We start from the raw sequence: 137,041 nt of genomic DNA, 5'->3' as shown, positions 1-137,041 counted from the left end.
ACAATTTAGTTTTAAGTAACCGATATTAAGCAAGCACGACCTGCTTCAAGAAGATTTCACACCGTCTCGATCACCTGCTAGGAAGGAAGGACGTGACTCAAAAACGTTGTGGCTGGCAGTACCTTTCTTTAGCAAACTCAATTGCTGGTGAAATGATGCAGACAATACTTTAAGGCAGCAGCTGTGATCATTAAGTCTCATCACCTTTGAGAAAGTCCCAAATTCAATTCCTTTCAGGCTTAACCAATACAGTCAGTAAATCCAAATGCCTGGTATGGGAACATATCCTAAATGGACTTACCATCAGATTGTGCCAAGTACAGAAATCTGATCTCTTTTAGTACAGAGCAACACACCCTGGTGTGCCGCATCAACAAATAAATGGTTTTAAATTTTCCATAGATGGAATGTTAAATTATACAATAAATTGCAGGTGCAAAGGCAACACTGTGAATGCATGAAAGTGAAAAAAGAAATCACACGCCACCAACATTCATCTGTGATTCTGATGCACTTTAAAAATAAATTATAAAAATAATTCTGCAAAAGTATATATACATCTCAAGTCACACCTGCCCAAATTCTTCTGAATATTTAAAAAGTCAGAGGTTATCTGCTGTGAGTTGGTATCTTACACCTGGACCAGGAAACCTGAACAGTGATGCAATAAGCTGTCTCGTGGTTGAATGTCGGTAAGGCAGTCAGTGCAAGAACTATTTAACCAAAAGCTGGTTTCACTACCCAGTGTATAAAAAACACATCTGCAAAACTGAAAGGAGTTACAGAAGTCCATCATACTAGCATTGGAGCTAACCAAGAGGAAGCAAATTATACACAACTTCAACGGTAAATAAGATGTTGAACGTTCTTTAAGTTCAATAAGAATGCCACAAATAATTACTGTCAGGTTTTCTTGTGCAGCCCGATGTTATCAACTTTTATCCTACTCTGGCATCGAAATGATCCTTCTATATTTTGAAGGGCGAAGGATGCGATTCTCCAAACTGGATACGCCTCACGAGGAAGATGTTGAATCTGAGCCCCGCGTTTTGCATTGAGCCAGGCTGAGCACAGACAGGATGCACTTTCTGACGAATGTCCGATCTGAATCAGATCTGAATCTCTCCACAGCACTCTGAGCTCCGAAAACCGTCTGGAAACCAGGAGTGTTTGAGTTCGGTGCTTACAAAACTCATCACTCTACTACTTTACTTGACAGACTGCTAAAAGACTAACATAAATATAAGAATCACTTTGTGATCTCTCTGCGTTCCATCTTTATAAGCACAGAAGCCCGCTGGCTTGTCTTGGCTCCGCTCTTCACTGAACAGAATTCCAGGGTGGTGCTGTCACAGTAAGCCCTCCTGCTCAAAACTGGAGGGCAGAAGAGAGAAGGCAAAGGGGCAGAACTTGATTCCAGTCCCACTGTAGAACTTATTCTGAAACTCCACCCTGAGGGAACAAAAACAAACAGTTATGAATGAAAAACACTTTAAAAAAAAAAAAAAATAAATTAAAAAAAAAATCCCAAGCACATTGGTTTTAAAAGTTCTAATTTGGGTTGGTGTTTAGTCTTACCAGTGCAGCCGGAGAGCATGGAGAAAGGCAGACAGACCCTCCATGACCAGCAGGATTGCCACAGTGAGGATGGCAAACAAGCCGAACACTGGCACCAGAAATAAAACCCCGAGACTGGTGTCCATTCGCAGTCCGACCCGCATGACCATGGCCCAAAGCACCTCCGACAACTCTGTTCCCCAAAAAAAAAAAAAAAAAAAAAGAAAAGAAAAGAAAATCTGCAATCTGAGTAAAATAACAAATCTTAAACACCAACAAACATTTATGGTTATTTTCTATAGGATGGAATAATTGTAGTTTCCTATTCATGCAGTTAGAGGAAACCAAGGTCATACAGCAACTCAGTTTGTGTATTTGTGATTGCACCAGTGAACAGAAGGACAAATGATGTGAATTGCTTCAGAAAAAGCAGCGTACTCACGGGCATGTGCAAGACTGAGGGCCCAGAGCCGCAGGTAGGAGGCTGTGTTGGAGATGCAACCCAAACAATACTCTATAGTGTGGATGGCCTGAGTGAGGAACTCATCTGCAGCGTTGAACTATTGCAACAGTAACAAAGAAGGAAATGAGAAAGATTCGACTTCAGGATTGTGGGAGAAAAAAACCCCACCAGAGTCTGAATGGGAGCCGAGCTGTGCTGACCTCCTCTGTGTGCTGCTCTCCACTGGAGGAGAGATCGCTGTGGCTGCTGCCCTCCTCCATATCGTGGGCTCTCATCAGGTACACCTCCTCCTCGCTGTTTCGCCGCACGCGCTCATATCCCTGATGGCGACGACGAGCGATTACATACGAACACTCACAATACAGGTTTGAGGATGATCGTTATGTGATCCGGAGGAGCGAGCGTCTCAAACACTCACCCGGTACATTCCTAAACGGTGACTTCCGTTTTGAAGCCAGTAAAGGTAGAGCGGTTTCCCCAGCAGTAAAACAGGCACTGAGAGAAGAGCAATGATCACCAGGAACACCTGCAGCCCAGTCTGGGGGTAAAAAAAAACAACAACAATATGCCGTGATGATTAATTCATTCTGACCAACATTAGACTCAATCTGTTCCGTGGAAAGACGTCTTTTCACCTGTCCTGGGTAGAGCGGCTGCACAGACTCGCCCTGCATGAGGAACATGTTGATGAAGTGGATGAGGATGCTGGGAGCTTGTGTGGAGGTCTTCGCTGAGAAGAACAGCCACTTGTAGAAGATCATGAACACCAGGTAGCCGAACAAACACAACAGGAACAGCAGCTCAGGGAGGAACACCAAGTACAGGTTGTGCTTCTTCCTGAAGTGACTGTTTTTGTTGGGAAATTTAAAGCAGGTGAATAAAACAAACTGTTTTAACAACACTGGGTTTACAAAAAAATGAGGCAAACGGATCAATACTTACATGTGATTGTAGGTGCTAAGAATGACTCCAAAGCTCATATGTATGACTCCCAAGATCACTGACATTTTCATTTTGTAGGAGTTCAGAAATGTCAGACGGTTGGAAGCCAAGTTCCAAATCTACAACAGAAAAACAAACCATGAGGGAACTACAGTGTATACAGTAATCATAAAGAAATCTCACAAAGGATCCTCACATATTAGAATAGTTTGACTGTCTGGAAAGTCAATCCAATTACTACTAAAGTGATTAACACCAATTATCAATAATACCAATTGCACAATCAATAACATCAATTCCAGGTATTAACCTACAGACAATGCATGTCTCTGTCTCGCCGGTACAAACAACAATGAAGAAAACCACTGAGTATAATTTGCTGTATCAATTGCAGACCTGAACGATCTGCACTGAAAATCAATGTAATAGAATTACACCAATTTACTGTTATCAGCTGTTTTTTTTAGTTTGTTTTTTTAAAAATAAAACTCTGTAAAGTTATGAGAGGGATAACTCCATGACACTATTAGTCTGCCATGTACTGACATCTTTTATGAGCAGTGTTGTTTTCGTTGTTTAAGTCTGACTGATCACTGCGTCTTAAAAAGATCTATTCAATAAAATCTCCTTGGAAGTCAGATGAATCTCAGTTGCCTTTCATTTCAATGCATTCAAATGCAAATAAAATGAAAAAAATTAGCCGACGGTGAAGAGAAGCAAAGAATCACATGCACTTGACACATCATGCAGCTCAGGATTACAGGCCTTTCGTTCCGTCTACTCACCGGGTCAATCCCCACAGGGTACGGGCCCGTGAAGACGCCTGTAACGTTTGGATCCAGCGTTAGAAAGCTGTTTCCGAGCACATCTTCCTTCCTGTCAGGCACAGACACAATCCTCACCACCTGAACAAATCCTCAAGCTTCACCTTGCAGTAGCAGCTTGAGGTGATGACGTTTTCTCCAACGTGGACACTTTAGCTGGACTCTTTGTTCTGAATGGTACTTACGTCCACTTGGCGTTCCACATAGCGCTGACGTTCCACCCAGAGCCAAATATGTTGAGGGACTTTGAGAAACAGTCGTTGTAAATCAGACCAGTGTAGATGGAGAACAGGCCCATCATTAAAATGATATAACGTCCCTCAAAGAATGTGTTCCAGATCTGCAAGTAAGAAAGAAAAAAAGACTCAAATCATTGTTGCACATTTTGCACACGGAAGCTTAAAAAAAAGGAAACACAAAAAAAAACCCTTCATAGGGATGTTAACAAGCTCTCACACACCTCATTCCTGGTTTTCTTCAGTTTCCGATCGTTCTCATACAAAACCATCCAAAAAGCAAACAGAGCCATGATGACGCCGTGACCCAGGTCCCCAAACATCACGGCGAATAAGAATGGGAACGTTATGATTGTGAATGGAGCTACAAAAAAAAAAAAAAAAAAAAAAAAAAAAGGAAGAAACAAATTAAAAACAGTTAATATACAAAAAACATGCTGTTACATTGCAGTAGGATCCAGCAATAGCACAACAGAGTGGATAAAGAAAGGTGACAATAATCTTTAATCCTGAAAAGCAATGACGGCAGCAGTTCATCTTGGTTGAGGGTTGAGGCTGCTGCAGACCCGGTTCAGGTCTTTTCCCTTAAAACCTCATTTCTGTCGTTACAGAACTGCAGTCTAATAAGCACCGCAAGATGAAGGGTCGCTCTTACCGGGGTTAACCTCTCCGTAAGTCCCCACTCCGTACGCATCCACGATGTTCTGAAAGCCGGAGGTGAATTTGTTGGTCCTGATCAGGGTGGGTGGAGTGTCAGCAGTGGGGATGCGATTGACGAAGGAAGGAACCGTCGCTCCACTTTTTCTCTGAAATATTAGAATTGAATATTTTAAAGGTACAATTAGGAGATTTTTTCCCCCCCCAATAATAGTCAAAGTCAGATAGAATCTTGTATTGTGGTTAATTGGTTTGGCCCAGTGTAATCACTGCAGTCAGCTCGCGGCACTTCAATGAACAGCTGGTCAAACAAACGGCTCTCCCAGGAGTTTTCTCACCGATCCGTCCTCCAGAGCTCTCCGCAGAGCTGGGATGTCACTGACCGGACACCACACCTCGGCGATCAGACACTTATTGGTCACATCAAAACTGCACAGGTTCAGGATGTAGTAGATGGCCTTCACTTTCTTCACCTGGATGGCCCAGGTGTAGACAGACTCTGAAGCCTTGATCAGGACCTGTTTCAGGTAGTCTTCTGTCCTGTGAAGCACCTGAATAGAACGACCGTCGCGGTTACTAAAGTAAACACACAACATATTCAAGACAGGTTTAAAATCCCAGAAGGCTTATACGGTTCTACAACATCAGAAACAAGTTTTATGCTGCGTTTAAATAAGAGCGACACAACAAGAAGAGGTGTGGGAGGGTGAGACAAGTATGCAGGAAAAAAAAAAAAAAAGAGAAAGAAAGGACCCAGTATCAGTTAGCTGAGACCTCATGTTGATCATGTGCTACAGGAGGGTGGGAGAAATTCTGATTTACAGTCACAGCAGGTTGGAGCTACTTGAATCATTCACCATGCATTGCTTCTGACACAAATCGCAGCACAAAGGCTGGCGAGAACGGCTGGGTTAACCTTTCAGAAAATAAATGAGCCATTAACTCTTGAGCTTTGTTCTTTGACCATGAAAAGACCAGCAGAAAGAGGGAGGAATTCGGATTCTATTGTCCAAGCATGAATTGTGACTGACTGAAAAAAGGAATTTCTAGATGTGTTTGTTAAGAAAAAGAAAAGAACAACCTAACTTGTAAGCTCTATAGTAATCAGGTTTGTTTGAAAAAAAAACAAAAAAAAAACAATTGCAGCTATTTGAACAGTTTTAGAAAAAGTAATTGTTTCCTATCAAAAACAAACATCAGTAGCAGCAGCAGTTATATGAAGTGACACATACGGTGTGGAGGTCTTGAATGCGAGTCCTTAGTCCCTCCACAACGTCACTCCTCTCCTCGTTGCTACTGGGATAAGGATACAGGTGGCAGTGGTAGCTGCAGAGCAAAAACAGCAGGTTACAGACGTGTCACTGTGCACAAAGCAAAACAGGAAAAACTACATAAAAACCTAAATTAATAACTGAGATCGGCCTGTAATTACCAGTCACAGATTTTCTTCACTTTCTGGCCAATCTGGTCTCCCCAGTAAGAGATCAGGAACACAACGCTTTTGGTGGCCTCACCCTGCAAACAGGCAAATCAGGGCAAAGGCAAATTACATTTGCATCGTCGGCACAATAAATGTTGAGAAATAAACCTGCATATTCTCAATAAACAAACAGATTCAAAGCAGCTTGGAAAATTTAGCTTGAATTATTTCGTATAGCCTACAGTGTCGGGATCGTCCAGATACTCCTCCACTTCAGCGTAGCTGAGGATGGTGTAGCCTTTACAAACTCGCCAAAGCATCCGCTCAAAAGCCTCAATCTTCACCCGCTGAATCAGTCCTGAGGTGAAGCTGTAAAATAATGAGAGGAACATTCACATACAAGACAAACCATAGCTGTGATTTGACCCTATTTGGTCACTTTGCCAACTTTACTTTAAACCCTCCTGATTGCAGCTGCACATTCACAACCGATCAGTCCTCTCGTTCAACCGCGTCGCTGCCGTTCACAAAGGAGGTAATGTCTGTGAGAAGAATCTAATCTGAGCAGACTTCTCATTTGAGTCACAGCTGCACATCAGTTGTTGCCACATGCGAATGGCTCGGCTGTTAGTTCTATGAATTAAATGTATCAGTGTGAAAAGAGTTGACAAAAAGTAAAAGCTTACAAGAGACAAATAGTTCATTCAGTTCAATTGAAACTTTCTTTCTGTGCAGCTAACACTCGTTTCACATTATCGCTCCTGAACATACCGTGTATGAAACAATAAACTCTCAACTAAAACACAAAAATAATGCCGACATTGGGAAAACAATCTCACCACTGACCCTAGTTTGGCTCCCAGCCTCTGCATGCTGCTGTAGTCCATCATTGTGTCTTTTTCTAGGAAGGGAAACTCCTCATACTGCACTTGTAAGGGCTCACGCTAAGAGTAAACACAAAATACAAGCTGTGATTGGGACAATCACTCTCAAAGCTATGAGGAAATGCAAGTGCACACATGTTAACATATAAGTACCAAGAGTACAGCAGAAACAGAAAGTCTCCCACTGACCTCAGCGGTTCTCTGCACAAAGCTGCGAGTGATGCGCAACATGTGTGTGTACTCTGTCAGCTCCAGCAGGTTCTTCTGCAGCTTCTCTTTATTCCTGGTCACTTCACCTAACTCCACCTCTAACCTCTGCAGCTGCTCCTGTGGAAAAATAAAGCAACATGCAATGCTTTGTTATACATGTGCAGTTATTCCTCTATGAAGTTGGACACAGCCAATTTAAGGAAAAACATATAACTTTACAACAGTAACATGGAAATATGAAACTATAACCAATTATGATGAAAAGAACAAACCATGATAGTCATAATGTGCTTTGGTAACGGAGCCACTGGGTTTGAGTCTCTTTCTGGTAGTGAGATATCTGCTTTCTTGATTTCCCTCAGCAGGTATCCTATTCAAAGCAAACAGAAACATGTTTTGAGAATCGCTGCAGTGCTGTCAGATAACCTGAGCAGTGCCTCCAATCCAGTGTTGTTCAAAGTCTCACAGCCCGCTCCTCTCTTCTTAATCTAATAACAGAGCGCCGAGTTCTGCCCTTCAATCAGATAAATCTACAACCAGCTGACATTTCTCATGACTGAAGGGTCACCGACTGGCTGTCTGCTCAGTCCAGAGAAGCTCTTTTGTGGTTTTAAGTCTTCAATATTAGCAAAGTTTTATTATGAGTTAATATTTACACTGGATGAGGACAAGGATCTTATCTCCAATTCAAAGGATGTCTTTCAATTGGCTGAATTAATAAACGGAAAAGATCCAAATGTAAAATGACAAGCATGAACTCACCAAGGATCCTCTCCATCTCTTCACATTTTTTTATCTCGTTGACGTGCTTTCGTTGAAAAGAATTAACAGTTGGATTGAGCTGAAACGGGTAGAGGAGTAAAATTCATTTAAGTCCAGAGTTACAAGTAAACATGATCTCAAACCACTGTACCGCACACCAGCATCTGATGAATGAGTACAAGTCATCTATGCATTCGCACTTCACTTCATCTGTAGGAGGATTTCCTGCCTACGTGACCTTGAATGTAAAATAAATTTCAGTCCCATGTGTTACATAACTCCAGACACTAAAACAAACACAATGCTGCAGGTTACCATAATCACTCACCCCATCTGCAAACTCTGCAACAAGTTTCAGAGTGACACATCACGGTCTAACAGATTCGTGAATCGCGTTTATTTGGGGACTTACGTCTCGGAACTCCACCAGCCCCAGCTCTCCCAGCTCGTTGATGCAGTCGTATGCGGACCCGGACTGGAGAAAGAGTTGGGCCAGGCACATCTCCTCACCTCGGAGCAAAGAGCACATCTTGACAGCTGGCTCCGCCGATGGGCTAACACTATCAGGCTAACTGCAGCGGTTTCGGTACGCTTTTTATCGACGTCTCAGAGTTAAATCCTCCACGGTCCTTTTCATGATTCGGCTCAGGTGATTGAAGAATATCTGACGAGCATTCCGCTGACTTTACACAGTCCCAGTTCCTGTTAGCTAGCTAATTGGCTAGCCGCCGGTGTTAGCGTCGTCTTGTTGATTCCTGGATTAAATAATATTTTTAAAATAGATTAATCTTAAAAAGTAAAACAGGAGATATTACAGCCGCCAGCGTGGTTTTACCCCCAACACATGGTAGATATTCTTTACAGTTTATGAAGTTTTAGACGTCTCCTGCGTCTGTGGCGATCCACGTCACTTCACTTCAGACTGTTGAACACAACCAAGTTCCACAGCAGCGGAGGTGGAACTGACCAATCAGCGGCGTTCCTCTGAGCATGCGCACTGCGGGATCAGCGCACTGCTTATCTCTGGTCTGTGGATACTCTCAGGTCTGATCCAATACGCTATCATCAATACCGATAATTGCTAGAGATCTAAATATGAGGTTTCATCCTAACCTTGTGTGGTGAAAGAAATTGATGAAATCAGTTTGGTAAAAGAAAAAAGAACTCCAAGGTCTTAATTATTATTTATCTCAGCTCCAAACATGACATTATCTGTACACATCACATTTATTTTTTGTGTCTTAATGCCTAGAGCTCAGTTCTGGCGAAAGAGCTCCAAAACCGAAGATACAATCCTCAATGGATTTTCTTCTGACTATCCTATTTTCTGAAGAGGCAGTATTTAGCTGCAATCTTGGATCTCTATAATGAGATTAAGCCTGTCCCACCCATCCTGTAGACAAACTTTAAATCTGTCCTCCTCGGTAGCAGTCAGTGAGAGGAAGTCCACTTTGATCAAAATGTTATATTATTTGAGCAGCTTCTGAACCTCTTGCTATAGGAATCATTACTGTAACAAGGTCAGGAACACCTACACATAAACCCTACATACAACCAGATACAGGCAATATTTCTGGAAATTCTTACTCAGTCAGAGTTTACCCTAAATGATATGTTTTTAAGTTAGAAAATTAAGTTGGTAGCATCAGCAAATTGTCCAGGGAACATGAACCGTGTGCAGGGCCGGCTATAGGCATAGGCGAACTAGGCGGCCGCCTAGGGCGCCACGTCCCGAGGGGGGCGCCGCGGTCGTACAAGGGGCGCCACGACGCTCTGTGTTCCGTGTGCCCCGCTGTGCAGCGGTCCGACGCACCGCGCTCCTCGTCCTCGGCGCTGCTCGGCACTGATCGGTATTGTTCGGCATCGCTCCTCAGCGCGCGCGCCCCCCCCCCCCCGCTCAACAAATGTCGGGACCGCTCGAAAAACACGCTCCCAAAGGGCGCTCATCTCGGCTCGCCTAGGGCGCCTCTGAAGCCCGGGCCGGCCCTGACCGTGTGTCTATAGCTGAGCAATTGGCACAGATATAAAATAGCAGTGGTCGCAAATTTTGTCAAGAGCTCATTACTGGTGAAAGATCTCGTTAAATTAATAACCACAACCTCAGTGGAATTATTTCTGTCTAGTAAAGGGTGTTCCTCATTCTTTTTATTTCATGGATTGTTCTTCCATTTCCATGTTTGAATAAACATTGAAATGACAGTGAAATGTCAGTTTGGTGAACATTATTCCAATACTGTACATATGAAAGATCCCCGGTCAGCAAACTGATAATTGTAAATGTTGATAAATCACATACAGCTTAAGAAACACTGAAATAATCATTACATTGATCAAAAAGAACAGAGGACAATCTGTGCAACAATTATTTTTTATTACAAAACTGTGCAAACTATTTACATTACCACAAATATAACTAGGATGAAAACAAATTAAAAAAAAAACCCTGTACAACACTTCCAGTCAATGTTTTGAATTTTAAGAGTGTCTTCTTCTAAATTTTCTTAACATTTACATGGCAGCACCGTGCCATGCCTGTCGGATTTGTCTCCATGGAGTTCCCAGGATCGAGGCCGTGATGAAAAAGAAAACCAAAATCATTCCTTTAGCTAGCGCCAGAGAATAAGGTTCACCTGAGGGGGATAAAAACACAATGAATCAATAACGGTGCTGTCGAAACCTGTCAGTCGACTCATGAATGTGTTTCTGGTATAGATGCAGGTAGATTACAGACGGGGGAAAAATAGATAAACATCCACCTGTGTAATACTTGGTGATGGGAAAAGCCAGCTCAGGCCAGCACACATCGTTCCTGTTACAGTCATATTCCGTGTAGTTGATCTGAAACCTGCAGGAAAAGAGTCAAAATAACAAGTTAGACAGCACGTTACAATGGGTGAGGTGGCACATCGGATGTATATCATCCAGCTGAACAAGTCTCCTTGCAAGATCAGCTTGACTAAGTACCTGGTTTTCGGTGGTCTGGTGTTGATGGGAATGTCAATAAAAGTGACTGAGGATGTGATGGAAAACAGCCAAGTTTCCCCTGGATCGCTACACACAGAGACATCCCCGCCCCCACAGTCCAGAGTCCAGGTGGACAGGCCGTAACTAAAAATAAACAAAAGGAACCCTCCTTCATACCGATTTGAAATGCATTCCAATACACACAATGAAAAACACTTCCTTCACCAGACTGAAGGTCATTTGCGCGTTAATGGTGATTTTGCAGCAAACACACACCTGACTTGTACACCATGAATTTCCCTCTGGGGTATGCCCTCTGCCATGCTGGTGATAACGCTCCAAACCTGGATGTGCTGGTGGGATGGAATACCGTCACAGGTACCTGACGTCTCCTCAAACACTGTGCTTGAGTTCAGGGTGTCAACTGGAATATTAGGTTTTGTTAAATATTCGATTAGAAAGAAAGGTGCAGCATAGTATAAACATATAATAATTTTATATTCAAACCATGTACTTACATGTTATATTGACCCAGTCTGCTATAGTTAGATAATCTGGGTTTCCAGTCTTTGCCACATACTCAGCTGTAATCAAAGCTGTTTGAAGAGTAGCCACATTCTCTCTAAAGGACATAAAAAGTTTGTATTGGCTCACATTTAGATACACAAATACATCCCCAATATATCAGCACGTTTGTAGAGTCAGCCCACTGACCTTAACAGAGCACACTGTGTCAGATTATGTTGACTGACAGGCAGCAGGCATCCTGATGTTGAATTTACCCCAAACAGAATCTGTTTCTTCTCCGCAGTGGAACAAAGCCCATCACTGACTGACGGCCAATTTAGAACACAGTGAGAATCATATTTCATCATAACGCCATATGCAGCAAGTCATTATCTAATAGCAATAGCAACATTATGGGCGATACCTGGCTTCCAAAAATTGACTGACGTTCTCTCCATTAATCCCGTGTTGTTGTCCGAGGTGTTAATTATTCCAGCGATAACAGGCCTTTCCACCTGATAGCCTGCCATGGCAAAAACTTTATTATCAAATTTCATGTAAACAAAAATTACTGCAATATATAGAAAATAGTTAAATACTACCTACACTACTAGAACTAAAGTATCACATCTTGCTCTCACCTGGATTCCCTGAGTTGGGCTCACCAATGAATTCTCCATTCAGGAACACAGCAGCATACCTTGTAGTTAACGTCACTGTTAAAAAGAAATAAAAGCAATCATGAGCCAAAGCTGCAAGAATAATATGTAAAAACTTTGTCTGCATTTAGATCATTGGAAAGAATTGAAAGAACTGACCATTCCCGCTGAAAGCGACGGTCCCCACAGTGCGTCTCACTGTCACGCCTGTGATAGTGTTTTCTTCCCAGTAAAATTTGTAATCCAGAACTAAGGTGACATTTTCACACACCATTTTTTGATCTGGGGATAAGAATAAGTCAACATTAAAGATAATTTTCAATTAAAGTTGTTTCATCAATAATATGTTGTCTTTAACATACCAGAAGAGGAGGAGGAATTGCTTTCATCTATGAAGGACGACAAGTCGGTGGCCACTTCAGTGATCACTTCCACCACAACATCACCTGAAAGGTTGAATTATAAAGACAGCAATAATGAAAAAAATAGAACACATCAAAGAAATGCTTCAGTATGTGTAGCAGGGAAAACTTACCCCCTTCCCCATTCCTCAATTTAACGCTCAAATCTGTTTGTGATGTCTGTAAGGGAACTCCGGTTGGACAAGAGCGAAGCAAAGTCACGCATTTGACATCAAAATTTTCTAGGAATGCAACAGGGGCACTGTTTACACACTCTCTGAGAGTCCTCTGTGGGACAAAACAAGAAAACACACAGACAGTCAGTTAAAGGGATACTTCAACATTTTGGCAAATTGGCCCGTTTAGCGCAATTCATTAGTCATTTCGAACAGCATACTTACTTTTTTTGTGAGGGCGAGCTGTTGTTTATTCAGAGTTGAGTCGGGGAAGGTTTTCAGGACGGACACAATGGAAGTGGATGGTATTTTGGTTCCCCCTCGTCAAACTCATCAAATACACAATCCAACAACCCCAAAACACTTTGGTGGGCAATTTATAATCTGCACATTCACTACGCTGTGAAGTATTAATGCAAAATTACGAGATTGAGTTGTTTATGCGAAGATTGCTAAGACGGAACTACTTGTCTGGGCGTAGTGATTTCAAAAGAAAAAGTAGTTCCCAGTATTTGCTTCAGTGTCGTAACGCTACAACATTATTTGTTGGTGTTCCACAGCGTAGTGAATGTGCGGATTATTTATTTATTTATTTATTTATTTATTTATTAAAGATTGGATTCCCATTAGCTGTCACCCAGGGTGACAACTAATCTTCCTGGGGTCCATAACTACATACAACAATTATAAATAAGAACATAAGCAAAGTACATAAAACAGTGAGCAGAATGGATAAAACAACTACTCATAAAACGCAGTGCATGAAGACCATTAAACAATTGAATAAGAAAAAGAAGTAAAATAAATATACACACACAATTAAATAGAAGACCAGAAAACCAGATAGAACAAGACAATGATACAAATGAGACATACAACAAGAACTAAGAATGCACCTACAAAGCAATCATGCTATGAGGATTTTCGTGACCATGGTTTTAAAAGCTTTTATGTTGTTCTCCTTTCTTACAGTACAAGGTAGCCTATTCCACAGATTCGCTGCCCTGTACATCACCGTTCTTCGCATTGCCCCAGATTGAGCCTTTGGAAGTGATATGCAATCTGCCACATGGGATCTAGTCAAATGAGAGTGGCGATCATGAACATAGATAATTTTTTCATATAGAGGCCTAGGTTTCATTTTTATCCTTATATTCTGAAAAAAAGTTCCAAGATTCCTCTGTAATCTCTTCTCCACATGTAGCCATGACAAACACTGATGCATATAGTCAATGTGAGTCCGAAATGGGCAACGAAGAACTAGTCGTGCAGCTTTATTTTGCAGCACCTGTAGTTTATGAATATCTTTTTTTGTGGTACCCGACCATATGACTGAGCAATAATCCAGATGAGATAGAACTAAAGACTGAGTGACATATTTAACTGATGATTCTGTCATAAAATAAACACATCATCTGATGGCAGAAAGAGCTCTACCCATTTTTGTCACAATCTTTCCAATGTGACTAGTCCAGCTCAAGTGATCATCTATAGTTACGCCAAGGAGAACAAACTTTTGCACCTGCTCCAGGGGTATATTATTTACGGTGAGGGACAAAAAGTTTCTGTTCTTAGATTGCTTCCTAGTGTCCAGAATCATGCATTTCGTTTTACTAACATTTAAAGCTAGTCTGTTAGACTCTACCCATTCAAATACATGGTCTAAATCACTTTGAAGCACATTATTCAAAATTTGCAGGTTCTCTGAACCGTAATATATAGTTGAGTCATCAGCGTACATGGCTACATGGGATCTATCTAAGATGAAAGGAAGATCATTTGTAAAAATTGAAAAACACAGAGGGCCAAGGCAGCTACCCTGAGGAACACCACATTCTAGCTTCAGGACAGAAGAAAAACTACCATTGAAGTATACTGACTGTGATCTATTTGTTAAATAGCTGTTAAACCACTTAAGAGAACAAGCAGAAAAGCCATAAGCAGACAGTTTATTCAGCAATAAGTTGTGATCTATCACGTCAAAGGCAGCGCTGAAATCTAAGAACACAGCACCAACATAATTTTTTGCATCAAGTTCACCTAGCCAATCGTCTGTCATATGGACAAGTGCAGTAGAGGTAGAATGGCTCTCTTTAAAGGCATGCTGAGAATCAGATGTGATATTAAAATTCATAAAATATTGTGATATTTGTCCAAATATGAGCTTTTCCATAATCTTGCTCAAAACGGGCAATATACTAATGGGTCTACTATTAGTGCCACTAAGAGCCAGCTTATTATCCTTAGGTAGGGGGATGACTTTAGCCAATTTCCAAATATTGGGGAACAAGCACTCTTTTAAACTCAAATTAAAAATGTGACAAACAGGCTTGGCAATATATTTCGCCATTAATGAGATCATTTTCCCATCTAAGTAGTCCAGCCCAAATTGTTTGCTATTCTTTACTGATTTCAATAGTTTTTCTACTTGTTGAGGGTCTATAGGATCAAAAGAAAATGTACAATTTTTACCTTTCATTATTACATTTTTAATTACTTCAATAGAATAGCTGCCACTTAGATCATTTGATGTATTTACACTCTTAAGCCGTATTTGTTTTACTTTATTGATAAAGACGTTATTAAAGTAGTTTGCTATCTCAATTGGTTTAGTTATATACTTTCCTTAAGTTTCAATAGTAGCAGAATCATGGCTTTTAGATCTTCCCAGTAAGTTATTAATAACGTGCCAAAGTTGCTTTCCATCATGTTTTGCATTCTTAATTTTAGTGACGTAATAAGCTTTTTTTAGTTGTTTGTTCTTTTTAGTTACCGAATTTCTGAGTTTACGATATTTATCCCATGTACCGGGATCATTACTTTCAACAGCTGCTCGTTTTAATTCATCCCTTTGGGCCATGCAAGTTTTTAAGTCTATATTTAGCCATGGTGCCATTGTCTTTTTAATATTCATTTTCCTAAGAGGTGCATGTTTATCAGCCACTTTTTGGATCATATCATTAAAAGCTTCAAGCGCAGCGCTAGTACCATTCTCAGAAAACACAGCCTGCCAAGTCAACGCCTTTATATCGGAAATAAAATTTTCTGGAATAGAATATTTATAGGACCTTTGTAATAAAACTCGGGGGTTACCCTTTGGTGCCTTAATTTTCCTACAAAAGGTGATAATGTTGTGATCACTAAAACCAATCGGGAGGGAAGCAACATCAGTGCAAAATTCACCAACGTTAGTGTATACATGATCAATGCATGAAGTGGACTTCCACCAGATGATCTAGCAGAAATTCTGGTTGGCACATTGACAATTTGAGTTATATTACAGCTTGTCAGGATAGTAATCAATCTGTCTTTTAGAGCAGAGGGAGTGAGCCAATCTATGTTAAAATCACCCAGTAGATATATTTCACCTGGTCTGTCAGAAACATTCATCAGCACTTGACACAAGTCTTCAGTGCACTGAACAGAATGTAACATCTTGAAGCCCTCTGAGGCAACTGTTGTTGTGATACTGGGCTATACAAAAATAAATTGAAATTGAATTGAAACAGCAGCGCTTGGAGGTCGGTAGCAGCTGCCAATCACCATTGGTTTACGATGAGGAAGTTGAACTTGTAACCACAGCAATTCAAGAGATGGGAGCATCAAGTCATGTCTAATTTTAACAGCAATATTATTTTGGACATAGATGGCTACTCCCCCTCCTCTCCTATTTCTGTCTTTCCTATAGACACTAAACCCCGATATGGCTATCTCAGAGTCCTCAATTGTGTCATCTAAGTGCGTCTCAGATAATGCAATAATGTTAAAATGATGTAAGTCAATTAATCTAGACAGCTCAAATACCTTGGGTGTTAAACTACATATGTTTAAATGAGCGATTAATAACCCTTTTTTAGAAAAAGCCGTAAGATCTTAAAAAGCAAATATAAGACCAAAGATAAAAACTTGGGTATCAGCCATTAAGAAGATATTTACATAGATCGACAGATCAGGTGTCACTGGGGGGCTTCGGAGTGCTGGTTCGAGGGTGAATGACCCAGCACTCCGAAGCCCCCCAGTGACACCTGATCTGTCGATCTATGTAAATATCTTCTTAATGGCTGGTACCCAAGTTTTTATCTTTGGTCTTATATTTGCTTTTTAAGAAATAAGGATTATAATTTGCCCACCAAAGTGTTTTGGGGTTGTTGGATTGTGTATTTGATGAGTTTGATGAGGGGGAACCAAAATACCATCCACTTCCATTGTGTCCGTCCCGAAAACCTTCCCCGACTCACTTCTGAATAAACAACAGCTCGCCCTCACAAAAAAAGTAAGTATGCTGTTCAAAATGACTAAATAATTGCGCTAAATGGGCCAATTTGCCAAAATGTTGAAGTATCGCTTTAAATCGCTGGCAACAGACATTGTGCAAAACATTAAAAGACACACACACACACACACACACACATTACCTGGGGAATTGTGAAGAATTCATCATTGAACTTGAAAATTGGACTTCCTTGTATGAGAACACTGACAGGCACTGGAGTCGGCAAATCAGGTCTTTGAAATGACGGGCCAGGTTTGGATGCACTAGACAGGTGAAAGGCCAAAATGAACAATGTCAACGTGACAGAAAAAAATGCATGGTTAAAAAAAAAAGTGAAACTAATACTTTTTTTTTCTCACATTGTGGCTCCTTGGTAAAAGAGACCAAGATAAGGGTTGTTTTCAGGTGGAGATTCAACACACAAAAAAGGAAACCAGTCTGGAGAGTTCTGAGATGACTGCGCAGAACACTGGTAATCTGGGACGGGTGAAACCTGGCCACCAAAAGGCCCAGGCAGGCACTGGGAAGCAAACAGCTTCAAATCTTCATCAGAGCAGTCCTGTCGACAGCAAAACACAAAGGAATCCATGCTGAGTGTCGAGGGCATAAGTACCTTTACCTGAACTCTGATAGAAAAAATACAATGAAAAGTCAGAGATACCTTGTCACAGCAGCAGCGAACATCACAGACTCTCAACGTCAGGTCACAGGGACAAGTGCCCAAAGGTTCATAAACCTGGTTTGGAATGACTGTTTTGTTATCTGAAGATGAAGAATCATATATGTGAATGCTGTGAGAGCTTTGACCTCTACCATGAGGGATTACAATGGTTTGACACAAGCGTCACTTAAATTACCAGATCCGTTGTTAGCAGGGACGAGCTGTGCATGTATCTTGACCTGGATCAGCAGCGATGCCCAGGGTGTCCCATCCACACAGGCAGACAACTGAAGAGCTTCCAGGACACACAGCGGCTTTGCACAGCAGTCAGTATTGGTGTCATTCTCGCCACACAGACGCAGACTTTGATTCAGTTTCAGCTGTACTCCAACTGCAGTCTGAAACAACAAATGGAACAAACCTGAGCATACAGTATATGAAATAGAAGTTCACATACTAATCTTGAATGTGTTTGACATTCCTTTTAGTGAATGCATACACTTCATGAGTCAAGGTTGAAAAAAAAAGAAATCACCCTCAATGTCTCACCTTTCCCAGAACCTCCCATGTGAGCCCCCACTGCGTTGTTTCGGGAACACATGATGGAGATCCAATGTTTCCTGTATAGGAACACAAACAATGATCATCCGCCAAATTAATCTAAAAAACAATTTCGATGATCCTAGCACACAAAATCGCATCTGCATAGAGTATTTTTGTGTTTCTAATGTTGACCTGTAGTGTTGGAGGGAGAAACTTTCCTCAGATTCAGAGAGACATCCGAAGAGTTTCCGAGCAGAAAGGCATCGATCACCGGTCCCGTTGAAATCAGAAAAGATGGCTGGAAAACTTTTGGAAGGACAATAGCATTCTGATTACAGCGCGCAAACCGCAGTAAACTAAATACACATCGCCGCACGTATCACGAACAGTTCAGCACCAGTGATTGAAACTTATCCCCAACCCGTCTGGCTTATGTAGAAATGTCATACATACCGAGAATATTTTGAGTGTGAGAAAACGGCAAACATAGCAGAACTCCTACGACGTGAAGCGTAACAACTGTGAGAAATGCTTCATCCTTATTAGCCATTTCATTCGCTTAGCATTGTGAAGTCGACATATTTGTGTAGTGTTCCTGATGTCATAGCAACACAGACCTGAGCCAATCAGTGCAGGGAATTCTTCCTCTGCTGATGGTGTAGAACTGAGTTAATGTAGCAGCGCCCCTACCTGGTCTGGAGCGGTAACGCATAGGTCCGCCGACTGAAAGAACCACACTTTTTTAATCTGAATGTAATCTGCCCTTTATTTTTGTAGAAAAATCTTTACAATGTCAATCAGAATTCCAACCAGCTAAACTCAAACTTAAAAAATATAAAGTATTTTAATAATAACTTATGGCTTTTTTATTTATTTTTTTATTTCTAGCATTCACCACTGTCATAATGATGAGCATTCGTGGCTCACAGAAGGACTATCCACCATGTTCTGCTGTTGCTTGGAGATCCCTTTTGTATTAAGTTTGCATGTTCTCTTTGCATGTGGATTTACTCAGAGTTCTTCAGTTTTCTTCTTTCCAAAGGCATGCTGGCTTTACTGGAGAAAGCAGGTGAGGGAGAGGGATGGCTAGATTGCTGACTTTTTCAATTATCCATCCATCCATCCATCCATCAACCCATTTTCTGATCTTCTTGTATTGTATATTCACATTATTCAAGTTATTCATTCAAGTCATAATCCAAAAAGAATCAACCTAATTCCCCCAGCTTGTATTCATCTCAGCCTCTAGGGGGCAGCACGCAGCACGACACCACGATGACCGCTGCTTCAGTGACGGCAGAAGTAGTGAATGTGTCACGTGACAAGCCAACCAGCATGCTGCCTTATGTCTGACAAGTGCCAGTGGACTGGTTAAGATGTCTATTGAGAGTCTGCTGGCTGCTCTGGAGGACTGTGGCGTCTCCGAGGATGAAGCTGCCGACAGCGTCCGGCGGACTCTCCGGCTGTTCCTCCACAAACTGTCCGAGTCCTCCAGGTCAGTGGCTGCTCTCACACTGCTTCCACTGCCTCATGTCACTGAACTGGGTGTAGTGGAGTCCAGACCTTATAGACGTTTTCCCACCTTTTATTAAAGTGTAATGAATAATGATTCCTCACTTTGGACAGGAATAACGTGAAAAGATGTAAGGAGCGCTGTTTGGATGAAGCTCTCCAGCTGCTGAGGCAGATTTCAGAGGCACAGCTTCGAGGTTTGGGGGAGAGCCACCTCCTCCTGCTTGTCAAACTCCTCCTGTCCATGCAGCTGCAGATGGCCAGCATCTCCACAGCGTGTCGTAAAGTGGACAAGGTCAGCTCCACACATCCTCTGTTCATGCAGCAAAACTTCAGATTGAGCTACAATTTAATGTCATGTCATTTGTTACAGATGTTGCAACATATGGCAAAGGTGGATCACCAGTTGGTTTATAGAGAAACCTTTCATTGTTTGGACTCCATGATCCAAAGTGAACAGGTACAACGAGCTGACTTCACTTGTGTGTGTGTGTCATGGAGAAAGACATTGCACGTGACTTTGAAATTCTCTGTGTTTTAGGTTTTGACCCATCAAGATTTGCAGAGAGGTCAGTGGCATCTAAAAATGATTGGTTGTTTACATGCCATGATTTTTCTATGGTAGCTTTAATCTTATTTTTTCTTTTTTTTTTCAGCCTGTATGTTTCTAGAAGACAACACTGTTGGCCGTGAAGTGTGGAAAGAGTCATTCGTGTCCATGCTGAATAAAGTGTCGGAGTTGTTTCCTGTTGTTTTGCAACAAGAGTCCCTGAGAGACGGGCCGCTGTGTTACTCCACTGTCAAAGTGCGCTCAAAATCCCATGTTTCATTGCTTTCATCATAAGCCTAATGTGTGATCTAGATTATTAGCCTGACTTACATCCTCTCTGCAGGTCTGTTTGCAGATATTTCAGCTGTTGCCCACAGAAGTGGCTCCTCTAGTCTGGGAACAGGATCACAGAAGCTTGACAGTACAGAACATCCTGCAGGCTCTTATGGACATATTACTTGGACAGGTCTCTTATTTATTTATTAATTCGTAGTTGATTTTGTAAAACTGTATGTCTGTTCTGATTACTCAGTGTGTGCGTCCTCTTATACAGTGCTGCAGCAGAGACACTCGTCTTTTAGCAGGCGTTGCCGTTGCCATGCTGATCAACACAGCATCAGACAGCAGCGCTGGAGGAGCTGCAGCCTGGAGTTTACTGCAAGTCTCTCTTTCAGGTTTGTAACCACCAGCAGAACTGGCATGACCAAATGGTGTAGTGGTTAGCACTCTTGGCTCATGACCTTGAGTCTGAGTTGGGTTTTGGGGCTGTTCTTTGTAAGGTTTGCTTGTTTCCCCTGTGGGTTATTCAGGTTTTCAAAAACATACATTACATTTGAAGTTACCTGGTGACCCCTCAAACTTAGGCGAACTGAATCCCTCAAAGTGAACGAGGTTCAAAATTTCCAGTTGATATTGAATTGCTGGAGACTTTTGACTGAGGGGCTGTGTCTCGTCACCACTCAGAGCCCTGGCTGCTGACTGTTGGCGCTCTCCAAGTTCAGTGCAACACACCAGGGAAGGACGGGGTGGACAGGCTGGCTGTGAGCAGGGGTCTCCTGACCTGCTCTCTACCTCCCATCTTGCTCAGCTCACAAGACGATGCCAGTGAAGTAAATCCCGCGAAACACTGCTTAAGGAACACAGTGTAGTTCTGATGTGCTTGCCTTCGTTTCTAAATCCATCCGTTCTTCTGTCTTTGCAGACATGTTTACTGTTGAAGGGCTTGTTTCCGGTGGTGTTTGCATTGTGTGAGGAGAAGATCGATTGTCACTACTTTTCCTTCGAAGGTGAGTCATTTCTCTATTTTTCATTGTGTTCTAAAAGCAGCGACACCTTCTTACATACAGTCTTTTGTTGCAGCTTTAACACTCTGGATGAAGAAAGTGAAAGAGTCTTTGCCCGATATCTGGAAGATGATGGGCGTTCGCCTCCTGTCAGACAACAGCAACCTGAAACGGCAGCTTATTCACATAATCTGGACCAATGCAGAAAGCCCAGTGAGTCACAGAATCAGAGTCCAGTTACCTTTGGAGCCCAAAATGAGGAGAGTCTAATATATGGGCTGTAGGCTAAAAGCAGCCCTCTTGATGAATTCACATGGGCTCAAACGTGTGCTCTGTTTCTGTTTCCGCTCTTCTTTGACCTCTTTCTTGTGTTTCCAGGTTGAAGGGGTGCCAGAGTTTGCACGGAATGCCTTTTCTCTGCTGCTGGACCTCTATGAGATGGACTGTGAACAGTTTTCTGACACAAACAAGGCTCTTTATTACGATTTACTGATGCGAATTATGAAACTACCTTGGGAAGCTAAAGCCAAATACCATCACCTCTGTGCCCTGCTGCCACATCTGGGTACTGGCGCGGTGAGTATTTCAGGGTGTTAATGATGGTGGAACATCGTAAATCTTGGTCATGCTGATTTTAATCTCTACTTCTTTCTTCTTTTTAATTATATCAGGTATGGAATCAGTATGCTGAATTGCCAGATCATCTCTTTAAATGCTTGCACACCAATCATCTCTCCCCATGTGGAGCAGAGCTTTACAAATGTCTGATCCAGCAGCAGAGGAAGGAGCTGTGCGGTGCATCCCAACAGTCTGTGACGGAGCTGGAGCTGGCCGGTCACTGGGCGAGGCGCTGGCAGCCGGTCGTCCACAAGGCTCTCACATCTCAAGTGACTCTTTTACAGAGCAACTGCTCCACACAGCTATTACCAATCACTTTTCAGGTTTTCCCATCAGCTGTGGACCATCTGCTGGTGTCTCTGGACCCCTGTACTCCCGGGCACCTCCACGCCTGGGCGAGCATCATGAGCTCTTATCGAGCTGTAACCGGCTGCAATCTCTGGGCTCCTCAGGGTGGTTCGGCTTTTGAAACCCTGCAGCTCGCTCTGGGGTCCGCAGATGACAAAATCCGGATCGCTGCTTTCAATCTGCTCTGCTGCTGCCCAAAGACCAAAGAAACTCCCAGCACGGAGGAGATGGCCCTCATGAAAGCCTTTATTCCTCAGAACCTGAACTGCGAGTCGTCGCCATTTCGCCAGCACTTTCAGGCTGGACTGAAGAGATTCCTGGTTCGGATCAGAGATGGCTGCTTGTCGCATGTCAGGGGGCAGAAGGGCAAAAAGAAAGGTGATGCTGTTAACTCGGAAAAGATGCAAGATGTGCTGGAGCAGGGGATAGGTGAGATTTACATCAGACATTAAATAGTTGCTTTGCACCAACTTGTCCATCTTGTGGCACTGAAGGGTTACTATGTTTAAAGTAAATGCACCCTTTTCACGCAGACTTTGTTGACTGGTTGAGTCAGCTTCCATACAGCTTTCTGTCAAAAGGACACAACTATCAGAGGAAGAAGACGGTGCTGCTGCTGCTGTCGGCGGTGCTGGAGACCTGTACAGACACCTGGAGCCCCGGCAAGAAGAAGGGACAGCCTCCAGGTCGGTTTCACTGAATGGTGCCAGGTTCTAATAGTAATATTATTTAGACTTCTACAACATCTGATCTTATTCTTGTTGCAGCAAATATGGGATCTCTTATTAAATGTGCAAGGGATAAAGGAAAGTGGGATTTCTTCAGCAGGACAAATCTTCTGGCTCTTATCGGCTGTTTGGAAGACTCGACAAATGAGGTTAGGCTATTTTATCTTTCCTTCAATTTCTTTCGCGTAGTTCCACTAAATTGAAGTTAGAGCTTAAATTTGTTTTTTCTCTGCAGATACGCGACCTCTCAGCAGGGTTGCTGTTGAGATTTTTCCCGCCCAGATTTCCAGAAGACATTGCAGAAGTGCTGCACGTTAAAAGCAGTCAGTTTGTGTGCAGTCCGCGGGTTCAGGAGGCTCAGATCGGCGCTCTGATGACGACCGTGCTCTTTCTGAAGTAAGCCTTCCATACAGAGTGACTTTAGATTAAAAGAACAAGAAAGCGTTATTTGTTTGTTCTCTCTGTAGATCACAGGAGCAGCATGAGGTCGACGACTCGAAGACCAACGTCACTGTCAAAAGTGGAAGTAAACCAAACGCGTCCGGCATGATCGGAGCGCTGGTGAAGGAGCTGGAGAAGCATTACCTGGCAGCCAGGGCAGACATGATGCTTGCCGCCAGGACGACACCGATACACGGTGAAGATCAGGACGCATTCACCCTGTGTGATGGTGAACCTTCTGGAGTTGATTGGAAAATGTCCTGCTGTGCATTGCAGGTGTTCTCAGTGCTCTCCAGAAGTGTTTGTTCGAGTCTCCCGGTGATCACTGCGCCGCGCTCGACCACAGTGTGTTCGCCGAGCTGCTCGGCCTGCTGGAGAAAATCTCTCTACTGCTGCTCGGTGTCCTCTGTGGAGACCAGAACGCCTCTGCCGCTGAGACGGGTAATTTAGAAACCTCCAGACACACCGCAGCGTTTCTTATTCAGGCCAACACCCAACAAATCGCTGTCGTGTTTCAGATGTCCCGCCGTCGTTCTGTGATATGGGGAACGCCATCAGCTCTCTGATCGCACAGTCCGGAGGCGGGCAGGTGGATGGAGACGAGTGCGTCTTGTTGTCTGAAGAGCACAGCCTTGTTCTCACCTGCTGCTGGGTCTCCCTCAAAGTAAACACAGCTTGTGCATTTTGAAGATTAACATTAACATTTTTATTCCTATTGATCTACATGTGTGCATTTTTCTCGGCCTTTACAATTGTTTTCTCTCATCAGGAAATAGGAATCCTTTTAGGTTTCCTGGTGGAAAAGATTCTCTCAGAATCCGACCAATGCCATCTCACAAAAGACGACATATTAAGAGCATCGAAAATATTCAAGAATATTCTTCTGAAATGTCGTCACTGGGTAAGTTTTATCAATGAGCATGAGCAGCAGCTTTATCTCCTCTGCTCTCTTGATGACAAGTATCCCGTTTCCTCACCAGGGGGCAGTGGAAGGATGCGGTATCGGCTTCACTAAGTTCTGTTCATCCCTGCTGAGCAGCAGTGATCATGAGCTCAGGGACATTCCTGCTCAAATGTTGAGACAAGTGAGAGATCATGCATGATTTGGATGTGAATTTTTATTTAGAGACTCAGTTGATGGCTCATAAGTGTTTTCCCTTTTCTGTCTGCAGGGATTGCAGATTGTGCAGTGTCTCCGTTCAACATCTGTGACCCGGCGAGCTGCAGGACTGCCCATGCTGATCCTGTGTGTTTTGTCAGCAGAAGACGCCAACAAAGCGAGACCGCTGCTGGCCCACAGCATGCAAACCTTACTGGAAACAGCCAAAACTCCTCTAAATCAGAAGTGGGACCAAACCCTGGACCTCCCCCAGGTGAGGAGGAGGAGGAGGAGGGTGTGTGTGTGTGTGTGAACTGAGACAAGCCTGGTCACTGCATGCTGCTGTCTCCGTCAGGTGTGTGCAGTTCACACTCTGCAGGCCCTGGTGCGGGGCTCCAGTTTGGGAGTAGCTGTCCTCCAGTTCGCCCCTCCTGTAGCCATCTTGTCTCTCACTCTGCTCAGTTCTCCCTGCTGGGCCATGAGGAATGCGGCACTGCAGCTTTACAGTAAGACAAAGGCACCTTCATAACTTAGAGTCACTTATTTATTATGTGAGGACCTTGTTATTTGTCTTGTCTAACATTTGATGTCCATGAAGATCGGCATAGAGAGCTCACTGTTTAGATTCTGAATATAGTGAGTTTTGTAAAGATTTTACTGCTCAACATGAATTGAAACGTTTTAAGGTCTAATCACAATGTCTCTGAACTCCTCCTCTCAGGTGCTCTGTGCTCTCGAATGCTCGGTCAGAGGTCCAGCAGCGACGAGGCCGGTCCCGCGCAGCACGCCATGTCCCCCTCCGCATTCTTCTTCCACTATCCGGCGCTGCAGCCCTTCCTCCTGGGCGAGCTGAGAGCGGCGGCAGCAGACCTCCAGAGTCCGTCCAGCGAGGCCAAGCTGCACCTGCAGCCCTCCCTCTACCCCATCCTCACTCTGCTAGCGCAGCTCCAGCCCGGCGTCCAGGACTCGGCAGAGTGATTACACTTCATCCATTGCTTTGTCTCAATATGATATCTGAAGTATCTCCTTCAATATATATACATTTTTTGACCTTCTGCTTATTTTCCACTGCCAGAACTTTGTCAGACTTCCTGCCTCTGCTCCTGGAGCTGTCCGCCAGCCCTGTTTACAGCGTGAGAGCGATGGCCTCCAAGGCTCTGGTTGCCGTGAGTCCCCCTTCAGAGTACATGAACCTCCTCCTCAGACTCTCGGCCGAGCTGCCAAGTCCGCAGCAGCGCTGCCGTCACAATCGGCTCCACGGACAGCTGCTGCAGATCAAAGCCCTGCTGCAAAGAGCTCTCAGCCTAGGCAGGTGAGACATAAAAGAGCCGTTTGTTCATTCATCGGATGCTTTCAGCCTTTTAAAACCGTCTGGTTTTATTCATTCAGCTTTGAGATCCTGCTGTTTTGTTTTTTTTTGTTTTTTTCCCATTTGCAGTTTCCATTCAGACGACCTGAGCGAAGTGCAGCGGAGGGTCCAGGCCTCGCTGTGGCTGGCGACTGAAGCTCAGCGATGCCTCCTCGTGAGGGCAGTCTACCTCGGAGTGGCCGACTCCTTGAGAGCGCCGTCCTGTGAGAGCTTCCTGTCAGAGCTCAGAGACGCCGTCATGCAGGACCTTCAAAAACCTGGAGACCCTCTTCAGGTGTGTGACATGCAGACACAATTCTGTATCAGACGTTTTTTTTTTTTCTTCTACAGTGAAAAGGTCTGGTTTACTTGGTGTGCGTTGGCTATGAAAAAGTATTTTTCTATCTAATTATTACTGAAACACATTAACTGACTTTAGCACAGCTGCGACTTCTTATTTGAGACGCTCGCATTGTGACGTCTGTTTGTTGCTCCAGCAGATCAGACACGGGCTGCTCGTAGTCCGCAAGAGGATTTCCAATAATGGTGATGCTGGGAAGGTTATTTCACCATACTCAAAAGCAATATCAGCTATAATTATCCCATAAATATCGCATTTCATTCAGTAATTTAGATTTACAGTTACTCAGTTACCGCTTTATATTATTATTACCTCGTTTTCTTAAACACGGTTAGATAATCCGTGGCACCTGTGCTGTCTGGCAGACGGTTTGAACCCTGTGGCCTTCACCAAGGCACAGGTTGAACTGTATTAGATAATGACCGGTGGTTTACATGTGTATTACAGTGCGTATCTTACACACACACACACACACAGTGAGTTTTTATTATTATATGCCCCGGCAAAGTTGATATTATCCTGTGCTTACAGCCTGTCACAATCAGATGCTGACTGCATTGCAGTGTTTATTACTCGTGAATATGATTAGTTTAATTGCCTCCTGCAGTCATGTTGACTGGCACCTGAGCCAGCCACACATGAAGACGTGCTTCTTCTCTTCTGCAATCACAGTAAATCATTTGTTATGAATGTTACTGGATTATTAATCCTTTACAGACCAAAAGACAATGGAAAACACCCGATAAGCTATTGACAATGGCCAAAAATCAAGTTTCATTTAGGATAAATCACTGATATCCACAAATACGCAATAATGTCTGTAAACGTGTTCTTTTCTGATGCTCCTTGTTGTCTCCACAGATCGGGTTGTCTTCATTCCACCAACAGGCCATCCATTTTCTAAGTGCAGATTCCAAGTGTGCCACTGAAGTCTGGAACAACTTCTCTGCGGTGAGCCCTGACCTGAGGCTCTCGCTGGTTACATGGGTGCTCGACGGGTGGAGCTCACAGCAGGCCGGTCTGAGAAGTGTGATCCAGAAAGTATTGCAGGTGAGTCGCGATAACACACCGAAACTGCAATAAACAGAACGTAACAACCTTAAGATAGCATTACTTTTACTGCCATCAAACACTGAAGTCTGTCTGGAGATCTGTGTGTGTGTGTGTGTGTGTGTGTGTGTGTGTGAAAGTTATTATTCTCTGTAACCAAGGAGACGTGAACACTGTGAGGTCAAAGGATGTCTGACCTTATCTCGCTAGAGTCCTGGTAGGTCACTGAGATTGTCTGATATGCTGGTTTGTTATGTGAGTGTGTGGTACAGCTGTCCGTTCTAACGTGTGACTGACTCGCTTAAAAACAAACAATACAAGAAAAACACCTGATTAGATATTACATATCTCAAGACAGTTGAGTTGTTAAGTACAGTCTGTGTGTCCTTGTAATTTAATATACAACTTCTTCTAGATTGATTAAAGTGTGACTTTTTTTATTTATACAAGGAGGAAAAAGTGTGTTCTGTGCTGTATCTCCAGTCAAACCTGAGGGAGGCACTGTCGAGCCACAGTGTGGAGTATCGCAGGATCTACCTCCAAGCCGTGGTGTCGGTCATGGCTGGAACTGATCCGACGTCACGCCGCACCGCCTCGCTGCAAGACGCAGTTCTGCCCGAGTGCCTGGATCTGTTGTTCAGGGACCTGGAGGACCAGAGAGGCGGCCCAGAGTTTCTGTCCCAGGCTCTCCATGCTGCCAGTCTGCTGCTTTCCCAGGCGCCAGACTCCAGGTCTTCCCTCTGGTTTTTACCTCGTCGTGAAGTGACCCACAGTAACATTTCCTCTCACAGCTCTGACTTCTTCTCATCTTTTGCCAATCAGTCTTAAAACATCCTTGTACCAGCGCTGGTGCGGCGTCTTAGAGAGCCAGCGGCTCCCAGAATCCCCTGAAGTTCTCCGGATGGCGTCGGCCGAAGCTCTCTGTGTGGCCGGCGTCCCACTGTTAAATCACAGCTGGCAAGAAGGAAACGCTCTGCCTGCCATCGTCATCAGGTATTCAAAGACTCGTGTTCACTCTGTGCTTGAACCTGTCTGAGCAGCGCAAACTGAAACGTGAGCCCCTCTCTGCTTCAGGGTGATCAACGCCGGCCTTCACTTGCTGCAGGACCAGAACCAGCAGGTGAGGGAGAGAGCAGCCCGTTACGCCTCTCTGCTCCACCGCGCCAGGAGGGCTGGGAGCCAGGAGAGCATCCACCTCATGCAGGTCAACCTGGCTCTGCCAGTCCTCCTGGACCTGTTGACTGAGGAATTCTGGGAAACTCCTGGGACACTGGGTGTCCTGCTGGGTCACGTTCCTCAGCCGAACCTCAGCGCTGTGCTGAAAGAAGCCTCCGCTTCGAGGTGGGTGGCTTCACTCTGTTAATAAACAGATCCACCTCTGTGCGCATCTGTCATTCCACTTCTTCCCTCCCCAGATCTTCCAGTCTGTATGAGCAGGATGAGGCCAATGTGTTTGCCGAGCCGTCTGTCATGGCCGCCCATGTGCTGCCGTACCTGCTGCAGATGGCAGGAAAATATGCTCAGTCCTCCTCTCTGGCTCAGAGCCTGGACTCCTGGGCAGAGAGGAATGCTGCACAGGTGCTGGATGATCTGAGACTCTGCAGAACCCTCCAGCAAGGCGCCTCATCAGCAAGTCAGTCTTTCAGGTTTCTGTCTGCTAAGTGATGGACTGTGTGGACTGTGGTATTGTTCCAGAATTCTGTGCACTAAGAGACAATTCTCTGTTTTCTGTCTAGCTGAGGCGTTCTCTCCCTCGTGGCTGGCGCTCCTCACCGACCCCCGTTTCCACAGCTCGCTGTGCGGCCTGCTCGCCAGAGCCGCCTTTCTGCTGCAAATCCTGAAAACATCCGATAAAGCGCGACGCCTCTGTGATCCTCCATCCGTTCACATTACTTTACGGGAGGTTTGTAGCCTGCTGCGACGCAGAGGAATCCACTTTCCTCCCCGTCTGCGAGCTGCCGTGTGTGGAGGACTGGAACTGTGACTGGAATGCGCACGCATTGAGCAATGTCTTTTCACCAATACGCTGTCCCAGGATGAAGTTACTTGAGGGTATTTTAAGAACGCTTGTGACTTGGATGTGAGCGGCCGTAGTCTTGAATGAGTGTCGCCTCTGCTGATGCTGCAGTCCGCCAGCACTCGGAAGGGATCACACAAGTTACGTAAGCTCTCAGCTGCTGCAGTTACTCGTGTGCAGCATCCTGTTTACCGAGCAGTCGGCCTTCTGGGCCTTGTGTTCTTCATTCATTTTAGCATGAAGTTTTCTGATGCTGAGCCGCGTTCAGGTTTGTTTTACTGATCACCAGCACGTCTCAGCAGCAGCATTAGCAATGCTCCCGCTGATGCAATGACGTAATGCAACAGTATCTGGAGAAATCGGCTGCTCTGGGCCCAGCCGGGGAATATCGTGCACGTTTTAATGTTCCATTAGAGGCCCTCTGCCTCGCGCCGAGATATGGATAAGTGTCCATTTTCCAACCACATGAGGGCAGGCGATTATTGAATTGATCTGGTGCAAAGCTGGTGGTTGCCCTGCAACAGACCTCACTTCAGAGCAGCCTTACGTCACCTCAGGGCCCGTTGCTTTCGCTCTCCAAGTCTGACAAACAACACCATGAAAGTGTTTGTGCATGTCGGTGTTGGTCACGTTTGGCTTTCAATGAAATGCATATTGAGGGTTATTATTTGATGTACTGTATATGAACTCCACATCTGAATCTTATTTTTCATAATGCATGCTAATGTATGAATCTTCATTATGCAAAAGCTATAAAAATGTGCTTATATCAATGATTCATACACAGATCTCATGCAGTTTTTTATTTTGATGCACATAAAATTCTTACTTGATAAACTGAGTTAGAGTAACAGTCAAGAAGCTACAGGAGGTTTTCATTGAGGCCTTGATAGAAAACAAGTTGATGAGATTTTTTAGAAGTCAAATTCTTAAAGAGTTTGTAAAATGTTTAAATAACTCAAACTGTATTAATTCATTTGATAAATTCCACCCTGCTGGCTGAGTTTCCATTTAGACAAACACATTTTCTTAATTCAGAATTCATCTACATCAAAACGTTGACATGAAGACAGTTGTAAGAAATCCTTTTTTTTATTGTTTGTTTTGCTTTTATTCTTTAAAGCCTGCCGGCAGCATAACATGCAATTTTAATGAAAAGACAGACAAATTAAATTTTCATGTGGAATAGTATGTCCCTTACTCCAACCTTGGAAACAAAATTGAAGAAGAGACAATAACATTAGCTTAGATGTACCCTCCCTTGGGACAAAGGTGTATAAACCTTGAAAACGAACATCTGGCCTCGTAAACGTCTGCCATTGTTACCGCAGTCTCGCAGCGAGCTTCACTCTGCTGATTAAATCATGAGCTTTGGCAACGGGGAGCAAAGCCAAGTAGACTCAGTCACTTTCATGTGAGTGTGTGTCGACACAAACGCTGGTGTGTGATTTGGGTCGTTTCTTTTCACTTATGGGATTTGTGGGAATGGGAATTTTATAAAAAAATATACATGTACAAAAAAACTTTGTTTTTACTGTGTTTAACTACACATAGTAACATTTTAAAACAATGTTTTTTTTAATCGAAAAGACTTGTATCAGATGCATGTACAAAGTTTTGTATTTAATAAACTATTGAAAATTTTAATTTGGAGAAAAAACCTGTCTTGTGCTTCTTAGTTTTATTTTCAAGTGCTTGAAACTCCTTTTTATGTGTACTGCAAAGTAAAGAAATGCACCGCCACTCCTGTCCAGTTTGAAGCCTCTTATGACATTTTCATAAGTAGGTTCTGGTTACTATGATCAGTCTGAGCAATTAGGGTGATCAGATGTTGAAAGAGCACTAAAATGTTGTGCTCAAACACAACTGCTGTTGCATCGCCTGGATTGTATTCAGTTACGGGTGAAAGTGTTTATCTAAAAAATGTAGTTGCTTTCTCATCATGTTTAATTGCAGTGTAAATAGAGCCTCTGACTCGGTTTACCTTCGCAGAATATCTGGGTTTTCATTTGTCAGACAGCGTTCTGTCCTCTCCTGCATCTCTCCAGTGAGTGATGGAGAGAACTGAACAGATGTGGTGTGTTTGCTCTAGTAATTGCCTGAACACTGAGTAAGCATCTATTTGAAAAGTGGCTCGCTGAACACTGGCTGAATCACGCAGTCGACTGTCCTCTTTTCCAGGGAGCCAACAATAACAGAGGCCCCCCACCCCCACCCCCACCACACACACACACACACACACACACACACACACACACACACACACACACAGACTTGCTTTGTGTGTGTACAGCTCTGTGTGCACGTGCAGATGGAGGTAAATTCTCCTGATTACCCCCCACAGAGCTGGTCCTGGACTGAACATTCTGGGAAACAGGAAGACAGACGGGCTTTAGACCGATAAACCAAAAGCTTCCAGTCTGATAAGACTGCAGCAATATCTAAACCGGAAAGCAAAGAGTGATTATAAACATGAAATGGAAAGCAGAGCAACTATTTATAGTTTCTGGAAAATGAATTCCTGAAATCACCAGAGTGTAAAGTGTTGCACAATCAGAGCATTGTTTTACAGCATGCCCTATTCTTCACTTTGTAGAAATAATCATAATAAAGAAAGCGTTTAAAGCTGATATCTACTTTAGGAGACCAGTATTCTTTCTAGAGCTGAATGTGATGTCAATGGAATTAAAATGATTATGAAGTAAATTCTGCTAGAAAATTGGTGTAACTGAGGGAAAAGTATCCAAAATCAAGCTTCCTGCACTGCTTTCTACTGCGTTCACCCTAAAATATGCACAGTTTGGGCATTTAGTTGGTAAGTCTGGCTTGCTAGATGATTTTAAATTGCCCCCTTATGCATCCCTCTCTGCTTTGCTGTGATGGACTCGTTTAGTTTATTATAAAACAAAAATTTTTTTTTGATGTTGTCAGTCTACTGAAGAAGCTGCTTTGTTTTCCATGAAGGTGAGACAAACTGTCCTCCCTCTGATGGAAATAGTCTAAAAGGGGGAAAACTCAGTGCTGCTATCTGGATGTTTCTTTCACAATCTTGTGTTTTGTTCTCAAATTTGAACAGACAGTGTGAATGAGCATCCTTGGTGTTTTCCCATCAGACTGTTGATGTCTTTCTCCTCTCAAGGCTTCCTGCTCTGATAAGTGAGCAGACTGTTTGCCAGCTGTGAGTGTGTGTGAGTGTGTGTGTGTGTGTGTGTGTGAAGTGGTGAGGCTTTAGGACCTTGAGGTATCTGTGCTGCAGAATCAGCTCCTCCTCCACTGAAGCTGTTTACCAAGAAAGCAGAGCAGCTCCGACAAAAACAAGGGCTGGGACTCCGGCGACAGGAGCAGTGTGTCTGATGCACATTCAGCACAGGCTCTCCGCGGCGTTCACCCTTTTTTTTTTTATAGAAGTTTGTGTTTTAATTTTTATTTCTAGTTTTCCAAGATGCTGTCGGTGGATTCGTCCCGGCAGCTCTGCAGGATGTTTTTCTCCCTGCATGTAGTTTTCCTCAGCGTGGCCATTGTGGACAGCAGCGCGTCCGAAGCGAACCAGAGAGGTAAAAAAAAAAAACAGCTGTGTTTTGGATTTAACCTTCATTTTTTTGATTTTCTTTAAAAAAAAACAAAACAAAACAGAACGTCGTCTTCTTTGAATTGCGTGCTTCAGCCCACGCTGTTTATCACATTTATTATTGTTATTATTAATATTGTCCTCCGCCTGATCGTGATTTCTCAACGCGCGTGTTGTTGTTGTTGTTGTTGTTGTCAGACTGCTTGCGGTCCAGAGGGGAGGACTACCGAGGAGAGCTGCAGGTCTCCTCTTCAGGACTCAGCTGCCTCAACTGGACCAACACCACCAGAGACTACGATGTCACCCTCCACCCCGATTCACAGACAGGTAGCCACATTTTACAACAACTAAAGTTTGTTTTTTCATAGATAAAATCAATTTATTTGTATCTATTTACAAGTTTCCTGCAATGGTGAAATTGCAGCCTGTAACATCAGTGTAATGTCTGTAGATTAGATTGAACAAACATGCAGAGGAAAGAATCCAGAGGTGTGTGTTTACAACACACACTTCAGATCCTCTGACAACAGTTTGTCTCTTTGCTGTGTTCGGTGTCTTCTCCTCACACAGCAGCTGCTGTCTCCTTTGTTTGTGCTCTTGGCCGCCCGCTCATTGTGCTGTGATGAAGTGGTGTTAATGATTAATGAATCCAGTGATACAGCCGTATAGTGGGCTCCACACACACAAAGACGGGCCTGTATTTTCCACAAGGCTGTAGTGACAGGCATGCCTTGTTTTTGTCGTGTTTCTCCCCGTAAGGTGCTGGAGATCACAGTTACTGCCGAAACCCGGACGCCTCTGAGAGGCCTTGGTGCTACATCGTGGGTCCAGACGAAGCCATCCAGAGACAGTTTTGTACAATTGAGACATGCAGAGGTGAGTAGAAAGTGTACAGCGCAGCAATTATCAACACTGGTGAGAAACAGGAAGACTGGGGTATGCAAAAATCTGGCGAGGCAACAATAGATGTGCGTCGTCCAAAACCAAAGAGAAAAACAACTCTGACAGAGCTGCCTGACTATTCTGGGAGCAGCTACAAGCTTTCCTCTGTAAAACTCTCATTATTTCTTAAAAAAGGGGGGCTGTTTGGCAAAAATAATTAGGAGAATTTCGTGCAGCTATGCAAATGTTCTCGTTAGTCAGCACAGAAGGAAGAAACCAGCCAAGCTGTAAACTCTTATGGGTCAATAAAAAAACCAAACTGTTTTCTACAAATAGAACAAATACTGGTCAGCATCGGAAATGGCTCACAAGATAAGAGCTTTACCCTGCAGTGGGTCAATAGGCCAGAGATTAACTGTGCTGGATTGCGTGATTTGTTTCTCTTTCTTCTCGAGAGAGCAGTAGCACAATAACAAAGCTTCTCCGCTCACATGTCAGAAAGTTGAGTTTGAGGAAGTGCTCTGGCCCCGCCTCAGACCCCAGCTCATTGGTACCGAGGCGCGGCGGTGCCCTGGAGACAGGCGCTTTATTGGCTGCCTCGCTCTGCGAACGCAGGCCCTTTAACTCCGGCGGAGTTCATAAACAAGTTGTGAGCAGGAAAAGGAAAGAAGCGGCACAAGAATATAGTGGTTGACATCTGCAGCCGAAACCTTCCTGTCGCTGGAAGCAGAGGCGAACACGCCGAGTGATTTATATTCTAACACCTCCGTGAGAGTGGAGTCGACCTTCCTCCTGCAGTCTGGGGAGGGATTTACGTCACTCTTAGTGTTTTTCAACCAGCAGTAATTGGAAACCACAGAAGATGCACCTCCAGTCAAGACAGCATTTAAAAACCAGAAAGAAATCTGGTTGAATTACATGATGCAGTTGTTTCATCTTGTCCCACTGTTTGCGTCTGCAGAGCAAACGTCTGCGGTGCCAGAGTCGGAGTCAGAGGTCAAACCACTCGGCCCATCAGGAACCACTCCCCCCACAGAGAGCTTCCAGTCCGCCAAGTCCAGAGCGTCTCAGGGAGACGTTGCCGCCGTGCAGCCGGTGATGGGGATCAGCCAGCGAGTTCGCACAGGGCCGAAAAAGAAGAAGGACCTCGGCACTCTGGGTAAATCCAGCTGACCCTGTTAACAAATGTGGTTCTTATATCAGAAGCAGAAACTGAACACAAAACACTTTTAGTTGATCGTAACTTGACATGTTTCACATTCGTGTCCTCTGTGTTTTTCAGGATATGTTCTCGGCATCCTAATGATGGCAATTATAATAATCCTCGGTGTAGGCATCACGTTTGGCTACTTCTATAAGAGGTCAGTATCGTGTGTGTGTGTGTGTGTGTGTGTGTGGGCTGTCACCTGTTGTGTATATGACTCAGTCGTGTCCCATGCTGTTCCACTCGGATATAAAGGAAGCATTTCAGTGGCTTTTCACACACAGCAGAGAGGGAACGCTGCGGGAAAACAAGCTGCCCACGGCCTATTTAAAGTAGTCTGATTTCATATTCTCAAAAGAGGCGAGCGCTCGGAGGAGCAGCTGAATGGAAACAGACGCCCGCACGCTCCTCACGGTTATGCAACCCGTAAAGCGATGGCATCGACGTTTTGAAAGGGGCCCCCGCGTTCCCGTCGGCAGCGCACAAAACGCCCCGTCAAGCCCGCGCTTCTCTGTCGTGTGTGATTAGCAGTGCCCCGTCTTTGTTTTCTATTTTTAGGGGGCGATTATTAATAAGGAGGAGAAGCGTGTTATGTCAGAGGGCTTATATGTGCCCTGGGTTTACGGCGATAGTGAGTCACCTGATCCGAGTGTGGCATGGATACGCACCTGCTGGCGTTTCCCTTGGTGTGTATGTTGGACTCAGATGCAACACACTGTAATGTAATGTAAAGGTGAGCAGTGGAAGAGGGTGCAGTAAAAGATTCTCCAGGTTGAGGATGGTGCAGTGCAGAGATTCATACCATACCCCCTCTGGGAGGAGACTCTCGCTGACAGGGACACCGATACCCTACAAATAAAACAAAACTCGACACAAGAGGCCCTCATCTGCTGCATCTTCAGGCCCAGTGATCAACGCCTGCTTCTCTCGTCACCATAGATTCTCGACACCATACACACTAATTGATTTGTGTTTGTTTTGCTTTAAGGGGTCAGGATTTGAAGAAGCAGCACGAGCAGCGGGTGTACGAGCGCGAGATGCAGAGGATCACCCTGCCCCTGTCGGCCTTCTCCAACCCCACCTGCGAGCTGGTGGACGAGAACACCATCGTGATCACGGCGGAGCAGGAGACGACCCCCGTGCAGGAGGGCGGGGACCCCCTCATGGGGCAGCAGGCTGGCACCCCCGGAGCGTGAAGCCTGTCGTCCTCCAACGGGACTTTTTTTTTTCTACTTTCTGTGGACCAAGAAAAAAAAAAAAAAATCCCAAGTCGCTGTTTCTCCTTGGCACCTCCCCTGACTAACCTCTGTCCTGATGGAGTCGGGCGGCAGCAGCAGCAGCAGCAGCGTCGGCTCCAAAGACTTGAACTGAATCCCGTGTCTCTTTTTCAACCTTTTATTTCTGAGTGAGACACAAACGAGATAAGCTGACGCACACTGGACGCGGTGTTGAGAGCTGGAAGCTATTCTGGTGAATCCGTTGAGTGACAGCTGAGGTCAGAGGTCAGAGACGCCCCTCATTAAACAGCAGCATGCGCGTCTGGTCAAAGGACCACGACTATTCAGTGTTTATGATGTTGCTGGATGAAACTTCTTTTTTTTGTGAAGAGATGGTGTTTGGATTGAGGGAAATGTTTCTTACCTTGTTTTTATTGTTACAGGAGGTTACCTGCGTTAGATTTTGATTCGTCTCGGCTCTGCCGAGGGGGACAACGGGGATTCGGCGTGTGTGCGCACAAAGACCGCTTTGTCTCTGACACACAGATGACACAGATGTGTCTCCAAAAATAGGCATTCCCTTCTGAGACAGGATGAGGAAGCTTGAGTTGAAACAGATCCAGCGAAAGACGAGGAAAGGCCTCCGACTCTTGAGACTGCCTTAGCACGAAACGTCTGAATGTATTAGTTTATCCTTTCCTCCTTTATTTAGCCTCTTTGAGCCGAGCGACGAGCCGGAGGAGCTGAAGTCGTCATCGGCAGACATGAAAGAAGACATGCCCTTTTCTTCCACAGGTTAAGGAGTGACAGGAAATACACAGAGCGCTCTCAGGACTCCGAGAGACAGTCGTCAGTCCTCAGGAAAAAGAAAAAAACTAAACAAAAATAGCACTGCCACAGCACAGAACTGACGGGTTAAGAGAGAGAAGGCTGTCTCTTCAGTGCAGGACAGTTTGTGCTGACATGATTCGATTCAGTCACGCGAGTTTTCCACTTCATGCTTCAGAGTAGATTACAAACCGTTCCTGGTGTCATTATTTAATTTCCTCTAAAACATGAATGCATGAATATGGCTACCTACTGTACGTTTGTCTCTCAGGAGCTTCTCTCTTGCATCTTTAGAAGTACATTTAGAAAATGCCTGCCTGAAGAAAAACTCTAGAACTGAAGAGATTTGAGTTTGTTACACGTGATGTGTTGTTACTCCTTCGCTGTATTGAAGGTTTATTAGTGTCATTCCATCACTCCAGGTGATCTTGTTTTGCCAATATAGCTGGATTCACATCACTGCTGATCTTTGGTTACCGCTGCTCCATTATTTTAAAAGCCTGAGTGCTGGCTGTGCTTTTTATTTCTTATTCATATCACGTTCAGCTTATTGTTTAGCACTTGTCTTGATGTGAATGCGGATTTTCATTGATGTGACTGAAATAAAACATCGAAGTGACAGAAAGATGTAATGTCTTGTAATTTCTAATGAAAGAGACAAAAGGATTTGTTCAAAAACTGGAACACAGCAGGGATCCTGGTACCGCTGAAAGCACAGTAGTTCACAGTTCTGTAATTCATTCAGTGAATCAGCCGTAGAAGACTGGGAATTAAAGAGTATAAATTTTATTTATGAATAAGTTTGGCAAAGAGATTTGACATTATCAATCAAACTCTTTATTTGAGCAACAACAATAGCAGCAGTTGTCCACGTATCAAGTAATATTTGAACTGTGCTCAAAAAGGAGCAGGTATCAAGTCCACCCCTTCATCATCAAATCCACATTGCTGGATTAAAAATGCATCTTTTCAGGTGATGTTAATAACCTGATTCATCAATATTCTCTTTAATAATGGAGGGATAATGGATAATGGAGGACCAGACTGATTCCACTTGACAGGTTGTTAGTCCATCACAAACACACACTTATCTTCACTACAAGCGATTTTTAATCACCAACTAGCCTTGAACGCATGTTTTTGGACTGTAGTGGTTGTACACAAGCTATACACCGCCACACAGTCCTCAATGTGTTTCATTTGTGCCATTTCTGCATCTTTGACAGCAATTGGAAATGAGCTTTTGGCTGGAAATGCCAATGAGGGAATACATGTCAATTATTGATCCCTGAAAATCAAAAGAGAATAAAAACCAACAGAGTTTGATCCTTGGAGCAGATGTGTCCAAACTCAACAGGTCTCTGAACACAGACTCATTGGGCTCATGGTTCACTTACGATAGGCATGTTCTAGAAATTTCTCAACTTTTTGCCCTCAGTGAAAAAAGTCCGTATAGATTTGTTTTCTTGGGGCTGAAAAATCTCTTGAGAATAATCTGCTGATAAATACATTCATGTACATCAGCTGATGTTTGATCAATTTATGGTTCACAATGAATTATATCAGAAATTCTCAGTTTTATTAAATGAACTGGACAACTTAAGACAACCACCTGTAAAATGTTAAGATGTCAGCATTTCACACTGAACAGTGAGGTTTATGCAGCAATTTAAATCACTCATCCAAGGCCAAAACCACCCATGCCATCTGTCCTCGGAATTTCTGGCACAAACAAAGTAGAAAAAAAATGCAGTTTCTATTTTTCACTCCTGCTGACAGCCTGCATGTGTAGCATATACACTCCATAATGTGTGGAATAATTAAATCCTTCAAGTCTATATTTTGTAAATAGCATAACGCATTTGAACCATTTGCTCACCTGGGACCGGCATGTAACACTTGGGCGTGAAAAATTCAAGAACCAGTTGGATTTTTTTGGTTGAAATAATGTAATAAAAGCCGTTTTCCAAATCCAGCCGTCACCAAAGAACAGGTTCGTACCCCTGATTTGACAAAAAATAAGGACAGTGACATTTTTCAGTTTTCAAATGGTTTATTTATGAAACACTACTACGATATAAATAGTGGTTTACAACTGGTGGTCAGTACCTCGGATGATGATAGCAAAGAAAAAAGGCAAAAATGTCCATTGTTGACAAATGTAAAAATCTACAAATCGAGAGTCCCCATTAGAAAATGAAATCAAATTATATATACACAATTATATACAAAGTTTGAGAAAACAAGTCCAGTTTTCTGTACAGAGATTTTTTTTTTCCAAATCTGATCCTGAAACTACTACTCCCCAAAAGAGACTTTCTCCTTTTCTGTGCTTGACAGGAAAGAAAAAAATATGAATAGTGTTCATAATTATGAAAACAAAAAAATTAAAGATCACCGCACGACAAACTACAGAACCACACTACCCACAAACAATACCAGTGGGGTTTAGAAGAACCTCACACTCCTTCGCCATCTTGTGCCAAATCACAGTGTGATGAAACTATGTGGGGTCAGTTAGTTTTGCTTCAGAGGATCAGTGTGCAGGATCCAGGCTGATCTCTCAGCCATCCATCATAACGACTTGGGAGGGAAAAGAACACATGGCATGCATTTGGCTGCAGTTCGCCAATGCGCCACTTGGTGTCACTAAACCCTACACACCCCACCTTTAGCGGCACACCTGTTTTCTCTCTGCTCTGCTCTCTGCTTGCTGGAGCATGTCAGTCAGCTGACTGTCAGGGATCTTTTGTTTTCTTCGCTACAGAAAGGAGGCGACTCCTCTTTTAGAGTGAGGACCGTGTGTTTCACGCACGGCAAAACAAACAACTTTAGCGTTAGGAACACAAAACTACAGACCATGTGGGGAGCGAAAGTCTCTGGAAATGTCCACAGAAGCTGTGTTTTGTCTCTGTACACGGTAAACAATGAAAACAACCCTATGTGCTGAGTGGCGGCTGAGCACAGGAAGAAAATTAGTAACTAACACTTGTCATTTTGAAATGTGTCTTTCCACTCGTGTTGCAGTTCTCTGGCGCTCGCAGAGTTCAAGTCCCACTGGGGGTAATTGGTCCAGCTATCTCAGGTTATCCAGTTTAAAAATGGCTCGGTTTCAATACATTTTAATTTTTTTTTCCCTCTTTTTCATCCACAGTATTGTTGCAGCTGCTGCACTTGGTCCGTGACTTACAGATGACAACCATGGCCCCAACGGGCGCCGGTCCTAGGTGCCACTGTCCGTCAAACTGGAACAGTCTGAGGAGGACGCCGCCGGGGCTGACGGCGGCGGCGTGCAGCTCTGGACCGGAGAGCCGTCTTTAGGCCAGTGGAGTCGACTCAGACGCTGCTGCAGTTCGTCCAGCTCGGACGGCAGGGGGATGCCCAGCTCCTGGTTGAGGGAGAGCGCTTCGAACCAGTCCTCCAGCTTCTGGAAAGATGGACTAAAGGAGAGACGAGGGAGGGGAAGGGATCAGCGGTTAAAACCTGACTGACGAGCCTGGAGGAAGTATGAGGAAGTCATCGGGTTGCAGAGGCGTGTCACGACCAGACGGCATCTGAAATAGGTTTGTTACTTCTCACATAGCTGCTCCTGCAGAGTTACTGTTTGGATGGACTGCAACACAAATCTGCTGTAAAAGGGTTTATCTTCAGAGTGTGTGTGTGTGTGTGTGTGTGTGTGTGTGTGTGTCCAGCAGCCTGACATTTCTACTGACCACCACCTCTGCAAATACTCTCCTTTCACGGTGAATGACACGCAGGCGGATCTAACAGCAGCTGGGACTCACCGGGTGTCTGGCGTGAGATCGCAGCACGCCACGGCCAGAGGGAAGAACGCCGGAGGGCAGTCCTCGGGGACAAACTTCTCCACAAACTTGCCGACATTCAGGCCAAAGTCGAGTGTCCTTGGGAGACACTCGGGGTCCGCATAGACTTTTCCAATGATCTGAATCACAAGATAAAGATGATTAGGAAAAAAAATAGGCGAGTGTTTAAATAAATAAAGACAAACACTTTCCAGTCCGAATAAAAACGGTCTTACCTCACAAAGCACAATTCCAAAGGAGAAAATATCCACCTTCTCATCGTAGCGTTTCCCTGAAATAACACCGAGTAAGTAAATCTGCACTCTCATAGCAAGTCAACCCGAGCGTTTCGTTGGCAAATCTGATTTTCTCCATCGTAAACTCACCGTTAAGCATCTCGGGAGCCATCCAGTAAGGGTTTCCAACAACAGTGTATCGCTTCTTCCGGTCCATCCGCCTGAATACCCTCTTTTTATTGGAGGGCTTCTCGGGGGGCGGTTTCACTTTCTCTTCCACGATCAGTCGGGACAGCCCAAAGTCAGCCACCACCACAGTGTTGTCCTGTCAGAATAAAAACAGCCGGTCATGAGAGAATGTGCTTCAATTGCCTCCTTTTGAGGTTACATGTCACAGTTCTCTCCCCTACTCTGTATACTGGAGTGTGTATCATAATGTGGTGAGCAGACGTCGGATCACCTACCAATTTAACCAGGCAGTTGAGAGAATTGAGGTCCCTGTGGATGATGCTCATTGAGTGCAGGTAAGCCTGAAAGAAAAAGAACCAAAATGATGCTTATTTGAGAAAAGAAGCTTAAGTCCTAATTAAAACTAAACTTACTCAACAAAATTAGCTTTAAATGCATTCTTCAGTGTAATTGACCTACTTTTAAATCAGGTTTATTACTGAGAATGTCCACAATTGGCATTGATAGTCAAGCATTTCATTTGAATTTTAGTTCTTGCTGTATATCCCTTTGCAAATAACTACAAGTTTAGAAAACACGCTCCCTGCATCAGAAGTCATTTGACCTGATAAACTTTCTAACATCTGAGCAGTGAACAAGTAAACGGGACTGATTCAGTGTCTGTTTCTCCATCTACCAGCATTGTTTCATTTTGATCAGCCAGCCTCTGCTGTTTGTCAGATTCTGAACGTCACACTGACAGGAAAAGCTCCTCTAATTATAATGAAGCAAGGACTTACCATGCCAGACGCGATGCTCTTTGCGAAGCTCACCCTTTGCTCCCATGGAAACGGGTCCTGTTACAAATAAAAGGAAACAAAGGAGAAATCAAGAGAAGCTCTTTGGGAGGCCGCTGAAAGAAGCTACTACAAACACGATTCTGCAACAAGGTAGAAACGGCATTAACCCACAAGGCTGAGCAGTTCTCCCACACATGCGCAAATACTTTCACTGTCAAAACACTCTCCCTCTGCTCAACGAGCCATGTGACGAACTCCACAATTAAACCTGGGAAGCAAAACTTTTCTGCTTTCCTGTCGGAGCTGCTGGAAATACAAAGTAGGCCATCAGAGAGCTCAGCAGAGTTTACTCTGGGTCGCCTCGTCCGAGCTGCAGCTCCTTCACCGCTCACTGAAGAGGTTTTTTTTTTCCCCCTCTTCAGTGAAAACGGAGATGAGGTTCATGTGAGTAAACAAGTTGAACTCACCACGTCTCTGATGAAATCCTTTAAAGTGCCGCCCTCAATAAACTCGGTGATCAAATTGAGCCTTTTGTCCTTGTAGAGCACGCCGATGAACTTCAGGACGTGGGGGTGATCCAGGCTCCGCATAACTTTGACCTGAAAATCAAATGTAGATGGTTCTGATTACGATAAGCAAGTTATCCCTAATCTGTTGTGGTGGAGTGAAACTCAATCCTTGACGACGACAACAAAAAAAAAGGCTTCAAATAAAATTAAAGTCAGCCAAGTGTTCCCACAAGAAAAAAAAGAAGGAAAAGTCTAAGAGAAGTGATTGTTGGGACATGTGGCGGGCGTTAATAAACAACTCTACAGAGACAGAGAAGTCTGTTCAGTCTGTCCTCCTGCAGACTACTGACCTCTTTGAGAAAGGTTTTCTGGGTTTCTTCGTCGCAGCGGATCAGCTCCTTCATCACCATCACCTCCCCCGTGGCTTTATGAGTCACCTGCGTGTGCAAAGGGAGCGAGACGCCCTTCAGCTGAAGCCCACCACAGCCACCAGCGGCCGCTATAAAACCAACGATGAGCTGACGGAAGGCGAGGCTGACCTTGATGGCCTGTCCGAAAAAGCCCTTTCCTAGGATCTCTCCGTGTATGAGGTCACACGGTCGGAAAATGCGATGAGAGCAGCTGTTGGGGGACCTCAGGGACTCGGAGCGCCCGATGTCTCGCGTGATGAAGAGCGTCTCTCTGGGAGAGTTCGGTCCGGGGGATTTACACGTGCTGTTGCTGCGTCTGAAATCGACAACATCGTTACAGAAACTTCCCCGCTTTACCTCCGCAGACTCGCCACGGCGGCTCCGACGCACCTCAGAGATCTCCTCTTGAGTGTGGTGTCGTCAACCACGTCCGGTCTCTCCAGGACGGCGTCCGGCGGCGAGGACAGGCGCATGCGGGAGGTGGCCGGCGCGCCCAGCTGTCTCGGTGAGCCCAGTCTCAGCCGGTCTAACCGCTGCCGGACCGGGTCGTACTCTATCAGCAGCTGCAGCGTGTGACTAGTACGGTGGATAAGTTCGTCCACCTAGATGAAAAAAGACAGAGCTTGATGCAACTTCGGTGAAATCAAAGCAGCTGCAGACCAACGGCGACAGTTTTACATCATAGCCTCCCGTTAGTCTGAGTGATTAATCAACTCAGGCTTCATTACATCAAATAAACAAGCAGTTTATGATATAAACGACATGATTTGCGATAAATAAAAACACTTGAGAGGATGACGTTAATGTCTCTGAGATTTGCTGATCCAAACAGCACTGCACTTTCTCTCGCTCTCAGTGTACACAAACTCTGATTAAGCTCATTTTTCCTTCTTTTATTTTTTTCCATCACATGTGCATCTGGAGTTTCCACCAGCAGAAGAGGAGCAGTCGACTGACTTTGATTTTTTTCGGTCACTATTTCTTGATTTTTTTTTTTTTTTCTGCTTCTGACCACTGAGTGAGGTATGAAATTATTAGAGCTGTTATTCGATTAATGATTTAAAAAAAAAAGTTTCTTGTGCAACTTTTGTAAATTCATAGGGATTAATCGCATATTTCTTTCACATTTAAACATATTTCTAATTTTCAGAGCTTGGATACACTCCGCCTGCAAGCAATTTACTGTTATTTTCATAACAATGAAATATCTGAAATAGCGTGCGTGTGAGATCGTGGGAAAATGAGACTATATGTGCGGCTATTGAGCATACCTACCTCCGAGTTCAAGTGTGTTCAAGTATGTATGAACGACTAAAGAATGAGAAGAACGCCAAAACTCACATGTGCAGTTGCATGCTCAAAACAAGAAGAGAGATGCAGAATGCACTGCAGGAATGCATCAGAGAGGAATCTCATTAACGTGTCAGAGGAGTTCAATCAGTTCAGCGACACTCGGTCATATTTCCAGATATAGGAACGGTTGAAATGATTCAACTACTATGACATTCCTCCTACTTGGACAAATGAGAACTGACTTTAAGGAATGTTTCATGTCGAGCATCGCTCTCTGAGTGGGACACTGGTCGTCTTGTCTCAACTGACCTCCTCCTCCATTAGTGTCCCAACAGGTAGGCCATTGATCTCCAGGATCCTGTCTCCCACGTGGATGGCATTTCGCACTTCTGGGCTGATCAGCATCCCTCTGACCCTGGAGGAATCAGAGTGTCGGTAAAGAAGAAGTTAATCGATCAAGTATGTTACAGAGATCAGTCAAACCCTCGTACGCAACAACAAACCACCAATGACAACTTTTTCTTTCAGAGGGGCACTTAACGCACCCGTCATTCAGCAAACCCATAATCAGACTTGCGTAAAAGCATCACTCACACCGTTTCCGGAGGTCAGACACAATGAACTCGCCACTTACTCTTTGACCTGGACGCTCGCCGTCCCGCTGACGTCCCTCATCACCGACACGGAGAAGCCCCTCTTGCCATTGGCCGCAGAGGGGATCGAGATGAGGGTCACCGTGTGGGGCAGCGAGTCCAGGACCGACTCGTGCGAGCGTTTTTCCAACATCGGCGTGAGGATCACCTGCTTGTAGCACTTTCCACTGCGCACATGAGAAGATGGAAAAGACTTCTACATTAAGATGCTCCTGTCTGTGACACATCACTCTTCAAAGAATGGAAAATGTGCTCATGCAATGAACGGGTGATTCAGTTTAACAGCTATTAAATCCTGGTTTTCTTTACTAAGCTGGGAAAATTAGATAGAGAAAGACTGGAAGACAAAAACCTTGCTGCCGTTCTGTGATTTTTGATGTTCCTGTAACATGTGGTCCCTATAAACTCTATGCGAATATTCAGACAGACCTGTGCAGGTGACTTACCAGTAGAGCTTTGACCTTTCCACCAGGGCGTAGGTATCCCTGTCTTCAATCACCACCCTACAGCTCAGGCAAACAAAACATTCGGGGTGGTACTTGTATTCTCCGGCCACCTGTAACCAGAAACAAAACCAAATTCCCATTCAGCGAGGAGCAGGACTGACTAAAGCTCACACTTCTGCCCGCTTCTCGTGGGCTCTGCTCATCAGGTGTGAGTGTGTTGGGTTTGCGTGCTTCCTCTCAAGCTCCTCCCACTGTGACACAGCGGTTAACACCTGCTTCGCTCCCGGCCTGTCTGGGAACGGCGCTGACGTCAGGCCTGCAGGTCTGAGCCGCTCGTGTTGTTGTGGATCTCGCCTTTGATCCGCTGAACCCCTCTAACAGAATGTCATGTGCTTTCTCTCTCTCTCTCTCCCTCTCATTCGCTCACACCTCCCTAATGACTGATCATTTCTCTTTCTCGAACTTATCTCACTCTCCCACTCATTCAGCTTTCTCTCATCTCTCTCATGCAAGATGAGGTCATGTAGCCCTTCGGCGAGAACCAAATCTAAAGACGCACATATAATATAAGGCTAGTTCTGTTTCTATGATGTTCCTTTAGCAGTTTCACCACCATTCAAGTTTTAATTTCTTCCATCTGTGAGCAGCTCCTTTCTTTTCTTGTGTGTATTGAGAAAAAAAAGCACAAAAAATAAATTAATAAAACACATGTTTTTTTTTCCCTCCTTTGTAGCGAGTCCTTCAAGTTTGCTCCATTTGCACACAGCCCACTCCAAATCTGCAGGGATTTACAGCAGAGTATTGATCTGGAACACAGTCTTCAGATCGCAGCGTGGCGTGTTTTTCTCAACTCCGATCTGACTCACTACATCAGTGCTGGGAAGGGATCCCATGCTGCTACAGAGGAATTACAGTGAGCTCACAGCCAAATCACTGTGACACCTCAGAGCTCTGTTGTAACCCCCTAACCCCCCCCCACCTCCCCCCACCCCGGCCTGAGAACGGAGTCACCGCCGGCTGCAGTCATAACCTGTCTGAGGCAGAAGGACAATCAAACTGGGCTTATGTAAAATGATTACCATAAGAACGCCCTGAAAGCGCTAAAACAACACTCAGCGAATGTACAGATGGAGTAATAATTACACAGGACAGTGACAACAGTGTTCTGGACTTGAATGCATACGAGGCAGCAACAGCTCTGCATGACCCTCCTCCACTGATGAGGCCACAATGATTTTCTTTCTGGCAGGGAGGCCGTGGTGCCAGCTCAGCTCTGCCAAAAACACTCCGTCTCACAGGCCGATGGAGCAAGATGCCAGTCCCACATAGAAGTGTCCGTTATGCGTGTTGCTTGGTGGCAAAAAGGAAAAAAACTTCGGCCCGGTTCCGTGTCTCACAAGCGACCCGGTTCGAATGTGAACAGCAGGAGGTGTCGCCACCTGAGTTTCACATTCACAGGTATTACAGTCAAAGCTGACGGGATTTCAGGGGTAACTCTAACCTGTTTCACCACTGTGAGTCCAGAAGCCTATGATTACCAACTTACTAAACTTCAAGAGGCTAAGAATGCATTATTTTACTTCCCCAAAATTGCAGAGTATTGCTTTAATAACAAATATTTGATCTCTGCAAAGCCATGAGCTCAGATCATAATACGACTGTGGGCAATGTCCACGGAGTGCCGTCACCGCAGAGGACTCGACATGATGGGCTCCAAAACCACCTCGTGTTCCAGCGTCCTCCCACCACATTCCCTGTGAACTCGGAGAGGTGAACTGTGGAGAACTTGTGTACGGAGCGGGAGCAGAGTGGGGCCCTCAAGGGGGGGGGGGGGGGGAAACTAATTGAAAAGCGGAGTCTGCAGCTCATTCTGCAGAGTTCAGTGGCGGCCCATGTAAAGTATCACTCATCTGTAAATGTAATAAGTGCCACAAAAACAGGCCCCTGCCTTTTCATGTGTGTTGCTCTCAGTGAGGAGCGGCGGAGAGAAGAAGGAGCGGAGGGAGCAGCGACACGCTCCGCAGGCTTTCTGGTATTATTTAAGTGGAGGGGCGAAATGTTGGCAATTGTTCTTATACGATCGCAGCAACGCTGATGTTGAGAGGCAGGAAATCACACGTAACAGGGCGATTAAAGAGTCCTGACCTATTGGTGAGACTGCAAGCTCCGACAGATTTACAGCAAGCTCAGACATTTCCAAAAAGCTACACTGTGCAACGTGGATATGATATAGCTGGGCATCACCTCAGCATGATGCCACTGAATCACAACAATCAACATCAATACACAACAATAAGCCTTTTCACAGCATGTAATTAGTAGAGGTGAATTTGTTTTTTTAATGGAATGGGCATTGCTTCACTAATTTATCTCAATACATCTAGTACTACAGACACAGATCTGACTGTGGCCGAAAATCTGGAAGAAAGAAGGTAAAGCAGACGTACCATTGCAGGTCCGGTCATGAGCAGAGAGCAGCCGTGACAAAACTCTCCAAACTTCTCCCAGTAGTGTTTGCCACAGTACAGCTTGCCATCCTTCTCGTAGTACCAGTTATTCAGGTGGTCACAGCATTCAGAACACCTGAGAAGAAAAGAAACCTTCGTGGTTAAAGCTGCAATGCATTAATGCAACATTAAGAACAAAGGGAAGACAGGTTTTTGTCATCGTATTCAAAGTTTGGTGATACTTCCACCCACAAATTCATACGTCTGCGTTGACAGGATGAGCTGGTCCATCAACTGTTTAGGGTGCAAATTAAAATACTGAAGGTTTTCCTGCAATCCCTTAAGTTTGAATTCCTCTTCGGAACATAAATCCCACTAGCGAGTAAATTCAAGTCAGCTGCACAAACAAGAAATGGCCTGAACTGAACTGATGCCATCCATCTTCCTGATGCCACTTTATCCAGCTTATGGTTGCTGGGTACTGGGGTATTTCAGGCAACTATGGGCGAAGGCGGGATGCGCCCTGAACAAGTCGCCAGTCTATCCAGATGGCAAACAAAAGAGAGGGACATAAACACACAGAAACATTCACACTTTAGACAATTTAGAGTCGCCAATCAATTTCAAATGCATGCATTTTGGACAACAAGTCCTCCAAGGATATTGTAATTCTGAGACCAGAGCTGTAAACACTACGTCACCGTGTGGTCCAGTCGATTCAAACATGTTATTTTGGATCATCAATTGAACAAATATTCAACATAAAGCACAAGTAGGTGAAAGCAGAGAGCCATGTACACGATGAGAACAACCTGAGCATCAGAACTATGTTACATTTTTTGAATTCCCTGCCTTCATCTCACATAAATATCATACCCCCCAAGTATGCCAAACAGCTCGAGCTCATATAGAAACCATCAATCAAATAGCACTTTCCTCCTCTATGGCTGGATGAGGCGGGAACACTGGCCGGCGGCATTTTTCCACTCAGCGACACCATGTACTTTCTTTGTTTAACAAGGTGTAAGGCACAGTAAATACCTTATCCCTGAGATGTGCAGGATCCTGCATGTGCGCTGTTATTAGTGCATTGTAACAAGAGTAAAAAAAAAAAAAAAAAAAAAAAAAAAATGTTCCACCATGGAAAAAGAAAAAAAACGGGCACGCCTTCCCAGACGGTGGATTCAGAAAGCATTGCGTTATTACGCTCTGCAGAGTCCCACGACGGCTGCCAAATCTCAAGGCAATTTCCAGCACCTTAATGGGATCCAGGTTGTTTAAGGAAACGTGAAAAACACAGCGACAGCAACCTATAGCCGGGCAGAGAACCAGCTCTCCGCAGGCATCGTCCGGTTGTTTACTGTGCAGATGCTGCTTGCAATCAGTTAAAACTTTAAACTACTCGTCTGTTCTTGTAGCTCGGTGTAAATGCCATCAAGCCGCCCCGTTAACACTGAGGTCAAAAGGTGCTAACTTTAAAACTTCAACCTTGGGATCACCCAGGAGCAAGCGTGATTTTCTCTGGACAACTTCCTTGGAAAAATCTACGTCCATGCAACTAACATGTCAATTTTCCTTTGACTGTTCCTCCACCTGCTGATTGACGAGAGATGTGATCTAAAAAAACATTTCGCAAAGTGAGGGGCCTCTTACACCTCCAACACAGGGACAAAATGTTCAAAACGAGGAATGCTAAAGCTGCCAGCGACCTGGGAAGCACCTGCAGGCTACAAGCGTTCCTTGAACAAGCTGCACTGGTTTTGCAAAAAACGGCGGTGGCGAGTTTGACTACAATCACAGATGAGCCACTCCGTCAGAGATTTGCTTACTGAAGCTGTCAGCTGCTGCACGAATCAGACTTTGCAAATGCACAGCCACTCCCTAACCTTTTGTTTTAGCAGGAATACTTGCAGAGATTAAGGTATTTGGGTGATTTCATGCAGACAAATGGATGTCGGGGAAGAATGTCGAGTATCTTTATTTGCAACAGAGCAATGGATCACACTGTTTGCTGCACTGTAGATACTTTTATCAGTCACCAGGCACACAAAACAAACAGTAATTCTACATAAGACTTGTGAAAAAAGTGGCATATGTTAAAAAAAACAAACATGTTTGTATGTCTTAAACCAACAGTGTCAAACTCCTTTTAGTTGAGGGAGAATCTAGAGGAGTCAGACCAGTGAAATGACAGCAAGGACAATACACACACATCCAAATGTTTTAGTGCAATTAAATAGAATACATGCATGAAAATGTCATAACTTCAATATAAGCATGTCAACATCATGCCAGCTTTAATGTTTGCAGCCTGATGCAAAATCCAGTGGAATGTCTCCGTCAATCCAGCTGCAACTAAAAATGCAACAATGACTCAACTGCATGCGCAGCCATCTCACAGGCTGGACTGAATCCTCCGGCGTCCCGGGTTTGATCCTCGCACCATGAAGGAAACACTTTTGCTCAAAATATGTTTTTGCTCTGCAGATTTTAATCATGAATTTCAGGAAAATTTCAAAGTAAACATTCTGAAACTAAAACTATACATTTCAAAAGAAGACCGCCAGACGTTGGAGAGAAAAGTGCGGAACAGACAGAATCAGATCCAGAGACAGTCCACCTGTTTTTAACATCAGTGCTCATCTTAACCTGCTTTACAAGTAGAGAGTGTGACAAAACAATCTGTTGCTCTGAGGTGAAAACACCCAAGTTCACCAACAGAAGGCTGAAGGAATTATCTTCAAACATCTTGACTTTATCTTGATGCATCACTGCAAGAGGAAACAGAGCGGAGAGTCTAAAGTAAGGCAGTGAGTGAGTCATGAGCAGCCAGGCTGCTCTACCAATACTGAAGAAAAATTAAGCTCAATAGCAAATAGTATAAATAATCCAGCTCACTGCACCCATTGAGCTGGAATATTGGATGGATAGATGAATATCATCCTGCTACAATGGCAAAGATTGAAAAAAAATTATCATTATTATCTGTTGATTCATTAATTTAGCAGATGAATCCTTCTCAAAGAGCAAAGTGCCCGTGCTCTATGAGCACGAACAGCCTCAGAAAGAGGCCATAATCAGAATAAATGTCATCAGGCCAACATGAACGCTAACAGGATGTAAATACAAACACACAGGACTGAGAGGTTGACATGTAATTATCAGTATCAATAATGTCCTGCTGTGATATCACTGTACTCAATCTGTTCCATTAGACAAATGTGTTAAAAGAGACGGCGAATGTCCAACACTTTTCTTTTCATGTGCAGCAGAGAAAACTAAATTATCCAGCTTTTCCTGCACACCAACACCATTCTTTGACAAAAAAAAAAAAAAAAAACCCAGATAAACTACAATTATAGTCCATTATATGCCGAAAACACATAGATGAAGCGATGAAAGCATGCTTACGAAAACACCTTACTTCCCTCTACATTTGCTCTGAATGAGGGGCGGGCGGACTGCACTCAGGTGGCTGTTCAGAGAACAATGCGCTCGTCCCGCCTGCACAAACACCACAAAGTCAACATTACTCATTTCCTTAAATCCACATTCCTGCCGGAGTATATTCTTTTGATGGCGAGCGGAGATAGCAAGAGAGAAACCATTACAAGTGGCCTTCAGGGACCTGCACGTATCCCACTTTTAATGGGACACGTTATCTCAGTGTATGTGTGTGTGTGTGTGTGTGTGTAGTGATTTCAATAACAGATAACCTATCATCTTAAAAGTAAATATTACAATAGTCTGTAGACTGAATAATTGTTGCCATTATTAGGCTAAATTCATTTTATATCTTGGATGGACGTTATGGATTTAGATTTGTTTTTCTTGATCTTTTGCTGTTGACAACAAAAATCACTGAGCTGCATGAAAACTGCAAAATTTAAGATTAAATTAATTAAGCTTATATAAAGTGCCACCTAGCAGGTATGTGCAAAAGAGGAATAAGGCCAAGAAACAGACTAAAACAGCCAGCAGTTCCTTTTTTTTCCACTTTTAAAATTCTCAAAATCACCACATGTTTTTCAGCTGTTTCTTCGTCTCTGTGTTGACTTTAATGATGTAAGTGTACTTCGCCTCACATCCAGTGCAGACTGAGGTTTTAGCTCCTGGTGATGAATTCTCATCAAGCTTCTGAAGTGCGCACAACTTAAGCTGCAAATTCAAGTATAGAATTTGCATTTCTGTAACTTGTCAACGGCCTTTCTCCTGTATCAGTAATTGAACAGTGACGCTGCAGAAAACGTAGCTTAAGATAAATCATCAGCAATGTATTTAACCCACCCATGCATTGTGGTCAAGTCTGAAGATAAGATCTGCAACACTCCACAGTCTGGGAGAAGAATAGGATCGGAAATACCCAACTTTCCTTGGGATAAAACAACAACAAAGCAGTAGCTGGTGTCTGAGACAGCGGACTCGCATCTCTGAATCGCCGTCTAGGAATGCAGAGCGCGGCAAAGTCCGACATGCCGTTACCTATAGGGCTCAATAACGCTGCAAGGTTTACTGGAACAAGAGTGACGTTGGCTCGGAAGAATGTTAAAGTAGGTGGAGGTACAAGAAGGGCAGAGTGGCAGCATGTGCACAATGGAGAATAGGCACGCCACAGGGAACTGCAACGGCAAGGACATTCTCTCCAGCTTCTTTTAGCAGTTGTGTATTGCATTGAGGCAAGCAGTGATCAGGATCTCATGTAACCCTAATAACTAATAGAACATTTAATGTAAAAATATCACAGTTCAAATAAATCTTTAAGAGCAGCAGTGAGCAGCACGGCTGTCCCTCTCTGCCTCTGATAATACAAGTAGCAGTGAGAGTTAGTGAAGAGTCAGCATTTGGAAAGAGAGAAATCCAGGTTATGTAAGGACACAGCTGCACTTTGGATCGAAACTCAGAGACAGACATTTCAGCTGTCAGAGACAGACAACACAATCAACGGTAAATTTAGTCTATTCTTAGATTTTCTTGACATGCCGTAAGACATCCAGAGCCAAACCTTGCTAATTTTTGGATATACTTCTCAGCATGTGGCCTCTGAGAGAAGAAAAAGCTGCACTCTATGAGCTCAGTTTACATTATGAGACATCCAGTTTTACTGTTTTATAAGGTTAAAAGTACTTAGTTACATGAAGTCATTCCTTTGTGATTTTTGGTGTATGTCACCTTCTACACTTCTGTTGCTTTTTTTTTTTTTTTTGAAACTTCCTTCATGCTTTAAAATTCTATTTTGGGTTTAATTACTTTGGTAAATCAACAGTTGGCTATGCTGCTGTAGCACTTTCCCCCAACAATGACACTATTGCTGTTCTCAGCCCGGGCCTTAGGGGGGTCTGTCTGTGCAGAGTTTACATGTTCCCCCTGTAAGTGCATGGGTTTTCTCTGGACACTCTCATCTCTTCTCTTAGTCCAAAAACAAGTATTTAAGGTTAATTTACTGTAGGTGATAAAGTGTTTGTGTTTTCCCTGTGGTGTGCTGGCAGCCTGCCGAGGAATACCCTGCCTTTCCTCACGGTCACCCATTGACAACCAGCTTGTTTGTGGGTACAGTGTGTATTTGCTGTTGGTACATATGGCTTCAAACCTGAGGTTGCAATGTAGCAGTTTCAACAATCAAGTTAAATTCAAGCAAACTCCATCGATTCTGCGTAACTTGCAGTTTTGCCCGATCACCCCAACTTGACAAAACTGCAAGGTCGTGCAGAATTCAGGATATCGCCAAGTAAACTGCACACTTGGTGTATTGTAATTAATATTACACTGAAAACATTGAAATAAAAATCTATTGATCATGTTAACGTGCACACTCAGAGTAGAGTGTGAATGTTGAAGGTGTGATTGCCTATTTTTCTCCATTTGCCGGACATAAACTGCTGACCAGTCAACTGCGGAGAACTTAAAGTGGTTTAGAATATGGGAGGGTGGATATGCAGTTTTTCCACTTTATTGTTTATATTTCTGGATGTTGGTGTGTGTATTATTAGATGCTTTGTGTGCAAAAGTAATCAGTAAACTGTTTATGAATAGAAAGTGATCATTATCAATCTCTTGAAGCTACTACTTCAGCTGCTGCGGGACTTTTTGCTCTTTACATTTGTAATGGAACTATAATCCTGCAGTCAGCTGAATCCTCACATGACACTTGTGTCCAGCAGCAGTGTGACAACAGCTTTAAGACCATGTTATGGCACCTGGAAATCAGTGAATGTAAACAGTCAACTAAGATATAAGACTGAGCAGAGAGCAGGTTCTCTGATGCACAACGCCTCAGCATGGGGCAGTGACCTGTGACAGCCACAGGACTCACATCATGTCCAAGGTGGCAATCATTAGCTTCAGAGCAAAAAAAGGGACAAAGTCCTGACAGATCTATATCCAAAACACACACACACACACACACACACACACACACACACGTAAAGGTATCCAGCTGTGACAGTGGCAGGAAAAGCACACTGTGTGTGGAGCATTTTTAGAGAAACACAAACACAATGGCGATCTGTTTCCAACACATCTATGTCTGTGTGTGGACGTAAGGTAGAAGCTTCTGGGAATATCTACAAGGCCATTTATAGCTGCAGCCACACAGAGAGAGGGGTCGACACAGTGACCGAGAGAGAGAGAGAGACCCTCTCAGCTCTGTCTGCGCCGATTAAAGCCCAGAAGCTGCTGGGAAGCGTGTCTAAACTCACAAAGTGGCTCCACTTACTGAAAGCAGGAGTTGTGCCAAGTGTCTTGGTGGACTTTGATGTGAAAGGAGTCTTGGATTTTTCCTCCACATCCCACACAGTAACAGTGACCTGCGAAGAAAGATATGAGGCTTTAACCAACAGGTACGGCCGCAGAGGCAACGGAGCTGCAGATAAAGACGAGCTTTAGGTGCTACACTGAATCCAATGAAAAGGGATAAATGAAGGGAAACAATGTGAAACGCCGCCTCGAGAGTAGAGTCACAACCTGAAAACAGCCTCACCTTCTGCTTCCTCCATCTCCCCCGTTAAAGCGTCGTCGATACTCAGGTCTTCTCACAAAGCTCTCATGCTGGACAGCTGTCATGAACCGCTCCAACCCCCGACTCCCGGCCGAGCCTCCCGGCAGCAGCAGCAGCAGCCTCGGACCTCCAGTCCTCGACACCTCCGGGAACGACCGAACGGACGGACGGACGCCTCGAGAGCTCCTCAGAAAACACCGGAGTGAAACGCTCCCGCACGGAGCCGCTTTCTGCCGCTGGCTGGAGGACTGACGTAATGCGAGCTCCGAATTCCTGTACGGCGAGCGGAAAGGCTCAAAGCAGCACCTGGAACACGGAGGAAGCGGAAGGTCGCATGCTGCCTGCCACCTTCTGCACAGCGGTGGCGCCATCTAGAGGCCGCGTGCACACTCTGCACCAGACCAGAGGCCTGCGTCAAAACATCCAACATTCCAGCTTCAAAATTAAGAATTGTTCTGTATAGTTCTGCGATTCATGCATTTATCCGAACAGTAAAGTATAAGTAGTATCAGACAAAAATAAATAACAATGAAAGAATAGAAAACATAGACAGAACAGAGCTCCCAAAAATAGAAATGAAAATAAGAAAATAGAGAAGAGAATACAGATGAAAAAGAAGGAAAGAAAAAAATAGAAGTTTAAAAAAAAATCTGAATTGTGCAATATACTATAATGGGTAACCTTCGAATAATTTACGATCCTCAATGAGCATCAAATGGGTACAAGACGTCCCTGAGGACAGATGTGCAGTGGTGGCATAGAGAGCCGTGAAGCAGTGTCTACTACAGCAAGCAATGACAATTCTTTTGAGACACCGTTTAGCAAAATGCTGTATGAATAGATAAGATGACAAGATAACGAATGATATACAAATTATAGACAGGTACTTGGTACTCTTGGTTTATTGTCGATGTCCCTGGTATGAGTCCAGTTTCTTCTTCTACTTCGATTTCCTCCTGGTACTCCAGTTTACTTCCATGCTCCAATAACCTGTAATTCAGGTTAATTTGAGATGTTCAAATTGGCTGTGGGCTTGTGTGATGGCTTGTATCACAGTTTTTACCCTGTGACCTTCAGTGATTCATCTTTAGAACACCGCACAGGTTGTGTTTTGCATTAGTCACACGGGATCGGGTCCAGCTGTACTCTCTAAACTGGATAAAGCAGATATAGATGGATAACAAAAGTGCAAACTTATGTTGCAGTTGCAAAGTTAAAGATTTACAATTAGGGACTGCTGATATTTGCTTAGCTGATTCAACTGTCCATGTCTGTTGCCAATTTTCACGTTTTGCTAATTTATCTCATTTGTAGCAGAAAAAATATCGGCAAACCGCAATAAATAAAACGTTTATGTTGAATCAACTGATCGTTGTTTTCCTGCTATTTGTGTATATAGGTCTTCAAGGGTGTGTTGCAAGAGTTTTTGCAGTGCAAAAAAATTAATTAAAAGAATAATGTATTTACATTTCATACTGACAAAGCAACAGTGACCCACCAAGCACAGTTTGGCCACCCATCATCCAGTCTGGTTTCATTTACACTGGAGCCCATTTAGCCTGACCCCTGATGAAAGTGAGAGTAAACTCCAGATACAGACAGACAATTACTCACATACATTAAAAACATTCAGCACTTAGAGCTCAGAGTTACCTAAACAAACTTGTCTCTGGACTGTGGGAAGGAGTTCATATACTCCTGGTCGAGTTTCAGAACCTAACGAATTTTTTTCTTTTGAATTTAGAACCTTTTGCTGAAAGACAGGAAGTCATCCACAAAGTAATCCAATCCAATTCAATTCAGTTCAATTCAATTTTGTTTTTATAGCGCCAAACACAACACAGTTGACATTTACAGAGAAAAACCCAACAATTCCACATGAAGCATAAGTAGTGGAGAAAATCCAAAGGTCCCTTTAAAGAAGAAGAAACATTTTGCAGAACTGGACTCAGAGGTGGTGAATTTCTGCTATTCTGGTTGGGGTTTGGAGAAAAAGATGTAGAACAGACAGATAAATTGCGGGGATGAACTCAGGTGGGGTGGAAGGATTCAAACCCATAGTGACCAATTCTGTTAACAAGTCTTTAGATGGCGCTCAACGCAGGCATAGGAAGAACATGCAAACCTGGATGAACTGGCCTGGATTCAGATGCTATGAGTTGTCAGTGGTGATGACCACTCATTCATTTTTTTTTTCTTGAAACAATTCCTCTCTACTCCAGTTTGGCTTTAATTATAATGCATCTTGGGAAAAAAAGGGTAATTATTCACTGATCTCTCACCCATAAACATTACTGTTGAGCATCTGCTGTTCTCTGTGTGTCAGCTGTGATCACAGGCTAGTTTAGAAATTGGTCAGTTCGACTTGCAAATGTGTGTTGAATGCATGTTATTATCTGCAAAGACGTTTTACAAACAAATAAATAATTGTGTGTCAATAAGTTTATGACTGAAAAAAAAAATCCTATTTGTTTGGTATCTTAGGTTTCAAGTTATTTAGTCAGCAGAGGCTTTAATGAGTACAAGGTGTTGATGAGGAACCAGTTGAAATGTGTTTGTATTCAGAGAGACAGAGGTGCGTGAGTGCGCGCGCGCGTGTGGTGGTCACCTTTCAAAATAAAAGCTTAGCAGGCAATCTCTAAAACACGTTGAGTTTGGAGGTCACATACGGCCCACGTAAAGATCTTGAGTGAATCAAACCGGTAAAATATAAGTGTCCTGATAACCTTTGAATCAAAACTTTAAACTTTGTTCTTCCTCAGAGTATATGGGATGACAGTGGTCCCGTTCTTGCAAAACCAAACTATTACTACAGAAAAGTAAACCAACACAATCTCAACATGAAGTCAATTTTATTGATACCGTCAAGTACAAAATACAGTTTGTAATTTGACAGATCACTTTTGAAAAAAAATATTTATTTGTAGTAGGCTATAGGTCAAATGCCTTGGATCTTGCGTATTATTATTACTATTATTATCATTATTATTATTATTATTATTATTATTATTATTATTATTATTATTATTATTATTATTTGACCAATAATTTCAACTATTGCAACTATTTTATATTATATTACATTTCATTTATTTTTTGAGCTGTCTTTTCCTATAAAGCATTTTTCAATGTTGTCATATCCTAAGATATTTTTCCAACGTGAGGATGGCAGATTCAAACGTTTTTTCATTAAAAATCAGAAAAGGCGGGAAGACTGTGGTTTTATCTTGGAAAACACGCACTTCACGCACCTCCGCGTGCTTGACACCGCTCCGCGTGGTGTTTCACACAGAAAGTAGAGGGACGCTCTGCAGTTAAGTCACATTACACAAGACTGAGCTGGGAACACACGAGGTGGGCTTTGCACGCGCATACAAATCTTTCTTCATACTTTACACCACATTAATGACTTTCTAAAAAAAAAAAAAAAATCATTGTGATGAACTAACTAGACCTCCAGGGGTTTAATTTTATTTCTGTATTTGGTACATCACATGGTGCATTCAGATCAATACAGTCCTGTTACAGTGATGCATGCACGGATTTTTTGTTTCTGAATAGCGTGCAGCTATTGGGCCACAATGGATGAAAAGTTCAAGAGCGCGTTGGATGAGAGAGATGCGGATCTGAGTCCTTTAGAGCTGAAAGACGCGACCGAGAGCACCGAGGATGAGGAGGCTCAGAGACCCACGTGGAACCGGCGGCTGGAGTTCATCCTGGCATCTGTGGGATACGCAGTGGGTCTGGGCAATGTGTGGAGGTTCCCCTACCTGTGCTACCGCAGCGGCGGAGGTGAGAACACCTGATGTGGTGATCAGACTGTTGCGGAACACCTGGAGTGCAGGTGCATCCCCTGTAGATCTGAAACATTCAGTCTTTGTACTTCAAGAAGCTCAACTTCGTTACTGTCACATTTTTAAAGTTGATTTCCATTCAAATGAGATACTATCAGTCGACTATTAAAGGTACAAAGACTATATGATATATAATAATACAGCAATACCTGCATCATCTGCTAACTTTTATTTTTTTATTTTTTGTCTTCAGAAATAATTATCATTAGTGTTTATCACAGTGAATCAGTGCCTCTATTTGTAGTTGTTTTCCTTCTGCAAAATCCTAAAGTACACCCTTCATTCCTTCACACAGTACTTTGTTGGTGCTCTGGCAGCTGAAAGTCAAACAGTTCTAATACATACAAACGTGAATTTGTTTGTGCACCTCTCTAATCCCCCCAACTCTTATCAGCTATTGAGATAAATAAGCAAGTTTTTTTTTGTTTTTTTTAAGTCAGGGGAGGTTGTCTAGAATATAAGAAGCTGGTTATACAAAATAATTAATACTGACTTTACATATTTCAGTGTTGTTGCACAATATAGATTCATTTTCAGTCACTTTAAGCTACGGTTGATTTGTGATAACAACTTTTTGCATAACAGTAACACAGCAGTTACCACATCATCCCAACATGGACAGCAGGATTTTTTGTTCTCTCTAGCTGCTTCCATTTCTTGTGCTTCAGGTGCTTTTCTGATCCCGTACTTCACCATGCTGATCCTGTGTGGTATTCCTCTGCTCTTCATGGAATTCGCCATCGGCCAGTATACTCAGTTAGGGCCCGTGCATGCCTTTGCCAAAATATGTCCCCTGTTAAAAGGTGAGTGACCCACTGGATCAAAGACACCTGTCGTGCAATATTTACTGATTTCTTGGATTTTTTTACCTCATCTTCAAAGCCTACGTCACACTCATATCCTGTCCGTCTTCCTAAAAATTTCAGCTCAAACTGCAAACAAACTATATATGTATTCATGCATTACTTTTGTCTGCAGGTATAAATTCAGTGGCAATAGTGCAGTTACTGCACCTCCTATATGCATAATAAATTTCAGTGCAACACCAAAATGATTTGGTGCCTCCATCGTTACTCTCATAAGACCGCATGCAAATTCAAATAAGATCAAAGTCTTCTGGGAACTCTGATTTCAGCTAACTGCTGATAAGTGTGACCTTATGTGGGCTAACTTTCATCAGAGTAACCTTTCTAGAGCAGCATAGGTCACGGATATGGAATTAGCTTGGAAGTTTCTTCTTTGTGTGTTTTTCTTTTTTTTTTTAATCTTAATATTGTTGACTAGGTTTCCAAACTAAATATTTAATAATTAACCACCAGACCCAGAAACCTCTGGGTGATCAATATGGTGTGTAAACAATGAGTACACCCCCCCCCCCCCCCCCCCCCCCGCCCCCCGCCCGACAACAAGTATTTGATGTACAAAGCAAATGATATGAACGCTGTGATCCTGCCATCAAATTCTGTTTGTTTACTGGTGTAACCACGTAGTATTGCAAAAAGAAAACAGAGACGGGCAAGGAACAGAGAGTACGGAGGAGGCATGAAATTAAAATGTTCCTGTTTGCAAAGGGTGTAAGAGGCTGTTCCAAATTTTAATTACCATAATTTTCTAACCAAACACCATGAATGTCTGCTTTTATTTGAGGTTTTGGTGACAGAATTGTCACAGCATTTGCCGGTGTGAGCCAATAGCATTTGTACAGTATTGCCATAGGTTGGGCCTTGTTAATTATCTGCTGCATTCAACTGTGTGTCATGTAATCTTTAACCAAACATTGTTGAACGAGCGTGTTTTCCATCATTGCCTGGACAAAAAGTTTCCACATTTCAAATGAGAAATTCCAACTTTTTGTTGAGTTCTGTTTTCATTACAAATTAAAATTGCTGTATGTCGTCAATGTCTGAGAGGGAAATGAAGAAGATTCTTCAATATTTGTGAATGCTTTTTCTTTTATTTGACAAATTAAACACATTGTCTCATGTTGGTGGATGACAACTTGCTCAGTAAATTCCAGAACCATCGTATTAATCAATATGTTCAGATCTGTGGATGTAATCATTTATAGCCACTGGTATTGATTTCCTTGTCAGTGTGTTGAAAGAAATGATCAAATCACTGAAGCAATGGACTGAATCCTCTCAAGTTTGCATGTTGGATTGATAATCAGGTCAGATGAAGTCTGCTTGTTCAGAGCAACGCACAAAGTGAGCGAGTTATATAATGGACTGAAATGTGCAAACTCAGAGGACACTGATAGCCATGTAACAAGTCTATCCAAATCAAACAAAAGTCCAGCCATCAACAGTCAGTACATGTGGGAATGAAATCAAAACTGCTGTTTTTTTCTTGTTCTAACTCAAAATCTTTCTCTGTAGTTTTCTTATCTCCTTAAAGACAGAGACTATCTACCCGGTCAAAACACTTGATTTATCGCTCATTTCTTCCTGGTTATTGCTTTGTGCTGAGCAGGGGCCCAGATGCAGGTAGCTTTTCTCTTCTGTATGTTCTTCTGAATGATTTCCTCTGTGCGACTCAGATGCAATGTGACGGTGATTTACCTGTGAACATTCCTTAAGATGCCCACAAATATCACAAATCATCAAACACACTCATGTCTCATTTTCAGCTTTACGCTTAACGTTTCAATGTAGAATTCTTATTGATCTTTTTTGATGTTCTGCTTTGCGAGTTAGACCTATAGACAGAAAAGAGGTAAACAAAGGGGTTCATTGTATTTGCACTGTATTCAATGCAAATTAAGAGCAAAATCATTTTATTTGCTCTGAGGACTGTCAACGTTGGAGCCCTTCATAGACTGGCAGCTATTATAAGGGTCGGGCTTGGCTCCAACCAGCCCGGTGACTGTCAAAATCAATGTCAAAATGGTGAAAATGAAAAAAAGAAAAACAAATAGATGGTACTCACAGGTGCTCCAAACCTGAAACTTGTCTTGACATGAAGCAAAAGTGTTATAAGACTAAACAATCGACATGTTGGAGGATGTCTTCATGAATTCAGCTGTAACTTTAATACAGGGACTAAATAAGTGACACTCAGTTTTGCGTTGTGTTTTAAGATAAATGTATGAAGTAAAATGTGAGGCTTCCTTCTCACTGGACCCATGCAGGTTTTCTCCTCACTTTCCCCTCGTGTCACTTCGCAGGTGTCGGCCTGGCCACAGTGGTGATGTCATTCCTGTTCTCCGTGTACTACAACGTGCTACTCGGCTGGACTTTATTCTATTTTTTCAACTCATTCGGGGCGAGTCTCCCCTGGACGTCCTGCAGCAGCGCCTGGAATGTCTTCCAAAACTGTTCTGCCGGTTTTTCCAGCAACGCCACTCACCTGCAGTCGGCCAGCCAGCAGTTCTTTGAGTGAGAGACGCTGAGACCTCGGCACTAAGTTTTGCATTCAAACTCCACTGCACTTCTCTTCACTGTACAAATTCCAAGACTGAGTTAAAGATTTACATATAAAAGAATGAACAGACATTTGTAGATAAATAAGCAGCTAAGATGCACTTAAGTGTGATTATTTACTTTTGCCTCCCGTTTGTTGTTCGACAGAGAACTTCTTAATCCTAGTCATGCTGCTTAGGTTTTATAAACACGCAATTTTCTGCCAAATTAAGAGCAGTTTGGGCCAAAACACCTTTTTTCCTTTATTTGGGAGAAAGATATAAAAGTGTCTTTATTCTGTGTTTCCAGTAACAAGCTGCTGGAGAAGACCAACGGCATTGAAGAAGTTGGCAGCGTTCGCTGGGAGCTCTTTGGCTGCCTTGCTGCTGCCTGGGTCATTGTGTATTTCTCCATATTTAAAGGGGTCAAATCAACCGGCAAGGTGTGAACAACAGCAGTTTTTCAGCGGACGTACAGCATAATTTAAGACTGTTAATAACAGTTATTCAGTGAGGATGTTTGTAGGCACACTTGCAAGGAATTAAATGTTGCATTAGTGATAAAAGTCAAGATACAAATCATCTGTGCACCGTTCAAGTTTTGCACCAACACAGCAGCCTCTCATGTTTGTGCTTCACAGGTTGTGTATTTCACCGCCTTATTTCCGTACTTCATCCTGTTCAGCCTGCTCATTAACAACGTCCAGCTCCCCGGGGCCAAGAAAGGTGTCCTCTACTTTGTGACGCCCGTCTGGAGCAAGCTGTTCGATGTAAAGGTAGGAGTGGGGCCGCTGTGAAGTTACACATTGGCAGACTTAGTTTATCTGTGCATGAGCAGAAACATCAGCAGGCTCTTTGTTGTGGAGCGCCGTGCCGGACTCAGAGGTCAGACTCATATCTTCTGTCTGCTAAAGGTCCTGTCTGGAGCACAAACTGTACAAGAACACAGCAATACAAATACATTAATCAGCTAAGTCAGTTATTTGTACAATCACACTTCCCATTTAAAATTTTCATATTTTTTCTTTTCTTTTTTTTTTTGTTTGATTTTGATCATGCAAAGGTCGATACAATTTTTACTGTTTGAATTAAAATGTGGAAAAAATAAACCTTTCCATTGTTTTCCTTTTTTTTTTTTTGAGACGTGTCAGTATGTGTTTGGTAAATTGAATGTGTTTTCTGGTCTTTTCATTCGGTGAGCCATTTAAGTTGGTTATTCATTTTTTAACAGTGTAAGTAAACCATGCAGTGTTTTGCTTTTTATTCTTTCCGTGCCGTTGTGCTGTCCAGAGGGAATTTCATGATGAGGCCAGATGATGCAAAAGGGATGAAAATTTAAGAAATCTGCATTCCAAAATGTATCACTCTTCAAATCTTTCTAAACTCACATTTGTGAGGACGTGTGCCCACTTCTCAAAAGAATCAACAACCATTGCAGAGAAATTTGTTGGGACTCTTTACTATGGTTAAACAACTGGATGGAAAAATAGTTTTATTTGTTTCTTTAACATTTAACTTTTCGTTGTTTGTCCCTCGCAGGTTTGGGTTAATGCCGCATCCCAGGTGTTTAACTCACTCGGAATAGCTTTTGGTTCCATGATTTCGATGGCGAGTTACAACAAGCTCAACGACAACATTCTCAGGTAAAGATGAAATAAGTATATTGCTTTTGATATTCTGCATTAAAAATGTAAGTAGGTAATTATATATTGATACAATGTGGAGACAGAGGAGACCGTTTATAGCAATATTAAAAGTTGTTTTGAGAATTTGAATAGAGTCTGGAAAAGTTTTGATACTTTCTCAGCAACGAAAATAAAATTCAAAAGCGCCTGTATTGCCTGATATTTAAAATCGACTCAGATGGAATTTGTCCTTTCTTTTGCAGGGATGCATTAATAGTTTCATTGACAAACTCCTTCACCAGTATTCTGGCTGGCTTTGTGATTTTCTCGGCCGTTGGTTACATGGCTCACATTCACAACCTTCCGGTGGACAACATAGCCACAGATGGTAAGCAGCGAGCCTAGAAACACAGCTGTTACTAATTTACAGAGTAAATTATAGGTTTTGCATCAATTATCAATTATTATTTATAACCCCAGCCCCTAAATAATAATAGTTATATAAACCCATATTTAATTCATTTTGTAACACTTTAGAGTTGTTCAGAACATCTGATGTTAACATCTAATGTTTTTTTATTTCTATTTTTTATCTGGGTATCTCATTTTTCACCCTCTCTGGGAAACGCCGTGTTTGTCTATGGATGCTGGAAAAGAGACGAAGGTCCTCGGCTTGAGGAGGAACAATGCGTACTTCGTCTCGGCCAATAAACATTGTGCCAGATTTTTCACTCTCTTGCAGATTGTTGAGTGGACATGAGATTGTTTCCAATTTGGTGAAGTTGGGGAATCTTGGCGTCTTCTTCAGGAGTGACGGGTGGAGGGATCGTGGGATTGGATGTTGATTCTGACAGCTGCCTGGAGCGATACGTTTGTGCTGGATTGTTGCGGTGAAGAGGGAGCCGAGCACTCCCACACCAGAACACCCTCACAGCCAGCATGGAAAACAAAAGAAGCCCCGGCCTTCCTTATCTCATTATCTAATCCAGTTTTTGTTGAGGGGAACCCCAAGTCTCTCCCAGACCAGACGAGAGATAAAAATCAAGATTAAAATTCATTAAAACTTTGACATTATTTTTACTGACAGAAATTGAGATCCTATAAAATATCATTAGACTTAATTAAGATGAGGAAACTAGCAGTTTAGAGGGAAAAAAATGAATGTGAATCACTGCAATGTCCCTGAAGGCATGAAAACAATTTGTGTGTGTAGTTTAGCTCCACCGGAGTGTTGATAAAGCAGCACTTCTGTGTAAAGAATTAAAAAAAAACAAAACCTTTCCTGTTTTAATATGTGAAGATCTTAACTAGTTTTACCAGTTCAACTATTTGTTGATTAAAAACGGGAACATCTTGTGTTCAGCCTGTGGGTACATAACGAGCCCTCTGATCTTATTTCTCCACATCAGGTTGTTGGTTCGTCCAAATTTCGCCCGATCTAAAAAGAGTACGCCGATGTGGCTTCTCTAAGAGATTCATTTCAACAGAACGTACACGTTTAATTCCCTAAACATGTGCAAATGTTACGTATCCTGTTCCACACAAGCTGCCAGTCGTTTACCATCCATAGTTAATCTAATGAAGCACTGCGGTCACATGACAGTTCACCAAATTGCATCTCAGGTTACTGGTTCACATTGACAGGGAGCCAAAACATATCTAGGCCACGCTAACACATACAAAGAATCGAAACTCGTCTCCATTTTAGTGTCTCAAACAATGCAGAGTTAAACCACAGAATACGGTTTGTGTGTTTTGGCACGCTGTGACAGTCGTAACTGTTTCGCTCTGTTGTACTTTAGGTCCGGGTTTGGTGTTTGTCATCTACCCTGAAGTCCTCGCCACCATGCCAGCCTTTCAGCTCTGGGCGCCTCTGTTCTTCTTCATGCTGCTGTGCCTGGGCCTGGACAGTCAGGTAAACTCAAGCTTCAGTGAATATTGTAAGCTCAGCCTAGATTCATACGTTCGTAATTTTACTCTCCAATTGTTTATTGAAACACGAAGAAAAGAAGCATTTCTTGATGCTGTGATAAAAACCATGTGACATTGCAAGAGGGTGTTTTGTTCTGCAGTTTGCCACCGTTGAGGTTTTGGTGACGTTCGTAAAGGACGAGTTCGGAGCCAAAATTCTGCGTTTCCTCAAGAGAGAGGAGCTGCTCACCTTGGTCGTGTGCACTGTTGGCTTTCTACTGGGGATTCCTCACATAACTAAGGTCTGTCACATGTCTTGACTTCTCTGAAACACATATTCCAGGAACTTTCACGATCTATATTTAATAAAAAAAACCAGTTGAACGACTGATAAAATGGAAATGTTTTGCAATTCCGTCTGTCTTCTATTCTCCATTCTCTTCCGCTCCAGGGAGGCATCTATGTGTTCCAGCTGATGGATCACTACACCGCCGTGGTTTCCCTCATATTCCTGGCTGTCTTTGAAGTCATTGCTGTCTGTTGGGTCTTTGGTAATGCTTCACATGAAATCTGCTCTTGAGTGATGTGTCAAGAAATCTGAGATTACAGAAAACGATGCAGACACACCACCCAGGCAGGACTGATTCAGATGTTTAAAAATGTCTGGCGTGCTCGCAGACAGATTGGTGACCACGAGGGGAAGAGGATTCCAGACACACGGCGGAGGGTCCAACATGACACGGCCTCGTCTTAGAAAACTCAACATTTGCCGAAATGACTTTCATAAATACTTTTCCTTTCCACTTGATTGTGAAAGCTAAAAACATTACAATTGTCACGTAAACTACTGGTTGTTGCCTAAAATTACTAGGTTTTCCCTGAAGCCTAGCATTTTTGCATCACCTCATTTGCATAAAACTGTGTTTTGTAACATTATGTGTTCTGTTACGTGGCAAACAGGTGAGTGGTAGGCGTCTGGTATGTGGAGTCACATAATAACAGACTAATGATGAGGTGCAGTTAAATTAGACTTGTGTTGTTTGCTATTTGACACAATTAATAAATCAAATGCCAATTTAAGGTTGATATTCCAAAGGTAAACCACACACGTGAAGCGTTGGTTAAAAATATGTTTGTATTGACTCAGCGTCACACGCTCACGCTCTTTTCAATCTCGCCAACAAGTAGAGCGCGACAATTTTCCAGGAGAGTGACTTCATTTCCAATTAGGAACCAGGAAGAACTGGAACACAGTGTAACCGGCGGGACAGAACAAAGCGTTAAAGCAGAATAAGAGCGTACAGAGCGAAGAGGTTTGGAAGAGAGAGGAAACACTGGGGGGGCAGAAAGGTCAAGAGAAGAAAAATGTGTTTATAGTTCATGCTCGAAATATGAATGCAAGAAGAACTTGCTGTTATGCCCCGTTATATCGCTGCTACTACTTATTGTGCAACCCGATTCCCAATTGCAAACCACCTTTTGTGTAACTTTTGCAGACACTGCTTCTCATTTACTACAAACACTTGAAATCTGCTCTTGTTTTCCCCGTCAGGCATCTCACGGATCTCCTCAATGGTGACGAGGATGCTGGGAAAAGCTCCAAACATCTACTTCCGTGCCTGCTGGCTGGTGCTCTGTCCTGTCTTATTGTTGGTGAGTCCAGTCAAAACTGCATGGAGAAAAAATAAATAAATAAAAAAACACCAACAAATGGAGGCAGTGCTGAAGACAGTGTGTTTTTCTTGTAGTGCATATTGATCTCCAGCATCGCTCAGTTCTCTCCTGCTCATTATGGGAAATACACATATCCAGTATGGGCTGAGTGTGTGGGCTGGGTCATCTCAGTGCTCTCCGTAATGTGGATCCCACTTGGCGCCGTTCATGAAATCTGGACCAACAAAGGATCATTTATTGAGGTGAGTGCCAGTTTCAGCACGCTAACTTTATGGTTAGAATGTTAAAACTCTTTTAGCAATGATTACATGGTTGTTGTATGTTATTTATTATCTTTGTTGCGGTTGTGTCTGTGCTGATTCATACCAGCGGAGCAGGGAAAAACTAGATCTGGACAGACCCGATCTCACATCTGGACATGATGTCGATATAAACGTCATGTGAAAAGACGCATGAATGTCATATTTTGTTTCAGTCTTTGAGGAATTTAAAGTGCTTTTTTCCTCCTGAACAGTGGTGTGTGGGAGGATGCGTTATCCCAGCATTTTTGTTGGAATTTTTTGAAAGAAAATAAACCTCAATAAAAATCAGCTGAAATTAAGAGTAAAACCAATAATCACATTACTGGAAAACAGAACTGAATTTATTTTAAGTGTCAAACCATAAGCATGACAGCTGCATGGTATTCGTGCGTTGATTTAAGATCGCTGATGTTGTACCAGTTCCTGTGTGTGTGTGTGTGTGTTTCTAAAGTCTGCCCTCTGTGATCCTCAGAGAATTAAGACTGCCGTGACTCCGACAATAGACCTGGAAGCTGAAGGCGCCCCGTCAGAAAAACAAGCCCTCAACGACTACAGCGCGAGTGAAAAGTCCTTCACATCAGTGGCTTGACCAGAATTACTCACCCAGATGTTAATCTACTGACCAGTCGTAACATTATGACCGTGACACGTGAAGCGAATTTCATTGATTATCTAATATTATCTAATACATTTTTAATGGCGCCTGTTAGGGCCACTTTAAAGGGACCAATAAAATGCCAGGCGAGTAGCTTTAACGTAATGAGTGAACTGGTGCGTCGACCAAACTGACAGTGTCTCTTTTATATTTAAACCTTGTCAAGTTTGAATGATTTCTTTTTAGATAAATCAGTTTTTTTTATGCTCAAATAAGATCTTTGCAATTTGCATTTTATAAATTATTGTAATATATTGCAGCAACAATGAACCTGGAATGCAGCAATTCACTTCAAGAACATTTATTTTTCTCTGTCTTTGCACCGGTACTTTGGGACTTTACGAAAAATGTTTATTGTAAAAAAAAAATAAATAAAAAAAAAATGCAGAATCTCAGAATTCAGAGGGCAGAATAGAAATCAAGACATTCTTCAGCACTGTCATTCCTGGTCCTGGTCTCTTGTTTGTCACAAGAGGTCGATAGAAAACTGACAAAGTCACAGTTTTTGAACAATTTTTAAGAAATCCAGTATTGCGCAATCAGTTGTCACTTGTTCTAAAATGTCAGTCGTCACTGGATCCTGGATGAAAAGAAATATTTTTATGTGATGTGGAATTTTTACTGATAATGATATGACAGATATCTACCGCTGATGGCGACAGTTTGAGAATCGATGATTCAGTCAGCAGATTATTGTTTGGAGATCGTCTTTTCTGTGCAGGCTGAAGGAAGTTGTTTTGATCATTTATCTGCCTGCTGTCACTCTCAGCAGGAATCGGCCTCAGCGCTTCCCCTCAAGTGTAAGTGGTTATATTCACTGGAAGGATTATTTTTAACTATCTTGAAGCTTGAAACTCTGGAGTTTGGAGATTATAAGTGGTGCCTTTGATCTGCCGCCATGAAGCTGCACTGGGCTAATGAGGACACATAATCTTCATGAGGGATACACTTATCTAATGATCATGAAACGCTACATTTGTTTGCGCTGCGGTTTTAGAAACGTGTTGCTGATTGACTTTTTTAAAGTAGGATGAAACACTGGCCTCTTTTCTCGACAATAGGCTACCTCAGCTGGATATAACCACATGATTCTTCAGCCTGCAGTGCAGCCTTGGCCTGTTATGTTTTTTTAGGGTTGGTCATTATACAGACTCTCAGCGCAGAGCGGTGCCTTTATCTGAAATTATTATCCAGGTAATCTGTTCATGATTTTAAACTGATGTCCCTTAGCAGCGCTTCATACATTTTAATCGTGGTAGTTTTGTTTCCATTGTTTAAAATAATGGAAAGTAGATTATGAAACTTGGAAAAAAAAAAATTTTTTTGTTACATACCATGTTTTGCTACTTAATCAATATTTCACAAGACAGCCATTATTTGATCTGTAGCATACAAGCTACATTATTTTTCTTTAATACATTTTTGAAGTCTGCAAAATGATTTAAAATCAACGAATTTAATGGAATTTGTTAAAGTTTACAGTTTCTTTTTAATTGTTTCTCCCTTTTTTTTAGTGTAAAGGTAAAAGGTGAATGGCATTAAAAATGACACTGACGATCTTGTTTAAAAGCTGAATGCTGGGTTCATTTATGCAGAAGATGTGTTAATTTAAAAATGCAGTGTGCAAGTTTAGTCTCAGTGTAACACCATGATTTCACTGGTTGTTTTGTTTTGACTTGTTTTCCTGGGTTATCTTTAATCATTGATGTCTTCCTGCAGTTTTTGGCTCAGTAGCTATGAGGCTGAAAATCGGTGCAGAGCTTATCTGTGGTTTCCAATATTTTAACATATTTTCTCACAACTCAAACTTATCTCTGTTTAGTTATTGCTACCACAATAACACACTGCTTTTGAAGCTTAAATCAAACAAAAAACTGATTTGCTAAATTTCATTTAGAGCGACTGTCCATTTAGGTTTTTTTTTTTTTTTTGTGTATTTCTGTTGTGGTTCTTTATGGTGCATTAAAAAAAGATATTTGAATATAAAGATGTAATTTGTACTCTGTTGTCAGAATATTTTTTTAACTATTAGTAGCACCTGAAACAGACTAATGGGGTAGTGGCAGAGGCGTTGCTACGGGGTAGGCAACACAGGCATTTGCCTAGGGCCCTGAGCTGAAGGGGGTCCCGAGGGACGGCTGACATCAGTCAATTTCAATGACAAATTAAAAGCGCTACACTTAACGCTGCAACGACAGCGTGTCGAAAATCCCCCGCATGGGGCCCTTTTCCGAGTACTCACCAGTAGTTGCTAGCAGGGGGCCCCGACAGACGGCGGATATCAGAGACACAACTTGACCCCCCCCCCCCCCCCCCCCCCGATACATTAAAATGATACGTCGGGAACCTACTTAATGGGGCCCCACTACTACCCGGCTGGCATCGGGATACAGTCAAGTCGGCCCTAACCAACTCGGCCCCAAGCTAAGTCGGCCTTTAGCCAAGTCGGCCCCATGCCTTAAGTCTCACGCACTGAGCGCGACAGTCACGCATTTCGGTCTTTTGCTGCACACTCACGTCACACATTGTATTTCTCATGCTGAACAAAAAAACGGCAAATCTGTCTGGTGCGCCGCTGCTGTGGAACTGTCATTCACTGCTTTCAGCCTGGTTTTTCCTCCTGCGAAGTCCACCTGAGCTGACATGAAGTTTGTGCAAAGAAAGAAGGAACCTCATTGGTGCTGAATGGTGAGTTATGTTATACATATTACAGTGTCAAAATGATTGAAATGAAAGTGCATAATGTGAAATACTGAAATATTTGCATTAAGTGCTTGATGATTAAATTAAATATGATGCACTCCATTGCGTTTTGCAAAAAAAGAGACTTAAAACTGACACATTGTTGTCAACTCCTCACTTAGGAACAAATGACGTCATCTTCAAATTTGTATGGAGTCTCATTTGCATATCTAGGTCAAATTAGATGATGACGTCATTTTAAACGATACATTGTTGCAAACTCCTCAGTCAGTAAAGTTCTAAATGACATTTGCATACAGAAAGAAGGAACCATATTGGTGCAAAGTGAGTCACATGAAGTGACAGAGCCACAGCCATAGAGTCCTGATCATTCAAAGGCAGCTTTTAAATGGAAGAACAGATATCTATTGTCATATATCTATTGTGTTTTATTATTCTTTTGCAAATGTAGAAATGCTATCTACAGTTACAAATCAAATTTGATTGGTGCTTTGTCTCATGTTATCACACAGCCACATTTGAATAGTTTAGACTGATTTGAATTGATTGAAAGTCCTTTATTTGTCCCACAGGGGGAAAATGCAGTGTTCCAGCAGCACAGAGAAAAGAAATAGAAATGGAATAGAAATGTGAAATGTGAAATTTACAAAGCCCAACCATACATAGAAAAATTTAATATAATTCAAATATAAATTTAGGATAGATATAATTGAATAACAGATGTAAGCTAATCGACATACTTAAATATAATTTAAAGGTGCATTAAGGAGTTTTACAACCTTATAAATACTTATTTTCCACCATAAATATGTTACACATTTTTAATGATGTGTACAATGTGCCCTGACATATTCATTACAAGTACCTCTAACAGCGCTAAATTGTCACTTGAAAGTTGCAGTGCCGGTCCGGCACCAGCATTTTTTTGGGGAGAATTTGAAAGGAATGACGTAATGCGTGCTCCGGCTCCTTGAGTTTCGATTTGTCCGCCATTACTCCGCCAGATGCTTCGTGAGCAACAACTGAGCAGGATCTTCCAGAAAGTAAGAAAAGACTGGCTTCTGGCACTGCCACAGCTCCAGCACAGACTCCACCAGGTAAAAGAAACTTAAATCTTACTTGAGCGCTTCTAAACGAGCGAAGACGGAGTCCCCCTCTTCCGTGCGTACAAGCCACAGGGACGAGTTTTTCACTAAGCTGCATTACGCCCAAGGCCTGCAGGGGGCGCTGTTTCGCATAAAATGTGCAAACTCCTTAAGGCACCTTTAAATATAAATTGAAGACAGATATAATTAAATAACAGATATAAATTAAATATAATTTACATATACATCTAAGACAGATACAATTAAATAAATAACAGATATACAGTGACAGATATAAATTAAAGGTGGTGTAGTCAATGCTAATTTTTCTGTGTTTTCTTTGGATTAAATGTTAGAGTATCCATTGATAATCCTTTAGGAGTGTAGCATAATTGCACTACCACAAGGGCGCAGCGTTTCCATCTGTCTCTGTTCTGAGCTGAAAAGGAATCTCGACAGCTCCAGGTATCTTTGACCAATCAGAAGAGCCCATGAGGCTCTAACCGTGATTGGTCGAGGGGCGTTTGTTGCACGTTCTTGTGGGAGGGGCTTAACTTGCGTAAGGGCGTGATGTCAGAGAAAACAGGACAGGATTGGGTTTCAAATCGCCATCTTAGATGGGTCAAATAAACCTAAGCAAGATGGCGGAGATGCAGAATCCTGCCTACAGCACCTTTAAATATAATTTAAATATACTTTTAAGACAGACACATATGTACAATATAATAGAAAAGAAACACAAAAAAATATACACAGGAGTTTCACAGAGCTGAATGGACGATGGATGATTGCACAGTGAGAATTTCCCTGGTTTGAATTGGACTGGGGGCCTTTTTGTCTCGGGTTTACATGTTCTCTCTGTGTGTGGGGGGGTTTTCTCCACTTTTTCCTGTTCAACCTGACTGTCTAAAACCGTGTTGAAAGTAATTGGAGACTCTAAGTTCTGACTGGAAAGGTGCATCCCAGGATGGATGGATGGATGGATGGATGGATGGATGCATGGGCCTTCATGAACCTTCCTGTCTGTGTGGAGGACGTTCATGTTTCACACTCATCAGTTTCATGTCATGATGATTGTTTGTCTTTCTGTTCGAGCTGCGAACCTCTGGAATCACCGTCTGCAAATGTCCCCAATATTGACTTCAAGTTTCATCCCTGTACGCAACATCTGGATAAGGCTGATAACAGAAGATCAAAAGATAAGATAAACAAAAAAAATCTGAGTTTCTACCTCAAATGATCACCAGGTGGCAGCATAGCTCTGAAGAAGAGGGGAATGAAATTCAGGGAGGAGGGAGACCAGAGAGGTCTGAGCTGCAACACTCTTTACACTGAGAGCAAAAAACCAGAACTGCTGGAACTCTTGATGTGCTTTTGCGCCCTTAATAAAGATCCAGTTCTGATGTATTGCTGTTTTGTAATCCAGTTACTACAACTGTAGTTTGTTGTAAATGCTCAGGGAGGACATTTATGAAAAAAAATAACATTTTCTTTTTGTTTCCACATCATTGCTGTTGATGTCAGAGAAAAAAAATACAGTGTTTCTACAGTTTGCTTGGCGATAAAGACAATAATGATAACTGCTTCTAGCAATCAAACAGTGAGTCATTAATATGCAAAAAAGTGGGTAATATGCATGTGTTAGTATGCATTTAGGTTAATGCTTCCCTTTAATGATGCTTAACAGCATCGTGGGTACAATTCAGTACATTTTCATGATTAATAAACCGCAGCTCTGATCAGTGTTGTGAGGGTCAACATAACTGAGGTGCAGACTCACTTCAAACAGGAGCTCAACGCAGTGCTGCAAGAGGTTTCTGGAGCTAATTAGGCCCTTGTCATAGAGTGCTGCAGTAGTGCCCCTTAGCAGGACTGTACGTTAATCAATACTCCCTTCCTGCATCCCTCATGACAGAATGTATCATGCGCACTAAATTAGCGCCAGCAGCGCTGTTTGATCAATAGCCACAGACAGTGCAACCCGGGGGAAGTAAATTAATGGCTATGCATAGCAGAGAGGAAGTGTTGTGCGTGAGTCTGAGTGGGCCGTGCAGAGGGGAGATGGGCCGCTGCCTAAATCATGTGAGGTGTGAAGACGTTCGTCGGTGCCAGCCAGTGACTTAAACCAGCAACTGTGCTGGAGCCGTCTCACATTTCATTCAGTCTCTCCGGAGGAGAAATGTCTCCTGCGGTAGTTCTTGAAAACCCGCCGGTGCTTCTCAGCATCGCCGCTGCGCCGGGAATCGAGGGCAAACTGGGTCAAGTTCAGAAGACAACATTTTTACTCCCATATATTAACCTTAAGATGAGGTTTCCTTTACTCCGTGTCCTTTGATGTTGGAGTGTTGGCCTCTCGTGTTTGCTTTTGACTTTGGCTTGCAGAGTGCCAGGTGAAGAGGAAAGAGGATCCCATCTGTTTTAACATAGCCAAGAGTGTGTGTGTGAGAGAGAGAGAGAGAGAAACAGAGCGAGAGAGAGAGGGAGGGGATGATAAAGTAAAAGACACAGGGATCAAGGACGATCTACTAAATGTAGGTTTGTATTGTTGTGCTGAGCATGATGTGAATAACTTAAGAAGATTGACCTTTCACCTCTCACACGCTGCAGTAAAAAAACTGGTTAGCATGAAACAACTGAAGATTTTTGTCTATCTCTGAGGGGATCTTTGATGACTTCAGGTCAACATGCGTCTGGAGGCCAGTGTTGTTGAAGTTGATAAAAATTAGTAATTATTCACTTCTAGTCTTTTCTACAGCAACTTACTTGCTTTTTTTCAGTCAGATCTCTATTTAGAAAGCGCCGTTAGCTGTGCTGCAGTCACACATTAGCTGAGCTGCTTGTACATTATGAGTCAGTCTGGTGACTGATTCATTAAGTTCAGTTTAAGTTAGATGTGTGCCACCTAGTTTTCTTTTTTTTTTTTTTGTGGTTTGCATGAATCAGATTTTTCCTCATTTTGCAGAGCCAAATCTTGAAACAGATCTCTTCCCTGCTGCTTTTGTTGCCCTCATTACCATCTCGCTCTGTGCGCATATAGCTGCACAGGCAGAACTGACAGATCTGGAAAGTGTGTTGTCGATGTAACCTATAAAGAGATTCAGTCAGAGTATAAAAACATCTCGGTTTGTACTTGCAGTGCGGAAGACAAGGACAGTGCTAGTTGAGATAATGTGGCTTTGATCTGGGTAAGAACCCAAATTTGTCATGAAATATTCATATCTGTTAGATTTTGTACTCGTCCACTTCATCCAGCAAGTCTGAATAAGTATATTTATTTGTTTAAGTTTTGTATTTCAGCCTTTTAATATGCTAATGAGTATATCTTGCCAACAATTCATATGCAGATAAGAGCTTTTGAGTGTTGCATGCTACAGTGTGCCCCTGCTGCACAGCTGCCTTTGTTTAATAAGGATATTCTGGAGCTTTCTTTCAGGCTGTTTGGGATGTGCATACATTTACAAGTCTGTCCCTAAAGAGAGCTCACCTCCTGCTGGTAATGAGGCCACAGCCCACAGCGCTGGTTGGCCTTTCTCCAAAATGTAAAATGCTGTTGGGTGCGCATGAGGAGTCAGTCCTCTTTTCAAAGAGCTCCGTGCACAGTGATTTCAGATCAGCGTTTGTTTTCTGTATGTACAGATCTCTGCTGAAAGTGACCACATTTTTCTTGGAAAAATAAAAGAAAGCACAAAAACAGTCACTTGGGGGCCAAATGACATTAAATGAGATTAAACAGTGACTAATGGCAGTGAACTGTGTTTTTATTTAAATATTTTTGAGAGCAGCATATGTACTTAAGAAGCAGATGTACCTGAGAACTAATTTAACTCTTTCCACCTCCAAGTGAACTTCACAGTGCAATGGGTGATGTTTTTGAGACATACACAATTAAAGATCATGTTAAATAAAGTTCTTGCAATGCTAAATGTTGAATAATCTTACTGGAGTTGGTAAAATTCTGTTGGAGAACAGGGTTTGTAGTCATGTTGCGTCTGTCCAGATCAATATGCACTGAGGCCACCTCACCGAAGTGATAGCTTTCCAAATAACTTCTTTATAGACCAGGATGCATTGCGTTGTGCATCCTGGAGGGTGGCGTTAAGAGCAGCAGTGCCTCTTCGCTTTCAAAGGGATGCTCCCTGCAAGCAATTTCATTCCATTTGCGCTGAGACTGGAGGGATGTCGTAGGTGTTGGTGTGTATACGAGGAAGGTCTGCGCTTTATTTTACATAACCGCTTCCAATGTATCAGCACAATAAAGACAGACATATTTCTTTGTTTCTTTGGATGCAGGAATAAATTGCTTCTATGCTAACGAGGTCGCGCAGACATTGTAATGTGCCAAGTCTGCTTTCATATATAGCTAGCGGGGAATTGCATTTGGCCTTGAGGTTGATGGAGGTTCTGCTTCCCGGCTCACATTCGCACCCTGCGTTGCCCTGCAGTCTCTGTGTTTGTGTGTGTGCATGGGCTTTCTTTTTTACTATTTAAGTTGACTTATTTAAAACATCTTCCTAATTCATGCTGTTTTGAGTCTCCAGGTTATTTGATTTTTAATTACACACTCCTTATTTGTATGGAAGTTTTTTCAAAAAAAGTAATGTGATTTCTGCCTGTATTTTACATTATAGAATTTATTCTATCTCAGGTATGAATAAATTATTTTAGATGAGAAGGATTTCTACTGGTTGATATCAGAATTCTATTTTTTTGAGGAAATGGATTTCACAAAAATCTTCCCCTCTTTCCCGCCTCACTCACTCAGGTCAGAGGTTTTCACAAATGGAATAATTTGCTGTTCCTCATTGACTATCCAGTCTGTTTAAGTGATGTGCAAATGCTCCTCCTGCGTGGGTCTGCAACAAGTCAATTCTGGTTTATCCTGCAGCAGCAGGAAAAAGAAGAGCAGCAAAGGCCCAGCATTGATCCACAGAGAATGTCTCAAGAAAAAAATCAATCTGCTGAAACCCTGGGATGAAGAAATTGTTAGAAATTGATTTTGATGTATTTCAAGATGCCTAGGTGAGACAGAAGGATGGTTTGAAGTATCTGTGGTGTATTGATATGGCAGGTTCTCCTTTCTTACTTTGTTAAGCTAAAAGTTTATAGCGGGCAAGACATACTCAATCTTCTCATGTCCTCTTCTCTCTTTGCATGCAGGTCCATTACTGTGAGTCTGAGTCTCTGAGTCTGCCAGCGAATGTCTGTAAGTAAAATCAAAATGGATACATGCTGACACTCTGCTGCCAACTTAAAACTGTGCAATCCCACTGAAATTTCCAGTTTCCCTCTGACACAGAAGCTAATATGCAAACCAGGGCTGTCAAACACTACTAACCCGAGGCAGGTTTGGGAGGGCATCAGGGCCATTACGGACTACAAGAGGAAACCACACCACCCTCAGTTGACAGTCCTGTTCTGACTGAGGACCTAAACCTCTTTTATGCCCGTTTTGACAGGGACGACTCCGATCCTGTCCTGCCCCTCCTCCCCTCGACCGACCTCGCTCCAGTCCTGAGCACACATGAGGTGAGATGTGTCTTCCGCCGTATCAACACCAGAAAGGCGGCCGGTCCAGACGGAGTACTGGGCAGGGTGCTGAAAGACTGCGCTGCTGAACTGGCCGACGTCTTCACCTCCATCTACAACATCTCGCTGTCCTGCTCATTGGTCCCCGCCTGTTTCAAGTCCTCTACAATCATTCCTCTCCCAAAACAGTCCAACGTCACCTGTCTGAACGACTACAGACCCGTGGCTCTCACCTCTATCCCTGCCAAATGCCTGGAGAGACTGGTCATCAAACACATCAAAGCCTCTTTGCCGCCATCACTGGACCCACACCAATTTGCATACAAAGAGAACCGGTCAACAGAGGACGCCATTGCCACAGTGCTGCACGCACTTCGAGCATAAAAACATCTATGCACGGCTCCTCTTTGTAGACTACAGTTCGGCATCTGGGACTCAATACCACTCTGTGCAATTGGATTGTGGGCTTTCTAACGGACCCCGCTAACAGACTTTCTAACTTTCCCCAACAGTTATGTCTTTGTTTGCACTGGGTTATTTATGGTATTCATTTTTTTATTTTTTTATTTTTATTGTGGGGTTTTGCACTGGGCTATTTATGATATTTATTGCTGTGAGGTTTGCACGTTACCAATTCTGTTGTATGATGCTCCAAACGCAATTTTGCTGTTCGATGACAATGACAATAAATATTCTGAATCTGAATCTGAAACACATTTAGTGCAGAGGCCCTGCAAACATTTTTACAGGACCTGTAAAAATGATGCCATAATAACCTTTAAATTTTAAAGTTTTTCCTTATTGTGTCTCAGAGTTATTATTTACAAAGAAGTCTATGTATTTGTAAGAACCAAACAATTAGTACCAAAAAGTGCTACAATTTCAACATAAAGACAATTCTAATGATGCTCTCTGATGAAAAAACACAGAGAAACATTCATAAAACTCCCCTTATAAACATTGCATTGGGCATCTTTAAAGGTGCTGTAGGCAGGATTCCGCATCTCCACCATCTTGCTTAGGGCTACCTAAGTAAGATGGCGATTTGACCCATCTAAGATGGCAATTTGAAACCCAGCACAGCCAATCCTGTCCTGTTTTCTCTGACATCACGCCCTTCCGCAAGTTAAGCCCCTCCCACAAGAACGTGCGACGAACGCCCCTCGACCAATCACGGTTAGAGACTCAGGGGCTCTTCTGATTGGTCAAAGATACCTGGAGCTGTCGAGATTCCTTTTCAGTTCAGAACAGAGACAGATGGAAACGCTGCGCCCTCGCGGTAGTGCAATTATGCTACACTCCTAAAGGATTATCAATAGGTACTCTAACATTTAATCCAAAGAAAACACAGAAAAATTAGCATTGACTAGCAAAATCCTGCCTACAGCACCTTTAAGGCATCATCATCGATATCTGAGTTGGGGTCGTTGTGTTGTGTTTTTTTTTTTTGTTCTCTACTTTTAAACAAACTTAAAAAGTCGATAGCATTTCTGTAATTTTTACAATTTGCTCAGTTGTTCCCTGGGCTGGACTTTAGCCTCTTGTGCGACAGGCCTCATGCTTGATGAAAACTGTTGACGTATTACACTTGGTAAATTGCCGACTTCCAATGCAAAAGATTTAGGTTCCGTGCCATCAGCGTTAAAAAATTGACAGCATGCATGTGGGATACAGCCTTGAAAATGTGTGCCCAAAAGCTGCTGAGAGACCTATGACCAAAACATATGGCTCAATGTAGCTGGATAAGGACAGGATGTTTTTTTTTTTTTTTAAAGAACCCTGGGAACACTGTGCTCAGGTGTTCATTACTGACTCTGCTTAGCTCAACTTTAACACCTGCGATGAAAACATTTAAGTTGACCAGCAGAACAAGGTCAATACAAATGTGATTTTAAGGTGAACAGCTCCTCATCAGCTGCATTAAGATGCAGAGAGAACCCGGTTCAGAGCAGGATAATCCATATCCCTAATAGGCCTTTGCAGTATTGAAGTTGAGTGTGCCCTGAGACCGGTCAGGATCTGTGCAGGACTCTGAGAGAATATTAAGGAGCGCCAAGCGAAAGACGATCCGGACCACTTCAGCACTGGTGTGTTTGTTCCTCCTGATCCCAATTGATTTTAGAGAATTAGCGCAAAACCACCACTGAGAGACAGATCAACTTTCTTTCCTTTTCGAGGTCATCTCAACTTATTTTTGGTGACAGTGGCAGAAAAAGACGGAAGCGACGCAGGATGTCACCGAGACAAATTGCTTGGTGAAGTGGGTCAGCTCTCGTGGGTAGGATCAGAACGGATGGCGGTGACAAAAGTGAGCTGCCATTTGACAGCAGCCGGTAAAACCTGACATTCAGTCTCAATATGTCGCAAACACACACCAAAACAGAGCAAAAACAAATGCACAAAAAGCAAAAATGCCCACATTCACCTGCCATCTATCCATTCATCTTCTATACCACTTCATCCACGTTGGCATGGCTGGGTGCCGGAGCCGATCCCAGCTGGCGGCGGGTGAAGGCAGGAGACAAACTGCAAATCCACTACAGGTCGAACACAAAGAGACAGTCACACACACTCGCACAAACACACACAGGGGGAATTAATTTCTCTAATTAAACTTCAGTGTGTGTTTTTGGACTGTTGGAGGAAACCCAAAAACCAAAAAAATCCCTTGCACATATTTGGAAAACATAGAAACTCCCCATTGAACAAAACTCAACAAACATGTAAACTGGGACGTTTTCGCTAAGAGGGAAAGATCCTGACCACTGCAACATCTAACATTGCCAGAAAGTGCAGGAAAAAAAGATAATTACACACCTCATATCATTGTGTGTATTTACGTGTGTGTGTGTGTGTTTGTGTGTGTGTGTGTGTGTGTGTGTGTGTGTGTGTGTGTGTGTGTGTGTGTGTGTGCAGCCATGTGTTTGGGCAGGTCTGTTGTGGGTGACTGTGATTCTTTAGTGGTGTATAATTATCAGGAGAGTGCTGCTGTTCTCAGCCTCAATAACCAATTTGACACCTGGTAATTTCCTGAAGACACACAAACCTCAATTACCACACTGGGTTTATGTTACACAGCATTCAAAAGCAAAAAAAAAAAAAAGGAAAAAAAAGAAAACGCTTCAATGAGCTCTGTAAGAAAATCCTCATGGGTAAAGTAGGTTAATGCAGTGTAGGGCAGCGTTGTGTAAAAATCTATATATCAGTTTTCTTCCTAAAAGCATGACTGTAATTAGTTTTTCCATTAGAATTTTGCTGGTTTTAGTTTATTTCCTAGACAAGGATGTTCATGCAGCAGTGACTGTCTGCAGCACACGTGATGCTTTTTTCAGATATTGTGAATTATGTATTAAAAGTATGATTTTATTTTACAGTTATTGCATTCAGTATAAGGATTTATTTGCAATCCTACAATTTTGAAGAATCATTTAACATTGGACTATCATCATTTTTTTTAAATGACTTGAAGAGAATGGAGTCAATGCCACAACAACTTTTTCCAAGCTTGCAATTTCCTCGTGAAAAGAGCCCAACTAAAAAGACCGTGGCCTGCCTTTCCTCTTCCACTCACTGCGAGCACACATACAAGTCCCCTTTGTCTTCATTGTCAGCCATGCACACTGTAGTCATTAATAATACAAGACAAGAGTCAGTGCAGACATAAGAAAAGAGGTGGAGCTCTCCGACAGTTTGGCAGATTTGAAGGACCGTAACGAAGCCACTTGAAAGGGTATAGTCATTTTCTAGATGTCTGCAGCTCTGCCTCATTTTTCTAATGCCGTGGTGTTCAAACCGAGAGAGCTGTGATTGTAGCGCGCTGCTTACAGGAAGCAGCTTATGTGGCACAATTGTGGTTTTTAGCATCTGCATAACATCAGCTTGAATGTGAAATTAGACCCTGCAGAGAAGCGTTGATTACTGCAGTTACTTAATGCCACCAAATAGTTGGTGACCACTTAGAAATTATTGCAAATAGTCCTGTAATCAAAAACTCAGCATGAGGGGAGTTTTTTTCTCCCCTTTTTTTTTCTATAGTGTGATTGCTCTGTCTGTGTGTGAAATAAGAAATGAGCCGGCGACCACAGTGTTTCACATGTGCCTAATGAGCTACGACAGGCTGCAGAGGTAAAAGGATCAAATGAAACTCGGCAAAAGAATCATTATTTTTTTATGGTGACTGAAAGATGTGGGTCTTCAGTAATACTACCCCATGCTGCAGCAGCGACATTGAGATGCCTCCTGAATAGCAATTACAGTGTGGGGTTGATTTTTCCACCTCAGCCCTCCGAGCAGAACCGTTTTTGAGGTGTAGAAAATCTACAGTAAAGCCAAACTCGTCCGCTGATGGCTGGAGTTCTCCTGCCAGGATTTAAGTTGAACGCTTAAGATAATTTCATTCTTAATTCATATTTCTAATGACTTCAGTATGTCCTTTAAATAATGCAAGATCTATTTTTTGATAGTTTTTTTTTTTTTTTTTCCGAGACTGTTGAATTATTAATGCCAGCAGCCATCGCTGGGTTTAATAGATGACTACTGCTACCTCACTAAATCCTGCTCCACCTGCTCCCTCCTCTCACACTTTATGAGAAACAGACTGGCCAGAGCCGACTTTCTCTCGCGGCCGGCGTCCAGCAGCATATTAACTCTACCTCAGGACATTTCATCGCCATTCGTTATAGTACAACCCAGTATGTCATGCCGCTGCCGTATGCAGGCGGAGCGACGCCTAATCAGGTTTCACAGCGCTGCATATGAGGCCAGTGTTGAAAACACACATCTTTCACAGGAGGGACAGAGCGCAGCTCTCAGAACAGACTGTACACACAGTCAGAATATGTGCAACCGATGGTGGGTATTACCTTCCAATCTGTCACAGTATGTTTTATGGACACTATAAATAACCCGACAGAAGCAATAGGACAATAGTAACAAGCAGAGGCAGCAAAGGGATACATATTCTTCACTGAAATAGACAAAACTGCTTCTTTAGTAAAGAAAAAGTGAACATATATTCAGGCCCTGAAACCTGCTCAAAGTCTAAAAGTGAAACATTATCCTCTGAAGGACATTTTTCCAAGATCGGGCCGCGGGTGGCGGATAACTTACCGCTGATTTGCTCCGCCGTCAGTGTTATCTGATTCACAGCTGCGTGTCCCCGCCACACACATCACCTTAAAAACAGAAATCATTCTGCAAAGGAGCTCGAGTTTGCAGTCTGTTGATTCATTATTTGACTTATTGTATTTTTTATATTTGACTTTCCTGTGTTTCATGTTTTCTTCTCTGTCGTTTGTTGTTTGTTGTCAAGATTTGTGCTCATTTGTGATGTGCAGATCAATATCACAATATTGATTATTTCCCATAATATGCTTGTCCATTTTTGGATCAATAGTCATGTTCAAATATTGATATTTATATTGTATTTTACATAAACATGTATTGGTGGGTAGGTTTGTGACCCTTATTTCCATGCGTGTTACTGTTCAATCACGTCTGCCACAATTTATTTAGAGATTTTGAGTCAGATTTCTGAAATATTATCATATAATTACTAAAGAAAGACTGTTGAAATGTTAACATGCTGATCATGTCTCGTTATATTTTAAAGGTGCACAGATCTCATGGACTTATCTTTAATGATTTACTTGATAGACAGCAAATCCTCATGGAGGCATGGGAGCCAGCAGTGATGTTCACAGAACTGTTTGTTTTGATTTTCACTGGAGTTATTTCACTGCTTCAAAATAAAACTATTCATGCATTTTTCATTGTATTCCACTGAGTTGAATTTGAATTTCTCAGCCATACTTATTGTCTCAGCATGAACACCACAGTTCAGAGGGGGAAAAAAATGTTGCTAAGTTGTCTCAGTATCTTTTTTGGGAGACATAATTGGAAAGAAAACATCTTCGCTTGCTTTATCTCACCGCATAGTGTCGGGCTCGCATATGATTACCCCGATAGTATCAGTATCATATCAGTATTCAGGAAAAAACAACAGCGGTATCACGCGTAACAAGCGTGGAATAATAGTGGTGTTAAAGATGGGTGGATGTAATGTGATCATGGGATAAACACACTGTTTCTTTCTCTCTCTCTCTCTATTATTCAAAGCCCTAGTTTGGGAGTTTTTGCTGCCTGTTCTTGATACATCATCTGGTCTAATCGTTGAGCGTATCATGAAGTGTGCTGTGAATAGCTGAAGTTCTGTTCTGGAGTCTCTCAGGACGTACAGAATATTGTACACATGTAGTTCTTGTCCTCACTACACTGAGAAAACAAAGATATTTCTCTATTTTGTGGAGTATATATCTACCTGTACTTTTCAATATTTCACAGCACAGGCATGCTGGGTGGCCGGTCAGATTACAAGGAAGAAGGGAACTATGGAAGTTTTTCCACTGAATTCTTTTTGACGCTATTTGCTTCACCACATAACAAATTCTGAGGGGTTTCACTGAGTCTACTTATGTTTTTATGTTGAAATCCTCCTTATTACTTGGTAATGTGATGAGACGGACACGTAAACGTTAGCTTATATTAAAATAAATCCTTCAAACCGCGGCGCTAGCAGTCATTAGCCAGTGGCTGCTAGCCGCAACAGAAATTTTCCCTCATTCAGCACATAAAAAGATGCTTACCAGTGCAAATGCTTTCCAATTCAACTTTATGAATATCACACTCTCAACCTTGGAGCTGTAGCGACATTTTAAGACTTTTTCTTTTTCTTTTTCTGCTCTGTTTCTTCAACCCTGCAAGGTAAGAACAATAATGATATTCAGTAATACCCTTCTTTCTGTCAAATGGAAGAGAAGAGAAAAATAAATTTATGGATTTTGGTAGTGCTTCAGAATGAGTGCTTGAGAGGCTTATGAGCTTTATGTGTGTTCACAAAATTTTAAATAGAACTTTAACAATTTACTTTAAATATAAGGTGATTTAAATTCTGCTGCTGCCGCAAAACATTCAGTGATGTCTTTGAATTGCTGAAATACTTTTTGAATATATTTAGCACAAAGGAAAACACATCGAAAAATCAATTACATGCAACATGAAGCAAGAACATTTGTTTATGTAATAACAACAAACTAAAAAAAATGACTGCTGAACTGGGAGGCAAGTGTTTATTGGTTTAAAGGTCAAATAGAGTGCAAAGCAACTAGTCCTATCGATTGTGTTATTTCTGTGTCCAGACAGTGGGAAATATTCCAGGGAGGAAGTGTGATTGTCATCAGTGGGAATCAGGTTACTATTGTGCAGAAAATACTGAACTTCCTGGATCAATATCTTTAGAAAAAGAAAAAGGAAAAAAAAAAAAAAGTGTCGCAGGAGATTTCAAGTTGCTCCCAGTACGGATCACAGACAGTTTCTATGGTTGAGTGGCCACGAGGCGGATAATAAATCTCTGTGAAGATCGATAAACATGCCAACTGATTAGCAGCAGATTGGCATACAAGCACAATACACAATAATTCATCTGAATGGGAGCAAAAGAAAAGAAAATCTATAGTGATGATGGTACCGAACTCCATCTGCTCTTACACGAGCTTACAGCAGATACAAGCTTAAAGTGGGAAAAAAGGTCGCTGATATAGAAGTAAAGTTCATGCTTCAGTAGATAAACACTTACCAGAAATCCTCCACACACACACACATATACACACACACTACAAAAGCTGTGCCTCTGGGTTTCAGTGCAGTTGGGTTTTTTCTTTGCAGAATTTGCATGTTTCCCCCGCAGAGATGTAAATTTGAGACCGACTAGAAAATCATTCGTATGGATCGATGTCAGTGTGTGTACTGATCCGTCCAGCTTGACAAACCTTTTGACTGTTTGAGGTGTGGTGATGGGTGCCACAATATTAAAGCCAGTGAAGCTTTGAGTCCGCACTGCAGCGTCAACAGGCCCAGCAATGGGGCTGTGACGTGTCTGGGGTGTACAATGCCTTCGCCCAGAGTCAGCTGGAATCAGTTCCAAGTTGAATAAAGCGGTACAGATGATGAACGGACGGACATTTCCTCCTCTCTGGTGTCTGACGAGGACACAAGCTCTTCAACAAAAATGCAAAATCAACAGCCTCTTGCTTTGGCTTGTCCATGTCGGTGTTCTGTGTGTTCACCGTTGGATTCCCTGGTTTCACCATCAGATCCACGCAGGGTGAATTCAGACTCAAAATAACCCGCAGGCTGCCATTTTCTGTTGCATGTTTTTTTTTTTTTTTTTTTTTTTTTTGGTAGCAGGTAATCCTAGCAGCCTTATTTTCTGAGCCTCCGAATGGTTTTACTCTCCCTCTGTTCTGGTACTTGCTGATCCTGCATCAGATGGTCTGTGAACTGAGTTGTATCTGCTAATTCTCTGGATCTTTGGAGCCAAACCTCACCGCTGTTTCTCATCTTTTTCCTAGACGTTGCTCGCTGCCTCGTGAAGCCATCCGTCGGTGTGTGTCTGCTCTCACTCACAGCTCACCCCTTTTAAAGGTTTCAAGCAGCAGAACCACACTGGAGAGGTGAGAAACACTAGATTACTGTGGATGTGTTAAACCAAACAGCTCACACAGATTTCCCTATCAGTCACCATGAATGCAGTTCATCATAATAAAGAGAATATTAAATATTCTTTCAAGTCTGTAGTTGCCTATAAATAAATGAATGCATGATTAAATAAATGAACAAAACAGAAAACCAACTTACCTCCTCATCACCTACTCCCGTTGCCTCTCAGCTGCAACTGTGTGAAAATATGAAATATAACACAAATGTTTTTTTGTTTTTTTTCTGAGCTAAAGTTAGTGTTGACATTTCTTTGTTGCCACAAAGCAGGAGGCAACACTGGCATTCATTCAAGTGCTTATTCAACACGTGTTTCCAATGTGTTCAGAAAGTTAATAGAGACTTAGAAGTTCAAAACATGACTTCAGTCCATCACAATGCCTGTGTGACAATAGCTTTTTGTAGCTGTGGGGATTTGACTTGCTTTATGAGGGTTTGGTTTCTATTAAGAAATCTGAAACTGGAGCATCAACAGTGAAGAGGAGGCAGATGCTGGATTCTGACAGGATCTGCTTTTCTTGTCTGCTAACAAATAAGACGAACATCTTTCTTTTCCCGCTTGTCACATTGCAAAGACGTGACTTATTGGTACTGACCTGATATCGAACAGAAGTTCACAATGTCCAAGCTCGTTCCTCACTGTATCTAGCAGATTAATAACAAGGCTCTGTTCACAGCACGGCGAGCGAGACTGATCTGTTATGGGTGAAATACAAAGAGTTGATATGTGGGCTTCTGATTATATAAAATTTTCTCTTAAAGTCTGGTCTCTTGGTTGAGATATGTGCTCTCTGTTCGGCATGTATAAATATTCCAGTGAAACATGGGGGGATCAAAAGGAACGATTTCCCAGAGGCTGGGTTATTTGTGGGACTGTGAGCTATCTGGGCGCAAAACACCCATTTGTCAGATGGTGACATGAAACAGGACCATCAGAAGATGGTCGCGATCTGAGAATTCTCTTTCCCCTTTTAGTCGTCGGCCAACGTATCCCATGAGGGAGCGCAGATTTTACACAATGAGCCCATTATTGTCTATTTACTTCTAATTTATTTATTTTTTTACAGCGGAGGGAGCGATAAGCTCGTCATGGTCACATGTGAGTTGATCTACAATGCACACAATGCAGTGGCCCCTGCCTTGTGATGCAGATGTATGAGGGTTTGATGGCATGCTGCCTTGCCGGGAGGTTTATCTCTGGTGCCACAAAACCCATTCTTCACTCCTGACCTTCAGTGCCACTGTGCATATCCTTGAATGAAAAAATAAGGAAAGTGTTTTGCATTGATCCGCAATATATTTTTTTCCAGCAGTTTATCAAAACAAGCCTGCAAAAGTCCACTCTCCCTCCTCAGACGTCAGGGCGAGAATTTAAAAGTTGTTTGGCCACTGTCCCACCCTGTCAGGGTGATTCAGTTTGAATAATATCAACTCTGCACACTGGTGATTTCAAAAGTGCCCCTCTAAGTTGAAGTTCGTTGCTGAGTCACCATGTTAGAGGAGAGTAATTGTAGGTGACAGCGCTATGGGCGACAGCACAGCGCAGACAACAACCAACCCATGAATTGATGCTGCCGAAATATGCAGAGTCATCTCTGTTGTGTCAGCACACTATCCCTTAAGGAGAGACTGGCACTGAACTCATAAAAACTGTGTGGCTTACCAGCGCAGCGGGTGTGGGAGCCAGATGGGCCGTCGCACGGCTTGACCAACCAACACAAGTGAGACAATCCTGCAATGATCTTTAATTAACGCCTCATCTTTTAGTGCAGCACTTCCCGATATTAATATAAGAACCATACTGACGTCAAACCCTCTGTATGTGGCTGTCTTATATTGCATGAGGTCTGCGATTCCGTGTGAATTTCCATTGTGCGCACGCCCCTAAAGATCTGTGTAATGCAATTGCTTTAAGCCATTGATTTAACAGCAGTGACTGTCGGGGACAGAACGATAAAACTGATTGAAGAGCACAGTTTACACCCAAGCAGATTTGCAGTTAAACAGAACGGATGATCACTTCGTACTGACTGGAAATCCTGCGTGTGGCAGGGACGGACACAGCTGAACATCTGGAGGTGGCCGGGTGGCAGCGGGTCGATGCGTAAAGGATTAAAATCTGTGTGCAAAAAAAAAAAAAAACTGCAGGAGAAAATGAATTGAAACGTGACTGTTGTTGCATTCATACAGAAATGGATGGATGGATGGATGGATGGATGGACACAAGGATGGATGGATGGAATATGAAGGAACCTATGACAATAGAAGAATTTATGACAATAGGTGAAATATAAAGACTTAGAAATTTCCAAATAAATTTATTAGGCCAGAGCTAGAGGTGTTCTCATCTTATTCCCCACGGTTCCCAACAGCCATTAACAGTAATACATTACAGTGTTGAAAACATTAGCATTCCTGTCTTCATTACTGAAATCATTCTCCCCTTTGATTTCTGCTTGTGCACTGACATTTCATTTGCACAACCCCGAAATTATATGTTGTAGATTTGGTTAATTGTCTCCAATTTGGGGAAATTATAACAGCAAAATACATTAATATTCTTTCCTGCTTCATCCAACTTGGCATCATAAAAGGATCCCATCTGGGATTTGGGACTAAGGGAAGATATTCTTGTTGTGGGGTAAAAGTATATTGACGTTGAAATAGTCAAGCAAAATACTAAAGTTGTAGAAACAAAAATAAGGAATAAGAGTGCAGTGAAGTCTGAGTGAATGAGTGAAATACATCGCGTGAGTAAATACTGATACTGATACACAGTCGATATAGTTATTTTTAATAGTATATAAACTTTTCAACGTTTCATATTGAGGTTGGAGATACTGTGTTTTGCATTTTTATGACTCAGAAGATTAAACTATCACATATTTTAAGGCTTCAAGTTTTTTCGTGCGTAATAAATCCGATCTGAAAAAGATTAAAGTTTCGCTGTTTGAGTTGAATAAAGTTCCAATCTGACTTTGAGCTGCACCTAAGAGTCCGGAAAGTTGACGAGGTGAAGGCTTCAGCCTCCTGGAACACATCCCTCATCTGAAAGCATATTTTCAACGCATAAGTGTAACTTTTCCCTGTGAGGGGAGCGTCGTCTGTGCGCGCGGCGTGGTGATTTTAATGAGAGTGGACCCGACAGGCAGAAGGCTTGCACGCGCAAAAAACCATCCACGCACGTGACTTGGGACACCGTTTCTCGCACAAAAATTACATTTCAACGGGCCCACCTCCAGGGAGCGTGTCACCGCGCCGAGCCTCACCTGCGTGGCCCGGGAAGCGGCGCGGAGCGCGGGGCTCGCTGCGCCTCCCTGCGCGCGCGCGCGCTGCCGTGTCTCTTTAAGTACAGCAGGCAGTGCTGTTGGTCCGTGTGGGAGCGCAGGGCGCACGGTGCGGCGCTGCCTCTCCGCAGCGGGCAAACAGTCTTCCTCCTCATCGGATAGGCGACAGAAAACACGGGTCGGCCGGCCGGACGCGTCGCAGCCCACGTTCTGACCGCGAGCGGATGACCGGAGCCGCGGAAACCGAGCGGGGAGCCGTGTCCGCGGGACTGGTGCGTACCGGAGCGCCCGTCAGGCCATTAACATTACTCCCTCCCCTCTCCGAGTGAGGAGCTCGGAGCGTGTAGCGGTTCATCTGCGGTACAGTAGACTATTGAGCAGCGCCGGGAGAGAGACCGCACGAGCTAATGAGATTGGGAAAATAATGTTAATTATCTGTGGAGGCGCAGCGGAAAGTGCTGTGCAGAGAGAGCGCGGCGGCTGCAGATCGCAGAGAAGACGGACCATCTTCAGCTGAGTTAACTGCAACATCAGAGCTGAAGCCTTCTCCTGACTCATGTTTGAGGTAAGAAGAAAACCACCTACATTTCATATCCTGTTTGATAGAAGCTGTGCAGCTGGCTGGTTAAATCAGTGTTTGCAGAAGTCATGAAATCTCCGTGGAGCTTCACTCACATGGATCTGTCTGGTTTCTGTCTGTGATTTAGACAAAACATCAAGCCAAAAGTGAGTTTTCCCTCATTTTTCTCACGTGTGTGTCATTTTGAACAAACGCTGATTGAAAGACGAAGCCGTTACTTGTTAGACACTAATAACGTGTCGTGTACTTTGATAAGACTACATCTGGAGTTATTACAGATCACAAAACTATCTTAATTATAACTTGAATAAGAGCACTTTCAAAGGAAAGTTACAAAGAGCTTCCCATCAAAGAAGAGCAGGCTCAATAACACAAATACAATGCCTCCTAAGACCCTTGTCTGGTGTGCTTTTTTTTATGTCTCCTGGCTGTTTGGGTTAAGTCGGAGCTATTAAGTATAATAACCAAACTTTGTTCTTGCAAAAGATGATTTCCTCATATATGGACAGTCGAGCTTTCAGAACATTAAAAATAAATCCTGTCTGTATGAGTTCAAAAAGGCCCAATTACTATTAAAACCAAATGTTACCTTTCCACAGTAAATAGTTCTCTCAGAAATCACTGTCCTCATATGTTGTGTTCAGGGTCTCAGGAGGTGAAAACAATCCAATTCAATTAAAAGCAGTACAAGTAGAACACTGGATTACAAAAAGTCTGCTTTCTATTTAGACAAACCACCATAGACAAACCACCATCATGCTTCGTCTCCTGAAGAGAACATCCTGTTTGCGTTTCCTCTTTTAATACCTTTCCGCTGGTGTGACAGATGTGCCGTGCTTCGCTCGGTGACCAGTAAGCATCCCATGCATTAGGCTGTGAGCAGGTGCATGCTGGGTGGCCCTGCACGCTCAGCCTCGCCCTCCACATTTGCCCCAAAGTGTGAAGATGATGGTTTTTCTTTCGAGCACACCTGCTAATTTTTACCCAGAGGTGTGAGTCAGACTCTGAAAACAGACATTGCCTAACCTCTCTGTGTTCACTTGTTTCTTAAGTTTTTGGTCACAGATCTGCTTATGTTGTGTTGCATTGTCAGATTTCCCCTTGTCTGCCCTCTAAACTTGTTTATTTTCATTTGTTTGTGAAGAAAATGCGATTTTCTGACTGAGGGTTGTCTTGGCAGTTTTGCTTTATGTTATTTTCTTCCAAGCAAACTCACCAAATATATTACGATTTCTACTTCTTCACTGAGTGAATTTGCTGCTTTTTCTGTCTTTTGTACCATTTTAAATGTAGAATTTCAAGGTTTTGACGTAGTTTCAGCAGACGAAAGAATTTCAGAAAATTTTTCATAAAGTTCATATTCTGTGCTCTTAAATTATATAAAATGACAGAAATGAAAAACTTGTCTTACGATAAACGCTTTCAGAATTAGCCCCACTTGGCAACTATTAATGACTCTTTAGAAATGATTTGAAATGAGTGGCTCATCTGCCCCGTTTCTCTTCTTTCTGATGACCTTGTTGTCCTGTAGATCATTGTATCGAACCAGCTGCTCATTGTACGGCGTTGGAAGTGGAAGGCCAAGGTTCTCCTCAAGATTGATCACGATGCTGCTAAAATCAATTGATGAAGGGCTCTAATTACAATGTTCTTGCTATTTCAGCACTCGTGACAGTAAATAAAAAGGATCCAGCGTGTCAGACCTCTTGTTATGGCAGGTCGAGCACGGCACTTAGTTCATAGAAGTGAATCTAGACCAAGCTGAATTGATCAATATCATGATCATCATTGTACAATAACACCTCCCCCTTCCCCTCCTCTTTTAATTCTAGCTACAGTCACTACTAATGCTGGTCTGAGGCATATTAAAATAGTATTTTGGTTGTCCTTGTTTTGGGCAGAAACATGGGAATGGTCATTTAAGAAATAAAATCAAGTAGATTTTATTGTTGCGAACAGCGGCGGATTTGTCCCGTGAACTCAGTTCTTCCCCCGGGGCAGAAGTGAACCGACATCAGGGAAACATGCCAGCAGCCGAAATTCAAATTTGTGCACTTGTGAAATAGAGAATGCGTTCTCCAGCGCCGCGGCTGATGTGCTGAATAATCGGGGTCAAAGTCGGTGCACCAGAGGCCCCGTGGCATTTAAGTGGAACCTAGAAATGACTGCTTTGCTGAGATTAAACCATATGTACACACATATTTATCTTAATACTGAATTTAATTTGACATTTTCACACACAAGCTTAGCCGTGGTTGCAGTGGAGGTCCCGAAAGTTGCTCAGATATTATTTGTGTAACGACTGGGTGGCCGGCGGCGGAGCGAGAAGGCTTTGAATTCCTCCAGAGCTTATTTCTTCATCCTCTCAGCGACCTCTCGGGGACGTGCCGTGGATCACATCCAATGGCTGCGAGCTTTGAAGATCGTCACAGGAACTGACAAGAATTTCAGTTTTGCACGCCTGTGCGAGCTATGACAGCGAAACGACAGCGGCGCGGCGCGAGCTGCATGTAGGCTGGACGACGCGCTCGTTCCTGCTGTATCACCGTCAAGAAAGGATGTCAAGGACCCTCATTAAGGCGCCAGCGGAAATAGCAAAGTAGAGATACTTCGCCATCTTTGCCAAAGCTGTGTTGAAAGTTACCATTTATAGTGTCTCATGTTCCAAAAGCAGAATACACTAAATTCTACTTTTTGCTGGAGTGAACCAAATTCTGAAGTCATGCTTAGATTCATTATTTTTTCACGATACCATTTATTACTTCTTGAAAGAAAATCCTTGCTGACCTTTGCACAGATCCGAGGAGCGGGTCAGCTTTGTTAAATGCGTATCTCAGTCAGATTTTCAGCTTATTGCAGGATTATTCACAACCGCAGACGGCTTCCGTAAGATGGATCCAGATAATGGCTGCCGAGACAGGTGGTAAGAAAACGCTGGGAGGGAAACATCACACGACGGAGGAGCCAAGCTCAAAACTGTTACTGAAGTCCAGGGATTTTGATAGATTTTATCACCAATGTTAATTTATTTAGTCTCAGATTGAAGTGGGTGAATACAACCAGACATAGAAAACCATTAATCCCACAATTGAATTCAGATAACACAGCTAAATACCAGATTCCAATTTTGTTTGCTGTGTAAATTTCATTGGCGTTTTCTAATTACCCTTTGATTTTTATTACAAGTAATGGCGCAGTGAGAAATTCTCCCAGTGACTGAATATCATCTAAATGCAATAATATTTTTGAACACAGACTTGCTGTTTTTTGGCTTTTCTTTCAGACAAGGACACCCTGCTGAGGATACGTTTAATCCAGACAGGATTAATATGAAGTGTGTCTGTCTCTCAGAGGCATGGTGTGAGGCATATGCCCCAGTAGCGACTCGGCGCTCTGCTTCAGGGTTTGGTCTGGATGCTAAATAAGACAGGAAGTTCCTACACGATTCGTAAATCTGTTTATTTTCAAACGACAACCTCCTGCGTTGACAATGGATTTATGCATGTTTCACTTCAATAATTAAAGCTTACGTCATATAGTGTGATAACAGGCCAGAAGTCAGAGGTGCAAAAGTACAAAAACAATATAAGAAATAGGACAAAAATGAATGAAACCAACATCTGCTTCCCTTTGAAGGCGCCGCTGACAGAAACTGCAGTTATGCAATGGAACAAATGCAAGATAACGACCGCAGCGACACAGTGTGTTGAACTGAATGTGTTTCAATCGGATGCATTTTCAGTTGTAAGAAAAACACTGTTTAAAATGGTACCGTTTAAATTGTCCTGTTCTAGGAAAAATGAGAAAAATAAGGTGAATGTTTAAGACATTTTGTTACAATCAGGAAATTAACAGTCTCATCAAAATAAGTACTGATTCAGTTTTCAAGTATTGTAAGTACTTGCCGCTGTGCTTAGTCAATGAAAAAGTGGCATTAGTGCATTTCTATTATTTATTGTGTCTTTCGTTTGATCCATCATCAGAGTGACAGTGACTCTGGTCTCACAGTCACTTGAATGTGGAAAGATTTGCTTCCACATCATTTTTCTTCCTTCACTGATCACATTAGTTTATGCGCATGTCATGTCTTTTCCACCATGTACCGTGTTGTAATTCGGCTGCTGCGTCTCCCATGTTTATGCATTTACATGTTCTTGTTGAACATTAGTACGCCCCGTACAAGAAAACAGAACATCTCCGCGGCGCCCTCAGGGAATTCCTCTGCGTTTGTCACAAGCTCTCAGTGAAACTTGAGAGGAGTTGATTCAGATGTGGCAGCGAAAGGTCAAAAGTCGCCGTGGCCTCAAAAAACATGTTTTTGTTGCCTCAGGAATTTCCTCACTAATTTCAGACAAATATTTAAGGAGATAATGTGATGAAGTGGTGACATTTTATGTTCTGAAGTTCAAAGATAGAATTAGATGATGATGATTTTGTAATTTTTATCCCTATAGACACATTTATAATCATTATTTTAACAACCTAACATAATTGAAGGAGATTACAACCCTATTGTATTGCTTGCAGTGGTCACTGAAGCCCATTCTTTCAGTTAAAATTTTGTTAGAATGGATTATGTTTTCTAAACATTAGCTTCTTTGCAGCAGAATCCAGTTCCAGACACATGCATTATGTAAGTCCGAACCGACCGGGCTGCGAAGTGCCACTTCACTGATCGAAACAGACACACAAAACATTCAGCCTCAAATCTAAGTTGATGTTATAAATTTTGAATCACAGAATTCTGCCTTTGTAGTCTGGAGAAAAACAAAATCTCTCCTATTTGATTATATCTCGCCCAAACTGGCTTGATTAAACATCCTCCATTATTTTGGAGGTCAGTCGGCGTCCCGGCCGAGTCTCCCCTCCGTCTGACCCGCTCTCCCTCCGCTTGCGTCCGCGCCGTCAGGCTGACTCACAACCGTCTGAACGGCAGCCGCTCAGGGGAGGCGGGAGGCTCCACATCAAAACGTGTGCGAGAGGAGGAAAAAAGAGGAGGGAAGTGTGTCAAAGCAGCTGGGAGAATGAAAGCAGACGAGGAGGAGACGATAAAGAGAAAACGGGCAAACACAAAAGACACATTTTCTGCGGCCCGTGGCCCTAACCTTGAGACGGAGCCAGGCGGCGAGATTAACACATCATCACTGTAATTGCTCACCTCAAGTCGCAGACCCTCTTGTTCTTTCTTCAACCTAATCCATGCTTCACAGAAAGGCCCTTTGTTGGTGTTAAACTGCAGGGCTCTGTTTTCCGTGCCGCACCGACGGAGGTTCAACCTGGCAACCGCGCAGCCTTTAAAGGGAGAAATGTAGTTTACCACCTCCAGTTTTAGGAACCAGGGGATAAAATGGTCTGCCTGTGCTCCACAGCGAAGTATTTATCCTCGGGTAATGTTCTTGACCTTGGACTTAAGCTCCATTTATACTCCCAAATGAGTTTCCACATTGAAGGTATTTATATAGCATGAATGTGAAAATGAAGATAACAACCTCATTTGTTTCCAAGATGTTGATATTAGCGATCAGTGCTTTGGAGTTTCCACAGCTTGAGGAACAATGCGCCGAGTGACATTACTCCGTCTGTGAAAACACATCCGGGCTTCCGTTTTTTTTTTAAAGAGGTTGTCAGGAGAATTTGAAAAAGGCCTGTCCCAACAATACTGCGGTAAAGCAGTGGGAGCCCCGGCGCGATAAAGAACCTGGAGGAGCGGAGCCCCCTGTGCGCCTGTCAGCCTGGGCAGTCCGTTTCAGCACAGGCTTCAGATCTCCTTTCAGCCTGCTGGGCCCTAATTGGCCTGTCACACTTTCCAGAAAAATTTGTCAGGCTGCTGTGAAATTATCCACTCTGCCACTTCACGTGCGCTCTCCTGTTCCTGGGTCATGCCGGAATAAAAGTTGCTTTAACCGATAAACTGTTTTTGCATATTTCCTGCAGGGTCTGGGTTATTAAAGTTTAAGTCGTACATCCTCATGATAGTTTGGCGCTTGGTAATTGCACCTACTGGGATTTCATACCAGGCTGCAGCCAAGCGGCACCTTATTTGCGCACACCTGAAGTGGAGGCTTATTATTCTTACACCCAGCCGCCCATGTTGTTCTATTAATTTCCAGCGGCACGCAGGATAAGTGTCTAAGTTTATCCCTTTATCAGCTGCGTGTCTGAATCTGGCAGCCGGCAGAGCGCACACGCACGAGCTCCCCGTGTCAGCGCTCGTGTTATCCGTCTGTCAGCGGCGCTGCTCAGGTCGGTCGCGATGTTGGGAACTATCACACGCGGCAAATGAACTACGCCTGGTCGGCCACGAGGCCCTTGCCACGCCGTGTCAACCCTCATCGCCGCCGTTCCCCCGGTGACGATGCAGATGTCTTTCCCAGGTTGCTCAGGGGCAGGATGACTCAGCTCCGGCTCCGACGCGGCGCCTGGGTGACTTCTGGTTCAGATCCTCTCCTCAGTGAACCGGCAACTCAAACAAGAAGTGACTGCACCGTTAGTCTGAGCCCAAAACACAAGCTGCATTATTTACCCACACTTTTAGCTGCTCTCAGCCTTTTCAATCGACGCTTTCATGCACTTATTTGATGATATTTCACCTTTAAGAAAGCACAGGAAGGCTTTTGAGAAAGTTTTTCTCCTGTGGATTTATGGGAAGCATTTTTTTTTGGAAACAAGTTTGTTTTGGGGGTTTTCCTCTGCAGACAGAGTCCCTCTAATTTCCAGAGGCAGGAATTTATAACTATAGCACCTATATCAACACCGCTCTGCAGGAATTGGAAGGTGTGACTATACAGTATCGTTTTAGGGTTGAATTGAAGTAATCATTCAAAGATCTTCAACCAGTGCATATTTTTTTTATTTTTCTGTTGTTGGAAAAACAATAATTGAGCACTTGGCTGTCTTCTTGCTGCTTCCTCAAAAGTTTGTGCTTCTGTATAACACACACACACACACACACACACACACACACACACACACACACACACACACACACGCAGATACACAGACACCCATAGAGTTGTAAACACACGCAGTCCTCCTCTTTCGTCTTGGCTTCAGAGATGTTGTTTCATGTTGCATCAGAGGAACAGTGAAGCGCTACTGTATGTGCTCGTCATATTTTATTCATCCTAGGAGAGGCTCTTGCACCGACGCTCGTTCCTTCCTGCGAGTCCAAAGCAGGCAGCTGTCAGAAAGCCTGAATCCCCCGACACTTCGCCCATTTCCTACCACTTTGACACACGTGCACGTGCGCATGTACCATACGTGCACGTATGTTCCCATACAAGCACAATTAATGACATAATAGAGGATGTTCCTGTGTACAAATACATGTGCAATCCTCCCGCCAGAAGTGGCCTCCGATTGGGAAACATTTGGTTACAACAAAGTGTGAAACGCGTCATTTTCACGACTTTCGAGAAGGAAGGTACAGTCTTGATCAGATGAACTTCCATACAGTTGTTTTTCAGGACATTTGTTTTAACAATCGAAGAAAAATTGTACTATTTGATAAAGTGCAGAGTCCTGGTAAAAAAAAAAAAGCGAATCAATAGAGTTATTGTATGTTATGCAGTTCAGCTACGGCGTCGATATGAAACACACATTCATAGTTTGAGTATAAAGCTCAGTAAAGAGAACAGCAGAGAGCAAAACAAGTTGAGTCGCCGTCAATACAAAAAGGGTTCAGTCACAGTTTTGCTGTTTCCTACAGAGCCCAGACAACAAACAGTGACCGCACGAAAACATCAACAACTTCCAAACAACATCGTTTAAAATAGAACATATGAGCAAGAGAGCCTCTAACGATGCTCTTATCTAATTGGAAAGGATATGTTGACAGCAGGCCTCTGGTGCTGCTCGACCTTTACAGGCAGATTTGCGTGATGCTGATGAGGCCCATGGTTCACTACACATTTTGCAAGGCATGCTTACAGAGCCCACTGTTATATGTACACACTTCATGCTCCTCAAATGAATGCATCCAGACGACTGCACCCGGCTCGCCTCCCTGCGTGATTGTGCACAGTGAACAGCTCATCAGAAACAGCCACAAAGCTTGTGTACACAGCAGCCGGCGTCAGACGAGCGGGCCGCTCTCACACGACCGCTTCATTCACCCGCTTTCAGAGGAAGTAAAGTCAGATTGTATCAGCGCGCGAAGATGTTCGCTGCAATTTAGCGTCAGTTTTGTGATTAATGACTGTGCCGCGTTGATTCGTCTAACTCTAACCCCCACATCAACAACTGCTTCAGCGAGTCGTAATTTCTCCAACGAAAAACAACTCCATCAGCCCGGGTGTCAAATACTTTCTGCTGTGAGTTTTTTTGTGTGTGTGTGTGTGTGTGAGTGTGTAGGTGGTGAAGGCAATATAGACTGCATACTAACAGCAAAAACATTTTTCCAGTGCAGACAAGGAAAATAAAAAAAGATTTATGTCAAGACTGAAGACACATGTTTTGGCTGCATTATAGTTTGCTCTGTGGAAAGTCAAAGAAAAATGAAAATGTTGTTCCTGTGGTTGATTTCTCCACATATTACCGCCTCGACAAGAATTCAGCTCTGTGTGCTTTTTGTTAAACACGGTAGTTTCTCAACCACTCAAGCCTCGCTCAGCCAAAGAGAAACTGATGCCGCTGGCGTCTGATCGTTCATCATGCGTTGCGGCTGATTGTTCCGATGATGTGGATGAAGACTGAGTGTCACACGTCAGTGTGTCGACGGCGCCGTTGGAGAGATGACTGGTGACACATTGATTACAGGGCTCAATCAAAATCTTAACATTTCCTTCCTGGAGAGATGTAGTTTTTATATATGACTCCCTGTGTGACGCACCACAGAAATTACTTTGAGCAGTTGGTTATTTGTTGTGTTTATTTCTGCCTTCGTATGGATGTTTTTTTGGGGGGATGGGGGGCATAAAACATGTTGCAAATACATAATTTTGAACCTTTTTGTGATTTGAACACTAATGTACACTTAAAAATCACACAAAATGATCAAAAAAATACTAGAATACAAGTCTATACAAAAGACATTATGTCAGATTTTTGGTCCACAATTATGTTTTAGCTGAACGCTTCACCGAAAATCTTTTAAACCTGTTGTTTGGTTGAGACGACAGCTTGCAGTTTGAGGATCTTGTATGGCCTGAAGTGATCCCAGCATGTGGTGCTGCGAACACCAACGCATACGCATACGCCAGACGACATCGTTAGTTAACTCTTTAATCCTCTTTGTTGCGCAACCTTAAATGCTGCAGACTTACGGCGTGTTCAGGAGGAACTGGGAGGTGGGAACGGTCCCACTTCCCTTTGGAGAAACGCACCTGAGTGTGGTCCAGCTGGACAAGCAGGAGGTTTGTGAGAGCAGGTCTGACATACCTCAGTATTGCAGTAAGAGTTTTTCTCAGTCTTAAATAGTTATTTTTTTTAATTATTATTCTTGCTTATAGTCATTTGCATAAATTATTAAATGCTCTCTCACAACTTCAGTGAAATAGCCCTGCTTTTTTTTTCAATTAAAAGCTTTACAGCAACAGCTATTAAGATTCTTAGATGTATTTAGTGTTGAAAAAGGAATGACTGTTTGTATCTTTTCTGGATTCTAACAGCAGCAGTAAAGCAGGACTGCAGGAAGCGGACACGTTGAATGCTTATTTCTGCATATGAATCCTGTAAGCCACCGTTCCACTTTCCAGCTGTATGAATGCTGCATTATGCACCTGTCAGAGTCAAATAAAAAGCAAGCATCAAAAAGAATAGAAATGCATTGATTTTATGGTTAAAGTTTCCATATAGTGCGCGAGCTGCATCTGTGAGGCCAGGCAGCGGCTTCTCACAGGAGGCAGAGAGAGGACTTCACAAGCAGGGAAGTAAGATTTTGTCAATACCTGTCACTTGAAACACAGCAAAGCGTTCAATACCGCTGAAGAAACTACAGAGTGTCCTGTGCTTCATTCTATTTATACAAAAAAAACAAGTGTTCTTGTTTTTTTTTTTTCCTTGCTGTGTGAGGTGACGGTAAAAAGCCGCACCGCCGCTGGAGGATTCAGCCTCATACTTAAGGACACTTGAGCAGAGTGGCTCCTCATTGACACAGGAGCTTGAATGTGTGTCCTACAGTGGAGGGTCTGTCTCCCCTCTCGCTGCCTCGCCCAGCTCTTCCCTCTTTTCGTCTTCTTTTTTTTTTCTATCTGCTCTGTCCAGCAGTCCTGAAGAAGCTTCGTCATACATATAAGCTCTTGTGTCGACATCTTCCTTTGAGCCGGATGACGAGAGAACAAACATTAATCAGCATATATATTTATTTATAATGTGCTAAAAGCATTAACAGTCCATCAAATGAGTTGATTTCCAAAATATGCTTCGAATCAGTGCCTTGGATGCACCACTCCTCACTGTGATAAATGTCTCTTAATTGTTTCGTCTGTTGCCTGGCAACTAAATGTAAACGCCACTCTACAGGCAACCCTAACTGCTGGCGAATTTGTGAATCCCGCCGTTGCAAGATGATGACCTGCCGCCCTCATTCCGAGATTCGCTCCGTATGCTGTTGACATTTTCGGGCTTTTACAGGTGGCTTCACCCGCTCGCTCGCCCGCCCGCCCGCTCTCTCACTCACTCACTGAATAAAGATAATCATTTTGGCATTTAGACTGCCGTGAACTCCGCTTTGTGACTACCATTGATCCATCAAACCTGCTCAGTCAAGTGATTAAGAGGCATTATTCATGAATTAATCTGAGCACAGCATGAATCATGTATTTAACACAAAACAAGCTTCTAACAATGAAACTCTATGTCAGCATGAACAGTGTCCTCTGTTGTCGTAGCAGCCTGATGATTTTAGAGATAAATATTGATGGTAGTGCCGTGAAACGCACTCTCATTAAACTACTTTTCCAGACAGTATTAATTGCTTAATGTGTTTACATGTCCTTTTGGCTTCGGGACTTTTTGATTTTCTACCTTGTGTCAGCACCGGTACGCATTCTCTCATCCAAACAGACAATCCTGTAAAAAAATAAACTTTAGATTCAGTGCCATGGTGTAGTGATTAGTGGCTTTGCCAAACACAGAGAACATCTCCGGTTTGATTCTGGGCTTGTACAGATTTCTGTATGGAGTTTGCATGTTTGCCCTTAACTCCTCTGGTTTCCTGCCACAGTGTAGTCAATAAAGATGCATATTTGCTGAATTGGTGTTAATAAAACGTCCATGTTTGCCCTGTGATGGACGAGCAGTCAGGTGACTTTCCCTCAGTCCTAACACACATTTCATAGTAAAACCACTTTTGAATTCTGTCTCTTGGAGCCACCACCAAAATCCCAGTATTCAGTCTCCTGTCCCCTCAGTTTTATGAAGGAAAGTTACCTTTCGCTCTATAAACAAAGAGAGTGTTGATGTTATGTAACGAAGCCTGTACTAAGGAAGCAGAGAACATCAGCTGGGCTGTTATTCTGTCTGCCAATAACATTTTCTCTTAAAATTAAATTAGCTAAACAAACTAAACACAATTTCGAGGAAATGAGGACGATAACAATGAGCCACGGTATTGTGCTAATCATTGTTCACAGAACGGTTATAGAACGGGTCAAACTCACACATAGTAAACAGAGTCGCCAGAGTATTAAAAACCTTCACACACAGTCAATGTTGCTAATACTACTGAGCCAGATGTCCACTCTGCCTGCGGAGCTGCAGATTTCTTCGCTGTCCCGCATCATGAAAGAAAAGCCTGGATCTCAGTTAATAAATAACTGAATCCCTGGACTGCATGCTGCTGGGATATACTTGCCTGCATTGTGCTCTCAGATTAAGGAGTTGACTGTTGAAATTTCCATACAGCATATCCTCCTCCTCCTCCTCCTCCTCCTCCTCCTCCTCCTCCTCCTCCTCCTCCTCCTCCTCACCACCAACTAAACATTCGCTGAAACCTTCTGCAATCCCCTCTTAAGTCTATTGAAGCACAGAGGACTGAGATCCACAGCAGAACTGAGCTGGGAGAATTCACTTTTAATTAAAAGAGAGGGATCCTCTGTGCTTTGCGAAGGTGTGAGAGGAGAGAATCGGGGAAGCACTCCTCTTCTTCATTGAAAAAAATGCAGATACTCTGCAAGGCGTTGAATGAGAACCTTTGTTGAGGTTGGGATAAAGGAAGACATCATTTGATCTCCCATTGACATGCCCTCCCGCAGCAGAATAATCACTTCTTTTATGAAGCCATTAGAGAGGACTGATTCAAGCGATTGTTTCTCAGATGTCCGTCTGTTTGGCCGACTGGGAGTTTGGTGCAGCGGTTTCTGGGGGTGGGTCACAAACGTACACAGCAGGAATGTGGGGTATTTCTCTCTGCGTGCAGCTTTGGGACACATCATTAGTGCCAGCAACACTGACGCTCCCGACATCTCCAAAACATTTTCAGCGTTTCTGTCCCCAAAAGTAGGGAAAGACTTTTTTTTTTTTTTTTTTTTTTCCCCAACTGAACTGTCCTTTTCGTTCATTCATATTCAGAGAATAATTAGCATGTTAATCCAGACGATTTGTCCAGTTTTTGTCTTTTAGCTCATGGCTAATTGAACTCTGCTGCTCTGTGTCTGCCGTCACAATGGAGCCATTATTCTGTCTCTTCCATTTCCCTTTTGACTGTGTCGGTTCTTATCTCCGTATACTGGTCGAAATGATCATCAGTCACTCAATTACAGCTCCGGAGCTTAACGCTACTGCACCAGTCAAAAAAAGGGGGATTACATTATTTTTAGACCCTTTAATTTACCTCTTCCTTTTCAGAGTAAAAGGTCACCAGCGAGCTTAATGGACCATTGAGTATTATCAGGATTACAATGAGCTTTTTTCCTGCCATCCTGGGCTTAATTTTTAAGCTTCATGGGGTGTGCTTTAAAACGTCTTCCTGTTGTTGGTCGGTTTAACATCTCAGGAGCCAAATGCATTGGTGTTTGTAATTACCTCGGGCTGTGAGAGGGTGCAGCCATCAGGGGCCGAGTGCAGCAGTCGTTCCAGGACAGTGGTCAGTTTTGCTGAAAAGCGAGAAATGCAAAACACAGGGGCATAATTACATGTTAAATCCAATTTAGAACCTGGCTGCTTTGAGAAGCACTTGATTTTCTATGCAGATATTGTTCAATGAGCTCTGCCTTTCATGGTCTGTAGACCAACAAGATAATTATTCACAAATTAATTCAATCTTTTTTTCAGTGGTTTGTGAACCGGTGTACGATAACAGTAATAAACCTGCTGTGAAGCAAACACAAATGCACTATTAATGGAAACTAATTGTCTTTTCTTGAAGTATGGAAGAGCAACATCAGAGGGGCACTTTATTAAATGTTCAGATTTTATGAAATGTAAATAGATGCATATTGTCCTTTCAGACTCAAAGTTCTTCATATCATGACTCACACTGCCTGCCGGTACTCAAACGCCATTGGGGGCCACTTGTACAATGTAATTTCAACACACACACACACACACACACACACACACACACACACACACACACACACACACACACACACACACACACACACGGTGACATGAGGATCAAACCACCAGCTACAGCATTAGGAGAAAATATGTACCTTGGCTACATGTCAGTTTTTTTGTGAACTTAATGTGTTTTATATTACATATTTCAAGATTTTGTCAAACAGACTGATTGTCAAGCATCAACAATCCTACACACAACAATCATACCAGTAATTTCAAATAAATGTAACATTAAGCCATACATTAAACTCTGCAGCAGGCTGAAAATGCAGGGTAGTTCCTTTACAGGGCACTCATTGAAAGAAGTACAAATAGAAAAATGTAAAGTACATGGATTAACACGAGGGAATGCTGTTTCTATATGATAAAATATGTCTAAAAAATAAAACTAAACTAAATTCCGTATATTTTAGAGTGTATGGCTTCAAAGTACTGTAAATAGTTTGATTTGTTCACTTAATGAGTATTATCCTAATATCCTCCAATGTAAATGTTATTGGGGAAAAATAATTATTGGTCCCCGTCTTCAACCACAGCTTAATGATTTTTCGGTGTATTTTAAAGTGAATTGCATCAACTCGGTGCAGTTACTGGTAGGAAGAGATGCTTTGACCAAAAAAGGCATAAAACATGGTGGAATTTAGTATGTGGTCACTTGTCTTAAAGGCTTATATGAGAAGAGAGTTGCATCACTTCATCCTCTCATTTGCAGTCATCTCAACATGCATTTCTTCATTTTCTCACCTCCTTGCCACCTCTTCACACTATCGCCACAGATTAAATTCCAGTAGCAGATACTGTATGGATCGTCCAGTCAGGTGCGTCCACTCAGCGTGCGCTCACACTATATTCGGAAACTTTATCATGGGTTATGTGAAGTGGCGCTTTTCAGTATTGGGTTTTCTCCAGCAGTGGCTTCATTATCCCGTATTCAGTGAAGTAAATCTACATTGGGTGAATTGTCACTTTACAGAGATTCTTTCGAGCGTCTTTTTACGATCAGTTTCCTTCTGAGTGGCCACCAGTAATTAGGTGTGTTGGGCACCGGGCCAGTCGCTAATGTGGGGACATGCTGAGATCAAACGCTGGTTTGATTAAAGTAGCTGACATGAGAAAACAAAAGCCAAGAAAACTGTAGCACATATCACCACAGCTTTTGCCAAACACTAAGTAAAGAATTCGGCGTTGGCAGTGTTGTTATTGGAGGCGGCCGTGCTCACACTCCAGTTTACAGGGGTCACACACTCCTAAGAGCTGCCATCTGCGCTAAGAGAGCTGCTTCAATTTGTTTTTCGGAGAAGCAAAACTTTGGCTTGGAAATGCTTTCATTTGATCCCTCGCCATTTTACTTGTGAAATTCAGTTTTTTTTTTGTTTTTTTTTTTTCTTTCACAAGACTGTCTTCAGAGGCTTCTTCTCTCTGCTGCTCCTGAACCACTGTAGTGCATGTTTTCCTGTTTCATGTTCACTAGGTAATACAGGAGCTCCTCATTAATGTTTTGTTTTTATGTTCCCAAGTTTTCTGTAATGTGGCATCATATAACTTACAGGCTGATGTGGAATGATCTGAGCCGAGCCGAGGCTGCTCCGCGTTATCACCGCGGGAGGAATGTGATCTTTAGTTTGATTTGATTTGACAAACATGGCTAATTCGCACTGGCAGGCCAAACACATCGGGGGAGCGGAAAGACGGGCCTCAGGGTGGAGGGTGGAGGGGAAGGTGGGCACTGCTGCGGCGAACGCTGTTAACCCCTCAACCGCAGAAGAATCGAGGCCGTAAAACTGCGCGGCACTTTCTCATGTTGTGTAAACAACAGGCAGAAACAAAGACTTTAGGTGGGAAAAGCTAATGATTTCCCTCCTCACTAAGGCGAGTGCTGGAGCTCCTGATAAGCTCTTCTTCCTGCCGCTGTTGTTCCAGCCGTGTGTTTCCTTCAGACGCCCATTGTTGTTCTGTTTTCACGATGAATTAGACGTAACCTTATTTCAGCGACTGCAAAGAGGGAAAAGTGAGGTTTAAGGTAGGAGAGGACATCGCAGCTAATTTCATTCAGCTGCTGGGAATCCAGAAGACCTGCGTCTGAGCGGCCTCACCCACGTTGTGGTGAAAGAATGCTTTTTGGCCCAGGAGAGACGGGGGATGGAAATTGATTACATCTGCTGAATCAAGTAACATAAATGGAATATTTTAGCTGCCTCACCCAAGATCCCACTCTGAAAAATACCCATTTAGAAAAAAAAGGTTCTATTGTCTTCATGCAGTATTAGCATTAGCGGCGTTTTATTTGTTTGTGCTTATATCTATTACAGGACTGAGCTGTTGTCTCACAGTGTCGTCGAAGGCTTTCCATGCCGTGGAGCGGCTCCTCGCTCGGCTGTTTGACACGCGCTTGTTTCTGAACTCGAGTGTTGTTGCTGACGTGACCCGAGCCCTGTCTTCCTCAACTGCGTCCGTGGTCGATGACTCCCAGGACAGATATGAATTTTATTTATGGATTGACTTGTGGAGCCATTTGCCCGCAGCACAAGCAGAGCTGGCTGTGTGCCTGCTCACCGAAGATTAACTTTGACGTTTCCTCTCCTAAATCCGCTCTGATTAAATATTTGCTGGCTCATTTAATATGAATGTGAATTAATGGTCAGTCAGTGAGTTCATGTCCACTCCACTTGAGTTACATCCATGATTTGGCACAAGCACCTCTTGTCTCCTGTCTGTTGCGTTTCCTCTTCCTTGGTCAGTCTGCTTCACACTTGATTTGTAGCCATTATTCCTACTTTCAACTGAAAAGCAAATGAAGTTCACCTGTAGCGACTCTGAGAGAAACACACTTCTGGAGTGTGTGAGCCTGTAATTAACAATGAGGCAGGGTCCTGACAGTTGAAACATGAGCCTTGTTATTACGGAGCCTTTCGGCAGGAGCGGTGGCATTTGCTTTGTCGATTCTACATTTGCCTCTGTTCACGTTTGTTGATGCAAAACACATTAAATCTAAATTGAATTTGCTCAGAAAATGTCTCGTGGAAATAAAGCTGCCTTGCAGAGATTATCTCGATGCAATGATGAAAGTGATCCTCTGACTATTTCCTCTGTGAAATATTTCATGGATTGCACTAAGATTTCTGTGCAGAAAGGAGTGTTTTAATGACATTGTCAAGCCCAAACTTCAGTTTGGTTTCTGTTTAAATATCTACTCAAATAAGTTAGTTGTGCAACAACTGCAACATCTTGCACCCAACTGACTGGACAGCAGTGCAGTCTTTGTGAACTTGAACTGCTGTGTTTAAAAGTGGAGTGTCACAGGACCTTAAGCACGTAAGGCATAAGCCCAGTTTCATATTACTCCTTGCAATACGGAGCATCTGCACAAGTGCAGCAGGACTCCACTCACGCTTTAGTTACTGTCATCAGAGCCTGCAAATTGGCTGAGTAGAACTCCATTTTGTTATCATAGCGGAAGGTGGGCTGTGAATTATTAACACCGGTAATTAACCTGCGTGCGCCCAGGTTGCATTCACAGCGGGCTTGATGATTAGGCGTCACATGTATCCTTAAGTCAGCTTTCCATTTGATTGCACCCATACTGTGTTTTCTCAACAGAGGCTCATCAGTGCATTTTCCTTATAGCAGCCGGATCACGCTGTTTGCACACATAGATTTTAAACAGAACTCTCTTGTGCACCGTTGATTATAACTTTCAAAGCCCTTAATCCTAATGAGGTCCAGTGCACATTTCCAGGATACAGTTTCTCTCCACAGTGCAGGTAGCAGAAAGGGAGCCAGTTGAGCTTTTCTTTCTTTCTTTCTTTTTTTTTTTTTTTCAGTTTCAATCGTGTAAACATCAATACTATTCAGTTGCTCCTAGACTAACAGTTTTCAATTTGGAGCAAAAATCAGGTTTTCTCGCCGTTGTCCTGAGGTGTGAATCTTTTCTCCATCAACGGGGAGCAAAAACACTCGCAGAGGACTGGAGAATCGTCGGGAGTTAGAAGGAAGAAGCAGAGTGTGGGAGTCGCTTGTCAATAGTGTTTGTACAGCTGCTGGGCTGCAGAAATGAAGGAGTTATCACACTGTGTAACAGCGTTCATGTGGAACAGAGGCTGCTCTGAGGAATGAAGAGATCCTTGAAATTCACAAATCGTTCTTTATAAAACCTGAAGCGTAGCTGATTAACTTAACCGGCACACATTCTTTACCTTTACCTTTTCATAAACATTTAATTTGTAAAATTAAATATTTTTCTAGTTTTCAGTTAGGATAATAAGTCACCAGCACGACCCTTTTGAAATTTTTAACAACAACCCAGCAGTCAGACAGTGTAACAGACTCATTTTTAGGACAATAATTATCATAGTTGTCTTGTTTATGTCTGAAGCCATCATGTTTTTTGTCTTTCTATTTGTTTGTTGTTATTTTTCTTAATTTATTTTTAATGCAAAACCATCATCAATATAGAAAAGCTCCTGTTTGTTTTTGGACCCTGAAAAACAGTATCAGATAATGCTGTGGGATTAAGGGATTAAGATGCAGGCAAAGACATCAGAAATGAAAAAAACACCCTTGTAGATATTCAAACACGTGTAGCTGGACACAAAGCTAAAGTATGGAGAAGTCCGACAGGGTGTCGGCTGTCTTTTCGTCCACGGATGAGGCACATGGGGGAGAACGTGATCCATTTCTCCTCGGGGGTCCCAGACTCTTCTCAGACTACGGTGGGGAGGGGGGGAGAAGACGGGGGTCCGCTGTGCTATTCAAGTTTCAGGTGACAACCATTCTGCAGATTTGTCTCGGGGCAGACAGGGAGCCGTGAGGGCGAGTGTCCCCTCAAATGTTCTGGAAAATTCCCTGACCTTGAGGAGTGTTGCGTTACACCTTCCGATCGTCGGTTCCCAGGCTCGTCCCAGAACAGAGACGTCTTTGACAGAGGCTGCGGAGGGTTTGGGAGGCCGGCATCCAGCCGTCCCCTCAAAACTACACCCATCAGCAAATCTCTGAAAGATGAAAGGAAAAGGGGCCAGCAATAAGTCCTCACACCAAACATTTACTGTAACTTCTGGTTTCTTTCAAGGCTATTTGAGCCTGCTCCTTCTTTTTTGTGTCACTTTAGATCATCTCATTTTGTGACTCACTCAACTCGTTTTTAATTTCCTCCTCTTTCCAAAGGCGTTAAATCCCAGCGGCTTCAATGATGTCGCAAGGAAAATCTTTATTCTTCTTACACTTTCAATTCTTGTGCAATTTATCAAAGATAATGCCAGACTCTAAGCATGTTACAATTTTCTGGACGATGTAGTGCAAGAAATCACTACAGTGACGAGTCTCCAAGATACTTGATTGCATATTTATCCTGTTAGTGAATCTTCTTTGCTGCTGTTTTTTTTTTTCTGTCTTTCATAGAAAAATGATGTTCTACTTTTATCAGGTTTAATTTTAGTAAACAACATTTTCACGAGAAACAAATAGCGGTTTGCTTCAGCATCGCTGATAAAACATTCTGCTTTGATGCATTGGATGTTGTAAAGTAGGAGATGCATCCATTTTTGATAATACTTGCTCAGGTGTGCACTTACTATCAGTTTTTTTTTTTTTGTGTGTCTTTTCTGCAGATGGTGAGTCTCCACCTCAGAGATTATCTGAGTGAATAGCTGGACACACAAAGCCGAGAGGATCTCAGTTCAGCCGGCAAATGAAACCGTCTCGGTTCTCCGCGGTGTGAGAGAAAGTGCCACTTCGCTGCCGGCGCAGCATCTCCCCGGACTGATAACCGGAGTGAAAGCGGTGTTCAGTGATCGTCTTTCACTCTGAGCCGCTCACCTTTCATGCCGCGGCTCCGAAGCCAGCTGTCGAGGCCAGACCGTCAGCGGGAAGGCAGAGAAACTCGCCAGGCGGCTCTGGACGGGGCGTCTTCCTCATCAGCCTGAAGAAGAAATCATGCTATTGTTTGAATGACCTCGGGGCAGGACTAGGACATTTGGACGGACTTCCTGGATGGTGTGGATTCTTCTGCTTTATGACTGTTCCTCCCTCGGTCAGCGTGTCTGAGCGGCACGAGGAGCCAGCATGGCCGAGCCTCTGCTGAAGATACAGCGGTACTTCCGCAGGAAGCCTGTGCGATTCTTCTACCTCATCCTGCTCTCCCTGACCACCGGGAGCCTCGTCTTCCTCCACTCCGGCTTCGTTGGGGTCAGTGACTCCGGGGCCTGGGGGGGCCGGGACTTGGTCGTGGCCTCCGAGATGGGCGGCTGGACCTCATCCGACACTCGGGGGCTCGGCATCATGAGCCGAGTGTTCAAGGAGACGCGCAAGTCGGGGCGGCGGTACGGCCCCCCGTGGATGAAGAAGAGCCGGCGGGAGGGCCACGAGGCGGCGCACAGGGCGGGGGACTACTCCAACAACTGGAACCGGGCACTTAAAGGACGTAATGCCAAAGACCTGGATGACGGAAGAGGTGAGTTAACCTGAGACCACACGCTTCACTAAATATGGGCGATTCTTTTCATATAGAAGGAATATTCAGCAATTGAAGGGGTGTCAAACCGTTTCATGACTCACGGTGTACATCCACTGGCAAATAGAAGCAGCTTTTGTCCCACTTCATGCTAATATGAAACTGATCCAAAGAAATCTCTGATTACAAACTGCAGCCTCTTAATGTCTCCGCATTCGCAGCTGTAATTGGTCGTGTAGGAAATCTCTTGAGAGAGTGGAGTGAGATGATGATTATGATTAAGTCCTCTGTCTTTCCTCCATGGAAATCCTTCAACGATCTCATCCTCCGCGCTGGAGCTCCGCTTTGAGCGGGTCAGCGTATGCAGACGCACTGCGGATGATACAGGATTTCCATTTATATCTGATATTTTTGAAACTGCGCTGCAGAGTCAGAGAAGGTTTATGTACAAAATCCTTGCCGGCATGTGACTTCTTATCGTGTTGGATGGTTTTCTGTAAACACCAGATGATTGGATTAGTCCGTCCAAGACTTGAATGTCATTAATGTCACCCTGCAGTTTACTTTCTACATGAGCGATTCGCAAAGTAGTTGAAGAAAAACTTTACCCACCAGGTCAGGTGTCTGATCTCTAAACCTTTTCTTCCCCGTCAATCCCTTTCTTTACTGTTGGATACATTATAAATAATTAAAACAGAAACAACTCTCTACTCCAAGATGCATTTAAGAAAAAACAATCAATCCAAAGCATCTTTTAATGACACGCCAACAAAAACATTGTTCACATAAACGTAATGAAACGTCCTGTTTCCGCTAATAAATGTTGTTGTTACAGATGCATAAGGTCAGAGTAGTTACAGCTCAAAGCTTTAAATAATCAAAGCACCCAACTTCAGTTCCTTCAGTTGAAACTAATTCCCTGAGGGAGCAGTGAGGAGGTCTTTCTGTAATTCTGCTCTAATCTCCGATCGTGGCTCATCTCGTGTTTAATTTTGACAATGGAGGGACTGTTTTGGTCCCATGCTGAAGCATAAGCAGCTTTATAATGGTAACGTTTTGTCAATCCCAGCTGGGATGTAAATCAGCATTTCATGTTGTCAAGCTTGCTACTTAGAAATGTCTACAAAGATAAAGGTTGTTGAAATAGGGGGAAATAAGGAAATCATTTTAATGAACTAATTCAAACGTGTTTTTGTTTCAGGGAGAAAAAACTGTATTTCTTCTGTGTTACGGGGCGGTGTCAGAAGCTTTTGGATGTTTCTGCAGTGTGTGGGACAAAAAACAAAATTAATGTTAAAACTTCTCTTTCATTCATCTGGAAAATGCAAATTATGATCGAGAAATTTGGGTTTCTCAAACTGGAAATAAAGTCACTCTTTGTAATAGTGACAGCCATGTGCATGTACATGTGAGCGGATGTATTCATAGCATGTTATTCATGCTATATAGATGCTTGAATAAATAATGATCACATCCAGAGACAGTTGTTTAACCGCTGTGTAATCAGTGTTCTGATTTAAAACGCTTTTCCATAGCAAATGTGTCTCGCAGGACAATCATGCTCATGTAGCTTGGAATGAAAATGACACTAGCAAAAAAATCAAGTGATAAAATTATATGTTTTAAAAAAATAAATAACAATTGAACCCTCCACCATTCTCTGTATAATGTAAAAATCCTGCTAAGGCATCCCCTTGGCCACTAGATTTTTCCCTGGAACTCCCTGGCGCCCCCCAGAGGAAGTCCGCCCCACACTCTGAAGCTAAATTACAACAACAAATGACAAATAATTCCAGATATAACTCATTCACAATGTTTAAGACAAGTGTTTCTGTAATGTTCCGCTTGTAGGAAACAGTCGGGTCAGCACCGATAAACATCTGGACGTCTCTGCGTTGGCATGGCGACAACTCTAAATGAGCTCATGTTATTCTGGTTTCTATTTATTCATCCATGAAATCCTAAAATAGGCTCCAGCTCAACATATATAACTCCAGAATTTCACTGCAGCTTGTTTTGAGTGTGGTGGGTTTCTGGACTCTGTCCAGAGTGTCACGGAGGCAGGTGGAGGATCGAAACCCTCCATAAATACAAAGAAAAAGTGTGTGTGTGTGTGTGTGTGTGTGTGTGTGTGTGTGTGTGTGTGTGTGTGTGTGTGTGTGTGTGTGTGTGTGTGTGTGTGTGTGTTTGTGTGTGTGATGACAAAATGTGGAGGCTGTCCGACAGATTTTTAACTCACTCTACTCTGGGAAGGACTCCAACATCTGTGAGTGTGCAGAAGGTCAAGCCAGAGAAGAAAATAAATAAATTATTCTATTACAAAACCCCATGAGTCACAGTATAGTGGACGGCTGTGTATTAGACAGCAGAGTATTAAAAGACGGTGTGTTTTTTTTTCCCCCCAACCAGTACAGGTTTAAGCTTTTTTCCTTATTTAAGTACAGAAAAAAAAAGAAGCTGTTTACAGGATACACTTAAGCCCAAGGTTATCTGATCAAATGAGGGCCTCTCCCTCCGTCTGGTTCAGTCCCTCTCCTGCCCTCCCATTCTTGCTCTTTCTCAAACACCAAACTCCCGGGACTGCAGCTGAACACGCTGATGGCATAATTACTGTCTTCAAAGCATTCGTTTGCTCTCATGCATCCAGCATCACTCATTACGCTGCAGTCCTGACTGTCTATAGAAGCCTGTTATGTTCGTGTTAAGAGAGCCCCCCCCCCCCCACACCCCTCCTTCTCCCATTTAACACCCAATGCGGTCATTCTTCCAGGTTGTGAATTTAATTTTGGGGGAACATAGCAGATGCAGACTACTGTAAACCACATAAACACATTTGTACCGTGTTGGTGCAGTGGCACAAATGCATAAAATGAGAGACCTGCTGCAAGCAGGTGGAATAGCATACCTGATAGGACTCCCGAGGACATCATTAAAGAATGCCAAAATGACAAAGAAAACCAGCAGCACAATCACTTCTATCTGCAGTTTCATCCTCCGCTGCTGTGTAATGCCAAACAGAAAATATTCTTTTCAGACCAGAGCTGCAGCTTTGTTTAAGTCAGCACTTCCCTCCAACAGAAAGCAGATTATTTCCCAGCTCAACAATAGTTAGGAGGAAGATTACAGCTCATTGCAGCTCACCACATGCTGCTCAAACGCAGGCCTTTAGACTATAACAATTAAAGTAATGCAGGGGACTCTGTGCTTCCCTCATTTAGATAACAGAGGCTCAGAGCGGTAATGGCACAGATGGCGAGAGGCTTGTTGGTAGAAGGCTGTGTAGTCCGGTTAAACAGGACAATGTTGTTTTAACAAGAGACCAGAAGCTGTTGAAGGGTCACTGTATCTCTGTGCACAGTGGTTCACTGCAGCCCAGCCCCCCTACACACACACACACACCTCTGAAAAATGCAACGAGATGCCTGCCACTACAGTTACAGACCACTAGAAGGGGATGTGTGTCTTTATAAATAAATAAGCACTCTGCCCCAGTTTGGACGCCTTCTATGCTCTGTTGGTTCGTAGTACAGCCTGAAGAAGAAGAAGAAGACACTGCTATGTATAATTTATTCATGCAATTAAACTATATATATGTATATATGTATATGTATATATGAATTTACACTTTTAAAAGTTTTTTCAAAAGATTAAGCGGAACAGTGTTCAGGTGTGTGTGTCCCGGTCTTTCTCTATCCACATATATTCATGTCATGTCTTTCTTTGCCTTTTCAGCGAAGTACATTGGCTGCTACATCGACGACACTCAGAGAAGAGCTCTGAGAGGAATTTCTTTTTTTGACTACAAAAAAATGACTGTCTTTCGATGTCAGGACAACTGCGCAGAAAGGTAAGCTATGAACTATAAGCAGTATGTTAATGATGTGCTTTTGGTTTTTGCCGTCTGTGTGTGTTAAGTGAAGTGGGTACTGACACAGCAGAAGATCTAACGTGAAGATTAAAAACCTGACGGTCACACCACTTCCCAGACACACTTCCTGGTTTGTGGTGTGTGGATACATTTCATGATCAAATTGCAAACCGGCAGAATCTTTTCAAATTCTTGATAGATGATTAAATACTGTAAGTAAACAAACAAATAAATAAGTTAATGGATATTGAGAATCTATACAATTAACCTGAAGGAGAAAAAAATCCCACAGTGAAGCTTATTCTGATGTCTTTTCTCCTTTCTTCACATTAGAAACAGTGTCTGAGCTCAGGGGGAAAAAGAAGCTTGACTTGTGGGGAGAAGGGCGTGTGACTGCGCTGTGACTGAAAGCTTCTGACTGGATCTTGAGGAGGGGCTGTTTTGCCTCTAACTCAAATGATAACAAAACCTATACTGATGGAAGAAAAAACATTCTTTGTACTTCTTGTTTGGGTCTGTTTGTCATATTTTTGGCTCGACCTTCTTCATGACAGACCTTATTTTAGACAACAGCTCAGTGTGAGTAGTGCGGGGTAGACCTCTATCCAAACGCACCGTGGTCAGGGTCCCATAAGAAGTTTATTGTGGAAGAACATGCTGCCTTGCCCCTGCCTGAACCCCATCTAACCAGAGAAAGATAAACCTCTTACTTTGCCAGAGGCAAGCATGAGTTGCTGGACACATTAACCTCTTGTTTGTGTACTGTGAATAGTTTTATTGTGCAGGAATAAAACAAGAACGCTATGTGTCCAAATGTAATCTTAGTTTCTGCATATATTTGTGCACTATTTGATTTTCTGCTGCATGTTTTTGGTTGTGCAGATCATCCTCTCAGTTATTTTTCAATAAATGCCAAATAAATCATGTTGGTCTTTATGTTCTTATCCAGTAGCGGCTGACAGGATTTTACAGGGAGACCTCCCAGAACCATAACTCTCGGGCTGTTGACGGTGTCCAAATCATTCAAAACTTAAAGAAAGCTGCGAAGCAGGCTCACGTTTCACTTGTCATAACAGGGGCCCCCACAGGAATCCGCAGTACAACCATCCAATCAGGCACGATTTGTCACCTTGTCACACATTTGTAACAGGAGTACAATGAAAACCATACTGAAATATTGAAGAACTGCCTGATACTTAGCTTGAAAAATGCATTTTTTTAAGTAAATTTACAACCACAAACTCAATTACAGTTTATCTAATTGTAATTAAAGTCACAGGTATATTAACTGGCGTAAACATGTATTATTATTGTTTTTAATCTATGGCAGGGAAAGTCCATGTTTGAGTTTTTCTGCATGCTCCATTTTTTCGAGCATTTCGGTTTTCTCTTTTTCTCAGTTATTTTCTCTTTCCTCGCGCTGCGGCTCCCTCCATCGGCAACCTCGCCATCTTCCTCTCACCTCCTTTCTCCCTCCCAGAGGAATACCACTCTATCGAATGCATTGAATTACACCCATCACTGATTCAGAGTGGAGCGGAGAAATATCCGTCGCTTCAGCTTCTTTTCTCCTTTCCCCGTCTCGCAACCTGTCCGTCTCCTCTCTGGAAGCGGTGGGTTAATAAAAACAGACAAACAAATGTGGGGAAACATGCAGAAGCGCACAGAGGTTTGAGTATGATTGGCAGCCCAGGGGATCCGTCCTGCGCGAGAGGTGTGTTAGACGTCTAATTGCATTTGAAAGGCCTCTTGGGAGTCAAATCCTCCATGAACAGGAAGGAAAGAGGAGACCTTATGTGATTTATTTTCCCAGTTTACTACACTTATTTATAATTGGCTTTGTCTCAGAGGCCTGCGTCATATATAGCTTTCATTACTACCAAAGCAACAGAGAGAGGGAGAGAGAGAGAGCAGTTATTTTGGAGCAATATTTTCATGTATTTTCATCTTAGCCTCAACACCCTTTGTGTATTGTTTGTTTGTATTGATTAGAGCTCCAGTTGCTCAAAAGGATAAACTGTATTGGCCCGCAAAGGATTAGGAAACATAATGAAGACTCAGAGCACTCATTTGAACCTCTCGTCTCCCCCCCTCCGAACGATCATAATCTCTTTTTCATTGTCTTGCCATCTCTCCTCCAGGGGCTACATGTATGCGGGCCTGGAGTTTGGAGCCGAGTGCTACTGCGGTCACAAGATCCAGGCTCCCAACGCGTCGGAGAGCGAATGTAACATGGAGTGTAAAGGAGAGAAGAGCAACCTGTGCGGAGGAGCCAACAGACTGTCCATCTACAGGCTGGAGCTGAGCCAGGAGTCGGCACGCCGCTGTGAGTCCCCAGCTTCATGAAACTCCCATAGGTTACTTACAGGCTGCAATAAACAAAAACTTTTTAGATTCAATAGTATTGATAAAACATGTGCATGTAATCCAAAGTCTGATTTAAAAAAAAGGATTTTGAATCAATTTCTCCTCCTTGCTGAAAACATGAGTGCGGCTGTTTGTATCCGCTGAGGCTGTTTTGATCCAGAAATGTAACAAACCTGGTTTCTGAGAGCAAAAGGGAAAAAAAAGAAGAAAAAAAGATTTGGGTGCTTTTTTGAGTTATTGCCGCAGTTGGGAGCAGGCAGCTCTGTGTGTTTACCTCTTCCCCAGGAGAGCTGTTCTACCTACGTACACCCAGACAGCCGTGGTCTGCATCCTAAACACCCGCTGCCTGCTGGTGGGGAAAAGTGAAATGTTTAGAAAAAGAAAGAAAAAGATTTGCTAATGAGATGTGAAAAGAGGTTGCTAATATCCTGGTGTCATTTCGTGCAATGTGGGATGAGATGTTCTGTGTAAAACAGCATCTGAGGGCCTCGTTTGTTCTGTTTTTGTGGTCTTTTTTTTTTTTTTTTTTTGTGAAATCTTGAAAAAGGCCCAGCGATGAGGCGAAGTAAGTTTTAACACCTTTTTTTTTCCTTCCTGTTTCTTTCGTGCCAGTCATTTCACAGAAACGGTCTATGAAAGCTGAAGAAGTTAAGATGGTGAATGAAGACATTCATGATCAATCTGTGGTCTATAGCTTCCAATTCCTCCACTGAGGCCGTTTGTTTATTATTTTCATTTCTGCTTTTGTGCCCTTCGTGTTTGCCTCCCATCAGTTTGCTGTGCAAGCTCTTCATGTTTGCATTGTCACCTCTAACCCCGATCTCCGTCATGTGAGCCCAGCTCAGAGGAAATAAAGGAAATGTGTTGATGTGGCTGTTTTGTGGGTTTTGCCACATATAAGCGTCTCTCGCTTTCCACAGCAGCTGTGATGAACCTTCATAGATGCATTGGCAGTTTAAAGTTTCATTTTTCAGACTCCAATTATGATTTCTGACGAAATTATGCATTTTATGATTTGAAGCCGGAAAGCAAATGAAAACAGAAAGATGAAGACGTTGAGGGTTACCAGCGAGCGTGAAATGCAGGGTATACCCGCACTGAAAATGCAACTTGAGGGGGAAAAAGAAAGGACAGAAAAAGGTCAGATGTAAATAAAACATGACACATATGCACAGGCCTTGAGCTAATTTGCCCAGGGTGCAATCCTTCCTCAGACTTAACAGCGCTGATAGTTATTTTTTTAAGTGTAAAAAAAAAAAAAAAAACTGATAACAGCTCAGCAGTGTTGTCGGGTGCTGGCATTGGCAGTGTGAACTTTAATCGGACCGAATGCGACAGATGCACAGCGCCATTTGCATATTTTATTCGACTATGTTGGAGGCAAGCTGTCTTCACCGTGGTATGTGTGACAGTAAAAAGCAGGAAGAGTTCGGCTCTCTCCCTCTTTTATTAATTCTTCACAGTCTGCTGGAAGACGGGGACAGATTCATAAGCATTGTATAGCGGAGCTGCTGACATGTTGACAGTCTGAAATAAATGTGAACCGGCTGCTTGGATTTCCTTAAGCGGTGCCTTAAAACATACAATAGTCTTCTGCCATCAGAGCTGCGGCGCACTGCGAGAAATCATTATTTTTGTCCTCTCAGACGAGTTTGTTTAATTACCAGGAGAAGCCTTACGGCAGCAAACAAATTATCTCTCAGTAATTCTGTAATTATCTGTCGAGACACTTGCAGCAACGAAAAACCAGATGAACTAGAATTAAAACTTAGATTATGAATTATCGCTTCAGAGATAAACTAACAAGTTCAAGTGAGGAGCAGAGCGGCTCGTCTCAGTTGCAGTGATATATGGCTCATCTGTCCGTCAGCCCGGAGAGGAGACCAGAGGTCGAAGGTCATCATCGCGCTACGGGGAAGTGAGCGCCGCTATTGGCTCAGTTGTCTGGCAGGTCGGGGGCTCGGCAGACCGGAGGAGAGCCCCGGTGGGATCTGTTCATCAGGGGTCAGCGGCCCGAGGCCAATCTGATGGACGCTCCGCTCAGTGACCGTGAAAACGCAGCATATTGTGTTTCCTCCTGTTCAGAAACATTCCGGGTTGTTTTTTTTTTCTCTCTCTCTGTTTCAGACGGCAGTGCCATTTTCAAAGGGTGTTTCCACCGGCCGGACAACGTCACGCTGGCTCTTCCTTTCAGCGCAGTCATACAGAATATGTCGGTCGACAAGTGTGTGGACTTGTGCACGGAGAGGGTGAGCTGGCCGTGCTTCTGCTGCGCCGCGCGACTCCGCGATGCCCGAGTGTGTCTGCGGTGTGTAACGGCGGCCGTGTTTCAGGAGAAATCGCTGGCCGTCCTGGCTCGAGACCGATGCTACTGCGGATTCCCAACCCCTCGCTTCTCCCTTCACGAGCTGGAGGACGAGGGCATGTGTCTCCAGCGCTGCCATGGAGAGGAGTTCGAGAGCTGCGGGAACGAGAAGTACTTTGTGGTGTACCAGACACAGGTTCAAGGTAAACACGGCAGTAGACGGCGAATTTCACTGTGAGCCACAGCCTGTGTGCAGGAAAAAGCTCAGACTGACTGGATTTGTTCTTTTTTCCCTTTGTTCCTACACATGCTATTTAAAATCAAACACCTTCAACGTCAAACTGTCTACTCACAGCCTCAGCCTGAACATTTTTAATGGCAATTGCATTGAGTTCAGACTCTTTCAACGCATTTCAGAAGTAATTCTTGGTGAACGTTCAATCAGCTTCGGCGCCGCACGTGTTTTAAAAACAGATTGAGATTCATTGTGTTTTGAATGAAGCCTTCATGTAGAATGATGAAAGCTTCAAAGAGGATGTTAAAAAAAAACAGGGGCTGAGAAGCGAACGCACCGAGAAAAGGCTGAAATAATTCAAAGGTAGAAGAAGTGTTTCAGAGCTGCTCACGAGGTTCCAGGTACAAACATATTTCTGCCGGAAAAAGACCAGAAAGATCCAAAGTGCATTAATCCTCTCAAACAGAAAATCCATTCCACCGTTTACTAAATATACAAAAGGAAGCCACCGTGAATGTGGAGCACAATTACTTGGGAAGGAAAACGAACGTGGACGTCGTGAAGCGCTAAACAATCGACTGGCGTCTGGGAGCTCCGGCCCTCATTTGTCAGACGCTATTACGGTTCTTTGTGGAGGGCTGCAGCTCCACAGCCCCGCGTGTTTCAGACGCACCCCTGCTCCCACGCTCCCGTTTCCAGTGAGTGGATCATCAACAAGCTGTGCAGAGGCCTGATAACACCTCATTTGTTTCATTCAGGCGTGATGGAGCGGAGAGGAAGCGTGTGGGGCAGCAGTCCCACCTCCAGCGCTGCGTTAGCGGACGGACAGTAAAACCCAGACTTTACACTTTAATGTGGCGTTCCTTATTTAATTTCAAAATTAATGTTTTGAAGCGCAGTGCTTTGCAGTGTTATGGTCAAGACAGTGCGCACATAAATGGTTCCTTGACAGTCTCATTTCATAAATGTGGGAGATTCCAACTCCTTTTTCAGTTATTCCAGCATCGCTTGGATTTTACTGGCATTAAAAGTTCAGATCAGCAAAAAAAGAGGAAGCCCAGTAAACAAAAATTGGAGAAACACAACAACAAGCTGCAGCAGGAAGTGAAAAACATGCCGTTTGATGTAGAACAGTACTTTTTTTTTTTTGTTTGTTTTTTTTAAAACACTCATCAGCATTTTCACCCACATTGACGTCACTAACAGAGGAGTTGGAGGAATTGTTTTCACCCACACGCAGCAGAAAACCCACCTTTCTTCCTCTTCCAGTTGTCTAATGACATTTCTGTTGTCTTCCCAAGTTTCAACATAGCGTTATTTCATTGCTGCCTTTACTGGTAAAAAACAAAAACATTGATATTAACCAGGAAGTGACTGAACTCGTAGTCACTGTTTGTGTTGAGCTCTGTTGCGCCGTTAAGCAGTCAAAGTCTCCGAGCAGCTTCCAGTTTATTACTGCGGACCTGTCGCCGAGCCTATAGACCACAGATCAATAAATCAGCCCCGCTGCTCTTTGTGTTTTGTCAGATAACCGCTGCATGGACCGACACTTTCTCGCCAGGCGTGCCAAGCAGCTGGTGGCTCTCGCCAGCTTCCCCGGAGCGGGCAACACGTGGGCTCGCCACCTCATAGAGCTCGCCACCGGCTTCTACACAGGCAGCTATTACTTCGACGGCTCCCTTTACAATAAAGGTCAGCGGTAACGCGTGTGACATGAATCACAAGCGTTCCTTCGTGAATATGTGGTTAAAATGACGGACTGTGGGGTTTCGCAGGATTTAAAGGGGAGCGCGACCACTGGCGCAGCGGGAGGACGATCTGCATCAAGACCCACGAGAGCGGCAGGAAGGAGATCGAGGCCTTCGACTCCAGCATCCTCATGATCCGAAACCCTTACAAGGCCCTGATGGCCGAATTCAACCGCAAATATGGCGGCCACATTGGATTCGCCTCGCAGGCCCACTGGAGGGGGAAAGGTGAGCTTCCAGCTAGTCGGTGTAGGACATTAGCAAATCTGAGGCTGTCTGCATCGAACCGATGAGGCTGAGCATGTTCTTTTTTTAACTCATAAAACCATTCCCATGACGCTGGAACCGATCCAGGTTTCTTTTTCGAGAAGTGAAACAATGATCCCACCAGCCTGAGTCATGCCTGTGAGCAAGTCTTCTTACATAAACACTCATCATCCCACACTGAAGTGGTAAATGCACCGGTCTGTCCTGTGAAAATAGGAAAATCATACTCATTCAATATTTTCTCTGCTGCAGACGTTTACCGTTGAAAGTATTTATCAGCTGAAAGATGTATTTCATGCTTAAAAAACAAAAAACTGTCTGTCTGCCTATTATTTCTTTCATGTGATTTATATATTATTAACTTCAACTGGGAGTAAAACAAAGGTGAAAGCAGACCTCCCAGGAGAGAAGATGCTCTTGCAAACAAAGTATTTCCCGTTAATTGACGAACCTTCAAATGCAAGGTAGATGAACTCAGCAGCTGCTGTGGTTCTCTTTGTTTCAGGCCTTTTTACGACTTGATGAGCCGCTGTGATGTAGCTTCACAGCCGCTGTGCCGACGTGCTAATGAGCACAAGTCACAGGATCAACCGCAGAATTGAAAATAATTATTTAAATTAAATTACCTTTTATGATGCTCATTGAAACTAATGTGTGCTTTGAGATGTAGAACAACTTTATTTTCCCCGAGTGTCTTTGGCCGATACATAAAGAATGTATTTTTTATGCTTCTACCACACTAAAAAAAATACAACAAAATTGCATTTTGTATTATGGTCTGTTAGATCTGGAGCGCCAGGAGGCTGAAAGACAACTATAACCATCAAAATCTTTTGAAATGTGAACCATTTTCCAGTGATTCAGGTTGTTTTATTCGATATTTGTGGAATTTATGGTACAATTTTTAACACCAGAAAGTCTGATCCGCCTTTTTTTAGACGGCACCGGTTATATAAGGAAAAGTTCCCAAACACTGGTGCATGTGAGAAAAACAAAAATCCTGGATTATAATTAGTGGCCTTAGAGAGCAGAGAACAATGTGGAAATCAAAACACTGAGGGGAAAGACTGTGAAAGTAAGAAAAAAAAAAAAATCAAATCAAGCAATGTGAACAGCTTCTGTGTTTAGTTACATATTCTGGGGTGAAGTTTTAGGGGAGTCAGTTTGTATCTGTGCTGTTTCTGTTCTGCTCAGACCTGTGTACTGAGCCATGCAGGGTCGGCTTGTTTGGGAAACAGCGTTGTTCTTAGAGAACTGTCTCTTTCTCTTAAGGCAAATGCGTGTTGCTCTCTGACAGACCATAGAAATATGTTTTTTTTTTGTGCTCTCTTGGTTCATGTTTCATCACTGTTTTCCTTCTGTAGCTGTTTTGACACTTCTCCGTGCAGCCAGTTGCGTCCGGTATTTAACGTTTCCTCCCGCCACCCCAAGCTTTGGGCCAGTGGCGGCCCACCCTGTGTGAAGTCAGGTCACGCCCCGGACAGGTCGCCAGTCGATCACAGCAGTTTATACTCACGTCTGATGATGAACAGCAGGTTATTTTTAAGAAAATACTCAAAGAAATGAAAGTTTCCAGGCCAAACAACATCTTTCTGCATATCAAATTCTTTGCTACTTAATCCCCCGTCTTGCTGCACGGTCACTGGTTTTGTCTCGGCCTCGTCTCCCTGACTTTCAGCGAGGTTTAATCGATTTTCCAGGGGCTGGAGAATTGCCGACCCAGCAGTTGTCTCTGTTTGTGGAAACATCAGCACATTTGGCCTGCCAGTCCCAATGAGTGTTTGTTGCTTCTGTCGGTGGGGAAACGATGCGGCGACGTCAGTAAAGAGAAAGGCTTTTTGACAGCTGCCACTTCGAATACAGCGAGATGCTGCGGTCTGATGGGCGGCGTGACATTGTGTACACGGCCCCCCAACATGTAAGATTGGATGCACTCACCTCTGCAAAGGGATACTGCGGGGCTCGGATAATGTTACGGACACTGATGCCTTCCAGTGCGGCCCCGACAAAGTCAACTCAGGGGCGTGTGTGGCTCGTTTGGAGGGCATGTCATTCCACAAAGCGCACGGCGCGCCTCTCCAGACCCATCGCGGTGGATTCACTGTTACATAAACATCTTCGTTGGGTTTTTTTTTTTTTTTTTTTTTCAAAGTCAGAACTTGGCTGATAAAAACACAAGTGTCCTAACTGAATTTGAAATTCTGTCAGCCCTCCGCAGAACAGACTCTTCTGGGAAAGAGTTCAGGCTATTTTAGGATCTGATTTCTCTGCAAAGCTTGACAGAAAAAAAAAAAAAAAAAAGAAGAAGAAAAAAGCTTGGCGTGTCCTAAAATGCGGCTCCTCTGCTTTTCTACACCGCCGCTTGTGTTTTCGGATGACGTACGTAATATTCAGTCCTGCTCCTTGATACTAAAGTTGACTTTATAATTGGTGTCTGAGACAGCACTGCCAACTCAGCAGGCTTTAAACTTTAACGAGCGCCTCCTCGCGCAGTAAAGATGCGATCTAATGCAGCACAGCTCCTGCCAGCCGCTGCTTTTATGGGCCAGGAGATGATCAATGAGGACGGAGCAGCAAGAAAAGGATTTTTTCTTTATTACCTCTGCAGCTTGACTGACGCTTGAGAAATGTTCACCGAGGACAAGGAAAGAAAGGACTCAAAGTACCTCAGCGTGCGTTGCGACACACCTCACGAGCTGAATGGTATCAGCGTTGTGCTGCTGGAACTCTCACTTCCCCTTAATTCAGTCCCCTCACAGACACTTTGCTTTCTTATTTATTTTTCTCAAGGCCCCCATTGCATTAAACTGCTGGAAAGGAAATTTTCTCTTGAAGCAATGGTGGAAGATAAAACTGCCACTTCCACACGTACAGAGCAATAAAAAGCTGTTTTTTTCCCATTTCTCTCAACTGTAAGACGCACTCAGGAACTCTAAATGCACATCTGATTGAATGATATTACATAGTTTTTTTCTTAGAGGAGGCCACAAGGAGAACAAGAGATTTTTTTGTTTGATATCATACAATGCAGACAGTGTGATGCAGCAAATTAAGATGAAGAATTGTATTTGGTACAAATCTAAAAATGAACATTGATGCAGAGATCTTTCCATTCCGTTTTTCCTGCAGAGTGGCCCGAATTTGTGAAGAACTATGCCCCGTGGTGGGCGTCCCACACGCTGGACTGGCTGAACTACGGGAAGAGCGTCCACGTGGTTCACTTCGAGGACCTGAAGAGGGACCTGTTCTCGCAGCTCAAGGGGATGGTCCAGTTTTTGGGTCTGAAGGTCTCCGAGGACCGCCTGCTCTGCGTCGAGGGCCAGAAGGACGGGAACTTCAAGAGATCGGGGCTTCGCAAGCTGGAGTACGACCCGTACACTACCGAGATGCGAGCGAACATCAACGAGCTGATCAGAACAGTCGACGCTGCCTTGAAGAAAAGGAACATGTCTGGGGTTCCAGACGAATATAAGCCAAGATGATAGATGTGATTCCATTTTTTTCTTTTTGTTTGTTTTTCCTGCATTATTTTGACTGTTTTCTCAACAAACTCACCACGTTTTATAGCATCATGGGACTTTATAGGTTTTTTTTATTATTATTATTTTTCAATGAAGTTGCTTAGGCTGGTACTGTAGTGTGAATTCATTCGTCCCTTTAGTTGTCGCTGTTGATTTTTACTCGACTTTTTAATTCAGCAGCTCCGTGCATTCCTAGTCGAGGCGGGGAGGTTTGTTTTTCTCTTTGCGCTGAATGAAAAGCACTTCTTATTCTGCTCTATGCACATGTACCGTGTTGGCATGAGCACATGCCTTAACACGAGGACGGTACAGGAACTGTGAGCGTGCAGAAGCTCATCTGACTCTGCTGGGGAAATACAACCATCGAATTCAAAAAAAAAATAAGGAATATTTAATGCAAAGTTTGATGTGTGAGCTTATTTTGTGCAAAAGAGAAATCACTACTACGGGGATAAAGACATTAGGTATTTTGCTGCTATCACAGTCACAGAACTATTTTATATACAAAGATAAGAAGGATCTATCTTTTTTTTTCTGTTAGAGGGAATAATGCAATATGCAGGGTATGACTACCTTATGAAGATACTGTGTGTTTCTAAGTTTTTGTAAGTTATTAAACTTACTATATATTCATGAATTCCTATTTTTGATGATCAAGATGTAAGAAATTCACATCTGAGCTCCTGGTGTTTAAGAAGATGATTAATCCCTCTTGAAGGCACTGACTCCAGAACAGAAGAGGATTAAAGTCCTCTGGGTTTATTTATCTCTGATGCGCAGTGCAAATGTTGATTCTGGTCATAGATATGTTTTTCTTAACACTGGACCTGATGCAAAAAAAAAAAAAAAACCCAAAAAGCACTTCGCTGTGCAACACTTTTCCCCAAAGATCACGGAGAATTCAGCATTATGCTAGTGTGATAGTCTGGAGGTTATCTTTAGCCGTAGAGAAAATTGTAGAGTTATTTATGACAGAAAAAAAACATACAGAATGTGAAAACTCTTTAATCGCTTTGTTGTAAGAAAAGCTTTAAAAACGTTAAAGCTGGTGATAATTTTACTCCTCCTCGTAAAGAGAAACGGGAAAAATTCTGCTCAGATTCAATAAGCAGCACGTCTCATTAAAGGTACTCAATATGCTCTGCCATATGCTAAAAAATACAAAGATATAATATATATTTAAAAAAGATACATCCACTCTAGACACACTGGTTTCAGAGAGACAGCAAACATAAACTGACTTCCATTTTCACTATAATATATATATATATTTTTATAATGTGTGCTGACACATGGAAAATATTTGTATTGCAACAAGCAGCGAGGATGACTTGTTTCTATTTTTAACACATGCTTTAAACTTTATTGGCTCTTGGCTTTCAATTGTAAAGGAGGCACTTATTGGACAGGTGTCACATTTGAATGTATTTTTTATGGAATGAATGTAATGGTTTGGAATAAAAATGGCCCAATAAATGAGTGAATTAAATTCAATTATGTTTTGTTTTGTTTTGTTTAGTTTTTTTTCTTCCTCCAGTGCTTTCAGAAGAATCGCCGGTATTCTGTATTGTCTCTAAGTCACAATGCAGTAAGTTAAATACAGGTGCTTAGCTTTCAGAGTCTTTACATAAGATACACCATGACCTACATTTACGTTGTTCCACCATCTGCCATTAATGCTGAGCGCCGACATAGCTCAGCTTTTATTCTGTGGATTTGACTAATGGAAGTAAGTTTCCATCATCCCGAGTTTCACAGTTCAGACCAGGTTGCGCAGACAAAGGGTAAAAAAGACAACACAGTGGAAATGTGGTTAAAGATGATGTATTGTGATACATGCGTCTCACAATACAGGAATGCAATAGAGAGAGCCTTGATTAAGATTTTTAAAGTGCTTGAAGTCTGTTTATATGGAGAAAAAAAAAAAAAACGACAAAGCAATGAACTTTCCAATGATATTTACATTTTTTTTTTTTTTTATCTACACCTGTAAGTTTATGCATTTACAAAGTAATCTTCTTATGTAACAGTGAGTCCAGGCTGAGAACAAGGCTCTTTGTGGGGAGTCTATATGACCGTGAGCCGCCCCCGCACGAGACTGCTCATGAGTGCAGAGGATGCCTGTCGTTTCAGCCGAGCCCCTTTCTCACCGGCTGTGTTTCATCTCTGGGTTTTCCCCTCCGCCTCACGTCGTTCCGGAAACACAACCACACACACACACGTTTTAATTTTCATTACGGTTCCTCCTGAGCAGGAAACGAGCCGCTCTGCAGTCACTTTGATTCTGCTCATTGCAGATATACACTCATTATTTATTCATCTGCAAGTTATACCTTCAGAAGCAGCGCAAGTCTTGACGTTGCATAGATTTAGTTTCTATAAAATAGCTTGAATATGAAATTCAGTAGGTTTGCCATTTCTACATTTTTTTGCTGAAATAAGCTCGGAAACATGCCCTGAAACAGATCGCGCCCCTCTTCTTACAGCTGGCGAGCGTGCAGTGAATGACTGAGTTACGAAAGCCGCCCAGCAGAATATTCAATCACAAAACCGAAGTTTTAACCTTCATTTCAGATCGTCATGAATTTATTCGTTTTTTTCATGACTTGCCTGTGAAACAAAACTTGATTTAAAGCAGGAAAATCAGGTTTTAAGGTCAACTGTTGGCTTTGCATGCAGGTGCATGCGTGTGTGCGTGAGAGAGATGATTTAATGGTTATTTGAAATAAGATAGCTACACTTTAATAATAATTTTAAACAAAAAAAGTAGACCACAACATTTTAACACCAGTATTAATTGTAATCATCAGAAATACACAAATCAGTGTATTAAGAGAAACTCAACAAGTTGCTTGTATCAACATAAAGTGACTTTAACCTTGTACAACATTCAAAAACACAAATGGTCCACAGATTAGAGGAAGAACATGTCGCACATATCCACAGACGATACGCCTATCATCTGTGCGTGGGGGGAGGGGACGGTCAGTCAGAGCCACACAAACCACAACAGTTGTGCACAATGCTGGCAGTAAACAAAACAACAATACATCCCACTCTGAGATGAAGGTTTCTCAAGGATGGATGTGCATAAAAAGGAAATGTCGGCGCCTACGTCCTGCAGTAGATGTTTGTATTCACATGATCTTGAGGTGTTTGTTTTATTTCTGAAGTCAATTAAGAAAATTAAAACGTTAGAAGGATCTGTCTCACAAAATGAATCTTTTTTTCTTTTTTTACTGACATGATCTGATGAAAAGCTCCGGTCCTGTTTCTCTCAGCTTCAGTGTTAGAAAGTCCTGTGTTGTTTGAGCTGTATGAAAGATATCTGCAGTCCTCCTGATATACCTGCTGATTTTGAACCGTAAACATTTTGAAAAAGTGACGCTGCCACAGCACATCATGACAAGAGGACTGAGATTGCTTTTGTGGGAAAAGCCTCTTGAGAAATGTATGAGAAGATGTTGATACAGCGATATATATTTGTTCTGTAAATGTAATTTACAAGTCCATGTTGCTCAAGCGCACTGCTGAACTCTCGCCGTCAGAGACTGATGTCTCCCACCCTTCAGAGCAACGTGAGCTGAATGCTTGTTTATAGACTGTCAACAGTTCTGCTACGTTTTATCAGCGAACAGGGAGAGCTCAGCTTTCTTTGTGCTGATAACAACAAAGAAGTCAACAAAATTGTCTCCTTTTCAGTGATAAATGTGTCTGCAAAAAGGTCACAGGCGGCGCCGGCTCGGCGCCTCTAGATGTGTGTGGACGCCCTGCCGTCCATGGAGCTGGATCTGGACAGGTATCGGCTGGTGGTGCGGCCGTCCTCCGCCATGGCGTTCTCCATCTTCGAAAGCACGGAGCTCTTGAACTTCTGCTTGAAGTCTTTGCCCATGAAGACGTACAGCACGGGATTAAGGAAGCTGTTCGCCGCCGCCATGGACGTGCCCACCTTGAGTCCCCCGGCTAGGAGAGCGTGGTCGTACTTGTGGTGGTGCAGCTCCAGCAGGACGAAGACGTGGTACGGCAGCCAGCACACGAAGAAGGTCGCGATGAGAGCGGTCATCACCTTGAAGGGCTTGGAGGATTTGGTCATTCTGTTGTTTCGAAGTTTGAGGATGATGATGGAGTAGCAGACGATGATGATCACGAAGGGCACGGTGAAGCCCGCGAGGAAGCGGGTCACCGCGACGGCGGCGTGACTGTGCTGGTGTAGAGAGTAGTTGTTGTAGCAGGTCGTCTTGCCCATGTGGGTGCGAACGTCTCGGAAGATGAGCGAGGGGATGCTGAGTCCCATGGCGAACAGCCAGGCCAGGACCACCACCACCGACGCCTTCCGGACGGTGCGCTGGTTCTGCGCCCAAACCGGAAACACGACGGACACGCAGCGGTCCACGCTGATGACCACCAGCAGGAAGATGCTGCTGAACATGTTCAGGAACATGACGGCCGACGCGAATTTGCACATGTAGTAGCCGAAGACCCAGTCCTCCATCGCCATGTTGGCGATGCTGAACGGGAGGAAGACGCAGAACACGAAGTCGGAGATGGCGAGACTCAGGTACCACGTGGTGTTGACCGTCTTCTTCATCTTGAAGCCAGAAATCCAGATGACCAAGGCATTCCCGCAGAAGCCCAGCAGGAAAATAACAGCGCTGAGGACGAGCAAGATCACGCAGAAGGCTTCCTTTAAACACTGAGGTTTTTGGTGGAAAACCGGCGTCTCGTGCGTTGTGTCGTTTCCATCGTAGGAGTAGTTGTATTCACTGTAATCAAAATCCTCTGGCAATTCCATGTCGGCTGCAGGTGTTCAATTGTCTTCCAAAATTCTGTGGAAAATAGAAAAACAAAATCAAATGTAAGATTTTTTTTTTTTTTAAAGTAGTGTTTAAATGCTTCTTAATATATTTGATCAGTGCTAATCACATGAACGGAATAATCTCTCACCTCAAACATGAGCTCGCCACAGCTGTCGACTGGTCTGCGCCCAGAGGCGACTGAACCGTGTCGCTTCCTCCACTCGAGCTGAACAAAGATACCGCACAATCAGCTGACAGCGGTTTCTCAACACAATCCCCTCGATGATTTCAGTACTGCATTTTTGAGGTCATGTGTTACGAAGAGTTCAGACACCTTGAAACTGTCTTTGGCCACTTCACTCATCATTTCAGTCCCACCATGTAATAAATAATTTATGGCAGATTGTCACTTCCACATAGAGGAATCATAAAAAATTAATATCTGATCAGTTTTTCTTCTTTTCTAAATGACAGAATGTTTATTTCATATTCTAGCTTGGGGTTACAAATAAGGCTTTATTTAGTGAAAACACAGTGAACGACGTGTGTTCTCAGTTTGACCTGTGAAGAAAAGAGAAACGTTACTCAAACACAAACACACCCTGCGTAAGTACAGGAAGTTCATTGGTTCTGATAATTCATAGGTTTTCTTCTTTCAGGAAGGAGCAGTTCTCTGTCCAGATGTTAAAGGCCTGCAATCAGGACCACCGTCAGTCTCTGGTCAAACTGATTCTAATTAGAAATTACAACCCCGGCTTTTGATCCAGCTGATTCTGAGAATGCACTCAAAACGCAGCAGCTGCCGCCGCCGTCTTCAGAATAACATCTCTCTGGCTGCGCCGCTTCACCGAGGCATAATCATAGAGGCGGACGCATCCGTCTGCAATGTTCTGTGCTTCTGCTGAATGCGAGGAGACAACAGCGGCAAGAACAGCTGCAGCAAGACGAAACACAGATGGCAAAGCCGCTCCGTTTGGATAACGAGCGAGAGGAACAGTCCTGCTTCTCCGTTATCGCATGAGATGCCAGAGTACATAAAAAAAAATCTCCTACGTTTATGAAGAGTGATGAACTTATAAAGAAGGCATGGTGGAAACCATGAAGGCTAAAATGACGGACAATCAGTTCAAAAAGATGAGAAATGATCAAAATCTAGTTAATCTAAGTTTGTCGTTTGTCAAATATCCTAACAGTCACCCGATTGGATAAGTCTGAGTTCAACAAAGCTTTTAACGCTATATTAGTCATTCATTTCACAATGTTTAGTTTGAAGCTTTTCAATTCTATTGAGGACTTGGATCCACAAATTAAAAACAAATCAAAGAAAACAATTTTGAAAAGCAACATTTTGTCTCGCAGTTATGTGAAAACATGCTTATTACATAGTTATGTAATAACATACGTTCGCTCTTAAACAAGCCAGACTTGTATTTTGCCATTTTTTTAGGCACTGTGAGCTTTACTTGATCGATATAACATAATAATCACACACACTTTCACACACTCACAGCTGTGCCGCAGGGTGCTCACACACCTCTGGGTTCAGTGCAGTGTAGACACACAAAGAGACACAGACGGGGATCGCACTGATGGGGTTTTTTGACGGTAACAAAGCAAAAAAACAAACAAACAAACCTGAAACGGAAGTAAAAACAAAGCAGACTTTTAATTGCTGACAATGTTGCAAAAAAAAAACATGCTCTGACTCAGGGTTGAGCACAGAGAAACAGATCTAATTGCTGAACAAAGATCAACATGTAGCAGGTGGCGGTTTTTATTACAAAGCTCGGTTCAGTGCACAGATGATAAGTTGAAAATAGCAGACCGTTCCGGCAGGAGCAAAGGGAAAATCATGAAACAGGCAGGCAGATGAGAACCAGGAACACCAGAGCGCAAAGGAAACAAAAAACAGACACAAAAAAAGTCGAGGAGATTTGGCAGCTGAGTGGAAAACGAGGCAGATGAGAAACAAATATAACCATGTTAGACACTGGCTGAAAAAATAAGGGCGCTGACCCAATTAGCTGACTGTGGCAAGTTGTGGCCTCAAACAGAAATAAGGATGTAGTACAAAGCTTGTCTTAAATCCCTGAATGTTTTTAAATGGGGCACTGAATCAGGTGTTTGCAATTTCACTATCGTGCAGTCAGATAGTGAAACTGGCAGTGACACAAGTTACTATAACTATAATAACATCGGTTCCATCATTCATTGTGTTCAAAGTTATGTTTTTAATTAAAGTCTTTTCTCCTGGAGGATGAGCCACATATTGATTTGGTGCTAACTCAATCCTCCATTGTAAAATAATGCATGTCAGTGTCAGTCTTTCTTTTCTACATTCACAAGCCAAAACAAAAGAAAAACAAATAGACGTCCTTCAGCTGACATTATGTTCACTTTGCAGAATAACAACATTACGCTTTCAGTATTATTTTCTTTTCCATTTCACAACGGCTGTTTTTCGCATAGATGCTTTGCACTTTCCAACTTCACAGGATGTATATAACCTGGTTACACAGATGAAAATTACTCTCTTCAATTAGCTTCCACAGTAATTGAATTACAACACAGACACGCATATTAACATGGAAATTGAGTCTTTGAAAAGCTAATGAAGCGCGCCATCGCCCATCACTTTCAAAGCTCACACACGTACAAAGAGAAGAAAGTGATTTTTTTCCCCCCCTCTTTGAGCTTTCTAAGTTTTTTTTCATTGATATAATAATGATTTCACAGCACCTTTACAAAAAACACTTACTATGCCTGTAAATCCTGGAACTCTCGAGTAAATGAGGAAATAATAAATCGCATATTAAATTCTTACTTGACCTACTTAGATGCATTTCAGGAAAATCATTTTTAACAAACCCGCCAGTGCCCTGCAGATTACATCTCCTAATGAAGACAGAACTTATAAATAATCAAACACAAACACGCACAAGAACACTGGTATCTTTCTTTTCCCTCCTCAGTTAAAATGCAGCGCAAACCTTTTGAGGAAACGTAAATCCGCGATCTGAGCTTCACAAGTTACCTGGGACTTCACTTTGGTCTCAAAGCACAGAAACAGTATTTTTGAAAGGTCAAACAGGTCGCTCAGATACGGGCGGCCGGTGGAGTCATTTGTGGAGCGCTAAGAGATCTGAAGATAACCTTTTGTGTGTTGTTGGTTTGCTAAGCTTTGGGTCGGCGGAGAGCAGAGTGAATCATTCTGCCTGTGAACTCTCATCCGTCCCTGATCCCGTCTGCATTATGGTACAGACACACAGACAGCTTTTCCTCCCTGGTATCTCACCTGAGTGCATCGCGTGTTCGGAGGGACGGCAGAGCGAATACAAAGAGGCCGTCCTTCCACAGAGGTCAGCGCTGCGCTATCTTGATGGAGAATCCTTGAGAAATTGAAGCTGTGCCCTCTGACTCACCTTTAAAGGGGAGAAGCCATAAAAAAAAAAAAGACCGCTCTGTGACAAGAAATGAAATCTTGTATCTTTATTTGATTTTGTGTGTTTGTGCCTGGTTATGTGTGAAGTATGTTTTGTGCCTGACCTGACCACGGAGAACTGATGGCCTAGAAAATGTTTCTGATTTGAAAGGACAAAAAAACAAACATCCATCCATCTGCTGCATCCCGTTCAGGGTCTCCAGGCGCTGGAGCGGATTTCAGGTGACTGTGGGTGAAGGCATGGGGAGTGCACGCGCACACGTACGCACACTGTTACAGTTTATAGACAGGCTCATCCTATTCAAAAGTGAAATTGTAGATATTCTTCTTATCCTCTCCCTGTTCATAATATCCACAGCTTCCCTCTTATCAGGACAAACAGTGTGGATCTTCACAGATCACTGTTGAGAAAATTAAGAAGAGGAGCTAGAAGGAATCCCCTGAATTATGCAGAGTTTATTCCAGACAATGTTAAGATCCATATCTTAAAGAATCCAGAGAGATCAGTTGTACAGAGAGGACTTCCTATCCCGGGTCTTGGGAGGAAGATATTCATGAAGTGAGCAGAACAAATAAGCCGGATTCAGATAAGGATGTGTATGGACTGGGCGCAGAGCGTGAAAGACTAATTGTTTTTAGGGAGAGAGAGTTAATGGCCTTCAGACCGAGTGATTCCCGTCAATGTCACAAAGTGGATCAATCTGTCCCGAGAAAAACTAGGTTAAAGGACTGAAACTGGAGACCTTAAGATCCAAGGTGGGAAGAGATACTTTTATTCTGTGACAGAAAACCAGGCTACCCACAAAACACGCCAACGCACACACACACACACACACAGAGGTTTTGTAATTCAAGAAACCAGCAGCTAACTTTGGCAATGAATATTTTGGAGAAGTGAAAGAGTTGAAATTTTATCCCCTCTGTCATCATGGGCTGAATCTATTTTTCCGTGTCGCTGTGGTCATATGATAGTGATCCGGTCCAAACCCGGCCCATCCATCCATCCAGCGTACATTTTATACTTCAATTATTCACCACAAAACGTTGCAGCACATCTTCAAGAATGACAACACACAATCCTTCTCAGGAAAACCTGATCAGCTTTCAAACCCTGCGCCACATTACATACCCCTTTCCTGCAATTTCTTAGTGTCCTCGGCCGTGCAGTGTCAGGTTCAACGCCCGCCTGCCAGTGCGCCATTTAAATTGTATTTTGAAGTAACTTGAGCACTGTTCCGACCCGACTGTCTTCTGCTTGAAACCCATTATATAGATGAGAGTGTAGCGCTGATGCACCAGTGAGCAGCATAAATCTGCTTACCTGAGATTCAGCGCCACAACGCAGATTAAAGTGCGACACATTTTTGAATCACAGTATCAGAAATAGATAATAATCGCGTGTTGAAATGATCTGAGGAGGAGACCGAGGCATTAACCTCAGGAAGTGATGTTGTAACTTCATACAGCATGTCTCAGTTCTCTCTGTTATTATTAGAAGCACTGGGATTTAGCAGCTTTTTTGTGAAGCCGTATCAGTGAAGGTGATGCTTCCTCAGGAATTAATTAATTTTTACTAAGTTTGGTATAATATACTTCAAAAATCTTACATTTGAATTTCATTCTTGGATTAGTATAGTCCCAAATATAACACAGTCATTTCAAGGCAATTTTAAAGAGAAACAAAACAATTCCACATTTGCTGGCAAGCAGAAGTGACAACGGAAAACAAAAACTCCCTTTAAGAGGAAGGAACCTGCAGAGCCAAACAGAGAAAAGTTTCATCAGTTCGCAGCTGCTTTGAAAGATACCGTGCAAGTCATGAAGCTCTGGCTCCCCTTTTTCTGCCATGTTGAACATGCAAATGTGAACCTGGAGGGAAATAATGGAAAATAAGGTGCCGCTGGCTATTTGTTTTTGTTTAATATTGTGGAGTCAGCCTCCAGATGGGATCCTTGTAAAATCACCAGATGGGCCCATGAGGCTCTATCAGATGTTGCTGGAGCTGGATGTCTTTGTAGAACAAAAGCCACCAACCAGCAGCCAGAACTGATCGTCCCGTCATGTGGAAATCATGAGATACTTTTTCACTCACTCTTTGTTTTGTTTTTTTTTATTCTTATTAAAACATAAACACATAATCACTTGAGAAATATCATGATGTTACATTCAGATGTTTGCAGGCAAATTGAAAAGTTGAACGGCTGCAATCGTGCATGTCAGCCTCACACACACACACAGGTCGAAAAGAGTGAAAAATATATCAAATCCGTGTTCGGTTCATGTCTGGATGCATTATGTGTATATGATTCATATAGATTGAAGTATTTTGGCTTCACTGTGCACTTTTTTGTAAGTCTCCAAGATGTTTTTGAAAGATAGACTTGGCCAAAGAAAGCCATGAAATAATGTGTCAATTACAATCACTGCAGCAACACTAAGTACCCCGCTCAGCTCCGGAGTTCAGCCTGTACATACCGCCCGTCGTCACACTTTACAGCCTTTTAAGCACAACTGAAACATGCATGAAGTTGATTTCGCTTTTTACTGAGTTCTTGCATAAAAACATTCATAAAAATTCAAATGCATGGATGTTTATTGAACACACGCAACATACAGGAAGTATAGTTTAATGGAATGAGCTGCCATCATTGTCCTAAGTCTTTATGAAGGAGGCTCTTGAATTTGGCCTTCAGACCAGCCCATCTTAATCAAATCTCATAAACACGTCAAGAAGCACATAATTTACTGGCATTTTGTGTTCAGTCATGCTCTGAGGTGATATTTTGTACTTTCTGCACATCTGCACAGAGAAGCCGGAGTCAGCCGGCCAGTCGTCTCTTTCTGGCTGAAGGAAATAACGAGCTCCTCACAGCTCCTGAGTCATCGCTGCGTGTATTCGACCGAGCTCGCACGCCCACACCTCTGAGCTGCACAGGTCCAGTGTGGAAGTGAGATAACAAGTGAAACAGCAAGAAATGCCCGAGGGAGGTCCTTTGTAAGGTAATGGCCGTCCCTCAATGGAGGCCCAATTATTTCCATCTCCTGTCTTTGCGGCGGATCATTTACTCACCTGTTGGCCCTGCCGAAGTCTCAAACCGGCGGCCGGTGGGGCCTGACGTGTCGGTGCATGACTCCGACCCAGAGGGAGAGTGCTTGTAACAAGCGGGTGTACGCCGCTGACAAATAAGTGCGTAAAAACAATCCATCAGAGATCAACGCCGAAGATCACACGCAAAAACACACCGAGCGAAATCCCCACATATAACACACAATATCCCATGAGAGCAGCGTTACCTTTTACTGCGCACTCGCTGAAATGCTTTTTGAAAAGAAACTCAGTGATCAAATTCAAGCAGACACATTTTAAAGTGACTAAGTAGTTCCCAACCATAGGAAACTATATAAAGAGTTAAGATACCTCACAGGCAGTGGTGGCGAAACCGAGCTTCACAAACACCCTGACACGGTGCCAGAATGCTCAGGTGACATGACAGCATCGCTAAACAGTTAAGTAAAGGAAGTAAATCCAATCAGTCAAAGGTTCGGAGAAGGAGGGAAACATGCCAGGTCAGTAGACGCTATGCGAGGCAAAAACAAGAGCAGGACGCTTCAGCGGAGCTCTGATGCCGACCGTGGAGACGACCTGGTACGGAAATACAGAAGGACCAGGCGTTTATACACCTGGCAGAGAGGAGAGCAGAGACTCACAGGCAACAATCACCAAGGATTAAGGAAGCAGAGTTCAGCAGAGAAGAGGACGAGAGGGCATGGTCATATGATTACCTCAAGCAGGAGGACAGTTGGAGGAGAATCACAGTCCAGAACAAACAGGAATCAAAACAGACGTGAACCTGGACCGCAGGCTTACAGCTGAGTCAGCTGGAGACCAAACATCTAAAGACAACATTTCCATCTAGGGTGTTTTAAAATGACGTTCATATACTTTTTTTTTTAAAGTTTTGTTGGCTTGTGGTCACTGTGGAAGGGTCATATGCTTGCATCACACATACACAAACAAACACACACACAGACATGCCTGCCCACATGGCCACAAACTGACATTTAATAGAGAGACTCATCCTTCAACATTTGATATCATTGTATATTTGTCAGTATGGATATCCAGTTTAATCATTCGTAATGATCATGACAAAGAATAATGATCAATATAGTACTGAGCATTTATGTGTCTGACATTTATTTTGAAAGTTAAAAATATTTCGAATCGACTATATTTTTTTTTTTAAAGAATTCGTAGGAAACAGGAAATTGTAGGACAAGCTGACAATATTTAAATGAAAACCATCAGTCTCGACCATGTATGCTGGTGGTTTAGTCCTGTGTTTAGTCACATGTTGTCACATTTTAAGGGGTTTTTGAACAAGCTTCTGGATTATCAAAGGCCAGTCAGACTCTCACAATAAAAACAATGAGCAA

General features: G+C 43.0%; 8 protein-coding genes across 9 annotated transcripts; 4 read left to right on the top strand and 4 right to left on the bottom strand.

Annotated features, from left to right (window-relative positions):
- Window positions 1-634: 634 nt before the first annotated feature.
- atp6v0a2b (ATPase H+ transporting V0 subunit a2b) lies at window positions 635-8,900 on the bottom strand. The gene is made up of 20 exons (XM_030105089.1): window positions 8,368-8,900; window positions 7,956-8,034; window positions 7,466-7,563; window positions 7,173-7,310; window positions 6,946-7,043; window positions 6,342-6,468; window positions 6,112-6,194; window positions 5,912-6,005; window positions 5,018-5,230; window positions 4,678-4,828; window positions 4,247-4,386; window positions 3,972-4,126; window positions 3,748-3,838; window positions 2,963-3,081; window positions 2,656-2,866; window positions 2,439-2,558; window positions 2,221-2,340; window positions 2,000-2,117; window positions 1,579-1,750; window positions 635-1,452 (listed from the first exon to the last, which is right to left on the bottom strand). Exons 1-20 carry the CDS (start codon window positions 8,482-8,484, stop codon window positions 1,350-1,352), a joined length of 2,547 nt encoding a protein of 848 aa, XP_029960949.1. The 5' UTR covers window positions 8,485-8,900; the 3' UTR covers window positions 635-1,349.
- Window positions 8,901-10,384: 1,484 nt separating this feature from the next.
- On the bottom strand, window positions 10,385-18,726 carry tctn2 (tectonic family member 2). Its single transcript, XM_030104840.1, has 18 exons — window positions 18,593-18,726; window positions 18,332-18,445; window positions 18,146-18,216; window positions 17,793-17,994; window positions 17,597-17,697; window positions 17,295-17,494; window positions 17,078-17,198; window positions 12,621-12,774; window positions 12,448-12,531; window positions 12,245-12,367; window positions 12,068-12,142; window positions 11,851-11,949; window positions 11,634-11,751; window positions 11,438-11,541; window positions 11,196-11,343; window positions 10,920-11,063; window positions 10,712-10,800; window positions 10,385-10,585 (listed from the first exon to the last, which is right to left on the bottom strand). The coding sequence occupies exons 1-18, from the start codon at window positions 18,687-18,689 to the stop codon at window positions 10,464-10,466; spliced, it is 2,166 nt and encodes a 721-aa protein (XP_029960700.1). The 5' UTR covers window positions 18,690-18,726; the 3' UTR covers window positions 10,385-10,463.
- A 739-nt stretch (window positions 18,727-19,465) lies between these two features.
- On the top strand, window positions 19,466-31,094 carry LOC115398710 (thyroid adenoma-associated protein homolog). Its single transcript, XM_030105618.1, has 31 exons — window positions 19,466-19,634; window positions 19,766-19,946; window positions 20,025-20,111; window positions 20,193-20,220; window positions 20,308-20,456; window positions 20,545-20,667; window positions 20,755-20,875; window positions 21,165-21,310; window positions 21,403-21,487; window positions 21,561-21,697; window positions 21,863-22,060; window positions 22,156-22,879; window positions 22,984-23,136; window positions 23,218-23,327; window positions 23,414-23,574; window positions 23,646-23,815; window positions 23,896-24,060; window positions 24,138-24,283; window positions 24,389-24,520; window positions 24,600-24,704; window positions 24,792-24,992; window positions 25,074-25,224; window positions 25,440-25,692; window positions 25,794-26,030; window positions 26,157-26,361; window positions 27,289-27,477; window positions 27,961-28,208; window positions 28,300-28,470; window positions 28,552-28,818; window positions 28,893-29,110; window positions 29,214-31,094. The coding sequence occupies exons 1-31, from the start codon at window positions 19,516-19,518 to the stop codon at window positions 29,459-29,461; spliced, it is 5,628 nt and encodes a 1,875-aa protein (XP_029961478.1). The 5' UTR covers window positions 19,466-19,515; the 3' UTR covers window positions 29,462-31,094.
- A 1,842-nt stretch (window positions 31,095-32,936) lies between these two features.
- Window positions 32,937-37,814, top strand: pik3ip1 (phosphoinositide-3-kinase interacting protein 1). The gene is made up of 6 exons (XM_030105318.1): window positions 32,937-33,048; window positions 33,261-33,389; window positions 33,822-33,938; window positions 34,906-35,103; window positions 35,227-35,305; window positions 36,137-37,814. The coding sequence occupies exons 1-6, from the start codon at window positions 32,937-32,939 to the stop codon at window positions 36,342-36,344; spliced, it is 843 nt and encodes a 280-aa protein (XP_029961178.1). The 3' UTR covers window positions 36,345-37,814.
- A 1,420-nt stretch (window positions 37,815-39,234) lies between these two features.
- Window positions 39,235-55,190, bottom strand: limk2 (LIM domain kinase 2). The gene is made up of 16 exons (XM_030104878.1): window positions 54,935-55,190; window positions 54,671-54,761; window positions 47,959-48,094; window positions 45,512-45,621; window positions 45,047-45,232; window positions 44,722-44,827; window positions 43,510-43,721; window positions 43,249-43,435; window positions 43,060-43,146; window positions 42,668-42,799; window positions 42,201-42,257; window positions 41,697-41,762; window positions 41,383-41,557; window positions 41,233-41,288; window positions 40,979-41,136; window positions 39,235-40,633 (listed from the first exon to the last, which is right to left on the bottom strand). Exons 1-16 carry the CDS (start codon window positions 54,948-54,950, stop codon window positions 40,417-40,419), a joined length of 1,992 nt encoding a protein of 663 aa, XP_029960738.1. The 5' UTR covers window positions 54,951-55,190; the 3' UTR covers window positions 39,235-40,416.
- A 3,343-nt stretch (window positions 55,191-58,533) lies between these two features.
- Window positions 58,534-68,338, top strand: LOC115397751 (sodium- and chloride-dependent GABA transporter ine). Its single transcript, XM_030104210.1, has 13 exons — window positions 58,534-58,744; window positions 59,475-59,609; window positions 61,973-62,183; window positions 62,517-62,649; window positions 62,848-62,982; window positions 63,746-63,849; window positions 64,095-64,219; window positions 65,634-65,746; window positions 65,904-66,044; window positions 66,194-66,293; window positions 67,295-67,395; window positions 67,491-67,658; window positions 68,191-68,338. The coding sequence occupies exons 1-13, from the start codon at window positions 58,534-58,536 to the stop codon at window positions 68,305-68,307; spliced, it is 1,794 nt and encodes a 597-aa protein (XP_029960070.1). The 3' UTR covers window positions 68,308-68,338.
- Window positions 68,339-74,862: 6,524 nt separating this feature from the next.
- On the top strand, window positions 74,863-125,823 carry wscd2 (WSC domain containing 2). 2 transcript variants are annotated; one of them, XM_030104619.1, is made up of 11 exons: window positions 74,863-74,872; window positions 89,133-89,139; window positions 90,014-90,092; window positions 109,214-110,055; window positions 113,788-113,902; window positions 116,065-116,249; window positions 118,418-118,539; window positions 118,624-118,798; window positions 120,358-120,522; window positions 120,606-120,806; window positions 123,975-125,823. In XM_030104619.1, exons 4-11 carry the CDS (start codon window positions 109,668-109,670, stop codon window positions 124,325-124,327), a joined length of 1,704 nt encoding a protein of 567 aa, XP_029960479.1. In that variant the 5' UTR covers window positions 74,863-74,872; window positions 89,133-89,139; window positions 90,014-90,092; window positions 109,214-109,667; the 3' UTR covers window positions 124,328-125,823. The 2 variants fall into 2 exon arrangements, with proteins under 2 accessions (XP_029960479.1, XP_029960478.1); XM_030104618.1 differs by lacking the exons at window positions 74,863-74,872; window positions 89,133-89,139 and having other exon boundaries at window positions 89,609-90,092.
- Window positions 125,824-127,195: 1,372 nt separating this feature from the next.
- Window positions 127,196-129,377, bottom strand: cmklr1 (chemokine-like receptor 1). Its single transcript, XM_030104620.1, has 2 exons — window positions 129,311-129,377; window positions 127,196-129,192 (listed from the first exon to the last, which is right to left on the bottom strand). The coding sequence occupies exon 2, from the start codon at window positions 129,156-129,158 to the stop codon at window positions 128,118-128,120; it is 1,041 nt and encodes a 346-aa protein (XP_029960480.1). The 5' UTR covers window positions 129,159-129,192; window positions 129,311-129,377; the 3' UTR covers window positions 127,196-128,117.
- Between the last annotated feature and the right edge of the window lie 7,664 nt (window positions 129,378-137,041).

The sequence above is a fragment of the Salarias fasciatus genome, chromosome 12, assembly GCF_902148845.1.
Source record: "Salarias fasciatus chromosome 12, fSalaFa1.1, whole genome shotgun sequence".
In the NCBI taxonomy this organism is placed as follows: domain Eukaryota; kingdom Metazoa; phylum Chordata; class Actinopteri; order Blenniiformes; family Blenniidae; genus Salarias; species Salarias fasciatus.
The sequence above is the reverse complement of the archived record's forward strand: the minus strand, read 5'-3'. Positions and strand labels throughout refer to the sequence as shown.

Bases quoted from the DNA above. Each gene is read 5' to 3' on its own strand.
- atp6v0a2b (XM_030105089.1), bottom strand. From the start codon at position 8,484: ATGTGCTCTTTGCTCCGAGGTGAGGAGATGTGCCTGGCCCAACTCTTT. The intron at 6,195-6,341 runs GTAGGCTATACG...GCCTGTTTGCAG, and splicing joins ATCTGGACGATCCCGACACT to GGTGAGGCCACCAAAAGCGT. The intron at 5,231-5,911 runs GTATGTGTCACT...CGTTCTATTCAG, and splicing joins GCATTCAAGACCTCCACACC to GTGCTTCACAGGACAGAAGA.
- tctn2 (XM_030104840.1), bottom strand. From the start codon at position 18,689: ATGGCTAATAAGGATGAAGCATTTCTCACAGTTGTTACGCTTCACGTC. The intron at 17,199-17,294 runs GTGAGAAAAAAA...TCACCTGTCTAG, and splicing joins TTTTACCAAGGAGCCACAAT to TGCATCCAAACCTGGCCCGT. The intron at 10,586-10,711 runs GTGGATGTTTAT...TATCCCCCTCAG, and splicing joins CATCACCAAGTATTACACAG to GTGAACCTTATTCTCTGGCG.
- LOC115398710 (XM_030105618.1), top strand. From the start codon at position 19,516: ATGTCTATTGAGAGTCTGCTGGCTGCTCTGGAGGACTGTGGCGTCTCC. The intron at 24,284-24,388 runs GTAAACACAGCT...TTCTCTCATCAG, and splicing joins GCTGCTGGGTCTCCCTCAAA to GAAATAGGAATCCTTTTAGG. The intron at 28,209-28,299 runs GTCTTCCCTCTG...TTTGCCAATCAG, and splicing joins TCCCAGGCGCCAGACTCCAG to TCTTAAAACATCCTTGTACC.
- cmklr1 (XM_030104620.1), bottom strand. From the start codon at position 129,158: ATGGAATTGCCAGAGGATTTTGATTACAGTGAATACAACTACTCCTAC.
- pik3ip1 (XM_030105318.1), top strand. From the start codon at position 32,937: ATGCTGTCGGTGGATTCGTCCCGGCAGCTCTGCAGGATGTTTTTCTCC. The intron at 33,390-33,821 runs GTAGCCACATTT...TCTCCCCGTAAG, and splicing joins CCACCCCGATTCACAGACAG to GTGCTGGAGATCACAGTTAC. The intron at 33,939-34,905 runs GTGAGTAGAAAG...TTGCGTCTGCAG, and splicing joins TACAATTGAGACATGCAGAG to AGCAAACGTCTGCGGTGCCA.
- LOC115397751 (XM_030104210.1), top strand. From the start codon at position 58,534: ATGGATGAAAAGTTCAAGAGCGCGTTGGATGAGAGAGATGCGGATCTG. The intron at 58,745-59,474 runs GTGAGAACACCT...CTTGTGCTTCAG, and splicing joins GTGCTACCGCAGCGGCGGAG to GTGCTTTTCTGATCCCGTAC. The intron at 63,850-64,094 runs GTAAAGATGAAA...TTTCTTTTGCAG, and splicing joins CTCAACGACAACATTCTCAG to GGATGCATTAATAGTTTCAT.
- limk2 (XM_030104878.1), bottom strand. The intron at 48,095-54,670 runs GTAAGTGGAGCC...TTTTCTTCTCAG, and splicing joins TGGCACAACTCCTGCTTTCA to GTGTTCTGAATGCTGTGACC. The intron at 45,622-47,958 runs GTACGTCTGCTT...TTCTGGTTACAG, and splicing joins TCATGACCGGACCTGCAATG to GTGGCCGGAGAATACAAGTA.
- wscd2 (XM_030104619.1), top strand. From the start codon at position 109,668: ATGGCCGAGCCTCTGCTGAAGATACAGCGGTACTTCCGCAGGAAGCCT. The intron at 113,903-116,064 runs GTAAGCTATGAA...TCTCTCCTCCAG, and splicing joins CAGGACAACTGCGCAGAAAG to GGGCTACATGTATGCGGGCC. The intron at 118,799-120,357 runs GTAAACACGGCA...GTGTTTTGTCAG, and splicing joins GTACCAGACACAGGTTCAAG to ATAACCGCTGCATGGACCGA.